Source organism: Monocercomonoides exilis (genome assembly GCF_001643675.1).
Source record: "Monocercomonoides exilis strain PA203 chromosome Unknown scaffold36-1065637, whole genome shotgun sequence".
In the NCBI taxonomy this organism is placed as follows: Eukaryota; Preaxostyla; order Oxymonadida; family Polymastigidae; genus Monocercomonoides; species Monocercomonoides exilis.
The window spans coordinates 1-120,000 of record NW_027150581.1 but is presented as its reverse complement, the minus strand read 5'-3'; the positions used below and the strand labels follow the sequence as shown (position 1 = coordinate 120,000).

Sequence of the window (120,000 nt, the reverse complement as noted above, 5' to 3'; positions counted from 1 at the left end):
CGTTTGAATGAAAAACATCATACCAAAAAAAAAAAGAAAGAAAGAAAAAAAAAAGAAAAAAAAGAAAAGAAAACCTTTGAAGAATTAACACTCAGAAAAAAGTTTTGAAATAAAATTTCTATCACGGACATTTGTTTGTTTCTTTTGAAAATTTTGGTTTGAGAATATGAATAAGAAATAATGTTGCACAAAACGCTGAAATGTGAAGACATCATCCAATTATTTTTTTAATTTTGAATTCATCTCAATTATTGGCTTTACGGATAATTGCTATTTATGAAAAGGTTCACGGAAATTATCTTCAACAATAAAAAAATAATCTTTCAACTATCAACACAATCAAAAAATAATAAAAATGTGGTTATTTGTTTTATTCTTTTAGCAAAGTTGCTTGTGTTTTATTTTCTTGTTTCATCGAAATACACAATTTTGGTGATTATTTTTGAAATTATAACTTTTTTCTGGATGTTAATAATTATAAAGTTATTTGTTTCACAAATTTGTTTGTAATTAATAGATAAATGTATTTAAAATTGTTAAAAAGAAAATATTCGAGATCTTCGAATGTGAAATGCTTTTTGTTATAATGCGTTATTCTATTTAAGATTTTTTTCCAACCATTGAACACAAATTTAACCTCTGTGACATGACAAGTTATATAATCATTTGTCGGTCACTAAAAAAATAAAATTAAATAAAAAAAAAAAAATAAATAAATAAATAAATAAAAAAATAAATAAATTATTATTATTATTATTATTATTATAATGAATATATATATTTGTTAATTTTCATCAAAAGCACTTCAATAATGTGGAATAATAATCAATATGCAACAATAAAAAATTTTTTTCTATTTTTTTTTTTTTTTGAAAAATTGCTTTTGATCAAGAAATCCATTATAACAAAAAATGAATATATAAACGATTATTTCTTTTGAATGAATAGTTCATAATACTAAAGAAAGAAGAACGGTGTAAAAATTGACTATATCTTAACTATGCAAGCTATTTGATTTTTGTTGATGTTTGCTGTTCTGGGAAAATCAAAAACAACATTAAAGATTTTTAATGGTATTATTTTTTTTTTCAACAGTATTCATTTTGCTATTTAGCAAGTTTCACCATTGAGAAATGAAGTGGTTTGAAGATAATGATGAATTTGCATTCTACGTGATTGAATATTTATCTTTATATTATTTAAAAGGATTGTTATCTGATAAAGAATGTTGAGCAGAATAAAAACAGAGACAAAAAAGAAAAGCGATGAATGCACTGATGAAAGAGATGGATGAGAAGAATTAAATAATGAACTCACAACAGAACTGTTCTCCAATATTGACATCAAGAATAAAGAAAATAAAATATTAACGAGAGATAATTTTTGTTTGTTGAAGAGAATTTGGTATTTTGAAGTGCAAAGAGGAACATGGATTGATGGCTTTGAAAACACTTTATTGGATGAAAGAAAAAAAAAATGAACGAAGAAAAAAAAAGAAAAAAGTGGAAAAAAATGAACAGAATCTTGTTGATCTTTGCGAATGATGCATTTTTCTCAGCTTTTTTTCCAATCAAAATTGCTTTCAATATATATGTCTAAACAAATATTTCCTATGTCAAGGAAAGAGAAAAATTTGAAAGTTCAAGAGGAAATGGAAAAGGCAGCTGGTTTGGAGTTACATGAACGTATACAAGGTTATTATTTTATCCTGACCCTTTTTCTTTATTCTGACACAAAAAAATGAAGTGAAAAAAATTACAAAAATAACTTCATTAAAAGAAAACAATATCAGAATAAATTCTTCTAATAACTTTTCTTTTTCCTTCAGCTCGATTCAATGCGTGATCTTTCTTTTCATCGTCAAAATAATCGTATTTAACGTGGAGAAATCTTCTTTTTATTTTTTTCTTATCATCCACAACAGTCTTCACTTCATCTTTCTCCTTTTAATCCATTTCATTTTTTATTTCAATGTTCATTTTTAAATGATTTTCCCGTTTCTCTTGAAGATTTTCTTCGGTAATCACTTTTCCATTAAAGTTGAATCTATTTATTCGGGATGGAAGAGGGAAAATTGAAGATTCGGGCAGTTTCAAAAAAACAAGCCCAGAAGACTTGTGAAGAACACCACTTCAGACAAAAGCTTTCTGAATCACAGAAGGTGATAATGCAGTGTGGATGGCTTGAGGCAGAATGTCGGAAATTGTTGCTCGTTTGGAGGAAGATGAAGAAGACGATGGAGCTTCAAATCAGTTTGTCAGTTCAGATTTGAACACAGCAAACATTCCTCTGTCCAGTGGTTGACAGAGGAATGTGCTGTGTGGCACGAAGGTTAAAACGTTGATTTGTTGTTTTTGGAATTCTCGCCGTGTCGATGGATATGAACGAGATGTATGAGAATCAAGAAGGAGAAGAATAAGTTCTTTTTCAAGTGATATGTTCTTTCTTCTTTCGATGATTGAATGCGGAAGAGCGGTGAGAGTATTCCTTTTGAAGCACTAGTTGTCCATCCAGCCGCTTCCATTTGCCCATATCTCTAGCGTTGGAGATAACAGGCTTTTCAGCACATCTGGCAGGTTGACATTTGGCAACAAAATGACAGAAGGAAAGGCATATCCGTCCGCTGCAACGGCTGCCACGAATGAAGAATTAATCATTCTTGGTGGTTCCTTCGAAAAACCTGCTTTTGTATCTGCTGTATGAACTACAAGCCGTTTTGAGTCTGTGGGAACGCGCGTTGAAGATTCGTCAATGTTTATAATTAAAGCTGGGTTGCAATTGAATTTTTCATGCAGATCGTCGAGTGTTTTAAACCAATGTTTCAAAACACTTCTGCACGAAACAGCCAATCGGTTGATGTCCAAATTCTTTGGAGTTCCAGTGTTCAGCTTTGGATGACGCTTGATAAAGCCATACGTGGCAGACATTGAAACTTCGAAAAATGACACGTCTTCGTCATCGTTGTCGTTTATAACATTTTCTATCTGAAAAACAAATCAAATAACATATAAATAAAAATTAAACAAACCAATTCTCTAGTTTTTTTTAAGTGAGACATGTTCCAGACTTTGCTTCGATGTGAATAATGTCTAAAACTCTTTGTTCCTTTTCGCCAACAACTGCTGCAGGTCTGCCAATTTTTCCAACCAGCCTTCCTTTTCTGAGAGCTCTCACAGCATCTTTGATACCTGTGCGGCTGAATTCCTTTGAATTAATTGCATCCGTCATGCGAACAACTCCATCAACAACGATGTGAGCCATTCGCTCCAGCCGACTGTGATACTTCCTGTACTTACGCGATGACATTGTGTGTTGCATTTTTAACTTTCCTTCTTTTTATTTTGTATCTGAATGTATTTTCACTTTTTTATTTTTATTTTTTTTGATCATAATAATTTTTTATTTTTTATTGAAATGAAATAAAAAAAATCGAAAAAATCACATTTTTAACAAACAAAAGGTTTTATGCTCCATGTAACCCTCCAATTCCACACAGAAGTTCAATGAAGGGGCTAAACCCCACCATCTCTCTCTCTCTCCCATGCGAAATTGGGTTTGTTTCAAAATGTATTTATTTTTATCTATTGAATTCATATATATACTTAAAACACTTAAAAAAATATGATATTGAAAGAAAAGTTAATGATTTATTAAAAAAAAGGTCTTGATAAAAAAAGGTCAAGATATAATTATAACTTTAACGTGTGGGCGTTTCTATTTCCTTTTAGACTTTATTAATATTTTTCCAAATATTTGAATAGAAAGTTGAAATTGATCTTTATCTGAATGAAATCAAAGAAATCATCAAATATTATCTTGAGAATAACATTCTGACGCAACTGGTGTATTAGTCTGCTTGGGAGAAGTTTTCTTTCCGAACTCTCAAAAAAAAGCTTTGAAGAAGTGATAGTGAATGAATTGCATTTCATATCATACGTCTAAATTTTTTTATTTTGAGAAGGAATAATCAATCATTTATAAAAAAATTTAGAAAAAATTATATGTTTTTGAAGGCTGCAATTTAATTTAAAGATTAACAAAATTGAAATATTTTTATTCTTTCAACTTCATTTTTTCTGCGTTTTCATTTTCGAACTTTCTTGCTCCTTTGCAATCTTCACACACATTTCTTTGTATTCAGGCTGAATGATCATTGTGTTGTTTTTCTCCTCAATTTGATGAACCAGTTCTGTCTATCCTAACAAACCGCTCTGCACCACTCCATTTTCAACCCTTCCTTCCGTCATGAAGCTGATGTCACCAAACGCTGTCGAGAAAGATGGGGTAAGTTCATTCTTCACGTCGTTCACGAAGAATCTGTTTGTTCTGTTAGGTTTTTGTGTGAAGGAATCACATTCTTGTTGCACTGTCTCGTCACAAAGTCGTTAATAAACGAACTGGATGATTGTTCGTCACTATGGTGTTCACTGCTTTCTTCTTCCTCTTCTTCCTCTTCATGATAATAATCATCTTCATCTTCTTCATCGTCTTCTTCACACAAATTATCATCATCGTTATCAGCATCACTTCCTCTTCCACAAGCACCATTCACAAACCTCATTATTTCATACTGACTTGTTTGCCTTGATTCTCCCGGAATCAACAATAATTGACGCGATAACGAGATCTTGTGACTTAGCTTTCTTCATTCAAACAAACACTTAATTCAGGTGAGATTTCGCTTTCTCTTTCTTCTGTTTCACAAAAAAATCATTATCATCATCTTCTTCTTATCGATTATCCATATCTTCTTCATCTTCATCATCTTCACTGTCGTCTTTTCCTGCTGTTCCAATTCCTCTTTCCTCTTTCTGAATTTCCTCCTCTAAGCAGTTATATTCTTCTTTGATCTATGCAAGTGATGTATGTTGCACAAGGAGAAATGACAGTTTCGAAAAAAAAAGATCATGAAAGTTAGTCCTCATTTGCTTGTCGGTTCAACAAAATGGTGAGGAAAAATTGACCATGTTTCATCTTCAGCTTCAGTTTAAGCTTTGGTGCTAGCAAGTGGTCCGCATAAGAGCAATGAGAAGAAAAAGAAAGAGGAAGAGGAAGAGGAAGAGGAAGAGGAAGAGGAAGAGGAAGAGGAAGAGGAAGAGGAAGAGGAAGAGGAAGAGGAAGAGGAAGAGGAAGAGGAAGAGGAAGAGGAAGAGGAAGAGGAAGAGGAAGAGGAAGAGGAAGAGGAAGAGGAAGAGGAAGAGGAAGAGGAAGAGGAAGAGGAAGAGGAAGAGGAAGAGGAAGAGGAAGAGGAAGAGGAAGAGGAAGAGGAAGAGGAAGAGGAAGAGGAAGAGGAAGAGGAAGAGGAAGAGGAAGAGGAAGAGGAAGAGGAAGATGGAGAAGAAGAAGAAGATGATGTTGATGAAAAAAGAGAGGAGAAAAGAGAAAATTGAAGTCATCATCTTTTGTTCATATTACTCCTCGAAAACAGAAATATAAATAACACAGAGACATCGTTAATTGCATGATAAATGAGGATCTTTTTTTTCAAAGAGTATTTCATTTGTGTCTTCTTTCTTTTTCTTTTCTTCAATTTTCTGAAATAGGCAAACCTTCAAATTCCCCTCCTCTAATTGCAACAATGCCTCTTAGCCTTTATCAGTCACACACTTTTCAGCTTCTCCTAATGCATCTATTTCATTTTTCACTTCTTCTTCTTCTTTCTTTCTTTCTTTTTTATAATCTTCTTTTTCGTCCTTTTCAACTTCGACACAATATTATTCTCCTTCTTTTCACATTTATTTTTAAGCAGATTAACTATCCAGTTGTTTTTTAAAAAAAACAAAAATTTCCGATAAAGAAATGTCTAAATTTTTTTGAAAAGTTCCTTTCGTTTATTTTTCAAATAATATAAAAATTTCATATTTCGATCTAATTTCTGTTTCCACTCACCATATTTCTTTGTCGTGAAAGCAAAATCTTGACATTGGTATAATTTCTATTTTAGCAAAGTTTCATGAGAAAGAACAGAAATTTGAGAGAAATATGAAATTATTATTTTATTTTAAATATAAACAAAAGGAACTTTTCAAAAAATTTTAGACAAATATTCTGAAAAATGCAAAACAACTCATGTGAATAAGTTAACAGTTTCTTGGATCATGACGAGAAAAAATGTCACATATTGAAGTGGAGCTTGTTCTCTTTTGATTGACTTGGAAAATAAAAGAACTGTTCTTTTCAAAAAAAGGAAGCAACTGCAATAACATGATGTGAAAACGAAAGCTGAGAATAAAAACATTAATTGGACTGAGTGAGATATAAGGATAAGCCTAAATTTTGGAAAATAGGAAGAATAAAAAGAAAGAGAATTGGATATGGTTATTTCTTGTTGCAAACGGCTTAATCAAGAAACAGATTTGTATGTTGAAATTTTGACCAATAAAGAAAAAAATAAGTGAAATAATATTTATCGAAAAAGAAAACCTTTGACTTGGAGTTTGAAAAACAGTCAATATGGAACAAAATATTTGACTTCAAGCTTTTTCATTGAAAAATTATGCACTTTTGAATAGCTTTTTGTGAACAAAAAATTTCAACAAAATGGATTCATTTTCTGAAATACGTGCGAGATGATAAAACATAATGTTATTATGAATATGATGTTTGTTTACAGATATGAAAATCAAATATATTTTGAAATCTGGTTAAGTTTAATAATGTTATATGTGAAACGATTTTTTTGTGCTTTGTGCATTAAAAGCATGAATGTTCATATTTTCCGTCATATTCTGAGTTCTTTGTTTTGATCCATGATGATGCAATCCACAAAGAAGCAATGAACGCAACAATTTTATAATTACAAAAAATTAAATTGAAGAATAATTAATGTTTGATTTTTGCGAGTTTAATTGTGGCAAAAAATATCATCTCTAATTGCATTTTCTTTTATATGCGCTGGCTGAGAATTAGAAATTTGCATCTTCCAAAATATCCGTATGAATTGATATTGAACCTCATTAAAGAATGTTTTGGATGAGAAACTTATTCATTATCAGCATGAAAACAGCTTCAGTGCTTTATTTCAGTTTCGAAACATTGATTGTGAACAATCCTGTTGTTATTTCCCTTGAAACAACATTTCATTGTTGAAAGAACAAAAGGATGAAATAAAAATATTTTTATGATATTTATTTGAAAAGAAATGTGACATACGCATAAATCTTTGGCAATATTAATAAAAGAGAATTCAGTCTCTCCAGATGAAGGAAATATCTTCTGTCACCTGTTATTCTTCGTATTCTGGAAAGAACACGTTTACATGATGCTTCGCTGCATGGGAACGAAATGTGGGATGTTCAAATATTGGCCAATATAGTGTCAAACATTCCTTTTGGACCAATAACTGATTTAAACGAATGAGGATTTTGAAACAAGTCACAACTGCAAATTGGATAAAGGAACTCTCCGTTAAGCATATGGCAATTATTTTTGATGTCTACCTCAAATCTTTCCAAAGACTGATTTACAAATAAATTGAAAGCGTTAACCAATCTTAAAATCCCAAGAAGATGTCAAAATGGAATTTATACTGATAATGATTTCGTTGTTTTTATGTACGTTGTCAGAAGCTTTTTGAGTAATTTTTTTGTTTGATCAAACTTTCTTAACATCAACTTCTTCGACATCTTCCATTGTGCTGTTTTCATATGTTTCTTCTTCTTCTATTTGAGTCAATGTATTTACAGCATCATATCTTCTTGACAAACGCGATCACAAAGAAAATACATACGTGCTTTTGTCTTGATTGTTGCTGACTTGAGAATTATCTGTAAATTCGTCGTCTTCGGCTTCCAGTCCTGCTGTTGTTAATCCAAAGATTTCTTTAAAAACAGTTTCTGTAATTGGTTGCTTATCTTTGTTATCCATTTCTGTATCCACTTTTTCTGTCGATTCCAGAACATCCAGCAATGAAAGTTATAAAGATATTTCAGTTTCTTTTTGAAAGGTTGAAACACTTCTTACTGTTCTTGTTGTTGGATCTTTCGGTCATTCCGTTGAAACATCGTGAAAGACAAAACTTGCTGGTGCTGGCTTCGTTGCAGCAGAGACCGCTTTTTCAAAAGATCGTTAAGAAAGTGGTGAATGAATACTTGTGAATGAACATGAACTTTTATCTGAATGATCAGAATATGACAAGGATTGATTTTCTGCAAAACTTGTTTCATCAACTATTTGATCTAGTGATTCAATTGAACTGTTTGCTGTTGTCGAGGAAGAAGAGGAAGGAATGCTTGAAAAATTAACTTCGTTGATAGGATAAGATGATCTTTTTGACTTTCTAGAAGAAAAAAATGAACATGGATTTGATTCACGAAAGGAACCTGAAGAAATTGATTTTTCATTAATAAAGTGAAGATCACTTGCACAAGAATAAGGTTCATTTAATGAACGATGACTCATGTTTTTTATTTCCAAGCAAAAGCTGCTAATAAATTTCTCATTCCTAAATTGATTTAAACCAAAAGAAGTTAATGAAAAAGCAAGAGCAATCATATCTCCTCATTGACATGTCAAAAAAGAGTTGTCAAAATCAATATATAAATCTGTGACACATTTCGTCCATGTTTTGCTATGAATAATTCCGGTTTTGAGAAATTGTGTAATATCTGGTTCATGTCTTATATATTTCTGTAAAAACGTAACACAACTTTGTGAATCTTTTTCAAAAAACAGATTCAACACATATAGGGGAAAAAGCAATATCTCTAATTTCAAAACTTCGCAAATAAAACATTCTGTCAGAGGTTCTTCTTTTATTGCTATTTCTTAATTCATCCTAATATATTTGCACATCTGATAAATGCATAACCATCTTGTGGAAACAAATGTGGGACACTTTCTCATATGAACTTTTTCGTTTTTTGAAAGGATTAGTTTTTTTGGAAAACTCAATTATTTGACAAAAAATATTTGACAAAAAATGGTTTCAATTGATGATTCTTGTTAGAATTAGATTGCACAGATGGTTCATGCAATAGACGAAAATCGAACAGAATAAATTATGTTATTATTCATGAATGTCTGTAGAGTCCACCGAATTTATTTGTTCAAGTGCTTATTTCTGAGGCTTGAGACAATCACTGCAAAAACAACGAACTTCAGAATTCAGCATCCTCATTTCACGCATCATAGACTATGATAGTTTTTCAAAATCGCTTTTTGTGTAACATGATAAATACAATTTCCAGAATAATGGTTTTGCATTCATTAACAAAGGGACAATATTTTCAACAGTAATTTTTTGCCCAGCAACAACACATCCATCTATAATAACTGCAACTGCCGTATTTGATAAATTTGAGAAGATTTTTTTTTCATTCTTTTCCATTTTATAAAGCAACAAAGTTGAAATCCTTCTTGAAGTTATTCTCAGAAATATTGATTTTGATGGAATTGACGGGTTTTGTTGAGAAACTGCAACAAGTTCAGTAATGAACTCATTGAACTCTGTCGATGAAGCAGAAAGAAATGAAACATTGCACTGACTGATAAATCGAATGAATAAAGGTTGTATAGCTTAAAAGGATTAAATTGACTTTTCTTATTCTCCTTTTTTGGATTTAATTTTTCGACTTCATTTGATTTTGGTTTCATATATTATTCCACACTTTGATTCGACAATAAATAACACTTGTGATTCTCAATTGAGTAATTGCCTCTTCTTCCTGAAAAACCACACGCAATTCCTTTTTTTGAATTGGGGCACAAGAAATAGCAATGCCTATCTTTTTTTTGATTCCCATCTTGCAAAACTGGTGTGAACGATATCCATAAAACATCTATGTTAACTTCTAATGATATTTTTGTAATCATTTTTGATAAATCTCTTGGATGCCTGTAAACATAAAAAAAAAAAAAAAAAAAAAAAAAAAAAAAAAAAAAAAAAAAAAAAAAAAAAAAAAAAAACGATATTTTTAAATTCTTTTTTTTGTGAACAACATTCTGTTTCCTTTGTCTGTTGCTTTGATCAATTCCAAGGAAACAAATTCACAGTTTTTGCTTGACAAATCACCAACTTTTTGATGAATGATGCTTACTGAATCCAGTCAAAAAAGCAAAAAATGGTTTAACGAAAAAACAAAATCGACATGCAACACACGATTATAGGATTAGAAAGAGACAGTTTTTGCTTGTGAGGGAGATTCAATTTGTTATTTGGATCCATAATTTTAAAGCAAAGTGACAGACTTTTCCAGAAAGAGAATTCCAGTGGCTAAAGAAATTCTAAGTTTCGCTGATCTTGTTAGAAAACCATTATTCTCTCAGTTCACAACATTTCAAAAAACATTTTTTTTATTCAATTATCATTCTTAAAAGTATTATTTCAAAAATAATAATAATGCTTGTATTAATAAACACCAAAAATGATTTCTTTTTGAAAAAATAAATTAATATGTGATTTATAAAATAAAGGTTTTGATCATGAAATAATTGTCCTGTCGGTCACCAGTGTCAGTTACTATCAAAATTTTCCACTTGTCGCACAGGTCTACTTGAAAGAATTTCATATTTATGTTGACACAAAGCAAATGCTTATTTTGTATAAAAATGAAAAACTCATCTTCGCAATATATTATGTATTAGATCAAATTATAAACATGAAATTTTTTCTTGCTTTAATCTTTTGTGTTATTGCGGAGCATACCAAGTATTCGTTGAAGCTTAAAACAGGGAATGATGATAGTTGCCTTGAGGATCATTCAAAGCCATGCAAAACTTTTTCTGGGTTATTTCGAATTCTGGATGAACAATCCGACATAAAAGTTTTTTCTGAAAATATAAAAGAATGTCAATATCCATTTTCTTCGGATAAGGTCAAGGAATACGTTTTATTTGAGCAAGGATTAGATGAAGATTATATTTACACTTGTTCATACATAACCGAACCTTTGCTGAAGTTTTCAAATATTGAGAGGTTTGTTTTTATGCTAAAAATTCTTTACTTTTAATGATTTTCAAAAATTTTTCTCATTTAAATTTTAGTATTGATTTCAAATTATGCAAATTTTCAACTTCAAGATCTCCAATTCTCGAACTTTCAAAAATTGGTACAGTAACATTAAATGGATGTTCATTCTCTGGAAAAGGAAACGAAAAGGGAACAGGATCCCTTGTTACAATTATTGATATTGAAGAATTTTATATTTATGCAACGTATAAGGCTGACAAAGAAATTATGACGAGCTTTGAACACCATACAATTGATGGACAAGGAGCAGGACTTTATATAGACGTAGCAAAATATGTTGAAATCAAAGGAGCTGTTTTTATGAATCTGACAGCAACACAAGGTGGGGGGCTGTTTGTTGGAGAGAGCGTGAAAGAAATTCACATGGTAGCTTGTTGTGCGACAGATACCAAAGCAACAGGAGAGAAAAATCTCGGAGGAGGTGCAGGCGTGTACATATCTTCGGTTAGCGAAAAATTGATAGATGAAGAAAAGCCCGCAAAGTTGGAGTCATGCACTTTTTCTGGTTGCGATTCAGGAGCAGGAAACGAAACAGATACGAAGGGTGGCTTTGGTGGGTGTGTGTATACAGGGCGTTCTATCACGTGCTTATACTGTCGAATGAATTGCTCACACGGGGCGCGAGGAAGCTGCCTTTCTATCAATGGAAGAGGAATCAAAGCAGGACAGAAATGCTTGCTGAAGGAATGTGAATTTGAAGGAACATGGAGTGCCAATGAAAAGGATAAAATTACTCCAGAAGTACTCTTGCATGTTGTAGCAATTGAAGAGCTTAATATAGGCGGTAATCCACCTTATATTCACAGTAGTTTTAAGAATCATGCATCAAGTTTGGAAGCAGGAGCGATCTTTTGTGCAGATGTCGATAAAATATTCATAACTACTTGTTCGTTTGAGAACTGTTTTGGATGCGATGGCGGGTGTATTGCTGCTGAGCCAGTTGCAGATTGGCAAAGCGAGATGAGTTTGTTAGAAATCACTTATTGCGAGATGAAGGGCAATGAAGAGCATGATAAACATTCTCAGGAAAACGAGCCAATCAATTCCGGCGCAATGATTTTCGCACGGAAAGTTATGAATGTGACAATTTGCGAAAAACATGCAGATTACTCCACAATAATGGAAAATCACACCTCGCTCACAAATGAACGCAGCGGTGGAGTTGTGGTAGAGGAAGTCGATTTGTTGATATTTCAGCACACAATGATGAAATCGCTAAACGGGATATGTGGCGGAGCTATCTTTGTGAAGCAGAATGTGAAGGAAGTGGAATTAAAAAGTGTCTCAATCACGCTTTGCAGAGCCATTTATAACGATAAATATGAACATAGCGGAAGAGGAGGAGCCATTTTTGTTGCAGATTACGCACAAATGACAACGTTATTATCGTGTATTTCTTCAGCTGATAATCAAAATTACACCATCAATCTTGAAAAATCAAACTTTCATTATTGTTCGGCCTTTGAAGGAGGAGCTATTTTTCTCGAAACGCGTGAAAGAGGAGATGCACAACGAACAAGGCTTCATGCTACTGAGTGCAATTTTAAAAATAATAAGGCCTTTGGAAATGGAGGAGCTATTATGATACACGAAAAGAGAATTGACAAACAAGCACACAAAGAAGATGCAATTTGTGCGAATGCTACGTTTACTGGAATGAAAAAGAGAATAAACGAAGAGGTTCATTTTCACGTTATAGAAAATTCCACAATTGCTAACAACGAATGCAGAGCAAGAATTGAGGGCATTGCTTTAAATTCAATGGAGGAAACCGATAATAAATGGCCGGTGACTCCATGTGGAGGTGGAATATCGATTGTTGGTTCAGAGGAATTGACAGAGACCGAGGCCGAAGCTGAGAAAGGGGCAGGGGCAGGGACAGAGTCTGAGTATGGGATTGGGGTATTAAATGAGGAAGTTGAATATCTTTTGTTGTCAACATCTACCACTTTTAAGAATAACACTCATTCAGCGATTTACGCTTCAAAAGGTGCCAAAGTTAAGAGTGATGATGACATCTATGAGAACAACATTGAAAAGGACGAAGATGGCTTTGCAATTCCTCTTGATGTTTCTTGTGAAAGTTCACAAGTTGTGATTCTAAACCCTCGAAACGAGAATCTTCAGAGCTTGTGTGACGAAGTCTGCAACAAGTATTCAAAAGTTGATGCATCAGCTATGAACTGCGTGTTCTTGCCGACTAAAGAGATAACTCCAAGCTATTATTCATTTGAATTTATCGAGCCGTTTAAAGTTCCTGCGATTGAGTTCAAAGGGAAAAATCTGTTTCCTCTTTTTACACCCATTTTATGGATGGGGAAAAGCGAACGAAGCAAAAATAATGCGAAAGATGGGATTGTCACAAAATTGGAGGCAAGGAAAGAAGGAAGCGGAAACTCAAGCCAATACAAGCTGTTTTCAAATGGAAGCATTGATATTTCGAAGTTTGGTATTCCTGCACCTTCTGCATTGTATCTGCATGTTTCTGTTGATGGAGGAGAAAGCTGGTCAAATAGGATGCGAATCAGCATGGGGGATAAATCAGGAATTCCTGGCTATGGAATTGCGCTGATAGCTATTGCTTGTGTTGGAGGTGTTGTATTTGTGTCATGTTCGATTCTTTTTTGCATTATCCGAAGAAAAAGGAAAGGCTATAATTCTGTCGTTGAATAGAAAGACAAACTTTGATGAGATTTATCTGTACATGTTTAATTTGAATTTTTGTTTAATTTTTTTTTTTCAATGCTCAATTTTGTACTGTTTAATTTATATTTAGATTTGAAATGATTTAAAGTATTTTCGAAAGAGTAATGAGCTTTTTTCAAAAGAGTTTCTTTTCAATTACTTTGAATTTTAAGTAATTTTTTATTTAATTTTTATTTTTTATAAACTTATATATATACATGCATTTTCAAATTTTCTTCTATATCTATTTTACAAATGTTTTCAGCAGCATGAAAATGATAATTTTACTGATATGTTGATACAAGCCAATCTATTTTTTATTGGATGTATTTATGCTTTTGAGATTAACACGTATTTTTTATTTTCAACGTTTTTGGCTGTGTAGCATTCATATCAATTTTTTAAAAACTAACGAGTTTCAAAAATTGTTTGTGAGTGACTTTTGATTTACAATTTTTTTCAACAAGGTTTCATGAATTTGCCATTCAGCGTTTGCTCGATCAGGGAAATATAAAATGTTTCAAAAATCCATTTTTGATTCAATTAATTTTTTCTATCAAACAGACCAAAATTTAAAGCCATAAAAAAAATAGGGTGGTTTTTTTATCCTGACATTTTTTTTAATCCGGACATTTTTTTTTATTGGCGTATCTTACTAAATAAAAACTAAAAACAAAAAAAGCATATTGCACCAGGCTTGAGCACGTATTAAATGTTCATACAAAAAAAATTTTTTTGTCAATTTTTGTTTTTGATGAAGATCTTGAGAAAGTTCAATTTATTTTTGATCATTTGTTTTGCTCGTTTTTAATCGACGCTCTTTTTCTGTCAGTTTTTAGCTACTGGACCATGAATCATTCGTGATTATCATATATAATTTCGAATCTTTTTTGTTTTTTCTTATTTTTTCACGAGTTTTTCGCATTTCATCGTTTTTGACAAAAATCATGAAAAACTGAAAATTTCTTAACTATTGTTGTATTTTACGATTAATATTACAACATGCCATGTTAAAAAGATAAAAATACATTACATATTTCATTTGTTAGTCATATTAAATTGAAACAAAAATGAAATGAACAAAAAAGTTATAATCAAAAACTGATTGATACAACTATTGCAACAATACTTCACAAAGTTATAACCAAATAAAGACTTCCTAAAAGTATTTTCCTTTTCATGCACATCATTAAAAACATCTAATAAATATTGTAAAGCTCATTATTTTCAGTTTTTCATGATTTTTGTCAAAAACGATGAAATGCGAAAAACTCGTGAAAAAATAAGAAAAAACAAAAAAGATTCGAAATTATATATGATAATCACGAATGATTCATGGTCCAGTAGCTAAAAACTGACAGAAAAAGAGCGTCGATTAAAAACGAGCAAAACAAATGATCAAAAATAAATTGAACTTTCTCAAGATCTTCATCAAAAACAAAAATTGACAAAAAAATTTTTTTTTGTATGAACATTTAATACGTGCTCAAACCTGGTGCAATATGCTTTTTTTGTTTTTAGTTTTTATTTAGTAAGATACGCCAATAAAAAAAAATGTCCGGATTAAAAAAAATGTCAGGATAAAAAAACCACCCTTCTGTTGATTTCATGTTCTATTCTTCCAATGATCAAACTTTTAAAGGTGTAATTTGATTCATTTGAGCTCAAGAATATCTGTCGATTTGATTTAATGCATGATCCATTGGTTTCTTTTCTCCAACTGCAGAATATCTTTTATTTTTTCACTTCATCTTCTGCTTCTACATGCTTTTCAGATCTTTATCAAATTGATCATTATGAAGAAAAAGATAAGCTTTACAGATAAACAACATAATCAGAGAAACAAATCCTGTTATGAAGTTGACGGCGAAGAGTACAGCGAGGCAGAATCACATGAAGACTTATGACGAAATCTTCAAATCCTTCTTCTTCTTCCTTTTCATAAATTTTTCTTTTCGTATCTTTTTGTCTTGATACACCATTTCCTTCTTCCACCTTTTCTTTTAATCTGTCACAAAGATCTTTGAAAAAATTTAAATTGCATTTTATTTGCAAGTCTTCGGCCTTACACTTGACAGTTTCCCCAAATATTATGTCAATAACACCGCACTTCAACAAGATATCCATTTCAATGGTTCTGTTATATTCAGCATTTCGAAAGCAATCAATGCATTTTCTGCTAATGTCTCTGCGATCATCCTTTGCCACTTGAAATATCTGAACAATGCTGTTAAAAAGCTCAACAATTTCTTCATTCCACAGCCGACAGTGTTCCAAGAAATACATCATCGTCAGAAGCCATCGATTGAGGATTTTCGCTTCTCTGCTTTCTTTTTCTCTTTTCTCTTCCTCTTTTCTCTTCCAATCCACACACCTTGCCAGCTCTTCCAGTTCTCTTGCTACTTCTCTCGCGCAATGCAGCTCACGGACAATAACTCTTTCCAAATCATTATCATATGCCACCCGAATCATCAAAAACTGCCAAGCAGACTGATATGCGAGTCTTGTCAAATTGCGATGCACCTGATGATATTCAATGATCTCCTTGACCTCTTTCAGATACAGTTCTTTATCCAATCTCTTATCAAAAAAACAAGAAAAAAAAAAAGCAAAAATATCAAAATGGGAAAAATGTTCTCAAACTTCAAATACTGGAATCTTGTTCAAAGCCAGCAAAGAAATTTCCACTTCTTTTTGCGTTTCTTCTCTTTTATTTTTCATCAAAGCATTTTTCAGAAGGCAAGGCTCACAAATTCGTAACACGTCTTCATTGATGTGACGATATGCTGCATACCATAATAAATAGCATTCGCAAAGATCTATCAGAAGCTTTTCATCCTTTCCTTCTGTTTTTTCGTTTTCATCAATAAGCATCTTCTCAAATCTTTTCTTCAAGGAAGTGTCTGTAAAGATTGAGTGCCCTGTTGTTTTTATCGTATTTTCGAACCCAACATGTTTTAGCAAATCAAGCGCTTTTTCAAATGGATATTTGTTTTTCAAAATTAATTCGTAATTTTCATCGAATTCTTCTTTCGAGAAAAATGGCTTCAGTCTTTCTTTACCCATTTTCTCCAGCATTCCGTTCATTTCTTCCTTCATCAGTCTTTCCTCTTCTTCTGCAAAATCAAATTCAGGAAACATATCTTTTTTTAATAAAAAAGCGAAAATAGAAAGGAATCTCCACTCCATCAATTGAATTCAAACACACGCACCATAAAACTGTTCAATGCCAACATTCTCCTATCCTTGTGCAAAACCATTAAATCCAATAAATGTCCATATTTTATCATTCACGCATAAACAAAGATGCAAAATGATGAGAAAATTGATGAATAAAAACTCGTTGAAATCCAGAAAACAACAGCACTGATACCATTCCTTGGGTTTTTCTTAAAGAAAACAAGGATTTGTGCTTTTGAAGGCTTCACAAAAACGATCTGATTTCATTATTTTAAAAACGAGAGATTTGTTTGGTATGAATGTTTTCATTTTTTCTTATTTTCAAAAAGTGCATTGACTATTTTTCGAAATTTCAAAGCAGTTGAAAATGGAAAGAATTCCAGAATTGAAGTGAATTGTTTTATGAATAGAATAAATGGGAAGTTTTTTCTTTTGCTTTATGAATTTTGTTCCACACTATATTTTCAAATATTTTTCCCTTTTTTTTCTAAATTTTCAATATTTTTTTGCATTGTCGTGGTCAACTTGTTGTGATAAAATTGAAGAAAAAGTTTTGAACAAATTTCAGTTTTTTTCATAATTTCACAAATTAAGCCGCAAATAAGAAAAAAAGCAAAAAATAATTATGGATTTACCGAAGGAAAAACTTGGAAAATAATGGTTTATTTCTTTTCATAACTATGGTGCAATCATTTGGAAAGAATATGACTGCACTCAACTCTTTGTGGTGGAGAATTATTTTCTATAAGGAATGGACAATATTCTTCTTAATGCAATTGAAATGACAGCTTTGAAATTTGCATATTAATGACAAAAAAGGAAGTGTATTTCTTTCTTCATTGATAAAAATCCGTGAGATAATCTTCCACTTCAACATTTGACCATTTTCCGATGAGCTGGTTTATGAGCATTGATATTTTGTTTATCATTTTCATTTTCAGACATATTTCATTTTGAATGAGAAAGGAGAGAATCATTCTATTTTCCATCTTCTTCAAAAGTGAGCTGAGGATTAGACTTAAAGGAGCTTATTGTCTTCTTTGCATTAATCATTCATCAGAGTTCAACTTCAAAGTTCTTCTTAGAGACTTTTTTTTTCAATTGGAGGTATTTTTCAAAAATTTTCGACTTGTTTCAACTTTCACACGTAAAAACATATTTGTTGCTGTGTTTCTCGGAAATTACACTTCTTTTGTTGCAAACGGTTTCTCCTCCTTTTCAATCGCTGATCGCTGTTCTTCATTGATAAAGAAGAAAAAATACATCATTTTTTCATATTGTTGTCCTTGTTTCATAAGAAAAGAATGAGACAATTTTCTTATAAATAGATAGATGGTCAGACAAAAGGCAAGAATCAATTTTAACCCAGATATTGCGAAACTTCAGGTTATTGTGTCCTGTGAAATTTTATGAAAGGAGCAAATTTGTTAACTTTTGTTTTTGATGAATTAATGAGACAGTTTTGTGTGCTTTAGTTTTTTCTCATTCAAAGACACCATCAGAAGCTCTGAAATATCAAGTGAAGCAATGATAAGAAGAGAATGTGGAGAAATTGTTGTGACGTTGATAAATGGAATAGTGAATCTTGAGGTTTGAATGGAAAGATATTTGCTTGTATGACTGAAAGAAATAAATTACTGATTTGAGTATTTGTTGATTTCAATATGTGTGAAATCTGTCTGTTCGAGAGTTTGGAATGATCAAAGAAGAAAAGAAAACAACACTTCTGAAAAATGATTTTTGAAGAATGGATGCAAGAGAACTATCTTTCATTGGAATAAACAAAGATCATGCCTTCTCAAATAATCAACAAATACATTCGTATTTTCTTTTCTGAAGTTGTTTTGAGTTGCTGCATGCTCGATGAAAATTCAAAGAAAAGAGAACTGTGAAGCTTGAAAAAAATTGTTTCAAAGGTGAAAAATGACCATTAACTTTTATTAACTTGTCTTTTGTATTTTTCAATGAGAAATTCGAACACTTAATTGACAATATTGGGTGTAACACAGAACAGAAACTGTTTGGGTTTCATGAAACAGATATGGAAAGTTATAAAACAGAAAAAAATAGAAGAAGATGAGGAAGAAGAGAAAAAAAGAAAAAAAAATGAAAAACCGCTTATTGATCAATACGAATGCAATATGTCTTTGAATAATTCTGCACATGAAATCCCAAAGGAATTGCTTCCTGTTTGTTTCAATAAAATTTTTGAAAGTTGCATTGAGTAAGGAGGAAAATGTGGAAAACCAAAAAGAAGTTGAAATAGCATTTCTGATTTTGAGAAACATTTAAAATGGAAATGTATGAATGGAATTAAAAATTGAAATGCTCATGTTAATGTTCACACTTTTAATTTGGAAATTTTTAAAGATCTTTATCTGGATGAAATCAAAAAAGTCATGAAATATCATTAAAAACCTCACTATCTGACACGACTTGACCATCAGTCTGAATGAGAGTTTTTGATCACACTCTTGTATCATTAAGAATATAAAAGATTGCTAATGAAAGAGTTGAATATAGTGAGATAAGTCACAAGAGAATTGAACGAACTTTCAAAGTGCATGGAATGGATGAAAAAGGATAGACCAGAAAAAAAAGGAGTATAATCAATGGTAAGTTGGATTTAGATAGATATTTTTCTCCCAGTTTGATCAGGAGGAAAAGAGATAATATTGCATTGGTTGAATCCAACTGCAAAATGTGTATTAGCAAAAGAGAACAACACAAGAGTGAGTAGGGTTTGTTCCATTAACCATCGTTTATGCTTTTTCACAATGATATGGGCTTTGTTAAAATTTCGAAAGTCTGAGCTCTTGAAGCTGTTTGAGAGGTTGCATTGAAGCAAACTATTTCAGGTTATATCATGGAAGGAATTGTTGACGTTTTTCCAACTCTTTTTAATCCATAATAAAAACTGTTGGATTGGAACAAGTATTGGAGTGGAGATAAGATCAATAGGAGCAAATGAAAGATATAAGAGGAAATGGAAGAGGAAGACTGTGAAGACTTTATCATCAGCTGTTGTGTCCGGTTTCTTATCTCAATGAAAGCTCTGGGGGTTTCGATTCAAGGAACACTTATGACTATTGGGCGAATTGTTAAAATTCCGAGGAAATTGCTTTTTCTTCTTCCTTTTCTTTTTTCTGTTCATTCATTCTTTTTTTTTTTTTTTTTTTTTACAGATGGCATTTTTTCCTTTTGAATCAAAGTTTTTTGTCTTTTTGAAAATATTTCGTTTTCTCCAGATTGACTAATTTTGTATTTCGCCAAATCCTTGCAGAATGTCTTCACAATTGTTATCTTTTATTTATCTCTCTTTTATGGTTTTTTTATCATCAGGCCTTTATGATTCTAATCATTCCAATAACTTCAATTTTTTCAATCTCATGAAGGAAATGAGATAAAGGGAATACTTTGGAGAAGATTTTCTTGTTGTTTTGGATAATTCGAAAATGTAATTGATGATTGACTATGTAACAAAATCACAAATAATCCATAAAGTGCAATTTGAAAACCCTTCAATATTTCTTTATCCAGGAAATTCATTAATTTGTGATTGAAGCACAACAAATTCAAGTTGCGGTTTTTTTTAAGAAAACCTGTTTTATGCTTGCTTTTGAATTATGCGATTGAAAAGTTATTTTTTTTCAAAATTTTAAAATTTTTTCCATTCAAGAAGATGATTCCGAACTTTTATAACTTTGTCACGTGCTTTTTATTGACTGATTCATTCTGCATGAAACAAACAGGGTGATATGAATACAGTTTTCAATTCAAGAAAAATTATTTTTAAAGCATTTATTTTAATTAAATTATTGATTTTTCAGAAATTTGCACTTTCTTTAATATTTTCTGGACTTTGTTTTTCATTTGTAATTTGATTATTATTTCAATGATTAATATTAAAGCAAGCTGTCATTCCTTTATATATTTTAATTCGAAAAAATACCCAAAACAAAATTTTAAATAACTTGAAATGGAAGAAACATTTTACGAAAAAACAATTGCTTTTCTAAAAGAAGAAATTAGCAGTGAAGGAAGTCACGACATTTATCACTGTATAAGAGTATATCGAAATTCATGCAACTTGTTGAAATATGTTTGTGACAAAAAAAGAATATATTTTAAAAAATCGAGAAAAAAGCTTTTATACGTATTTTTAATTTTATTAAATGCAAATAGGATGAAGCGATGTGCAATCCTTCAATAATTTATTTTGGTTCTCTTCTTCATGATGTTATTGACAGAAAAATATGTAGAACAACTCCAGAAGAAGCAAAACAGAGAGTTGTTAATTTTTTGATTCAATTATCTATTCACAAACCAGACATTGAAGGGATACTTTTTGTGATAGAGAATGTTTCATTTTCTACAGAAATAAATAGCAAAGAAATATATCAAAGTGAATCCCATCCATTTCTGCATGAACTATACATTGTCCAAGATGCAGATAGACTTGACGCAATTGGTGCAATTGGTTTTCAAATTATATGCTTTAGATTTTTTTATTGAAAGTTTTATTTTTTTCAAAGGTATTGCTCGCGCATTTGCATATGGAGGCTCTAAGAACAGATCAATATTTAATACAGATGCAAAATCTCTAATTTTTGAATCATTTCATCTTGAATCATCTTCGTCAACATCATCTGAAGCATGCATTTCATCTTCTGAAAAGAGTTCAATACAAATTGAATCGTTTATCGATAAATTGCGCGAACCTGATGATATTGAAGAAATTATAGGACAGCCAATCGTTACAAAGGCTGATTCATCAACAATTCAGCATTTTTTCGACAAACTCTTACACATTACATCAATGATGAAAACTGCTTCAGGTAAGAAAATCGCAGAGAAACGACATAAAATAATGATTGATTATTTGATTAATTTTTTTAATGAGTGGGAAGGAATATCTTAACATTTTTAAAAGAAAGCAAAGTGTTAACAAAACTCTCACTTCCCATATTAAACATATTATCTGTTGTTTTCTCTTTTTCACAAATAATGAACAAATTGTTTAATGCACAGATAATTGGAACGGCAAATTTAGACACTTTTCCATCTCTTTTAATAACAATTAGAGATAACAAATATTTATTTAATGTTGGAGAAGGAATGCAACGATTTTGCAATGGATATGGTGTTGGAATGTCTTCTGTGCGGTCATTTTTGTTTACTTCGCTTGAAAATAGATCTATTAGCGGTCTTCCAGGGGCTATGCTCAGTTTAGAACAAGCTCATTGCGAAGAATATTCTTTATATGGTCCTGAAGGCTTATCTGCTCTTCTTGCTGTAGAAGAAATATACCTTAACAGAGATTATTCAAAAATACATTTAACTGAATATTTCAATTGCTTTGATGAAAGTGATTTATCATTTTCTCAGCAAGGAGTCACGATTCATCCTGTTTTACTTCATCCTCCAAATTATTTGGAGCAGAATCAGCTTTATCCAAACATTAATGGGCATTTATCAATAGAAGATGATTCAATGCAAATTCAATCAAATCTTCAAAATATATTTGATGAGTACAAAACAGAAATTCCCGAGTTATTTCTTATTGAAAGAAATGAAGCATCTGTTCACCTTAATTCTTCACGAGCTCAAAGAACGTCTTCATCTTTGCTTCAAAATTTGATCGATGTTGCAGAGTCTTGCAGGAAAACAATTTCGTCAATCCCTGCCAAGCCTGTTTTTGTGGATTCGACACACTCATCAAATCAATTTTCCGAGCAAAAGGCAACTGAGAAGCAATCGCAAACTTACAGTGATACAACTTCTCCTAACCCTCGTTTGTGTGCGTGCTACGTGATGGACGTCCACCCGAAATTGGGCAGTTTCAACGTTGCAAAAGCTCAATCGCTCGGCGTATTGAACAACAAAATGTTTGGAGTTCTTCAGAAAGGTGGAGAAGTCACATTAGAAGACGGGCGTGTCGTGAAACCCGAAGACGTCTTGGGCGAGCCGCACGCATTGCCTGTGGTTGCCGTTGTGGACTGCCCCCGCGTCGAGTGGCTGGACTCGCTGGTGGGCGACGAAGCATCGGGGGCAGACTCCAAACTCACCCAGCTCCTCGTCCGCCTGGGCGAGCAGTCAGAGCAGCGGCAGTGTTTGTCTGTGTGCTGCTTCGTGTTCCACTTCACGCCGCTGGCAGTTGTGCGCCACTGGCGCTATGCGGAGTGGATGCGGTCGCTGGGGAGAAGAGTACAGCATGTGTTTCTGAATGAGATGTGCCCGAAGATAAACCCGCAGTTTGCGCAGATCAGGCTGCATAACACGATGTCACTGTTTGATGATGTGTGTTTCCCCAGGATGGAAGGTGAGGAAAGCGAGTGGGAGAGGGAGATGGAGATGAAAATGGGGAAAGGGAAGGGGAAAGGGAAAGGGAAGGGGAAGAAAGAGGGAGAGGAAGAGGAAGAGGAAGAAATAGAAGAAGAAGAAGAGGAGGAGGAGAAAAGATGTTTTTATGACAGGAACAGTGATTTGTTTTTTTACAAGATTGGAGCAAGTGAAGAAGAGGAAGAGAAAATAAAGAAAGACAGAATTATAACAATAAATAATTCATCATCTGCAACTTTATCGTCGTCATCATCGTTTTCTTCTTCTTCTTCTTCTTCTTCTTCACCTTCTTCTCCTTCACCTTCTTCTTCAACAGACTCTTCTTCTCCATTCACATTCAGTGAAAATGTCGTTTTGCTTGCACAGCCAGGTCTTCGTGTGTGTTTGTATGAGCCAACGGACGAAGAAAGAGAGAAAGAGAAAGCGAAAAAAGAAGGAAAAGCTAAAAAGAATGAGAAAATCAAAAAGGATAAAGAAAATCATGAGAAAAACATGAAGAATAATGAGAAAGAGGGGAAGAAAGGAAAGAAAGAGAAGAAAGGTGGGAAAGGAAAAGAAAGTGAAGGAAAAGAAAAAAATGAAAAAGAAGAAAAAGAAGAAAAAGAAAGAGAAGAAAAAGAAGAAAGAGAAGAAAGAGAAGAAAGAGAAGAAAACAAAGAGAAATCGAAAGAAAAAGAACAAAACATTACGCAAATCAAACAAAACAGCACTTCTGCCAGCCAAACAACTTCCTCATCTAGTCATCTTCACTTCAACCCAACCAATCATTCCACATCTTCTTTCATCTCTCGTTTGTCCTCAATACCTTCTCATTCTTCTCTTTATCCAACTGCTTCTTCTTCTTCTTCTTCCTCTTCCTCTTCTTCTTCTTCTTCTTCCTCCTCTTCTTTTCCCTTTGTCGAACTAACGATTGGCAAAAGAAAGGTTTCTGTTGAGCTTTCAGATGCTGTCACGTTTCGGCATTCACAGCCATATTCAAGAGAAGAAATGAACAAACCATTGATGGAGTGGATTGACAAGTATTTGGAGGAAAAGAAGAAGGAAGGAGAAGAAGAAGAAGAAGGAGAAGAGAAGAAGGAGAAGGAGAAGGAGAAGGAGAAGGAAAAGAAGAAGGAAGAGGATGAAGGAAAGAAAAATGAGGAAAGTGGAGAAGGTGGAATGAAACAAATTGTGGAAGAGATTTCTTCTTCTTCCTCTTCTTCCTCTCCTTCCTCTTCCTTCTCTTCCTACCAACCCCCCAATCCCCTCTGCAATGTCATCATCCTCGGCTCTGGCGCTGCGATTCCGGGCAAATACCGCAATGTTCTGTCTTCTTTGATCGATTTGTCCTCTCCTCTTCTCTCTGAACGATACACAAAACTCATCAAATTCATCAAATGCATCAAAACCCCAATTTTTTCGAAAACAAACCAAAAATATATTCAAAATGTGTCTTCTTTTCTGTCGAATTTCAATGAAATTAACAAAAAATTGAAAGAATTAAAATTTTCTTCGCTTTCTTTGCCTTTTTCCTCTGAAGATTCGATGCCATTTGTTCCTTCTTCGCTTCTGTTTGACTGCGGAGAAGGCACATTGGGGCAGATAAGAAGGTATTTCTATCACAGAGAGCTAAGAATGAGGAGGAAGGTGGAGAAAAGAGAGGAGGAGAAAATGGAGGAGGAGAAGGAGGAGAAGAGGAGGAATGAAGGAGATGAAGGAGATAAAGGAGATGAAGGAGAAGGAGAAGAAGGAGAAGGAGACGAAGAGAAGGAGAAGGGAGAAAGGAACGAGAGGAACGAGAGGAATAAGAAGAATAATCAAATGAAAGCACAAAGCAACCTTCTCTATGAACTGGAAGAGATGGAGCAAGAAGATGCTATTCTTTCCATCCAGAGCATCGTCATCAGCCACTCCCACGCCGACCACTGCCTTTCGCTTTGGTCTTTTTTGATTGAAAGAGAAAGAATCAGACAGAAACGCCTTTGGCAGCTGAAGAAGTGGGAAGAGCATCAGAAGGAGAAGGAGAAGAAGGAGAAGGAGAAGGAGAAGGAGAAGGAGAAAGAGAAAGAGAAAGAGAAGGAGAAGGAGAAGGAGAAGGAGGTTGTGGGAGATAGGGAAGATGGATGTGATTGCTGTAGTTGCGATGAAGAGCAGAATAATTCAGATTCGTTGGAGGTTGGATATTCATCATTGTCAAATTCTTCCTCCTCCTCTTTTTCCTCCTCTTCTCCTTTATCTCTCTACGACCTTCCATTCTTCCCCACTCCTCTCCACTTTCTGCTCCTCCCTCCCACACTCATTGCTCCCTGGAAGACATTTTTGTGGCTGCGCTTTCTGACTTTCTATGCGCCTGCCCCTTTCATCTTCATCTGGATGCTCAATATTGCTCCTCAATATCCACCCCCTCTTTCTTCTTCTTCTTCTTCTTCTTCTTCATTTTCTTCTTCTTCTTCTTCTTCTTCGTTCTCTTTACATCCATCTGAAAATTCATGCGACTGCGAAGAATGCAGCTGCTCCAATGAACTTTCTCCATTTCCTCAAAATTTCAATCCAAAAGAAAACCCAATTGAAACACGAAAACAGCAAATAAACCACAAATACGTCTTTTCCTCTCCTGCTTTTGATAATCAGGGAAATCCTCTTCAGCATTTCTGCTGCTTCAGTCCTTCTCATTCATCAATGAAATTCGATGCCAAACCTTCTGACTATTTCACTTCGCTTATTGCATCTTATCCAACTGTGAAATCTCCCTTGGCTTCTTTGCTGTCGGATTCAAAATATTCTTCTTCTTCTTCTTCATCTTCCTCATCTTCCTCGTCATCATCTTCTTCCTCTGATAGTCAAAGCTTTCCCCATCTGACAGATCCCTGCATCGCTTTCCCATTCAAATCCACTTCAAAACTTTCCTCTTCCTCTTCCTCTGAACAATCGACATTCACACCATTCTATCCCTCTCTTCTTTCTTCTTCTCTTCCTCCCCCTCCTTTCCTCCCTGCCCCAATCTCCCCCATTTTCACCCCAGAGCCTTCTCCAGTCATTTCCTCTTTCTTCTCACATGTTCTATTTCCAATCCATCGCATCGTCAGAGCTGTGTTTGCACACACAAACCACTCGTGTCGAGGAAGCATTGCACCCATTTTGGATTTCGTGCTGCCGAATAACACTGAAAGAGCAGGGCAGACTGTTGAATGCTGCTTGAATGAGAAGAAATTGCTATCAAAAGAGAAATCAGTTGGAAGTGATATTGTGAATGACTTGTCATCAGAATCAGTTATTTCTTCTATTTCTTCTTGTTCTTCTTCTCCTCCTTCTCCTCCTTCCTCCACCACCCACTCCATCTTCCGCATCTCCTTCACAGGAGACACCAGCCCCACCCACTTCTTCTCATCTGAGGCGCAGTTGTCCACCATCCTCATTCACGAGTGCACCCAGCAGGACTCCGATGAAGGACACGCCATTCAGCAGCAGCACTCCACAATCTCACAGGCGCTCCTTGTGGCAGAGTCCATGTGCCCTGTGTGTTCTGTCCTCACTCACTTCTCGCAGCGGTTCCCGAAGTCGATGGGCGGGACGGAGATGCTGAAGAATCTGGGGGCAAAGAAGAGGGAGATGCTGGCAACGCTGTTGGCACTGCGGAAGATGAAGGAGATGAGAGAGATGGAGAATGGAGAGACAGACAAGAAGGAAGCGAATGAGAGAGAAAGAAGCAGAGAAGAGGAATGCGATAAAATGATTGGGAAAAAGACAGAAAAGAAGGGCGAAAGCCACAGAGACAATGAGGAGAACGGTGTGGAAATTGAAGCAGCAGTGAAAGAGACACACAGTGCAGAACGAATGCTGGAAAATCTGGAGAGTTTGGAGGAAGTTAGAAGCGTATTTGAGGAGTTGTGTGCAGACAGCGAGGCTAGCAAAGTGGACCAAACTGTGACGCTTGAAGCAGCAGTGAATGCTCTGATGAGAATTGCGGTGGACGTGACAGAAGCAAAACACGATGAAGGAGAAGAAGAAGATAATGACAAGATTATTGATGAGGAAGCACACAGAGTGAATGAGTCGGATTCCAGGCTTCAGAAAATATTACGCAAAGCAGCAGCACTTCTTTCAAAATGTGATTTCAATTCAGCAATTGGTCCAGTCACAGACATTGTTCTGGCAACGGATTATCTCAGCATCCCCATCATTTCGCGTGAAGATGCTATGGAAAATACCTTTTTGAGGAAATCAATTGAGCAATGTTCTGGGCTATTCAAAAACGGATGCTCAACATTATCAAGTGCATTTATCTATAAACCTTCAATCGTCGATTCATATTTGTTATTGCTTGATATTTTTGCGCTTGCCAAGGGCAACGATCCTCCTAAAAAGAATAAATGAAACCTATTTTTTTCAATTGTATTTTTTTTTTTATTTTCAAAAGATACACCAAAAATAATTCAAATTCGAAAAAGAATAATTCAATTTCGTAATTAATATTTCAATTTCGAAAATTAATAATTCGAATTCGGAATTAATAATTCGAATTCGAAAAAAAATAATTCGATTTCGGAATTAATAATTCAATTTCGAAAAAAAATAATTCAAATTCGGAATTAATAATTCAATTTCGAAATTCATTAAAAACGGAAATTTTTAATTTTTCTCGAGAATGGATTTCAGAAAAGTTCAAGTTATTTTTTAACCAATCAAATTTTATTACTTATAGAAAACTGTTTTTTTTATTGCAACAATCAATAAATCAATTTTTTTAAATTTTTTTTTCATTTTCGAAAATCATCACTCAAATAATAATAATTTAATAAAAATTCATTCTATAGAATTACCAAATAAAATTAAAAAAAAATTTATCACGATTATTGAATTATTTCTTCACAATAATGTGATTGTTTCATTGGCAAAATTTTGGATAATATCGGTTTTAAACATGAAAATGCATTTATTTCGTTTTCAAATTAACTTCAATCAATAAATCTTCATTCAAAATGAAAGAAAATTTTTTTATGAAAATGCATCATTTTTCAAATATTGATAAACAAAATATACTGATGAGATAAAAATTGAAAGAATTTAAAACCCCAAACACAAGTTATTCATTCCACAAATCAAAAAAACATTCATTTTCGAAATTGAATTATTCTTTTTCGAGATTGAATTATTAATTCCGAATTCGAATTATTTTTTTTCGAAATTGAATTATTAATTCCGAAATCGAATTATTTTTTTTCGAATTCGAATTATTAATTCCGAATTCGAATTATTAATTTTCGAAATTGAAATATTAATTACGAAATTGAATTATTAATTTTCGAAATTGAAATATTAATTACGAAATTGAATTATTCTTTTTCGAATTTGAATTATTTTTGGTGTAAGCCAGTTTAAAGAAATTATTTCTGATCAAGACATAGCATAATAAATTTATTGCTTCAAAGAATCATTGTTTATGGAGCAAGCAACGACCATTCATACAGACCGTTTACTACCAACAGCTTCTGATTCAAATGCATTGTTGTCACCTCTTTACAGCGCTCCCACACTTCGCGAGGCCTTCGAAAAGCAAATGCCGGGGTTTTCAACGTTTGTGAAACAGCGCCAAAAGGAAACGCTTGAAAAAATAGTTTCCCCAGAATACCTGAAGCGTCTGCTTCCAGATTCTTCGGAAATGGCGCTCGCTTCCCTTGCACGCAAATGACACACTCGGATTCTTCTCTTTTCATTTCTTCTCCATCAAAATCATTTCATTCACATTTCACTTTGTAAATTTATTGAGTGTTTTAATTCTTTCGATGTGATAGTTTATTAAACGCATTTTCAGTCGAGAAATATTTCTCATCTTTATTTGTATTGTTTTTCATTTCATCCAAGTCTTTTTCAATAAAAAATATTAAATCACTGAAAAACATCTCAATCAACCCTTTAGCGCTTAAAAAGCAATAACTTGCAATTCAAAAAGAGAAAGAAAAAAAATTTAAAATATCACTTAGATTGACTAAAAAGAATAAATGATCCAAACAGATATGGAAATAAAACTTTAAAAAAAAACACTCAATTCCGAATAACATATATTTCTGAGATTAGCTCCCTTCAAGAACCAAAATCACTGAGTTAAAGACTTGAGTTTTTGTTCTCAATGAACAATCCAAGCTTCTTGTGCACTCGTAGAAGCATGGCATATTTAAAACTGCATATTCATGAAAAATCAGCTGTTAGCTAAGAAGCCAAATTATTGCATCTTTGCATGATTCCGAAGATTCCTTTAATAAGAATCGGTTTGAATTTTTAAAAAAAACCCAAACCAGTAAGAAATATGGTGTCTTTCACTAAGACGCTGATTGATTTTGGCAAACGCTTTATTCCATTCGCGGTTATTTCACCATACAAGAGGATTGCACGTTCAATGGCGAAAAGATTGGAATTCCAATAATTGAATTAAACAGCACGCAAGCTTTTTTGGAAAAATTGTTTTCAACTCAGAAATTGTATGCTCACAACAATATCGCAGAGCGCAAAACCAGGAAAAACGAAATCCCAATGCCCCAGGCCATCAGTATGTAGCCATCTGCTCCAATTTTGAAATACATAAAAGAAGACGCCAGAACAAGCCCTGCCAGAAGCAGAAAATAAATGAATACAAAAGCGACATTATAAATGTTGAAGCACATAAAATAATAATAATTATATTTGTTTTAATTCTTTGGGAAATGAAAGAATTTGATACCGATCAAAAAGCCGTAAACAAAGCCTGACAGGGCGCCAATGCAAATGGCTACAATCACAAACACAAAGCCCCGCAATTTAAATGACCTGAAGCTGAATAGGCTCGCAATAAAAAATGCAGCTGAGGTGAATATAGTCGACCAGATACTTATTGCCAACCAAAGGTCGACTGTTTGATTAAACGTTTTATTCAGTTCATAGAAATGATGCTCCATTAATCTGTATTTTTCCTCGGGTTTTATGCAAAATTGGAAAAAATTTCGAGGAAATTAAAAATTTCGATAAAAAATATTTCTTTTTTTTCAAAATGGGATTGTGAAAAAATAATCTGTGTTTTTCATTTCTTTTTTCACAAGAAGATAAATTCATTTAGAACTATATTAAGACTAATGTGGAAGTTCACGATGTGAAACTTTAAATTTTTTTTCTTTTGAATAAAAGGAAGAAATTATTAAAAAGGAAAAGATTCAGGTGAGTAAAAAATTATTTGAATTTGAAAAGAAAACGAAAATCAAATTTCTCTCTCCAATCTCTTTTTTCTCACAATTACTTCTCCTTTCGTTTCAGCATATTCTCCTTCTTTTGACATGAAAGAAATTAAATCAAAACGATTAAATAATACAATACATATTTTCTTAAAGTGAAAACATCAAAAATTTTCACGAAATACATAAAAAAATCAGCACATTAGACGTGTTGAAAAGTTTTCCAAATGAATAAAGATATTATCAAAACTCTTCAAAACAGAAAGAGAAATCACTCTCCTTTATAAAAATTAAAAATTTGACTTTATTTAATAAAATAGTTGAGAGAAAAGATAAAACAAAAGTGAATTTGTACATAATGTGTGGAAGTAGAAATTCTTTGAAGTGAATCCTTAATTTCTTGTTGAAGGATGGAAAAGTCCTTCAAAAAGGACAAAGATCAGCAAATATCATGAGAATTGTTGAACTGTGGTAAAACTGCAGCTCAGATTTTCCCATGCCATCTGATTCAGATGAAAAAATGTTTTCCTTTCTGTCTCAGAAAGCAAACATTTGAAATGAAATAATCAACCGTTCATCCAAGATGGTACCTCAGAGTTGGCATGAATTCTCCAATGATCCCCCATGGTTTTTCCTTCCTTGTCTCTCATGGCCGCATTGTGCCTCATCCACTCTGGTGGCTCTGTCTTGATGTTTCTTATCCAATGCATGGCCATTGTCCTTCCGCTCCTATCAGCAAGTGTGGGATCATGTCTCATCCACTCAGGAGGATCAGCTCTCACGCAAATAATAAAATACATTGCCATCGTCCATTCATCGTTGTCTGCAAATTCTGTACCGTGTCTCATCCATTCTGGAGGTTCTGTTTTCGCATGTGCAATCCACAACATGGCCATCGTATTTCTATTGATATTCCCTAATGTTGCATCGTGTCTCATCCACTCTGGCGGTTCTTTCTTGACGTTTGTGATCCAGAACATTGCCATTGTCCATCCGTTATTATTTGTAAGTGCAATATCGTGCCTCATCCATTTTGGTGGATCTGTCTTCACATTATAAATCCATATCATAGCCATTGTTGCTCCGTTATTGTTGCGAAGTTTAATATCATGCCTCATCCATTCTGGTGGCTCCTTTTCAACTAACTGAATCCAAAGCATGGCCATTGTCCAGCCATCCTTTTGAGAAAGTGTTATATCGTGCCTCATCCATTCTAGCGGTTCTGTTTTGACATTATTAATCCATTTCATTGCTACAGTGTATCCATTCTCATTGGCAAGTGTGGAATCATGCCTCATCCACTCTGGAGGATCTGTTTTAATAAATTGAATCCATATCATCGCCATTGTAAATCCGTCCTTATCAGCAAGTTTTATATCATGCCTCATCCATTCAGGTGGTTCTGTCTTCACAAAAATAATCCAAAACATGGCCATTGTTACTTCGTCTTTATTGCCAAGTGTTATGTCATGCCTCATCCATTCTGGTGGTTCTGTCTTCACATGACAAATCCACAGCATGGCCATTGTCCAACCATCTTTTTGCGTAAGTGCAATACAATGTCTCATCCACTCTGGAGGATCTGTCTTCACAAATTGAATCCACCACATTGACATTGTATTACCTCCATCATCTGCAAATGAACTATCATGCCTCATCCATTCTGGAGGTTCTGTTTTGACTTCTTGAATCCAGAACATAGCCATTGTTGCTCCGTTATTGTTGCGAAGTTTAACATTATGTCTCATCCATTCCGGAGGTTCTGTCTTTATACTCTCTATCCATATCATAGCTATTGTCCATCCGTTCTTATTGCTAAGTGTTATATCATGTCTCATCCATTCGGGTGGTTCTGTCTTGACGTATTCAATCCACAGCATGGCCATTGTTGATCCGTTATTGCTGCAAAGTGTGATATCGTGTCTCATCCATTCTGGTGGTTCTGTTTTGACTTCTTGAATCCATATCATAGCCATTGTTAATCCATTCTTATTGGCAAGTGTGGAATCATGCCTCATCCATTCCGGAGGTTCAGTTCTTATAAATTTTATCCACCACATGGCCATTGTTAATCCTTTCTTATTGGCAAGTGAAACGTCGTGTCTCATCCATTCAGGTGGTTCTGTCTTCACAAAAATAATCCAAAACATGGACACTGTTACTCCGTCACGATCGCCAAGCTTGTTATCATGCCTCATCCACTCGGGTGGTTCCGTATTGACGTGTACAATCCAATACATGGCCATTGTCCTGCCATTCTTATTGGTTAGTGTTATGTCATGCCTCATCCACTCAGGAGGTTCTGTCTTGACGGCTATAATCCACATCATGGCCATTGTAAATCCGTTCTTATTTATTAGTGCAGTATCATGCCTCATCCATTCTGGCGGCTCTGTTTTCACATATTCAATCCAAAGCATTGCCATTGTGCACCCGTCATTATCTTTGAGCGCAACGTCATGTCTCATCCATTCTGGTGGATTTGTCTTCACGAGTTCAATCCACTTCATTGCCATTGTCCTTCCGTTATTGTTGCGAAGTGTAATATCGTGTCTCATCTCTTCTGGTGGCTCTGTTTTGTTCTCCATAATCCATTTCATTGCTCTTGTCTTTTCTAAAAAATCTTTCTTTGGATTTAAAGAACCCACTTTGTTTCCCATTTCCTTGCTATTTTATGTGAACTGCAATTGCTTATTGCTTGAAAACAAGTAATTCAACAAATATGTTTGATCTTTCAATAAATATGTTTTGTAATGGGTTTTCCCAATATTTCGAATTTGAAAAATCAAAAGTTAATTAGATGGAATTGGATAAAGAAAATTTTATTGAAATAAAAATAATAATTCGAATAAACAAAGTTTATTCCAGATAACGCCAGTTTATTCGAATTGAAAAAATTTATTCCAGAAAGACCTAGTTTATTCCAATTAATCCATGAACAAAAATTTTTATGATCCTTTTTGTCAACTCGAATGTTCTGAAAAAACAGAACATATTTTGTAAAATAAACAATATTTTTTCGTGAATGTTCAATTCTGAAAATTTTTGTTTAACAGTTATGGTCATAAATTAAAAAGTGTTAATCTGTTGTCCTGAATAACAGCATTTGAGATCGAATGAAATTGCATGAAATACTACAAATCGAAAAGGCTATATTTTCAAAAATATGAATGTGGAACGTTAACATGCAGTATAGGCTGAATATTACTCAATGAAGGAAAAAGAGATAATAAAAGAATGAAAGGAAAATAAGTCAACTAATTATTCATTGGACATATTCCAAGAATTGCGAAAAAATCATCATTCAAATCAGTTTGCCAAAAGGAATTCTTCCCGGAAAATTTCAGGTTTTGAAAGCTTTATTGGAACGGAAAAAGACAAAGGAAAGAGTGCTTGTATGTTCGAGAGCTTATTCACGGGACTATCACTTGCAGGTTGAAATACAGGAGAAATGCGCTGTTTAAATATTCCAATAGCATTCGTAATGAGGAGCATTCAATTTATTTCTTGTTCAGCAACTGCATATGGAGGAGGATTGTATTTAAATTCATACCAACAAATAGCTCCAAGTAACTACATTTATTGTTATTTCTTTTTCTTCCACGATCGTTGATGCACTAACTCAACTCCATTTGGTCATGATGTGTATTTTTCTGATGGAAATAAACTTTTTTCATCCAACAATCCGTTCTACGAATAATATTCAACGAATAGCAATGATACGAGAGTGTGCCGTTATAATAATGGTTACCAACATACAGAAAAGAAGGATTGGCCGAGTGTCGAGATGAAAGATCGGAATGTTGGGGTGGGTGGAAGTGACACAATCAATCTGTGTGGAATGAGTGTGGCAAGCGGTCAATTGGTGGCATGCAATGTGAGCATCGATTTAAACACAATAAGAAACCCAAGCCAAGAGTATTTGTTCAATTGCTTTGGAAGCTACACGAAACACACAGCAAAAGACTGCAGCTTTCCTGCTATCTTTACGAATTCGCTCTGATTGCATATGCAGCTCATTGGCTGAGCAAGACAAGACAGACACTTCTCTTTCAGCTGTCAGAGATGGAATATCAGGATCTGTTCAGATCCCGCAGATTTCTCTATCTTCAAACAGATCGCCCTGTTCATTTCCCTCTTCTTCTTCTTCTCCTTCCCATTCTTATTCTTCTTCGTCGTCATTGTCAGCAGCAGCATTATCATCTCCATTAATGCCTTATGGAGCTTCGCTGAATGTGCATTTGAACTGTTTTCCTCTTCAACAGAGGTACATTCCGCTCTGCTTCAGCACTTAGAAAGGTTACCACGTTGCTTTTGTGCCGAATGGTGTGAATTCGTGTGGAAGGAAGAAGGCACTGCCATGTTCATTGCATTCATCCTCTTGTTTTATGGTACTTAAAAGGAACATGGAGGATGTGTTCAAATGGAGGAGGCAAAGAATGTGGATTTCAGAAGCAAATCGAGTACAGAGCAGAGGAAAGGGAGACAACAGGAAGAGCAAAAAGCGAAGACGAAGACGAAGGATAAAGACGAGTTTTGCACATCGCAAATTGACTCTTTCGGTACAAAACTTGCACATGCAGCAACAGAAAGGAGAAGGAGGGACATGGGAAGAAAAGAAGGAGACGATGAAAATGATGATGAACAACTGCAGACATTCAACTCATTCGACAGTTCATTCTCATCCACTTAGTTGCACACTCAAAACATCACAGCCTCTTCGACAATTATTACCTCTCCTTTTTCTTCCTAACCACACTCTCAATTGTCTGCCTCTTCTTTTTTTGTTGGAACTCCACTGAAGCCCTTTTCAATTCATCTCCCGCCACAGACTTTTGTTCACTCACACAGAAGTCCCTCCGCATTACAAGCTGTTGCTCTACCTCTTCTTCTTCTTCATCCCAACCTTTTTTTTTCATATTTTTTTTTCCAATATCCTCAAATGATGTTTTGTTCGTTTGTATCGTCAACTCAAAAGGATAAACATCATTTTTCTCTTTTTAAAAAGTCAAGATTATTATTCAAAGTCAGCCAATGAGAAACAGATGTCAATCTTCATTGATTCATTACAAATTATCAAACACAATATTTGGATTCCGATTTTCAAGTCAACTTGAACTGAATAATTCAGATGAGACATTTTCATTTTTTCAACGTCATCGCATTAAGCCTTTGAATCATTCACTTCACAAATTCCATTGGATTATTAATGAAATACTCCATCACCTTGCCTTCTTTTTTTTTTTTAAACATCTTTGACAATTCCTCTAACTTTTTGTTCTTGCAGACTATCAACCTTCTGATTCATTTGTGGATTTCAATCAACAAAGCTTCTTAAATGAATCAAATATTCTTTCATTCTCATTTCTTCTCCATGGTCAGTTATAAAAGGAATCTTTATTTCATTTTTCATTCATTATTAGTGTGATTGGATAAAAAAAGGAGATTTGAACGAATTTATTTCATTTCATATATTTCTTTTTTTTTCTTTAACACCTTATTCGATGAGCAACAAAAAATGATTTTGTATTCGTTTCATTCAACTTTCGTCAAATTCAGGGATAAGCCTCGTCTTTTATTTTCTTTTCGGAAGCACAAAAGGATTATTCATTCTATTACAAAATGTAGCCAAATTTAAATAGCAATAGAGGTGATTTCGAGTCGAAAAAAGCTGATCAGTCGGAGCGAACTCAAAAAAGGAGGACGATTTTGCCTTTTTTTATTTGGAAGCTGAAAGAGGCGCAGATTAAAAAGAAAGAGTATTAGAGCAATTCTTTTATGAAATGAATGAGCTCAAAAATAGCGTTCGGCAGGTTACACAACGTCACACGCCTTCAATATGTCGGAGAAGATGAAACGATGAGGGAAACTTATTTATTTGAAAAGGCATATTTAACAGAAAATTCTATGAAGCATCCAAATTTACACACATGAAATGATTAATCCATCAAAAGTGTTTTTGAGTCAATTTCTTATATTTTGTGTTTGTGCCTTCTCTTCAAATATCTTCGACTTTGCTATCGTTTGCATATAAATTCACCGACAAGTCAGCTGATGAAATGATTTCTGCCTTATGATCTGCACCTTCTTCAGAAGACACATCACATTGCGCGTGCTCTTGTAGAGAGTCTTTTCCAACTCGCAATACATTGCTTTGATGTCAAGATGACCATCCACGTATTCATTGTCAGCTGTATGCCCGTCGAGAAATATAAACAGATCGACATTCCAATCACCGAATGACTCTGTTCTATCATGTTTAACAACAAAGTTATTCTTCTGGGTGATGCTTTTAATCAAAGCGAAGGAAGATTTGTTCACAGAAGCAACAAAGGACTTACATACAAAATACATATCTCTTCCGACACTCGCCTTGTTAGCTGAAAACATGATATTGGTAATGGAAATGGAGGATTCTGACACTTGTGAATCATCCTTGTACTCGATCATGAGAGCACCGCCTCTTCCTCCAGAACTTGTATCCTCGCTCACAGAGCAGGTGGAGAAGGTTGTGTCCCTCACTGAAAAGGAGTTGGCAGGGGCAGATGAGGCGAATGAGATGCACCCGCCATCTGTGGCAGTCTGTTGGCTCAACTGTTCTGAGTTGATGTTGGTGATGGTGCAGTTGCTGATGGAAAGGGAGAGACAAGTGAATGAGGGAAGAGAAATGAGGGAGTTTTTTGTGCAAAAGAAGAAAATGTGGATAATGAAGAAAGAAGAGTTTATTCAGATGGAGTGAAGAGAAGACTTCACGTGTCTTGGAAGTGATTTCTGATTAATAATAAACAGAAAAGGGATTCGAATAATTTTGGAGTGTAAAGATGAATGAAAAAGAGCTGTTGATGGAAAAGGAAGCAAGATAGATTTGATATCATGACAATTGAGAAAGATAAATGAAATTTATGCTTTTATTGTTTCTATTTCCTGTTGTCTCCCTGACATTTCATGCATTGTTTTCTGATGCATTTTGGCACATAGTTGGATTGAAGACTTTGAAATGAAGTTTCAGCTGAAGAAGAAAGAAAAAAAAACATTGCTTTTTCTATTGAAAAATACAAAATTTCAAACAAATACATCTTTCAAATTCTTTCATCATTTTTTCTTCGAAAAGTTTTGTTCAACATGTTTGTCATCTTTCATTTTATCTTTTTTTATGCGTTTGTAATTATTTCTTTTGATATTTTCACACTATTTTTTTAATTTGAATAAAAATATTCTTTTCTCTCAAAAAATAAACAAGGAATGGTTTTTTATTATTTAAATTACAAATAGAAAAGTGAATTATGTGTTCATTTTGAATAATTGGATATGTCAAAGAATTAAAACTTTGATTTTTTTTGTTATTTGTGTTTTAAAAGATGATCTTTTGGTGAAAACGTAAAAATGAATGAAAAGAAAAGCAGAATGTTCCTTATTATCTGTAAATATTCCTCATTCAACAACAAAATATTTTCAATTATTTTTTTTTCACAAAAAACAATAATTGACAAGTTTTTGGATTCAAAATTAAGAATAAATAAATTTCGATTTTCAATATTATTTGTCAAACATTTTGGATTATTTTCCATATCAACAAGCAGCTCTGATCGTTTAATTAAAATGATCGACAAAGCCCATTAATTGAGCTCTGTTTTAAATATGATAAAGAGTTGCGAATCAACAAATTCTCTAACAAAAGAAATGTTTTCAGAAATGGATTCTGCTGAAGAAGAACAAAGTCTGATGAGAGAAGAGATGAATAAAATGCTGAAGAATATGGAAAAAGAAGAATTGAAGCTATTTTTCTCGAAAGAAGAATTCGATGAAGATTACAAATTGATAGAATTAAAACAGTGTCCTTTTGAAAAAGCCCTAATGTTATTGAAGCATGCTGGATTCGAGAATGCGAAAGAATTTAGAGACCGCCAAATTTTTACGGATGATTCCTTGAAGAAAAGATTTGAGAGGATGATTGCTGAAGAGGGAAAGAAAATAGAGGGAAAGGATGAGAAACTTTTGACTGATCTTTGTGAATGCTATATTTTTTGGCTCTTAGCATATGAAACGATCAGCGATGATCTGCTAGTGATTTGTGTGCGTTGTCTTTTGATAGCTGCATTAAACAAGGAGGAAAGCGAGGAAATTCATAAAGAGGTGGAAATGGCTTTCTTTGCGTTAAGTTACATTGGAGAATATAGTGTATGAGAACCGCCAACTTCATTTTATTTTTTATTTATTCTCTCTCTTTTTTTTTTCAGGATGTTCCAGAAGAATTGTATTTTATGGAAATGATAAAAATCATACAGTATCATCAAGAGCATGAAAATCTTACTCGCCTTGCTTACCAGTCGGCTTGGGAGTTTTTGATCAACAGATTACATAAAAACAAAAATTTGGAAGATATTTTCGTGATTGATCTGCATTTTGTGAAGGAAGCAACAAGAGAATTGAAAGAGCTGACAAGAAGTGTGGATTGGAAGATTAAAGATGAAGACAAAAGAGGGAAAGATAAAGAAGAAACGATGATAATAAAGAGGTGGGTGAGAGTGTTGCAGTCTTATTTTTACTCATGCGATTTGTGGGGTGAAGAGCATGTTGAGCTTGTCAGGGACATTGTTCAGATATTTCGAGCAGGAAATGAATGTGACAGAGAAGTTTGTGATACGTGTGTTGATACATTGACATGGGCAACATTTAACAGAGCTGTGAATATTTATGATCTGCTGAAAAATGGTGCAGCCGAAGTTGTTTTTTCGAAAATGAACAGTTCAAATGAAAAGTTTTTGATAATTGATGATTGCGAGCGCTTTTTCAAGAATGTCTGTGAAAGATTGAATGAGAAGATGGAGAGTGAAAGAGAAGGAGAAAGTGAAAATGAAAGTGAAAAGGCAAAACGAAAAGAGACGAAAAAAAAAGTGATTGAAAAGATGGAAGAGGAAGGATATGAAGATTGCATTGTCAAGATGCGCTATTTTAAAACTGTTGGGATATTTGGCGACCATTTGTTGATTAAAAACATTGAAGATTATTATCTTTGGTGATGAATCATGTGTTTATATCATTTTGTTCATTCATTTATTTTATTTTATTTTATTCTCTCTCTCTCTTTTTTTTTTATTCAGACTTTTAATCGTAAATTGTGAGAGTTACAAAGATTTCTTTTGTTATTCCTCTATCAAATTTTATTTTATTTATTATTTATTTATTTATTTTTTTATATTGGCAGGTGCCTTGGAAACATCTGTGACAATTCTGTTATTTATTGGAGATTTATTTGTTTCATTTTGATTTTGAAAGCTTTTTGAAAGAGAAATCAACACTGTAATTTGTCGATTTTGGTTATTTTTGTTGATGTTTCTATGAATTGTGACGCAAGAATTATTCAAAAGCATTCATTCTCTTTCTGTTGAGTCTTTTTCGTTTTCATTTTTATTTCCCAAATAATCTGTGAAAGCAGTGTTTGCATTTATTTATTTATTTATTGCAAAACAATTTCTTTTTAAACAAGCTTTTCCACAGACAGAATTCCATTGCACAAACACTTTTCGTCAGCCTGTTCATTTTTCAAATAAAATAAAATTAAAAATAAAATAAAATAAACTCAAAATTCATTCAGATGAAAATAATTTGTCCTTCTCATTGACTCATTTCCATCCTCTTTTTCATGGAAAATAAAATAAAATGATAAAAATTGAAATGCATGTCAAAAATAACAAAAAAAAGTTCCTTTTCAACAATTATTCCTTCCCCTTCTGAATTAAAAAAATATGGATTGATTGAGAATTTTTTCCTTTGCCAAATTGTGAGTGCCAAAACAATCTGAGCTGTCCTGTTCTGTTCTGCCTGCCACGTCGTGTGTCAATCCTGAATGAACAAAAAAGGCAGCAGAATGCGATTGAATACACAGCAACATCTGATGCAGCTGCAAGACTGTTGAGCCAGCAGAAGAAGGCGAGTGAAGCATCGACAGAAACAGACCATCCAATTCATCGTCCATTCCGAAGGAGAAAGGAAAAAGCAGATGCAATGGAACAGACACTGCGGATGTCACACATGTCACACATGTCTTTTTGGAGAGCAGAAAGCAGCGAGTTGATTGCTTTCCTTTGCAGTTTGTTGAGCTGAGCCGTCTTTTGCAGCTGAACTGGCTGTGCTTGTGTGTGGCTGAGAGAAAGCAAAGGCTGGGGCATCGCAGCTTCTTTGACAAAAAACAAAGTCGGGCGCCTCACATCATTTTGAATCTGTCATTCCCTTCTGAATGTCCCTTGCTTTGCTCCAACATCGTTCACTTTCTGTTGTTTCTGTTTCTGTTGCTGTTGTCACAAAAATACCTTCGCTCTCATCTTCCCTCTTTCCCTCTTACTTTTCTTTTTCCACCTCCACATTTCTGTTATCAACTGGAATGTGCACAAAAAGCTGTGCTTTTCCCGTCCCTTCCTTCTCTTCCTTCTCTTCTTCTTCTGTTGATTGAATATATTTTATAATCATTCCTCCTTCTCTAAAAATTGAAGAAGAAGAAGAAGAAGAAGAAGAAATAGAAATATAACTTTCTCTCTCTAACTTCTTCTTTTTTGATCTTTTTCTTCTTCTCTTCCTTCTCTTCCTTCTCTTTCTGTTTCAACATAATCTCAACCAGCATTGAAGGATCAATGTGCATATAGAATATCTTGTACCGTTCATCGAAGTTGTGTTTGAAGAGCTCGTCTTGTTCGTAGCTCAGCCAAATGAAATTAGCAGGCATTGCAGCTGAAGATGATAACGATGAAGAGGAAGAAGAGGAAGAAGAAGAAGAAGAAGAAGAAGAAAAATACGAAGGAGAAGAAGAAAAAGGTGAAAAAGAAGAAGAAGGAGGAGAAAGAGAAGGAGAAGAAGAAGAAGAAGAAGAAGAAGAAGAAGAAGAAGAAGAATATGAAGAAGAAGAAGAAGACGAAGAAGAAGAAGAAGAAGAAGAAGAAGAAGAAGAGGAGGAGGAGGAGGAAAAAGAGGAAGAGGAAGAAGAAGAAGGAGAAGGAGAAGGAGAAGGAGAAGGAGAAGAAGAAGAAGAAGGAGAAGAAGAAGAAGAAGAAGAAGAAGAAGAAAAAGAAGAAGAAGATTCAGACGCGTTTCTGTGAAAGTGACTTGTCTCTCTTTTCGATTGGGCTGATTTCCTAGTCTTCACTGTGTTACTTTGTTAATCTTTAGCCATCTTCTCTTTGTTTCATTCATCTTTGTTGATGTGAAGGTCAGAAATGTTTTCCAATAAAAGAATCTCCAAAAGCGATGTCTTTTCGAGTAATGCTCAAAATGAATGGACTTTGTGCAAATTCACTCAATTTACGCTCATTTCGTATCTCAAAGAAGGCGGAAGATGAAGATGAAGCTGAAGAAGATAGTTAAATACGGCAATTGGCAATAAAATATGAAGAAGAAGATGAGCAGATGTTGTGAATAAAATTTCTCTCTCTCTTTCTCTCTCTCTGTTGGCGTGGCTTGTGGTGAATTTGAACCAAAGAAGAAGAAGTCAGCAGCATTTCCAGCAGAATATTCGGCAAAACAAGAACCGCCAAAATTAACAGTACTTTCAGTAAAAACATTTTATTGTTGAATGAAACATCCATTGGCCATTGAAATGTTTCTGATGCAACTGGTGCACTAACAGATGGAATGACTTCGATGCAGATAAATCTTCGACTGATGTATTTTCACAACGTTTTCCTGTCGATTCAGCTGAACATGCAATTTTTATTCGCTTTTTTCATCCCTTTGTCTTCTCACCAGAGTTGATCTGGGTTCACAAACAAAAAAATGAAAGGCCCTCTCAAAAAAGTTGTCTTACGCCATCCAAATTGAAGTTCTAAGAATTTGTCCATCTGAGTTGCTGTTGTGAAAATTAAATGTCTTCTCTATCATCTTCAAAGTCATCTTATATTTCGCTTTTTCAGCAACCTAAATGAAAAAACAATAATCACTTCAAAATAAATAACAATAACAAACCTTCAGAATAAATTTAAAAGTCAATATCTATATTTTATTCCATTGACACCAGCTTTCTTAATTTCATTTCACTATTCCTTCCGTTTTCAAGTTCCTCATCTTTTGATTCGCAAATCATCCTTTCCATCAATTGTTTCTCCATCAAGTGCATCGATTTCTTGCTCTTCTGAAAAATGTGAAATTTATGCATTTTGCTCAAATTCCACCCTCATCATTGAAAAATATCCTGTTTTTCATCAAAAAATATCATCTCCAATTCCCTTCCCAATTCCTTCACCCTGGGCACTTTTCGTTTGAATTCGCTCTCCCAACTCGTTGGTCACCCTTCATAACGAGATATCCAGCTTTCATTCATTTTCATTAATTTCCATCTACTGCGCTGAAAACAATGCATATCAACAATATTCGAAATTTCAAAAAAAAAACTTTATTATCAATTAACTTCAAACCTCTCTTCTCCAATAAACTTGTCAAGCAGAACTTTCCAAGCAGCAACAATTTTCAAAATTCAGAACAAAAGCAAAAGGAGCAGAAGTACTGTTTGTTATATTGCATACAAAAGCATGCATTCTTTTGTGACAAAAAAGAAATCGATTTTTTCTTTACAATGAAAGCAAATGAATACTTGTTCCACAACATTTTCTCATAAAGACGTATTTTTAATAATTGACTGAATCATGAATTTATTTGTATTTGCAAATTCATCTTTTCTAAAAGATGGAATTGTTTTGAAGATAGAGCGTTTGGATTAATTTAAAAATTTATTCAAATTGTTTCAAATAAAATGATTGGACGACCATTAATTCAAAAAAAAAATGTCACAATTTTATTTTTTCAGATAACTCAAAGTATTTACAATCATGAACTATTTGTGATTGAATAATAATGAATATTTGTTTATAAAGTATTTGATCTAAATGATCTAATCCGTAATCCAGGCATTCATTTCAAATTTCTATTTTGAAATGGATTCTTCGAAGTCTGAAGGAAAAGAAACAACAGATGGCCCAGTCATACCATTTCCTAAAAGGTATTAGAATGCGCTTATTTAAAATAGAAGCTTTTATTTGTTTCAATTGCGCTGTGTCTGTGCTTCAGTTTCAAAACATTGGAAATACTGTTTGGATCTGTGTTGCAATATCAGCTGCAATGGAGGATATCACACAATGTGTTTGCCCCGCATGTGAAGTTTTCAGAGCTGAAAAAGCCCGTTGAAGCGAGCTGCAAGCAGTTTGGCGAATTTTTTCTTTTTTTCTTCATTTTGACATGAAAACAATTAAACATTAAACTCTGCAGCTCTCTTACCCCAGAGATCATCGAAAAGTTCAAAACAATCTTGCCAGGTGCAATTTCAACAAAGAAACTTGACGGACAGTTTGCCATTTTGTTTTTGACATGTTCAAGAATTTGCTTTTTTTTTTGTCTGGTTAATTTGTTGGCCAGGAGCAGCGAAATGGCTGGAAGCGATTTTTTTGTTGAATTTGGCTTTCGGAAGCAGAAAGTGCCAGAAAGCAAAGTGAAGATGATGTGGATACAAACAGGATTGGATTCAGATCAAAATGAGCTGAAAACTCGATTTCACAGCGCTTTGCAGGAAATACTGTTGCGGGACTTTGAGGTATGAATCTCATTATTGTTTGTTTCTGCAACTGGTTTTTTGCAATCAAAATTTCATTTTGTTCTATTCTTGTTGCTTTTTGTGAATCAAATGAATCATCTGTTTGCCAAATAAGAAATTCAAGGAAACGCAAATGGGCGGTCTTGCGTTGAATGAAAAGCAATCATCGCGCTTGTCAAATGCTGTTCTGAAGAAGTATTCAGATTCCATCAAAAACGATATTTACTGCCCAGAAATACCATCTAGCAAACAGAGTGAAACGAACAGGAAAGACACATTGGAGACTCAAGAACAAAATTTATCTTCAGTTCAATTTCTTTCGCCTGCAAACAGCAAGCCTTCGACTGTTGGTGCGATTCTATCTCCTCTGAGAAGGCCTTCTTCGCTTCGCAGCCCGATTTCGATACAATCTCCAGCTGCTCTTCCATCGCCTGCTTCGATCTTTGCAAACTTCCTTTCACAGAACTTGAGCACTCCTTTGCCGAGTCGGCTAACTCCTGGGCGGCACTTCCAGAATGACAGCCTCGAATGGGCTGAAAATGAAAGCGAGCCTTTTTCTCCGTTCCGCACAAACAAATCGGTCACAGCGAATTCAGAGAACAAAAAAGAAAAGATGCAATTGGGAGAGAAGCTGCCATCAGCATACGGAAAGCCTTCTCTTTCCTCTGCCTTCGACACTTCTCTGTTAATCACTCCATCGAAGCGTGGCGCATTGGGAGAACTGTCTTTGGGCCAAGCAGCAGGCGATGCTGAGACAGATGCCAAAACAGAGGCGAAAGGGCAGCTGCAGTCGTCGTTGTGTCTGTGTGTGTCAGGCGGCGATCCGATTTTGGACGGGCTGAGCATCCCGCTGAAAGGGCTGATGGAGCAAATTGGGCGGCAGAGCGACGAGGCGCAGAAGGAGCGGCAGCGGCAGGCGAAAGAGAGGCAGCAGAAGGAGAAGGAGGAGAAGGAGAAGGTGCGACTCTTTCTGATAGAGCAGCGGATGGTGGGGAAGGTGAGCGAGGTGAGCGGAAGAATCAACAAGTTCATGCAGAACGCGATTAGCACAGGTATTTTAATGAATTTTTTTAATGTGAGAGGGACATTTGGGATGCGGTGTTTAATATTGAAATTCACAAAATTATTTTCTTGTGGGAATGATTATTAACATATTAATTTTGTTTATTTTTTTTTTTTTTTCATTTCTTTAATATTCTTTTGTTTTCTTTTATATGTGTATTTTTTAAATGGTCCAATGCTTGATGATTTACTCAGCTGCAATTGCTGAATATGTTCGAGCGATTGGAAAAGAGAAGCCGTTTTCGCTGAGGTGCTACAACGGAGAACTGATTCTGTCTCAAGATTTTGGCTATTGTAATCTTCTGCGCTGAAAAAAGGAATGAAAGAAAAATAAAAAGGAATGAAAGAAAAATGAAACAGAAAAACGAAGTTTTTTTAAACTTTTTCATGTCTTTCCAGCTGGTTTTGCTGGATCGTTGCAGAGGGACAGTTGAGAAGCAGATTGATTGGCAAGAATTATTATATTAACTAAACAATCACCAACAAATACAATGAGCCATTGATGAAGATTCTCTGAACAGGAACACATTTGAGAAAGAAATGACAATGTGAAGCTATATTGGACCAATTGGAAAAGTTGTATTTTAATAATATATGATAAGCATTTTGAGAGCCTTGAAGCTGAAATTTTAAAAGATACATATTCTCTTTTTCAATTATTGAAATTTTTATGTTTGGAATCAATAAAGAACATTAACGATGATAAATTACAAACCTTATTTTAACCAAACAAAACTCACACAAAAACTGAAGAGACTGAAAAATGAATTCTCAATAAAACAGTTTTATTTTCCTTTACAAAATGAAAAATCAACCTTTCAAAGAAAAAAAAAACAAAAATGCAATTAAAAACAATTTGAAGTGGAATAATTGTAAAATTGTTGTTTAAATGGTCCTATCCAAATGAACCGCCCACTTGTTAATGCGTCAAAGCATGTTATCACTTTCCAGTTACGCAAACTCATCTTTATTTATCCATCATAATGTGCTCTTTCTTTCTTTCTTTTTTTCTCTTTCACACACACACACACACACATATTCATCTCCTCTTCCGCATCGCCATCATCTGCGACGGTGTCATCCCCAGCTCCTCCATCCGGTCCTTCCGCATCATCTGCGCCTGCCGCAGCCCGTCTGCCATCATCCGCCTGTGCGGAATCTGCATCCTCGCCCCGTCTGCTCCTCCCATCCCATTCGTTCTATTCACCCCACTTCCTCCGCCTGCCCCGTTGGCCCCACCGCTCTTCAGCCGGAACCTGATAAGCTCGTCAATCACCCCTTCAGTCTCCAGCCGCCCTGGCTTGTTTCGCCTTTGTTTGGGGTGCCGTTGGCTCTGAAAAGTGGAATTGGGTGAAAACTGTGTGTTTGTGTTGGCGCGGGGAGAAGGGCGGAAGGGAGAGTAAGCTGAAGAGTGCTGGGGAGAGGAAAGAGGAGAAGAAGAGGATGGGTTGTGGTGCTGTTGGGATGTAGAAAGAGTGAGAGATAGAAAGAGAAAGAGAAGGGTGATGAGATAGGAGAGATTAAAATGAAAGAAGAAGAAAAATAAATAAAAGATAAATAAATAAAACAAAAAAAAAATATTTATTTATTTATTTTATTTTTATTAAAGCATCAATAATAAAAAATTCTTAATACATACTCTGTATTTGCTGAGTCTCTTGTCGTGCTCTTCCAGAATTGCATCGACATTCGACAGAACATCGTCAGCCATTCCTCGCAGCGTCTTCGCTTCTGCTGTTTGGCTGTGGCTATAAAAAGAAAAAGAAAGAAAAAAGAAAAGAAAAAATAAAAAAGTAAAAAAGAAAAAAAGAAAAAGATAAGATTTATTCATCAAATGAGATAAAACAGGAGGAGGAGGAAGAAGAGGCATTTTTGTGAAAAGTGAAATCATATTAAAAATAGAGAGAATGTTTACAGTTGAACATACAAAAATATGAATAAAATAAGCAAAAAAAAGAAAAAAAGAAAAAAAGAAAAAAAGAAAGAAAGAAAGAAAGAAAAGAAAAGAAAAGAAAAGAAAAGAAAAGAAAAAAGCAAAAAACATTAACATCAACAAATAGTCTTTTTATCTTCATCTCCCAACACACACCCGCAGGAGCACACGAACACGTTCTGTGAGAACGCCACGAACTTCACCGTCGTCGGCGGATGAGCAATCTTCTTCAGCTCGAAATAGCGTGCAACCACAGGCGACATCGTGTTGATGCTGAAATGCGCATGCTGTGTCATCTTCTTCCCACACACATCACACACAGCCAGATTGGCTAAGTTGGAGAACGGAACGGAAGAGTTGGAAGCATTGGACGGGTTGCTGATGAGGGAAACGTCGGAATAGAAGGAGGAAGAGGAAGAGGAATCAGAAGAAGAAGAAGAGGAAGAAGAAGAAGAAGAAGAAGAAAGAGATTGGGGTGAAATGGAAGAAGAAGAAGAAGAAGATGATGATGATGATGATGAAGTGGAAGTGTTGTGAATCGGAGGAAGTTTCACGCTTCTGCTGTTTGTCTTCTGCGAAGGCGCAAAACTGAACTTTGCTCTCTTTTTATTCGCTCTGTTGTTATCTTCAAGCAAAATGTTCTCATCTTTCTCTTTCTCTCTTTCTCTTTCTCTCTCTTTCTCTCTCCTATACCCTCCTCCAGCAGTGCCAGAAGTATTCGTCGTTGCCAAAGAGGAGGAAGAAGAAGAATTTGAAGAAGAAGCTCCAATAAACCCAGTCCCCATCTGATTGACTGGAAAGATCCCGCTGTTTCTCCGTGTGACTCTGCCCGTCTGCGCTGCTGAACGCGAATAATCGTCGTCTCCATTGTAACTCATTCCCCCTCCACTTCCTCCTCTACTTCCAATTCCTCCTCCTCTGCTTCCTATTCCTCCTCCTATTCCTCCTCCTCCTCTGCTTCCTCTGCTTCCTCTGCTCCCCGCCCGGCTGCTTGCCAAATCTGCCCCCAATTCCCCGCTCATCACACGCATCCTCGTTCTCTTCTCTTTTTCTCTTTCTCTCTCTCTCTCTCTCTCTCTTTCTCTCTCTCTCTCTTTCTCCCTCACCGCCTCATCCAGCTTATCCACAGCGCAGTCGATGTGATCAATAAGCCCCGCCACATACTCATCCATCTCCCTCATCTCGCGTATCGCTTCTTCTTCCTCCTCTTCGCGCGCTATTCGGTCAGCAAACAGTCGATCAGCTTCGATTTCGACAGATTGTGGGGTGGTTGAAGTGTCTGGGAGAGAAGAAGAGGAGGAAAAAGAAGAGGAAGATGATGTGTTTTCTTCTCCAATACTAATATTACTGTTGCTATTGATACTGCTGTTTAATTGAAGTGCTCCAATCGTTCTTTCCTTTGGTGTTGTAGCCAAAGTTGATTGAACTGCCTCGTTTTCTGTGTGTTGTGCTGATTCTAACGAGGAAAGAGAAGAAGAAGCAGAAGAAGCAGAAGCAATTAAGCTTGTGTCTGATAACTTATTCGTCAAAGATTGCTGCGGATTTTTATCTTTTTCTGTGGTTTTTCCTTTGTCATTCAACTTCCCAGTGAATTTCCCCACATTCACATTGTCTTTCCTTTCCTTCGCTTTGCTTCCTCCCCTCATCAACACTGCAAAGCCTGCTCCTCCCTTTAAGTTACTCCCTCCTCTTTCTCTTCCTCCTCCTCCATAACTTCCAATTCCTCCTCCGCTCATCTTCCCCTCCTTCCTGCCGACAGCTGCTGCATACTGCTTCAGCTGCGGGTTCACATTCACCACGACAAACGGCCCTTGCCACGTGGGCTTGAAGCCTCGGAACATCTGAGTCAGAGCAGAATACACAGACTGATTGAAACAAGAATCAAAACTCTTTTCAGGAAAGCAGTTGGAGAAGCAGTTGACCACGACGACTGTCAGGATCTCCACAAACTGCTCCACAAAACCTTCTCTGTAGGCGTCGCTCACATCCAGAAAGACAGAGACAAACTGCAAAGCGATGCGGTCGAAGAGGCAGCGAGTCGATTTCTTGTTGGAAGAAGGCAAGGCACCCACGTCCAACAGGAGGAAGCGCCGCTTCTCGTCTTCGGTGCGCTTTTCGAAGTCGATGTCGAATTCGTCGTCTTCTTCGTCGTCGAATTCGCCTTTTTGAGGAAGTGAGAGGGATTGTGAAGATTGTTCGGTTTGTGTGGCGTCTTGCTCTTTATGTTGTTCTTTTATTTCTTCTTCTTTTCTTCCTCTTTCTCCTCCTTCTCGTCTGTTAACCCTTTCCAGATAATCTTTTTCTTCTTTATAATCTTCTTCATATTCTTCTTCATCTTCATCTTCAAATTCGTCTTCGTTGTCTTCTTCTTCTTCTTCTTCTCTTTCGTGAATCGCTCCCAATTCTTCTTGTTCATCAGAATATCTTCCTCTTTCTCTCCCTCTTCCTCTTTCTCTTCCTTTTCCTTTTCTCTCTCTTCTTCTTTCTCTTCTTCCCCCACTCAACTCAAATTTTTCTTCATTTTCTCTCTCTTTTTGGCTTTTATAGCTTCTTCCTCTTTCTTTTGGTGGAGAATTCGATTGAGAAGGCGAGCGACTTCTTCGGAAAAAAAAGCACAGAAAAATGTTGATAAATAACAGGAAAAGAAAGAGAAAACGGAAAAATTGAATAAACGAAAAGTAAAAAGAAATAAATAAATAAATATAAAAGAGAGAAAGAAAGAAAGAAATTAACATTTTCATTTAAAAAATGAAGGTTAATAGCAAACAATTCGTGAGAAAACAATGTGTTAAATTAAAAAGGAAAAAATTAAATCTGAACAAATACATAAATACATAAATAATAAATATTTTTAATCCAAGCAACATTAAACGTTATCATCAAATCACTGACTCTCTCTCTCTCTCTCTCTCTCTTTCTTTCTTTCTTTCTTTCTTTCTTTCTTTCTTTCTTTCTTTCTTTCTTTCTTTCTTTCTTTCTTTCTTTCTTTCTCCCCCTCTCCCCAACACACACACATACCCCATCCTCCTCCCGTATCCCTTCAGCGAATACGGCAGTTCCCTCTCCGGCAGCGGCTGCGGGTCGTGGTTGTGCAGCGTTATCCACCTTCCCCCGACCATCAGTCTTGCCTGCACCAGCTCTGCCTCTCTCTTCTTCTCCCGCTCGGCCTTCTCCTGCAACCGCCGCTCGCGCCCGCGCACCCGCTCCATCAGCCAGAACCCGCGGTCGTCGCGGACAGCGGGCGGAGACAATGAAGAAGTGGATGTGAATGTGGATGTGGAAGTTGAGGTGGAAGAAGAGGAAGAGGAAGAGGAAGAGGAAGAGGAAGAGGAAGAGGAAGAGGAAGAGGAAGAGGAAGAGTAAGAGGAAGAGTAAGAGGAAGAGTAAGAGGAAGATGAAGAGGAAGAGGAAGAGGAAGAGGAAGAGTAAGAGGAAGATGAAGAGGAAGATGAAGAGGCAGTTGATGAATTAGCACTTGGTGCGGCAGACATGCTGCTAAGCTGGTTGGATGTGGTCGAAGAGAATTGAGTGGAAGTCGACTGTGGAAGTGCAGAGCATTGTGCAAAAAGCGAAGTGGGAGTTGTGGATGATGGAGGGGTTAGCGATGGAGTGTTCTGAACTGAGTCGTGAAGTGAAGGCAGTACCCCTGACATACTCCTCGGCTGCTCAGCTGTTTCTTTTTCTTTCTCAATATCTGCTTCTTGCTCCTTTTTCTGTTGTCTTTTTAATTCATATAAAAATACATCAAGTGGGTTGTGTGGACTCTTCTCTTTCTTTTTTATGACTGATTCCTGTTTGTGATAAAATAAGTTTAAAAAAAAAATCAGAAAAAGAACAATATTACTGCAAATATAATTGCATGCACACCCCGTATTTGAAAAGAAAAATAAACCAAAAAGTGTCTTGGACAATTTCAAGTCCTTCTTTTGTTTTAAAAAAAACCAAATATTCCTGTGGATAAAAATCGCAAAGATGATCGAGAAGTTGAAATATAAGATTATTCATAGGTTCTGGAAGGGCCACTGTGGTCGTTTGTGCAAAACCTTCTGCTTGTGCTTCCTGAAAAAATGAATTAAATGTTGAAAAAACGAGAAAAGAGATACCTCAATAGCAGCTGAAAAAGCATTTTGATGAATAGCACTGAATGCAGATGGGGTTGATTTTTGCGACAACAATTTGCTGATATGTTGCAAAATCAATTAAAATTTTAAAATTTATCAAAACATCAAAATGAAAAGTTAAACAAAAGTAATTGTATTTCAATCATAAATTTTTAACATATATAAAAATGTGTGCTGTTAATAATAAACCTCATAAAGCTGCCAATGCGATTAAATCTCTTTATAATCTCAACAGTTGATTATCAGATCACCGAGTGACTATAATAATTTAAATTGATTGACTGGTGACAACTTCAAAAGTTGTTTTTTTGGTTGATAGTTGAGTTAAACAAGGGTTCAGCGAATAAGCGAAATTTTTTTTTTAGCAATTTATAATTGTTGCCTTGTCAGAAAACTACTCAAAGATAGTGCAGAAATGAACCGGACATAGCAAAAAATTCCGGACAAAATCGATTTCTCAATAACTGCAAAAGAAGAAATTCTAATTATTATCCTCCAAACGTATCTTATATATGTTAATACTTTTGGAATTTTAGGTGGCACATTATTTTTGAAATCATAACTTTTTTCGGGGTGTTTCTTTAACAAATAAAAACTATTATTATTTGTGAAAATAATTTGAGTATTGACTTATTTCAACTAATTTGTCAATGTTTTATTTCTTTTTTCAACAGATTTTTGCAACAAAAATGAAAATGTTAAAATGAACCATAATAAAAAGCGTTTATTCAAAAATTAGATAAAATCCAATTTTCATTAAATGAGAACTCGCTTGATATAAGCAATAAAAGTCTGTGTTTTTCATAAATGTCATTCTTAGCATTTTCGATAAATAAACAATGACACTGTTCAAAAAATGTTGAAAAAGTTGATATTTTTTCAATAAATAATTAATAAATATTTCATCTATTTTAACTGTGTATAATTTAAACATTATCAGCAATCATCATATTGCAAAGGATTGAAAATATGACTTAATGATTTGAAGCAAAATCAATCTTTTTAATATTTTTTCTCTTATTTCATCATTATTTGGTTTCATCAAATTACAGTTATTGACAATTTATTGTGAAATGAGATAAACACTTTTTCGTTGCAAGCTGATTAATATATAATACATTCTTGAAAGATGAAATACATTAAAGTGAACTTTATCATTAATGACTCACATAACATATATTTTGGTGAGAGTCATCTAAAACAATAAGTTTGAATTGATCTTTTTAAAAGAAGATAATTTGAACTTTTTAGGTCATATAATAACAAAAAACCATTCAAGTTATACGCTTACACGGATGATGAATGATTTGAGAACAGCGCTTTTAATCTGGAACGTTCATTTTATCATTTTATTACAGAAATGATCCAATTGTTAAGAGAATCTTATGATGAGAAATCTTGAACCTGTGCGATTTAAAAAGTGAATACGTTTTGCTTTTTTTATCCAAAAAACGAATAAAGGAGTATTTAAAGGACTGAGAAAATTTTTATGGAAAATTATAATTCGTTCAAAAGTTGAATGATTCATATCTGCAATAACAAAAATTCGTTCTCAACAGTTTTGCTTCTGGATCATATGTTCATTTCAACAGAATAAGAAATGAAGAAAATCAACAAACTTTCGTTTCTTCAAACAGTCATTCTCAGCTTGAACATATCTCAATACGTTTGAATTTAAAATTCATTTTCTTTCTCTTTATTGTTAAAAGGTTGATTGATTGAGACTACAGGATCATTAAAAAAATGAAGCAGAATTAGATTGAATGAGCTGTCATATCGAAAGAGAGTTAATAATACTAACCATTCATGAGCAATAAGGTTAAAAGCTTATGAATAGATGAATTTGACAAAATAAATATAACATTTGTTAATATTCGTTTATTTCGATTGTATTAAGAAAATCAAAATTTGGTTTTCTTTCAATATCGTATTTACAGACATTTTTCAAAATTTGATACAATTCAGCAAACGCTTTCTTGAAAATGAGAACAACGATTTTCGAAATATGAATTTGATTTAATGATATGAATTTTATAAAACAAATAATATTGAATGTTTTGGATTAAAAAATAAAATAAACATCAAATGTATGTCAAGAAACAGTTCTTAATGAAAATTCACAAATTTTTTGAAATATGATAGAGAAAAGTTCAGACATTTAAAATCTGAAATCTCATTTTCTTTCTTCAGTTTTTTAAATCAAACAGATGAAACAGAGCGAATTATTGTTTTTTATATCATATTTTTGCTGTTGAAAAAAGTGAAAAAGTATCAAAATATTTGAATAAAATATTAAACGTATGCCGACATATGCATTTATCAAAAATAAAATTATTAAAATAACAATAAATAAGTTGGAAAACTTAATTTTTAAAAGCATTTTGATTGTCTGCCCTGGGAGGCCGATTCTGGACCCAAAGCCTTCAAGAAACTGCATTGGTCCGGTCACAATGCAGTTTCAGGACGGAATCGACCTTGCCCTTCATTTTGACAATAAAGTCAAAAATCTGGGTACTCCAAAACATGTGAATTAGTCCACATCATATGGAGCTTGAGCAACAGACATATTCAAAAGCTTTTAAAAATTAATGTTTGCAACTCCGACAAACAAACACAACCAGAAAAATATTCAAAAATCATTCAAATTGAAAACTTGTTAATTTTTTCCTTTCGTTAAATAATTTAAATGTGAAATTTCCAATTTCATTTGATTTTGAAAGGAAATTCTTTTTTTGAAAACACTTTTTTGGACGTTCATCTCGAGCTCTTGCCTCCTTGAATGTTGCTTTGAATTGACCAATCGAGTTTGGGGGTGATGCAACCGAACGAAACACTTCCTTTCCCCGCTTCTCGTAAAATAAATATGTTTTCATTGAATTCACTTCCATCTTTCTCCATAAAATTCTGCTTGACGCATTATACCAAAAAATTATTAAATGAAAAACAATTCCGAAAAAGATAAAGAAAAACAAAATGAAATATAAAAGACAGAAAAAATCACACTTTAAAAAATATCGAAATATTTCGCTGCTTTTGTCTAATGAGTTTATTCGGATATTTTTTGCTTTTTCACATGAAAGATTGAAAAAGTTAATCAACTCTTCGATGTTTGTAATCACAGTATTATCATCCAAATAGTTGTTGATGTAGTGTGTGAGGCAACCAAACTCTCCATCGCATTCGCTCTTTCCATGTCTCTCACAAAAAAACGACAACGTTGTTTTTTTTCCTTTGGCGAATGAAGAGTTATCAGATAATAGAAAATGAAGTAGTTGCGAATTTCTGAAATGCGTACCAGCATCACACATGAAGTGAAACCTCTTTTTATTTAAAAATATATCATCATCCAACACTTGCTTTAAACATTCAATAGCAAAACGATAATCGTGTGATAGGTTGGAGGAGAAAAAGTTGAACACGTGTTTTTTTCTCACTCCTCGATCATCTGACACAAAGGCAATCACGCAAAATTGGGACACCTCTTCTTTTTCGTAAAAATCTTTTGATATTTGATTTCTTCTTATTGGTAATTGCCAGTTTTCCTTAAAATCAAATAGAATAAGCACTTCATTCCGTTCAAGAGAACTTTTCAAATATTTGAAATGCTTCTGCTGATTATCTGCTAGTTGTCTGTGATGTTCAAGCAGTTCGAGTGTAAACTTCTCGTTTTCGTTCAAATCTTCTTGGTTTATGATAAGTTGTTTTTGTCGTTTCATCAGAAATGAGTAATGATTGCATAGATTGCAAACGTCTGTTCTGCGTTTTGCTCGTTTGAGATGACGTGTCATTTTGAAAATGTCCTTTTTTGCATCTTTAAACTTGTTGTTTTTGTTAATTTGTCGTATAATTCAGCCTTTGTAGTATTAATTAACCTTGGTGGGGTTTTCAAACAATTCTGACGTGAAGATTTTGAACTGATATATTTTGACGTTTGATGACTATTATGTTGAGATTTGTTGCAATCAACCTTACATGTTGAACGTGAAGGAAAAATATTTCGATGTGGGAAAATTGATTTCGATTCAATGTGTTTGATATTTTCTGTATCTAATTGTTCATTTTTCCTGCATTGAAGTGGCTTTTTGCATAATGAATTACCGATATCTTTATCGAATAAAAACATTGAAGTTTTAACTTCATCTGAAATACAGTCGTCTATTTCAGTTCCTTCATGAGTGTTTTTATTTTTTTTGAGAAAAGGTGGATTTGAGCCGTTGAAATAAAGTGTTGGCTGGGAGAGTTTTAAAACGCCACAGCTTGTTGTTGGTTGTTGCATTTTCGCATTGTGTTCTCCGCTATATGAAGTGTTGAATTTTGAATCAAAGACTTTGTTGCAAATATTCAAATTTTGATTAACTTGCAAATGCAACATTGATGAATCAGCTTTTGATTCAATACTTGTGGAATTTCTGTTCTCACACAGAGATATAGATGAAGTACCACAAATGCAAGCTGTTGAGTGAAATGAATCCATTTTACTCTCACGAAATATTGGTGAAATGAGAGATGATAAATGTGTGTGTGTATCGTTGGATACATGTGAAATGTTTGTATCAGTTTGATTATTAACAGTTGAACAATTTTGTGATATTGTTGATTGAAATGAATCTATGTTATTTCCCGAATTATCACATTTTGTTGATAAGCTTTGTTGATTCGGTGGAAAAGAACATATATTGGGTGAAATGGGATATGAGAGAAAACCAGTATTGAATGAATCATTTAATTTGTATATTGATAAGAGAGGAAATGATTTTCCTTTCAAATGATTTTAATAATAAGAGTTCAAATTGTCGTTTATTTCTGTGATGCTTTCATCATCACATCGAATCCAATTTGTGTTTTCTTCGAAGACACTTGAGTTGTTGAATACTTTGCATATAGAAAAGAAATGTCCATTGTCTGTTGATCCAGAATGAAAAAGTTGGGCAACAAGTGAATAGATATGAGCTCCAACATTTGGCGTTTCACTAACATTCCAAACTCCATTTTTTGTTGAAAAAGAAATTGTTTCATAAACATTTTGCGTTATGGCATGTTTGGCTTTTGTTTTCTCGAGAGAAATTGATAGAAAATTCGGAAATTTTGATATGTTCAAAACGGATAATTGACGTGTGACATTACAACAACATTCACAATAGGCTTTTTTATTGTTTATATTTTTATTTGAATAGGAATATGATTCATTGAATGCTGTTATCAAATCATCTCCTTGAAGTCTGATTATCGGTGATTGTTCAGTTGCACCAATTGATACACAATCACAATTCGTGCATTTTCTCGGGAAGCTTACAGAAGTCATCATTTCGTTAGATATGATTGGAATGCAAGATGAGATATCACTGAAAAGACTAAGAAAAGAATTGTAGAACTCCTGTTGATTTCTTTTCTTAAGGTGATGTTTCCCCTCCCATTTGTCTATGAACATGTTTGTCCATGATGAATTTCTGAATGATCCGTTTTTTTCTGTTCCTAAAGTTTGAGGCACTATCAAATCGCATAAATATTTGTCAAAAGAAGAAAGCCTTCCTTTCCTCACATTGTTGTTACTCATTCGAATTATTATTGTTCGAAATATCTGAATTAACGAAGCCAAATAACACGTATTTCCGAAATTTTGAAGAGGTGAAAACTGAATAGGTGCTGAATTACAACTGTTGCAATTTGTGACCCGATTATCTGATGGTTTGTGAAATTGAATATTAGTTTGTTTTTGAACATTTGTTGGAAAATCTTCAGAAATTGACTGCTCCATATCATCATCGATTTCCATCTTTGAACTTGAAAAATCATTCAGTTCAACTTCTCCCATATCAAACCAGTCATCAATATTTGGATCGCTGCATTGTTCGAGGAATGATTGTTGGATATTTGAATCCTGGAATTCACAAATTGAATCTGAAATGTTTCTTTCATTTTCGAAAATATCCATAGCGCCATGTTCAGATTCATCAATTGTATCCATATCTGATATAAAAATACTCGAATCATCTTCTTCTGTAAAGTAATTTTTCAAAGGATCAACGTCCTCTTCCATTTGGCTGTCACAATTAATAATAGTGAAATCATCATCATAGAAAAAAGTATTTTTTAAATAGAAAATAATTGTTCAAAATAACACCCAAAAAGATAAACACGAATAAAGGATATTCAACAAAGTTTATATTGATAAGATAATAGAAAATACGTTTTTTGTTTGTCAATAAAAGACGAGATTCCTTGCTTGATTCTGTTGAATTTTCCGCAAGAAAATTATTGAATATGTAATAATCATCTTTGATAAGTTCTCGATAATACAATCAAAAATAAATTTCATAGAAAACAAAAAACAAAAAAAATAAAAATGAACAAACTTCTTTTCGAAGGTGGAACAGGAGGCTTATTGGTGAATTCAAAGTCAAAATTAGTGGGTGAACTGTTCTTTTTGGCATGATTGCAGTTTCCTTGCGAACACTGGAAGCCACAATCATGAAGCTGCCTTAAACTGAATTCGTTGCACACACACTTTAGCAATGAAACTTTCGCGTGTTTATTTTGCTCTGAATTGTAAGCTGATGCCATTCGCAATAGGACGAACCTGCTTTTTTCTCAAAAAATATTGTTTCAAAATTGCAAATATTAAATTCATGAAAACTGACTTGATACAAACCATTGAATATGCTTTGGATATCTGAAAACAATTCTTTCCCCTTGTTTGTGTGTAAAAATATATGTTTGATCATTGTTGCTTCGTCGTGTCCGGATTTGGTGACAAGAAAGTTCCATGCTTCTGTGCACTTTTCACTCTTCCGAGAATTTGACAAATGAGAAAATTTTTTTTGCTCCATGTTTCAAAATTAATTCTATTTCTACTCGCAATTTTCAAGATCATTCAATCGGATGATCAAAACACTCCATAATTTTCGATAATTAATTATTTTGTATTTCAATTTTTTTTATTTGCTTTGCTGATTGAGAGTTTCAACAAAAGAAGGATGATTCTATCCATTCCGTTTGCATGAAGGGAAACAATTTTACTCCAGTTGTATTCAATAATCAATTATGAAATAATAAATTATGAAAAACAAATTCAATTGTTTTTCAATAAAAACGGTTTTGAATTTTGCTTTTTGATACGTGTTAATCTCTCAAACTAATTATTAACATATTATCATTATGGCTTCTGCTTAAAAAACGATATTCAAAGTTCCAATCATGAACGAAAATATCTATTATTCTTCAAATGTTTTCATTTTCACATTCAAATTATTTGAATCTTCTTTTAATTCTTCTTCTTCACAGACTGAACAAAGCACAACCTTTTTAAAGAAATCCGACTTGCGAATCGATGCTCTGCTCTTCCAGATTGAAGTTGATCTGTAAGAAAGGTCAAAATAAATGAAAATTTGTCTTGATAAAATCAGTATAGCCTATATTTTGCCTATTTATCAAAATAATGCTATTATTTCAAATTTTCAGCTGCTTGATATTTCTCTGAAGCTGCTTGTTAGCAATTGACTGACATTCTCCATTGATAAAGAAGTGGGGAACTAGGTAGAGAAATTCAATGTGAAGACTTTGGATACAAGGAAATGAATGCAAAGAACGTGGTCGAAGCATTTGAACAAGGACAAAAATGCAATTCCAATTAGGAGCCTGAACCGAAATCCATATTATTTTCTTAATCTTCATCTTCTTCCTCCTTCAACTCCCAGTCAACTTTTTCCTCTTCCTATTGGAGTTATCTAATTTTATAGATCAACTAAATTGTTTCAAACCTTCTTTGGGCTGACTACCGCTCCAACACCCCTGACCAGTGCATGCAGCCCCTGGGACACGCCTACGAGCTGCCCTCTCTCATCGCCAATGGCACCCTCACACACATTCTGTCTGAGCAGCCAGGAGTGAAGACGCTGTTTGTGTGGAATGTGGATGGGATCGGAGTGTGGTGCGACTCGGCGCTGCTGGGGAGGCATCGGAAGGGAGGAAGAGTGGTGGACTTTGAGGTGATGGAGAGAGGAGTGGACGACAAAGGGTGCTTTTTGGGGAGGGTGGAGACAGCGGGAGGGGAGGAAACGGAGGCTGAGGCTGAGGCTGAGGCTGAAGAAGAGAATGGAGAAAGAGGAAAGGGAAAGAAATTGAGTGAGATAGAAAGTGAGATAAGCAACTCCAAAATTAATCTAAGCGAAAGAAAAGCATCAACAGAATTGAATGAAAGCAAAACATTTTCAAGCACATCTCAGTCAGAGCTTCCCGACAGCGCTCATTCAGCAGCTTATTCAGCGATGCTGTGCCTTCTTGGCGAGCACATGTTGAGTGAGGAAGAGAAATGGAAGCTCTATTTTGTGGCAACAGGCGCCATGTGGATCGATGTGGATGGGCTACTGTCGCTGTTTGGGCTGACCAGAAGGGACATTCTGAAGCAGAATGAAGCGAATATTGATGAAGTGAAAAGAGAACACAAAACAACAAAAGAACCCCACAACTCTTCTTCTGAAGCAATATCACAAGGCAAACAAAGCTATTTGCTGTCCAAATGCAATGAAACAATAGAAAAAGCACAAAACATCATTTCTCGTCCAGAAACACATCAAGAAAACCACAATTCATTTACCTTTGCTGCGTTCTCATCCAACGAGCATCAAGCACTTCCGCACTGCTTCTCTAACCCCCCTCTTTTCACTCCTTCCTCACCCTGCTACCCACCCGCGTCTCCATCAAGCAGGTGCGGCGCACGAAAGATAACACAGACGGTGAAGAGTCACATTCGACTGCTCAGATGGACAAGCACTTCTCAGACATCACTCACGTCGACAGGAAAACGCTTCAAATAAAACCTGAAAGATTTTCCAGATCGCATTGCTAACATAAAAAGAACAACTTTTTTTTCAGATGGAATTTGAAATAAAATGTTCATTGAAATGAGCTTGAAGGAAATAGACAATGCAGACTCCAGGAAAGAAATAGCTTGTTATTTTCATGTGAACAAGTGCTTCCTTTTTGAAAAAGACTGATTATGACAATTATATTTATAAGTATTTTCTTGTTCAAATCATGAAATTTTAGTGTTTTTCAGTCAATAATAACTATTTGATCAAGAAGACCGGTCATTTATCTTCAATGGAAAACATGCACTTTTAACAGCCCAAAAAATGTGGAAACGTTTGAGGTAAACATGTTACCCATGAAAAATCAAAAAAATTTTTTTTTCTGAAATAATAGAAACTTCTGGATTAATGAACGGACAGTGTTTGAACCGTTGCTCCAAGAGGAGAAACATGAAAAAAAAGAAATAGATAAAAATGAAAATGAAGGAGAAGTTGAAGAAGAAGAAGATGATGAAAAAGCAGATAAAATGAGAATAATAACTTTGAAAATAAAAATAATTGAAAAATAAAAAATTAATTAAAATGATAACAATACCATCGGTGCTTAACCCGCACCCTGGTGCCAAACCCGCACCCAGCAAATTTCTTTATAATCGAAAAGTTAATTCTTTCTTTTCAAAGAAGTTCGTTGACGATGGAATTGCTTGAAACTTGTTTAAAAAAATATTATATTTTATTTTTTTTAAAAAAAACTTTCAAAAAGATGAATTTTTTATTATTTTGCTCCTAAAAGAGCATTATCGATTTTTACTGAAAAAGAACAAAAGAAGAGTTAAAAAAATATGTGCATGCTTGTTTGTTAATGTGTTTTCAAATATCTTTATAAGTATTTTTGATTTGATAAATTCTGCAATAAATATCACATTTTCTTTGTTAGATCGTGCCCATTAATATGTGAAAAACAAATAGAAAGTTCTGCAGCTTCATCGAAAGGGGTTTGTTGAAGTTATTTCTTATGCTTTTTAATCAAAAATCGCTCTTCTTATTAATGAACATTGTAAATATTATTGTTTTGCTTGTCTATATTGAATTTAATTAATTGTTCATTATGTGTTATTATTTCGTTTCAATGTTTCAATTGTGCTTTGATACCTTTTTGAGTTAGTTACAGATGTATTATTTCTTCAACATTTTATTGATTATTTTCATCTGTTTTTTTTTTCTCAAAATTTTTTGCTCGAGAAAAATTGATCGTTTTTTATTTATGAATTTATTATTTACTGATTCTCATCAAACATATTAATATTAATTGAATTGACATTTGTCAAGTATCGTTTTTTTTATGTCTATATATTCAATTCAGTGAGAATAATTCTTTTTTTTAATTTGAATTTTTTTCTATAAATCTGTTGTTAGAAACTATTTTCGTACTTAACAATAATAAGGTTGTTATTCATTTATTGTTGCACTATGCATTATGTTTTATTTTTAAATAACACTTTATGGATATTTTCAAATACAAACTTGAAATAGATGTGTTTTCAATGAATTAAAAATTTGTCATCATCATTAAAACAGCAAAAAATAATTCGATAAGTTTTTTTGAACAACTCACTCGGAAATATTATATTTTGATATTGAATAAATTTGCAAAATCCTATTAAACGCTTAATTGAAACTATCAACATCAAAATTCTATTTTTTCATATTTTTTGTAGATTTTTTCGTGATTAATTCAATTTGATATTTGGCTCAATATTTATGTTAAAAGATTTTTATTACAAAAGAGCAATCACAGTTCAATTTTTGTTGGTATTGTGAAATTTGAATCAAAAACAAAATTGAAAAGTGTTTAAAAATTCAAGCATAATGTGCAAAAAAAGAACAAAAACTGTTGATGATAATGCAAATAATCAAGAAAACCACAACTTTTTAATCATTAACAAGCTTAGGCAATAACACAGAAACATCAAGAAAGAAAAAAATTGGTTTCTTTATGTATAAAAAACCATGGTTTTCTATATCAATATGCGAATATTTGCTCCATTATTATTATCAATGATCAATAGTTAAGATGTTATTAAGATTAAAATGCTGTTAACAGCAAACTGTAAACACATCAGCAAAATATTTCATTTTCAAATGTGATACAAAAGAAACATATAATATAAAATAAAATATAAAATAAATAACATATAACCATGAAAACACATGTTTTAACCACAAAGAACAACTACCACTGTGAATTTTTCCATTTTATACTAGATAAAACGTGTATAACATAATCATAATCATCTCAATTATAAACAATAAAATTATGACATTTTCAATGTTCATTAATAAGAAGAGCGATTTTTGATTAAAAAGCATAAGAAATAACTTCAACAAACCCCTTTCGATGAAGCTGCAGAACTTTCTATTTGTTTTTCACATATTAATGGGCACGATCTAACAAAGAAAATGTGATATTTATTGCAGAATTTATCAAATCAAAAATACTTATAAAGATATTTGAAAACACATTAACAAACAAGCATGCACATATTTTTTTAACTCTTCTTTTGTTCTTTTTCAGTAAAAATCGATAATGCTCTTTTAGGAGCAAAATAATAAAAAATTCATCTTTTTGAAAGTTTTTTTTAAAAAAAATAAAATATAATATTTTTTTAAACAAGTTTCAAGCAATTCCATCGTCAACGAACTTCTTTGAAAAGAAAGAATTAACTTTTCGATTATAAAGAAATTTGCTGGGTGCGGGTTTGGCACCAGGGTGCGGGTTAAGCACCGATGGTAACAGTCATTAATCGATTACTCTTTCTCTTTCACTTTTTCTCCAAAATCTCACATCGTTTTGTGCACCTTCACAAAATGCCACCATTTTTATCACCAAATCTCCACCCTCTGCATCATTATAATCAGCGATTACATCAACAGCAACTCTTTAATCTCTCTCTTTGCTGTGAACAGCTGCAGAAACAGCGTTGAAACAGGAGGCACCGACACATAAGCTGTGAAGTTTCCTCCACTGACGACGATTATTGAAGTATATGCGTTGAATCCATTTACTGAGCAGTCATTGGAAATGTTGGCATTGAAGAATAAAGAAGAAAAAGGAGAAATTGTGTTCCTGTTTAGCCTTCCATTTTCCACTTGATCCGCTATCATCTATGCTGTATTTGCCTCCTCGTTCAGCATACACAATCTAAAAACAGGGTGATGTTGCGCATCACCTCTTCTTCCTTCCTCACCTTCACCACCTCGTCCAGAGAGTGCCTCAGTTAAACACATTTCCTCTGCCACACTACCTCCAGCGTCCGGTACCCCATCCTTGATCGTATGAACACATTCAACTCTCCGACTCCAACTGACGGCAGTGCAAACAACCACTGCGCCACTCAGTCCATCGAGCACAGCATCAGCGCAAGATAATTCACACGCTTTCTGCACAGCACTTTCACCAGCCGCAACTGCTCAAACATCTCAATCTCGACATTGTCCTCCTCCACAACGTGCACCCGGTTGATAGCCCTGCTCAGCTGCTCCTTCCACTAGATCACGAGATCCGTCATCGACTTCTGTATCGGTTGCACCACCACTTTCTTCGCACTGTCCACAAACCTCCGCACAATTTTTTGCAAAAGGCTCCTTCTTTGTGAGAACGTTCGCAGCAGGTCGTCTTCCATGTGCAAGAAGCTATTTACAAGCGACGCTACACACAAGGAAGCAGGGAGGATGCTATGAGTGGAGAAAGGGAGAGCGGAGGAGGAAGATGTTGATGAAGAAGAAGAAGAAGGAGGAGGAGGAGGAGAAGAAGAAGAAGAAGAAGAAGAAGAAGAAGAAGAAGAAGAAGAAGAAGAAGAAGAAAAAGAAAAAAAAGAAGAAGAAGAGGAAGAAGAAGGAAAAGAAGAAGAAGTATTTTAAAAAGAATAAGAATAATAAGCATTTGAATTAGAAGAAGAAGAAGAAAAAACATGAACTGAAGAAGAAGAAGAGAAGAAAACAGGAGCAAGTGGAGAAGGTTTGAATGTTGTGCTGGACAAACCAGCTTCTTTCGCATAGTCAAAAACAGCCGTCTCGAATTTTGCTCTTCTTTTTGTTGCTCTTTCTCTCCTCCTCTCCAAATCCCATGCAAACTCATCGTCATCGTCGTCATCATCATCATTTTCTTCTTCTTCTTCTTCCCAATTTCTTCTTCTTTTCCTTCTCCTTCTTCCTCCTCCTCTTCTCCTCTTTCTTCTTCTCCTTCTCCCCTCTCATCAATATTTCTTTGTCTTCCTCTATCACTTTCATCATCTTCTCCTTCTCCCTCTTCAATTACTCTTTCACTTCATCATATTTCTTTTCTTCCACATTCACACACAAATCTTCTTCTGCAAATTTTATTTCAATACTTTTATTTCCTTTTCTCTTCTCTTCTTCTTCTTTTCTTTCTCCTCTTTCTCCTCTTTCTCCTCTTTCTCTCTCCTTCTCTCTCTCCTTCTCTCTCTCCTTCTCTCTCTCCTTCTCTTTCAGCTTCGCTTCCTCCTTCTTTTCGATAACCAAGTCAAGCAAATCGTTTTCTTCGGGAAACATATTCGGCTCTTTTGGACGGAAATGTGCAATTTCTGTGACAGACACAGGGAGAAGATGATGTTTGGAGGAAGAAGAAGAAGAAGAAGAAAATGATGAAGGGTAAAAAGGAGGAAGAGGAAGAGGAAGAGGAATTTGAGGAAGATGGAGAAAAAGATGAAAGAGAAGAAGAAGAAGAAGAAGGAGGAGGAGGAGAAGAAGAAGAAGAAGAAAAGAGGATCAAGAAGAAGCAGTTGAGTGCGAAGACAATTCAACGCCGATCGAAGCGCACACTCTGCCCTACGGCAGGGAGGCTATGTCTGAGTCCCCGAATACACTCCTCAGCCACGGGTTCGACTTTTTGCTTTCCAAATCCGATTTGAAAGAGAGCAAAAGCAAAACTTCAACCATAGAATCCATCTTATTTATCCGAGGTCCGACGATTGTGTTAAAGCCATTTGCCGTGAAGTTCTCTTTATCATTATCATCATCCTCTTCATTCTCATTCATCTTGTACTCTTCTTCATACACTTCACTTTCCCTCCTTTTCCCCTCGTCTTCTCCCTCTTCTCCATCCTCTCCATCCTCTCCATCTTCTGCATTCTCCTCTTCCTCTCCTCATCTGCCACACACTCCGCCACCGGCTTTGCAACCATCTGCCTCTCTGATGGATTCGTCTGACAGTGTTGCAAAGATGATGAAACTGCCTGATGGTATCGGTGGAGTTGATGTGACACCTTCCATTCGACTCTGAAAGCTGATAAGTGTGAGTGTGGAGAAGAGGGAATGAAAGAGAGAAAGCGAAATAATGAATCTTTGCCAAAAAGAGTGAGGAGTGGGAAGAGGAAGTTGAAGAAAGATGTTGCTTTTTGAAATCATTTTGTTTCATTTCAATAGAAGCACTGATGATCGAATGCTCATATTGAAGTGAACTCCCAACATTGCATTCATTAAAAGCTGAGGATGAAGGTGAAGAAGGTGAAGAAGGAAAAGATGTGGATGAATGGAAGGGATCTGAACGAAAATAAAATTGGAAATTTGTAGACGTATGAGGATGCTGATGGATATTCAATGTATTCTTTTTTTATCAAAACTTAGAAAGCTTTTGTGACAACAAAGAAGATAACATTTACAGCTCCTCTTTTTTCCTCCCAGACTTTTTCAACGCGTTTTTCTAGTGGAAAAAGAAGAGAAAGAGTATCTTCTTCATTACATAGCCCAGACTGTTGTTCAGGTTCAGCAAATGAGTCATATAAATCATCTCCAACAATGTGAACGATTTATTTATTTATTTATTTATTTTTATAATTTTTTTTGTATAAATTTGTTTTTATAATTCTGAAGAGATAGAAATAGTTTATTATGTTTCTTTTTTATCAAACACATATAAACTTTTTCTTTTTCTTCGCCTTCATTTGTTGTTTTAATAATTCCATTTTCCTCTTTATCAACAAGTTTAATTTCAAACTTTTATTCTGTTTTTTGTTTTGGAGAAAAAAGTTGAAATTGAATCTTTTGATTGAAAAATTGAATTCTGTCGATAAAAAAACAGAAAATGTTATGAAAAGAGAAGATACCATTTTTGCAGTTGAGAAGATAATTGATAATTGAATAGATGAATTGTGAAATAAAAAAAAATTCAAAATTATTGTGTTATATCAAAATAACATACACGAATTTCAAATTTTTTTAAAAATTTCACAATTACACAAAAATTGTGCAATTCATCTAATATAAGTTTTTCAATGAAAAATTTCAAAAAAGATAAATCATTTTCGGAAGATTTTATTATGATAAATTACATGAAAGTTATCTTTTATTTAACAATCATTTCACTGTTTTTAAAAAAAGGAAAAGAAGTCTTTCAAGAAACACATTTTTGATAATATCAAATGATATGAAAAAAGTGTATTGAAATGTTCGAATAGCAATAATTGATTCGTTTTTATTTTTTCTCACATTAACATAATACTTCAAAGCACTCGTAATTTATTTCTTCAACATTTGCATGGAATTAAAGTTAATGTGTTGTGAAAGCTTGCAATAAAATTATTGAATTTTATCCCTTACCTTTCAAATGCCTTCTTTTTCAATTTTTTTCTTTTCGCTTCTTTTTTTCATCATCTTCCTCTTCTTTCAATTTCCTTGAAATTGCAGTAATAAATCCCAAGCTTTCATATGTTGTCATATCATTCAACGTTGACCGCTGTATCCCCTCCAAAACAGCATCAACAGCTGCACATTTTAGAAATCCTTCAACGTTCACGCTTCTATTTTCTGCTGCTTTTCTCAAGGAATAAATACACATACAGCAAATATCTCCATTATTCCCTTTTGATGCTCTAAGCACCTGAACAATGCTGTTGAAAAGCTCAACGCATTCTTCATTCCACAAAAGACAGTTCCCAATGAAAGAAGAGAGTGTTTGTATCCAGTTTAATAAAACAAGTTCTCTTATATCTTTTCCATTTTTCTCCGCTTCATTCTCTCTCTTCCAGTCGGTACACTTTGACAGATATTCAAATTCTTTAATTGCCTCTCTTGCAAAAAGAAGCTCATTTGCAATCAATTCTTCCAAGCTTTTGTCAGTGTGCAATCTGTCTATCAAAAATTCCCAAGCAGATTGATATGCCAATCGAGTCAGATTTCTATGCTCCTGATGATGCAGGATTATTTCGATCATTTCATTCAAATACTGTTCTCTTTTAATTTTTATATAAAAATCGGAAAAAATCAATAATATTAAAAGTTAAATAGCAATGCTCATACGTAACTCCCAAAATTGCTCAAAGCCAAAAAAGTCATTTCCACTTCTTTTTTAGTCTCTCAGCGATGCTCTTTGTAAAAGGAAATTCATAGTCCATGCTTTTTGTTTTGTGCATAATCATTTCAATCATCCAATTTAGAAAACAATTCTGAAATGTTTTAAAAATTGAGAAGAAATGAAATAAACAAAAATTCAAAAAAGAAGCAATCGCAAACAAGTATGATTTTCAATTACAGATTTCTCCTGCATACTTGTAAGAATGAATCATTTTTTAAAACGATCATTTTCATCATTAATATTGAATGAGCGAATCTTTGGATATAAGATATTTGTTCAAAATAATAATTTCAAAAAGCACAAAACTTTCACTGCACTTTCACTTGCTTTGAGCATTGGATATAATAAATAAGGTGTTTGAATGAAATATTTAATTTATATATTTATTTGTGATATTATGGTATTAAAATGAACTTTTTTTCATCACTAATTAATGCCAAAGATTTTTGGCCAATAAAAATGTTTCATATAAATTAATTAAGTTATTCTAATTTGCAATTTCGATTCAATTCCTTTTCTTTTCTTTCCATTTAATTCTTTGCTTTAAACTGGATTAAAATGATTTTTTTTGAAAATCATCATGTGACTCAAAGCAAATTTAAAGATTTTTATAAATATTAATACATGTATTTCATATGTTGTGTGTCTTTCATTAAGTCAAAATTTGAATAGTTTCGAAGTCGAAAAATTTAATTGAATAATTATGATTTCTAAAATATTGTGCCAGGTTTTTATTTTTGTGTTGACAAAATATTTTATGAATAATTTTTGAAATCCACAAGAAAATCAAAATCCAACTTCCACAAAATTCAAGTATGTATTTTTTGTAACATTCAATCAACACAAAAATAATTGTCTGGGGTGCCAAAAGAGTTTGTTTGGACTATTCCTCTGCGACATGATATGTTATAAAATGATATGTCTACGCAAAAAAAAGAAAAGAAAAGAAAAGATAAGAAAAGAAAAGAAAAGAAAAGAAAAGAAAGAAAGAAATTACAAAATGATAAAATAAAATTAAATTAAAACACAATAATGCAAATGATTGTGAAAACTTTTAAAGATTTAAAAAAGAGTTTTGGAAAATATCGGCTGATTGCATCTGAAATATCAGTCAATTTTCTATTTGTCAACGACTATCAGTGATGGTCAATGACAAATCGTGATAGCAAAAATTTTCAACTGACATTTCCTGACAAAAATATACATGAAGTGAACTTGATCATTTCAATTAGAAATTTGATTTTTTCCAAATAATAAGAACTGTTATTTATATGTTTTCAAATTTATTTATTATAGCAATTTAGAATTGTGAAATTGTTAATAATAACCTTTTATGACAAATCGGTAATATCTTATCAAACATTTTGTCATTGCTTTAATTTTCTCTTGTCACGTCACAGGGGTCTTGTTGAGACAACATAAATATGGAAAAATACAATCAGGATGTCTTCATTTGCTGAAATCGAAAAATCGATCTTGTCCGGTAATTTTTCCGATGGAAGGTATTTTTTGAATTGTCAACAGATTTTGAAATGATCGTTATATGGAATTGTGAGCTTCTGCACATTTCTATTCTGGGAGTGTTTGTGATTGAGCATTCATTTCGCTCATCAAGTGTTTATTCCCACTTGAATGTGCTTTCCACTGATATTGTATTTTCCTCCCTCTTGTCTTTTTTATCCTTTGACACTCCTTGATTATCATGATCCTCAATCATCTGAGCGTGAGTTAGTCTGTGCAATGAGTGATTGAATGCTTCCTAAATGGAAGACTTAATGTGAATACACCTGTTGGTTGAATTAACGGAATTTGAGTGTATGAAGGGAATGTTTGTTGTTGTTGCGGCAAAATGAAAAGTTTCAACAGAGAACAATTCCAAAATTTTGTGACTCAAAGCAAGTTATATGCCATTGGGTGAGAGATGTTTTCTATGACAAATTTTTGTTGTGTTTATGAAGTTGATACAGTACCAGAATATTTCTCCACAAAAGCTTTGCGGATTTTGTTGAGAACTAATGAGGAATTTGCTTATTTGGGTTTCGGTCGAAACTGAAGTGCTCCAATTACCACAACTGTTGCTTTCATTTTGATTTGTGAAATCTCTTCAAATCTGTTTGCGATGAATCGCATGAGAAGAAGGATTTTTTGGAGGAGAATTCTTGGAATGTCAATTTCTCGTTCGAAGATTCATGATAATAACTGTGAAAAGCAAACTCACGTTTACACATTTTAATATTCTGTCAAAACTTATTATTATCACATCGAGTATTATCACATCGTTTATAATCACTTTTTTCTTTGTGCAAAAAGTATTTTCATGTTTTTCATTTATTTCTTATTGTTTCGTAATCACAAAGCCAAATATATATGTGTTACACTTTTCGAAAAGTCGCGTATGCATTATTCTTGTGTTCATCAAAACTTTGTTATTTTTCAAAAATTTTATCGATCGATTTGCAAAATTTGACAGGAATGTTAATAATTGCATATCGGAAATAATTCATTTCCTTAATTCGTGTGAGTGAGAATTATTAAATGGGTGATTCTTTTTGAAAAGTTACAAATGTGTAATTTTCAAATAAATAAAATATTTTATATTTTGCTCAAATTTTTGTTGACATATACCAAACTTCTCTAATATGGAATCTATTTCTGAATAATGCTATTTTATTTATCAAAAAGAAGATTTGTGAGAAGAAACAGATATTTGAGCAAAGTTAGAAATTATTAATTTTTTTTAAAATTAAACATTTGCGACTTTTCATTAATAATCACCCAAATGCCATATTTTCTTTGATAAATTCCTATTGTTTAATTTTTAATAATACAAATATTTCTTTAATTGAATAAATTTCCGTTCACACCTTCTAAACTTCACTAAAATTGAAGATCTCACTTGATATAGCTATTTTAACCTCTTACGCGAAATATCTTTAACGAAAACAGTTTCTTTAATCATTATATAAAATTTTCATAAATATTAAATATTTAACAAAAGTTAGTTTTTTAAATTAAAATAGCAAAAGTGAATAATTCTTTTCTATGTCATTCTTTTCCGAAAAATTTTTCATATTAGGAATTTATAAGATAAACTCAGAAATTAATCCTATTTTTCGAATAATCATTCGAAAAAAAATCACAATTTTCTTCAACAACAGAAATGTTTTCAAAATTAATTTCAAAGCTTGAGACTTATCTCAAAGTCTGTATTTTTTCTAAAAGTTCATTTAGCTAATTTTTCTTGTGAATAAGAAAATTTTTGAGATTTTCATCCATTCTCACAATATTTCATCAGCATGGAAATAATAATATTGCAAAGCATATATATCTAAGCTGGTGAATTCTGGTGAGTTGGAATGAAAATTATATAAAAAATATGGGTGATTTTTTTTGACATCATAAAAAAAGATCAAAAATCGAAAATATTAAATCTATTGTGGTATTCATTGATCAAAAAGTTAAGTTGATATCTCATAAGTATTTAGCTTTTATTTCTGTCATATGTATTTGTTTTATTTATAAAAACAAAAAAACATACCTTTTTTCATTAAAAAGTCTTTTTTGATCAAGTTTCAAAAAAAAAAAATGAAAAATCAATCTAAAAAAAGGAAAATCGATGTTTCAAGACTTACAAAACAGTACTAATAAATGAAAGTAATATAGATAGATATAAACATATAAAATTAGTTTATTCTAAATTTTTTGAAATGTGTTTTATATTATGTGGCTGAAACATCATTACGAAGTTCATGCTCCAGCAATTCAGTTCAACGACTTTATTAAACGTAAACAGATATAGTGGATAATTTGATAAAGCTGAGTTCAACAGCTGGCTCCTCCTCATCGCTTTGAACAAAATGCTGACCTTCAATGGAATTGATGCTGACGTCTGTGGAAGAGAAGGACAGATCCCAAGTGAAACCATTGAATACACCTTTAATGGCTTTATTTCCTTCATCAGTTAAATATTTGTTCCCACTTAAACACTCACATTCAGCTCCGATGGTACAAAAAACATTTATAACAATGAATTTTTTTTTGATTTAATTGAAATTTCTTCCTTTTTCTAAATTTCTCATTTTCCATATGGGTATTTTTTTTTGAAAAGTCACAAAATATTAATTGATCTGAAAATCAGATCACAAATGATCAGAAAATGTTGATCATTCCGTTACCAAAATAAAATATTTATTATCAAACAAATGCAATTTGATACTTATTCTCAAAGCAGAAAATCTCAAATTTGTCGAGAACTGAAAAAATATTTGAACCAGTGTTCAAATAACACAGAGAATCAACTACTATTATATTACTTAAACCATTCTAATAATGGAAAGAAAATAAAGCAATCATTCATTGAGTGTTTGAATGGTATTGTATTATCATTGTTTTTAATAATCAAAATTATTTCACTTTTTATTTGCAAAAGAAAAATATACCAAAGTTCTGTTTCATTGTGGAATTTTATACGATTTACTAAATAAAAAAGACAAAGTTTTGCTCTTGCAAACATTTTTGAATGTTGTGGAGGAGCAAGAGCTGTTTCAAGCGGGGTGGAGTTGCACAAAGAACAACATTGCTCATGCCAAAAGAATGTTGAAACGTCATGATTATGGAGTGATTCGTTCATCAAAGCCCTATACGCCAACTGCTCGAAAACGTTTATATATATTCTTAATTTATCCTTTTTTAATATTTTTTGAAGCAATGACTCATTTCAATTTTTCGTTTTGTGAATGGTGGCTTCGAAAACACACCACAGAAAGTTGCATAAAGAAAAGGAAAAAACGAAATTCTATTATTGAAGAATTATCTGAAGATGATATGGTGTTTCTGAATACAAAGAAAGAAAAAGAAATACAAAATATTCCTTCTCCAAACTTGATGGAATATGATAATCATTCTCTTAATATTAAAAAGAACTCCATTGGAGAAAACAAACGAAATATTTCATTGAATTCCAAAGAAGAACTTGAATCAAATCAATACAAATCAAAAACAAATTTCTCACAAGAACATAAAGATTACATTACAATTATAAACAACAAACAGTTATCAAATGTTCAATTTGACATATCAAAAACATTAATAAGTCTAAATAAAAAAAAAAATCAATATAAAAATTCTTCATCTAAGTGTCGACTTTCATCGTCCACTGAATATCCATCTGCCGCCTCTTGCGCCATGTCTTCCGCCACTTCAAGCAGCGCTGCAAGTTCCAGCTGCTCATCTCCCACTGCATGCCCAGCTGCCGCCTCTTGCGCCATGTCTTCCGCCTCTTCAAGCAGCGCTGCAAGTTCCAGCTGCTCATCTCCCACTGCATGCCCAGCTGCCGCCTCTCGCGCCATGTCTTCTGCCTCTTCAAGCAGCGCTTCAAGTTCCAGCTGCTCGTCTGATTCAATTATCCAAACTTCTTTCTTTCATGTACTGACTGAAACAAATAAGGGAAATTCATTTGATGATACAAATATTTTAAATGATATTCATATGAATGTGACAAATGAAAACTCTATTGAGAAAACATTGCATTCATCAAAAATCGAAACAAAAAATTCTAAAATGAAAAAGAAGATGATGTCCTCATTTTTAAAAGAATCTTCAAACGATATAATTGATCAAACTTTGAAAAACGAAGATGAAAAATGGTTTGAGAATGAAATACGTATAATTAATGGATCCAAATATTCGCTTTGGAAGCAAATGGTGAAGGAAATTGATGTTAAACTTAGCTATTCACACTTTTATACACTTTCAAAAAATTTAAGAAAATCAAAAAGAAGAACTGATGTGTGTAATTTGTGTGCTCGAAGAGAAATATTAACGAAGATTCAAAGAATCAGACATTTAACGTTGAAGGAAAGGGAAGAAAAAAGATTATTAGAAATTCATCAAATAATCCAGAACAAACAGAGAAATTATTATCATAAATGTATTGAAGAACTTTCATTCGGACAAACAATTGTTATTCTCGATTACAAACAAAACTGGTGCCTCCCAATAAAACAATCCCAGGTGAGCAGAGATTTTTATGAAAAGAAAGAAGTTTCTCACCTGGGAGTTGTTATTCATCAATCACAACACAACATTCATTATAAATCTTGTTTCCACTTTTTTTCAGAAGTGCTTTCCAAGGACAGTCGATATTCTATCGACTGCCTTGAAAATGCACTTGAACTCCTTCTTCACTCTTCACGTACAAACAGATCGCTCAAAGTATGGACCGACTGCGGTCCCCATTTTCGGAATGGATCTTTTCTGCATTTTCTTCTTTATCCTTCATCAAAAATCTTCAAAACATTCTCATCAACCTCGCTTTCCTTCTTTGCAGAAGGACACGGAAAAAGCGAGGTTGATGGAGAGTTTGGTGTCCTCTCGAGAGAAGCACAGAACTCTCGAGAGGACATCTCATCTGTTGATGAGCTAATCTCTTTTTTCAAAAAAAGATTTAACTCATCAACAGATGAGATAGGAAGTGCCTCAATCAATAGGCACTTCCTCCCATACACCCCTCGGCTTCAGGTGAGAGTCTCACCGAAGCTGAGGGTGAAAGAGTTGAAGAAAAATCTTTTATGGAGCAGCGAAGAAGGAAGGATTTTCGCTGCTCCATTCAACGAAGAAGAAAATACAAGATGGAGTGAAGTGAGGGTTGCTGTTTCTTTCGAAAGAGCGAAGAAACAAGCAACAAGCAAGATATACTCTTGCCTCTCTTCTCCAATTGGAAAGCAAACACTTTCACTTATTTTGGGAAGATGGGAAGAGGAAAAAGACAATCATTCAATATCAGAATTGCTTCCATGCGAAGAAGGAACAGCCGAAGGAACAGCCGAAGAAACAGCCGAAGAAACAGCCGAAGAAACAGCCGAAGAAACAGCCGAAGAAACAGCCGAAGAAACAGATCATTTTGATAATAAACCAAGACGCACTTATTCTCAAAATGTTTGTAGGTGGGATGTCGAAGATGAAGAAAGAAGAAACAAAGCAATTGAACTTAGCGATGAAGAAGACGATGAAGAAGAGACCAGTGGAACGATTACAGGCGACAATGGTGATGAAAACATTTAGATAAATCTGAACTGTGAAGGAAAAGAGAAGTGTGAAGATAATGCTTGTCTCCAAACATTTTGAATATTCAAAATCTTTGTGACATATCTTAAAAAACTTTTTTTTTCTCAGCTTCTCTTTCAGCTCAAATCCATTGCTCCTCCAGCGGCATCTCCATCGTCACCATCTCAAATGCTTTCGGATCTTTTCTCACTCAGTCATTCACTAACTCCCTCAAATTATCTGCTTCATTCTTGACTTTTCTGCACCAAACAACATACAAAACAAATCCAATGAAAGCAATCAGAAATATTTTCAACGTTGATTCCAAAGCTTTCGCATTTAATTTTCTCGTGCAATACATTTCTTTCAGATGCAACATGAGATGCATTCAGATTGTTGATAGACATCTCTCCTCTCTCCAACCGAGCTATTCCGAAGCTCGATGGAAATGTCAGATAAAAAAATGATACGCTCTCAAGCTGTGCCTCTCCTCTTTCTCCAACAACTGTCCAAAGCTTTCCAGCTTCTACAGAACCGTCGCTCCCTCCAAACTCACAATCCAGGATTGTCACTCGTCCCCCATTCATCCGAATAACGCCAACATTACCTTCTGCCGGAGAGGCATGAAGTTTGAAAATCAGTCTGTTGAGAAGAAGCACTGTTGGCGTTAAACCATCGACCACATTGAAGAAACTATTGCTTTCAACTCTCAGCTCGGATTTGTCAGCAACTCCGCGGATGGTCAGCCACTTCCCATCTCTTCTCATCTCTCCAGAAACCCAGTTGTAGTTGTTGATCTGCACAGTCGTCTGGTTCTCTTTCAGGTTGCTCATCCCAACCTCCAATCGATCGCATGGATTTGCATCGCTTCCACAGTTCGGCAACGTGCTTTTTCCTGCCTCAACAAAAATGATATCTCCTGTTCCAGAAAACAGATATTTCTTGATTGAATAGTCAATTTCTGTGCTTTCAACGGAGTCCATAACCCAGAAACTAGGCTCAGGTGTGCTCAATTCGTTAATTGTCCCAAACCACAGATCTTCTTTCAACAGCGCTTCTGGATTTCTGCAAAGCAGAAACAGGTCATTTCCTTTCGAAGCAAGATTTCCTGTGAAAGTGTTCGATTTCATCGAGTATTGCACATTCGCATCGAATTTCAGATGCAGCCCTCCTCCAAACCCCCTAGCCCCCAGCGCTGTGCAGCTCTCCACTCTGTTCTGAGTGAATATCAGCTCTCCTCCATCCGACACATTCAATGCACCGATCCCTCCAAATGGAATCTCGCCTTGGCACATGTCTTTCGAAAACACACAGCCTCTGATCTCCACTCGCTTTCCCTGTCCAATAACTCCTGAAAAGACTGGGCCATTCCCATTGTTGCGAGTAACATTCGACAATTCACTTGAATGTATTTTCATTCCGCTTCCTTCCCCAAAAGAAATGACACTGCCACTTTCCAGTGATGAGCCATTGACTGTTAGCTTCTTGATGTCGGTTGAAGATCCATCACTCAAGTGAATAAGCCCATGTGAAGTCTGGCTCTCAATCCCTTCAATAGTGCATCCTGCAATAAATAATAATGTTCCTTGCCCTCTCAGCTCGACTGCAGCAATATCTCCAAAATCAATTCTTTCAGCTCAAATTCAGTTAAATGAATTTCGCCTCCTGTTGCACAAAGAATGCTGAATTGAATTGCCTCGCGTTCTATTTGCCTTGTTACTGAGCAATTAGCAATGCTAAAAGTTGATTGCTGGCACAGAATCAGAAACAAACGAGGCGTTTCAACGAAGCTTGGAGGCAAGGAAAACGTAATATTCGAAATCGACACATCTGCTTCTGTCTCAGTCAAACCATCCCCATCCCCGCTTCCGTTGCTGCAGACAAAAATAGATGAATCCTTTGTTGTTGCAAAAATTGTAACAGAACACGAGGCAAGCCTTGTGAAGCTGTTGAGCTGGAACGATGGAAGAACAACGGCAACACCTTGTTCTTGCGCTGATCCAAATCTCAATTCAACAACTTTGCTGATCGTGTGGCAAGACGCAAATGGAAATTCGCTTCCTGAGTGATCGTACCTTCCATCTGTCTCGCCTCCAACATATCCGCTTCCTGAAAATGAAGTAAGAAATGCAGCCAAAGGAATCGCACATTCTTGATTGCAGGAGATTCGCTCATACCCCATCAAATCCGTTTTGTTCATCTCCCTCCAAGCTATTTGGAAGTTATCTGCTCGAACTATCTCAGTCAAGTTGTTGGCATCCACAAATATGTTATTTCCTTTCCACGCTTTGCATTCAAAGAATGTCAGGTTTTTCAGCGAACAAACTCCATTATTATCTGAAATAAGCAGATATATCCCTCCTCCTAATCCTCTTCCTCTATTTAATTCTTCACCGCTTGGCACATTTCAGTTGCTGAATCTGGTGTTGTTCACAGCAACGTTCATATTCCCCTGTTTCTGGATAAACAAAGATCCGCCCTTCAGCTCGTTTCCGTTTTCGCATGATAAACTTAACTTACACCCATCAATCACAATCTCGGAGTTTCCTCTATTCCCATATGCACTGAACAGTTCACCGTTTCCGTTCTTCACGTCATTTTGATGGAAAAAACAATATCTTATCAATGGAGTCTGAACAGCTTGTTCCGAAAGTCCACTGAAGTTTATTCCTGCTCCTCCTAAAATTGTTGAATTTGTAAATATTCCATTCACTGTGTTCAAGATAATCATATTTTCTGTGATCAAAAGTGCTGAAAGGTTAATACTCGGCAAAGCGAAATTAAAGTATATGTAACCAGAAGAATTTCCATCCCAATTTTTCACAAAACGAGAGCTTGAAAAAATGAAGGTTCATGATGACCGAAGATATTTCAGACGTAAGAAACACACCATTCCATAAGAATGTGAAATTGAGCAATTTTCAAAAGCAAGATCTTTGTGTTGTTCATTTTTCATATGATCAACGCGGTAAATCGCTTTTCCACGATTTGCGCAACACTTGCTGAAATTTGATGAAATCAATATTAGTTTTTTTCCAAATTTGAAAAATGGAAATCTCCTCCATGAATGAGCTCTTCATTTTCAATTGCGCTTATTCAGTCAAATAAACTTTAACGAATTTTGATTGATGCACCACGTGTAGAAGCGGCAATAATACTCTCAGATTCTTGTGGGTGTGTGTTTCCCGCTAAAACCACAAAAATAAAAGTTCTCCTGTATCAAGAAGGTTTATTCTCCCTGGCTGTATTATACTGTTTCTTGATCCAAAAACACTATCACTCCTTAAATAACTGCTGTCACTTCACTATGGGAACAAGATTCAGAAATTTTGCATTTTCTGGGATGTTCGTTTTGTAAAAATATACGCAATTTCACTTGTAATATGATAATAAGAATGATTCTTGTATATGTTGAAATAAACTCTGACAGTTCATTTCACAACCAAAAAAATTGTGCAGTATTGTGCTTCTCAATAGTGCTATTGAACATGTTTTTTATAAAATAAAAATAAGCATAGTAAAAGCTCAATAAACATTTTTTGCTTTGATCAAAAATAATATTCAAATTTCTTTATTGTTTAAATAACTTTTTTGAAAAGAAGAATTTCCCAATTATCAAACAAACTTTTCCATGAAAGTTTGTTTGATAATTGGGAAATTCTTCTTTTTAAAAAAGTTATTTAAACAATAAATTATGTTTCTGTTTTCTTATCAAAATTAAAATTTCAATTTTGCTATGAATTATTGTTTTATTTGCTAAAACTATTCTGTAACTGCTGATATATAAAATGTTCATAGTTTGTATGGATTCTTTTTCTAGTTAAAAATTGAGATTCGTTAATGAATCAAATTTTTATTTGACAATAATTTTTCATTGCACAGAATGCGCCTGGAATTTCAATTAATGCAAAGAATCCTCCCACAAGTTTGATAAAGATGTTAAACACGCAAATCAAACGGTTTTTATCTATCTTTCATTTAAATGCTATATTATTCTATTAAAATGTTAAATTTCTTTTTTTTAAGCTTGGAAAATTTGCTGCAGATTTCAGAGCACATTTTGTGAAATGTCCTACAATATGGGACTGCGAAACAGACTCTTTAGAAGAAGAAATGGATATTCAGCTGAATGATGTGAAATACCAGAGTGAGACGCTATTTGTATCTTCTGCTGATAAAAACTAGGAAGACAGCAAGCAATGCGGAGAGTTTCGTTTTCCTTGTGAGTCATTAGATGTTGGAGTGCAACACATCATCCCTTCGCGCAATTCGTAGCTGTTGATATTAGGGGAAATGATCATCAATGGAGAAAGCAGTGCGTTGAATGTTATTGTGCGCTCCCTTGAATCTATTTCATCTGCTTTGGTTCATCTGAACTCAACAATTGTTAGTGACGAGGGAAGCATCATCACAACAACAGGGATTGTTCGGATTGAAAGATTGAAATTCAACATTGGCCAGTTGTTTTCGTATTCGGGCAGTTCAATCATTCATGAAGCAAATGGCCAATTATCTCTTTTGTTTGTTTATTTTTCTTTTGTTGGGGAGTCAAATTACATTGAAACTGTTGTTCTCAATTCAACATTGATGACCATTGAAAGTGGAATTCTGCATGTTGATAACTGCTCAATAATTATGCTTTCATTCAAGAAGCCTTCATTTTTGCTAAGTGGAGATGAGATTTCTCTGACAAACAAAAAACTCGAAAATATTGAAGCAATAGCAAATGTGTTTGTTATTACAAACTGCAAAGAAGTTGTATTCAATGGAGTATCTGCAGATGGAGTGAAATTGTTTAAAGGCTGCATCATTTCGATTGACAGTTCGACTTCGGGAAGTGTTTCAGTTGGAAGCTCCTCATTCAAGAACTGCTCGAGAAATTCGTAAGGAGCTTCTGTTCTTAAAGTGTTTCTTCTTCTTCTTCTTCTTCTTCTTCTTCCTTTTCTTCCTCTTCCTCTTCTTCTTCTTCCTCTTCCTCTTCTTCTTCTTCTTCTTCTTCTTCTTCCTTTTCATCTTCCTCTTCCTCCTCTTCCTCCTCTTCTTTTTCATCATCATCATCTTCTCCTTCTTCTTCTCCTCTTTCTTCTCCTGATTCATTAAACACTCCAATTTCACAACATTTCATTCCAATTTGTTCAAAACAATATTTGTCTTATTCTTCTTCACCTTCTTCACCTTCTTATTTTCTGTTATTTACTCAGAAATAAGCAAAAAGAAGACAAAACATTCTCAATGTTAACTGTATATTTGTAACTTTCAAAAAATTCTTTGAAAGAAAATGAATGTGAAAAGAAACAAGTGATGGAAGGAGAATGACCTTAATTGATGAAACATAATAAAAATTTGAAGAAAAATTGAAAACATAAAAATCGATAAGTGAAGAATAGAAGAGAAAAAAGAGAAAGAGGAGTAGGAGGAAGAGGAAGAATTATTAGAAAAAGAATACGAAAAGGAGGATGTCAATGCCAATGAAGAACATGGCAAGGCTTTGCTATTAACTCCCTCCTCATGCCACCGTCTGCAGAAACCGCACCACTCGCTGCCCATCCTCCAAAGGAAAATCAAAGCAGATCGCCTTTTTTTGAGTCGTTCCTCCACAGCTTCAGCCGCAACAGCCCTCGCAGCAGCCGCACCATCTGGAACAACGCCTACCGCCATTCTTTCTTCTCCACCACCGATTGTATAATTTCCACTGGTAGCTTCAGCCCAATCCATTCCCCAGCTACCTTCGATACTGCATAAAGCTCCTGCTTTAAGTTGTCCAGTGCATCTTTCTGTCTTCATAATCTCATTATTCAAAGACTGCAGATGAGGATTTCGCAGATCAGCTTCGTCACAAACATCCAGAAGCTGCTTCTATCCTGAAGTTCAGTAAAAACGCCGGAAACACAGATATTTCAGCAAATCTCTTCTCCGACTGTATCTCCTCAAGCAACCAAAAGACACTTCAATTTTTTCTCGATACAACTTCAAGCACCGTCAAGTTGTTAGGAAAACTGCATTTCACCTCCAGTTTACTCCTTCTGCACAAATTCCCCAAACTGCTCCATCTCAGCAAGTCCTTCCGGAACAGTTCTTCCCCATGCATCCTCGCCAACCGCACTACCTCTTTCTTCAATTTCTCCGAGAATTTCTCCCCCAGTCGTATATGAATAAAGTCCACATGGACCTGCCTTGGAAGCACCACACCTTCCCACCCAGCGCTGCCATTGCCCAGGTCTGCCGCTATCTTGTCTCTAAATATTCCCTGGATCATCGACTGCGTCCGCGCCAGCTTCTGTCGCAGCCCTGTCTTTAGCGGCATCAGCAGCATCTGCATCGGAACTGACGACCTCCGCGTTTGTGGCAACCGAAACGCATGCATCGCTTCGTATTCCACATACACCATCGGAACAGAGACCGTTTTTATCGGATGCTCCATCATCATCTGTACTTCCAGTAAAGATTCACCACCTGTATCAGATTTCTCAACCCCGTTACACTCAACAACTTCACAATCCACTCCGACTCTTCACAGTCTCTGCGGTTAGTCTTCTGCTTAAGAAGCGTATGCAGCCGCTGCACAACACTCGTCTTCCCTTCCTTTTTATTTACTTCTATTGGTACTTCTGTTGACATCCAATCTTCGTCCTTTCTCTTCGGTTCTTTTCACGGCAACACCAGAATCTCACACAGCGCACATGCATCTCTTTCTTCTTCATTTTCACCCTCCTCCGCTTCCTAATGTTCTCCGCCTCCGTTTCTGTTCCTCCTCCTTTTTATCCTCGACCCATCCTTCGCACTGACCCATTTCTCCTCTGTCACACCTTCCCTTCCACTAACAAATTTTCCACTCCCCGTCTTCTCTTCCAGCACCTTCACCTGCCCAGCCAGATATTCCATTGTCTCTTCATACAACGCCTTCATTTTGATTATCTCATGCTTCTTTTGCGCAATCTCTGACTTCTGCTTCTCAATTGACTCCTTGAACAGCATCTTCTGCTTGCTTGTCGTCAGCACATGCACTTTTCACGCAGCCCCAACGGCAGTATCAAGGAAATCAAAGATGGAACCGCCAGCCATACGCATAAATTAATGAAGAAGATATGGAAATTGTAACCTCCCAACCCACAAGTTTCCGCTTGCCATCCACGCTCACCACTCCTCTTTGCTGAGCCCAGCACTTCTTCTCCTTCACCTGCTTCACTTCTTTCACCTCTGTGTTGTGCTTCTCGCTCAGCTCCGGAATCTTCCTCTGATTCATCTCAGATGATCTTATCCTTCTCCTACAGCTGCTCTGCCAGCCCACTCATCCACTTCGCCTCCTTTTCCTTTCCAACTTCTTCTTCTTCTTATCTTTCTTCCGGCAAATTCAGCGCAATCGCTGTAGGCGACAGAACCAGCAGTTCCACATTGCGCAGAAGAAGAAAAATAGAAAAGAAAACATCTAAATCAACCCGAAGAAGACTTAACATCTTACGGAACGCAGATGATGCAACTATTTGATACCCAGAACGATTCCTTGGACAGATCCGATATTTAATTCTCTTCTTGGCAAACATCGAATATGCTAGAGTTAACAACCAAATCGTCCATTCCTTGTTATAGACTCGGCAGATTACACACTTCATTTTCATTTCAATATCAACGGAAAACATTAATGAATCACAGCATCTTCAATTGCAGCAAACTCGTCTATCGTCTCTCTCTCTGTGTGTCCGAATTGAAAATAAACATTTTCCCATCAAATGTCAAACGCAAATTCTGCACCAGACTTTTCACTTTTCACTCATCTCTCTTCAATAAACAATCTCCTCTCTCTTTTTCTCCCACTTCTCTTCTCAACTCTCTCCTCCAAAACAGCCTCTCCCCAATAAACGTGACACACATCTCACCGTCCTATTGTATTATCCTTTTTACAATTGTCTTCCCCACAAACCCCTCCCACTCTACACGCATCTCCTTCTTCTCTCCAATCACTTTTATCATAAAATGATTGTCCCGCTTGCTTCCAAACGAATAACAAAAACAAGTGTCACACTCCTTGGATGAGCATGTACACTATGCAAAAATTCAACAACCAAAATCTGTCCTTCCTCTTCCTCTTCTCTGACATCTTCTCTCTCATCTACCAGCTTCTTCCTTTTTTCTCATTCGTAACCTCCTTTGAACTCCATGCCTCAGCCTGTCAACAATCCCCTCTTCTTCAAAGTGCTCTACACTCAAAAAGGAGAGAATAAAAATTGAGTAATAACGGAAACTGATTAACAAGCAAACAAAAAAGAAGAAGAAAAAGCAAAAGCTTACGCAGAAGATGGTTACGAATCAGAACTAAAGACAAAGACTGATGCAAAATCAAAACCAACAGTTGTTACAAGCTGTGGAGAAGATGGAGAAGGGTAAGAAAGCCTTTACTCGCTCAGCAGCCAGCACGAATGCAGATGTCCATTCAGAAGCATTCATCTGTTTATTTGACAAGCTAAAGAACAAGATCACATCAAACCGGTTTCACGCATAGCAACATGATGATTGAGCTCGAGCCTGTCGATCAGCACACTTTCATTTACCATAAGATCTACACAGCAACCTTAAATAATTCACTCACTGGAATTTTATCTTGTTGAACTCTTTCTCTCGATTCGCAACTGGCTGCACCGCTTCACTAGCATCACAAAAGGAGGCACACATGCAAGAAGAAGAAAAGGAGTGAGAGATGGATGGAGAGAATGCTTGTATGGATCGAGCAGCAGATGATGAAAGAGGAAATAATTATGAATGTGTTCGTCGATCGAAAGAATTCACACAAACTGGAAATTGTCTAATTGCAAGCTGCAAGACACATCGCATCAGAAGGATTCAATTTTGCACAGAATGAAATAACTTTCAATCTCAATTAACGTGATCTTTTGGTCAAACTGCTCTGAAGGTACTTCAAATGCTCTTTTTGGATATCTTCCACAAAAAAATGCCTGACAAAAAGAAGAAATCGAAGAAGAAAGCCAAAAGAGAAGACGAATACTGTGTATTATTTTTCCAAATGAATAGTTCCCAGAGGGAACAAGCTGTTTGAAGAAATTCAGTCGATTGTCAGACGCTCGTCTTGCATGTTGAACACAGGAAATGTTGCTTCATCGCTAAGAGCTTCTTCTTCTTCTTCTTTTATTAATTCTTCCTCTTCTTATTCTCTTTTTCCTTCATTTGAAATGAAATATGTTAAAAGAAGACAACACGTATCAAGATTATTGAAATGCTTGCTTAGAGCGATAAGTACTATGAAAGAAAATGAAGGTGATAATAAACAGGAAATGGAAGATGAAAAAAGGATAATTGACGGAACGGAAGGAAATGCAGAAAAAAATACAATTTATTTCTCAAAGAATAAGCAAAAATCAGAATCGGTAAGATTGGAAGAAGAGGAAGAATAAGAAAAAGAAGATTTATGTGATGAAAATGGCAAAGCTGATGAAAATGTGGATAGATAAATTGAATGATCTATCTCTTCAAATGCACACTCAAAGGCTTTCTCACTCGGAACCTGTTTGTGTTGTGCTGAAGAAGCAGAAGCAGAAGATGTTGATGAAGCATGACAAGACGTATGCTTTTTCAACATCTTCATCTGTCAATTTATCGCTTTGCGAATTGCATCACGCGCTGCCGTCCTCAAGTGGCAGCCAAAATCATATCGCATCTTCCACTTAATTTCAATTCATCTGCAGCCCTAACAGCTCCACCAGATATGCCAGCATACACTTCATCCGAAACAATGCCTACAACACATCTTTTCTTCTCCACCTCCTATTTCTCAAAACCTTCACTCTCAGCTTCAGTCCAACCTCAATTTTACCTGTACGACTTCACCTACGATTCCTTCGAAAATTTCTTTCAGACCGTTTCATCGAGCTCCAACTCTTTGCCTAATCAAATCGCTCTGAAATCAAACTGCATCTGAAGCACTTTCCAGTCAGCCACATTGTATTCATCCGGTTGGCTCAAGTGCATCGTGTGAAAGTAGTAACGATGACTCACATCCCCAGCACCGAATCAAATGATGGAAGACGGAACACAGACAACTAGAATACATCTAAAAAGATCCGCAGCTACAGCTATGGCTGCATTGGCAGCTAAAAGTTCAGAAAGAAAAAAGGTTCCATTTCATCATTCGCATCGCTTCAACAAGCCCCACAAAATGATGATGAGAATGTTTCTGTGATGAAATCGATGGATCTCCCCAGCATATCACATCAGATCCCATCTTCATCGTCTTTTTCCGATAAGCTGCTCCTCCGCTTCAATTATTCAGTTGAAACACTGGAAACATAATTGCATCTGCGTTTCCATCATCGGATTCGAAATAGTCTCGTGTCTCGGATCTTATACAGAAGCATGAAGAACTCTGCATGCCTCTTCTCCATCTACATCTTGGTCTCTTTTTGCTTATTTTATTCTTCAACACCTCTCTCCCTCCATCTTCTTCTCCCTTTTCTTCTCCCTCTTTGTCCCCCTTTCTCCTTCCTCGCCTCTTCGTGCTCCTCCAGCACCGCTAGCTCAATCGCTGCAGGTGACAGAACACATCTTCCATTCTCATCCTCCCTCTTCCTCCAATTCCTTCTCCGCAATTTCTCCAACTTTGCACATTTATTACTTTGTTTTCAAACTTCATCTCCACACGCCTCAACTGCGGCGATCGCGACACCAGACGCGCTATCGCCGACGGAAGCAGCGACGGGTCAAACAGATCGTAGATCGACGGGAACGCAATCACATCTGCTGCCGCAAAGATCCGCTTGCTCCCCGACTTCGTGTTCACCGAAGCTGCAAGCGATGGAAGTGGCGCCATCAGCGGAACCGAAAGCATCTCCAAAAGCGCGACATCGTACGCACACACAACACCCCCACGCAACACCGCCTGACACATAACAGCATATCCCTCAAGGAGTCTGATGCTCTCTCAGCAACGACTTCTTGTGATTTTCATACACCCCAGCTGCCGACGTGTATGATGCCGCCACCTCCGATGCATCCGAAGGGTCAATCAAATGTGCTGATGACGAAGATGATGGCTGATCATCTCCTGCCGCTTTTTTCTCTGTGCTTCTCCTCCTCCGGAATTGCGAAGTTGATCGGAGTGCTGATCCAATTTATGAAATTGAAGAAGACGAAGGAGCTGATCGAAGAGACGACTGCTTAACTGGCTGCGCAACAAGAAGTTTGATGAGACATTTCCTATAATGTCAGCCAGAAGTTCCACCCGAAGAGCTGATAGCATTCACATTTGCATCAGAATTGTCGACCAGCAGAAAAAACCTACTTATTTTATGCTATTTGAAAAGATAGTGGCAAGATATTTTTATATAATGTGTCAATATAAAATGGAAGGGAGAAGGAAAAGGCACATTCTGAGGTGAAAGAAATTTGATGATACAAACTGTATGAATCAAAATAAGAGAAAAGATTGTTTTTTATAGTTTGTTATAAATGGTGATTTATTTTGAAAATTAACATATCTAACTTCAATTTTTTACAATAACATTAATAACTGCTCTGTATTAACAATTTTTTGAATTTCTGTTAATTGCAACGAGGACAGTATCGATGAAATTTTCTTTTTTAATAATTTCTGATAAAATATTCAAATTAAAGCAAGTTAAAATCTATTTATCTTTCAATATAGGAAAATACTGAAAAAGAAGTCTCCATTCGCAAAATCAAAACGTAGACTTGAACAGTTGAAATGAAAACAAAGAGATATGAACAAATTATTAAGTTGCTACAAAAAACAAGAAAAAGCAATATTTAATAACATTTATATGATTTGACAGTGAAAATAATGTATGAAATCTGTTTTAATGAACCGCAATATTCGGGGATAAGGTGACAAAACTGGAAAGAATAACATTCAGCAATAAATGATGGTAACGGAATGATCAACATTTTCTGATCATTTGTGATCTGATTTTCAGATCAATTAATATTTTGTGACTTTTCAAAAAAAAATACCCATATCATAAAAAAATTATAAGCTATCATAGCTTTTTCAATTGGTGCATGTTCCATCACTTGCTTTTAAAAACCCTTGACATCCACTCAAAAATTTATATCTCTTTAATATTTCCTCTCCCATTTCATCTTCAGCGACTTATTGAAGGCATGTGACCTTGTGAAATCTCTCAAAAATCATCCCTGCAACTGTTTGCTAAAAAATATCTTTTCCCACTTTGTTCTTTCTGTTTCATGTAATTCTTTCATCTTCCAAATGAAAAAAAGTCAGATTCGATCTCTGTTTTCTGCTTTGTACCTTCTGCTCCGATTTTGACCGATCAGAATTGCGTTCGCTTAATAGGTGTTTTTATTTTGGTTTATACTCTGTGAGAGAAAATAATATCTTTTTGTATTTTCAATTTGATGTTGAAGGCGAAAATATCTGTTCAATATGAGGGCGATTGAATGAAAGAGAAGGAGACGAAGATAGAGCTGATAGTGAAAGTGGAGAAAGTGAACCAGGATCAGCAGGACTAGCAGAAGATAGAAGTTTAGCTTGGAATTGCAGTGAAGGAGATAAAGATGTTCTGAGAGAAGGAGAAGATTGCTGTTTGATGTTCATAAACAAGGACGAATTGACAAGTGATGAAGTTCAATGAGAAAGAGGATGAAGAGCAATGTTTGCATTTACAGCAAGATCAGCAGCTGAATCAAAAGGCGCAATCAAATTGAGTGCAGAATATTTCTTCATCAAATCCATCACCATTGAATTCTGCGACTCGGAGAAAGACGCTAATTATGAGAATGAAAGCTCATCTCTTCTCCCAGGCATGCGGCTCTGACTGAATGTTCTTATCCCTTTCTCCTTCTGAAACAGCAGAGGCGATCCTTTCCTTGCTCATTTCTTTCCCTTTCTGTGCGTTTCTTCTGTTTCCTCTTCTCAACTCCGCTCGGCTCTGCCTCAGCCCGCTTTTCAGTGCGCTCATCAGATCCAACCGCGTTCTTGACTGTCTCGCGTCGACTGCCGCTTACACAGACACTTCCTGTAACTTCCACACAAATTGCCCGTTTTCCTCGCTTTTGATACGCACATAACGGCAGGGCACATCCAATTCATCGCTCAAATCTTCAAAGTCATAATAAGCTAAATCATTCAGTATGCAGTCCAATTTCCGCTCTCTTGTCAAAATTGGCGTTTGGCTTTCTTTCGCCTCTTTTTGCGCCTCACTTGCCATTTTGTTCTCCTTCTTGTTGGTTGGCGTGCCTGTCTCAATGTAAGGTTGCAGTATTCCTTTGATTCTTCTTTACAGATTTTTGTCTTTTTCTTCTTTCTCCTCCTCTCTTTCTCTTCTTTCTCATTCCTCTTTTTCTGTATTTCCTGTTGTTTCATCAGCCGAAGCAGTTTTTCTCTCTGATCATCAGATTCCAATGAACCGAATATGATCTTCGCTTCTTCATCGTACACTTTCCCTTTCTCATTGTGAAACTCATCTTGCATCGCCTTTGCCATTTCTTTGTTCAAATCCTTCATCCCCATCACGGCCAACATCACCACTTCTCCTCCTTCTCCAACAACAACAGGTGACAGCGGAGTTGTAGGTGTACCAACAGCTCCTCTTCCCATCTCCATCTCTTGGCTGTACGCAATCAAAGCTCTCCCTCCAACTCCTCTCCATCCTCCGTCCATACACTTCCCTCGTGTAAAGTGCATCGTTCCAAAGGCGCCTCTTCCTGAAGGATATTGTTTAGGCTGTGGAGAAGGTGAAGGTGGGAGAGAGGAAGTTGTTTTTGATGCTTTTGCAATGAAAGAGGCTCTGGTTTTGGCTCATTATAATTCGTTTCGCCTTTTTTGTTATTTTGAATAGACTCTTTTGTGTTTGTATTCTTTTCTGCTTCTGTTTTATTTTCTTTGCTTTTGAAGCAGCTTCTTTGGGGTTGTTCATTGAATCCTCCAAAATCACTTTTTGATTTTCATCTTTTCCTTCATCTGCATTGCCTTCAACTTCTTCCCTGTTTCCGTTTCCATTTCCAGAATTTGTTGTTTCTTTCTCTTCCTTCTCACCTTCTTTATCATCTCCTTCACTTTTTGCAGCATTCACGCTCATTCCTGGTCTTTTTATCGACTCGACAATCGGCGCTGGAGAAAGCAGCAGGTTTGGTCTGACCATCAAAAGCACTTCATTCACAACAGAATCACGTTGAAGCTCAAGCGCTTGGTAATTCCTTCGCATCAACCTCTGTTTCTCTCTCTCTGTTTACGTCTCTTCCCTCTTCGCTCTTCTTCATCTCTGACTATGGAGCTGTCGTAAAGGCATTCGCTTTCTTCATTTCACTTCGGTTCCTTCCAAGAATCTTTTCTAATCAATGATAAACTCTCGTTTTCTTCTGCTTTCACTTTATTTTCATTTTCATCATCATTGTTATCTCTGTCATTTTCGAGCTTCAATGCCTTCCTCATCTTTATCAGTTCTCTAATTCTTCTTTCCTCTCTTCTCTCGTTCCTTGTTTCTCTCTCTCTTTCCTTCGCTCTCTCTCTTTCTCTCTTCCTCTTCTCCAGATTCTCAACAAACCACTTTACCGTCCGAAACTTCGCAAACAGTTGTATCGCATCAAACATGTCGGGAGGTGGAACAAAATATTGTCTTTTCCTTCTTCTTCCGAACTGCTGCCTCATCCTCCTCATCTGCTGCTCTTTTTATGTCAGGAATTTGTTTCTAGAAGAGAGAAGAAACGAGGAGGAAGAAGAATGAGAAGCGCGCGATGAGATTGATGCTGAATCCACTTGTGCACATCGGTTGAGATAGCGTAGGCAGAGCATCGGGCGCATAGCTCTTATGCGGCGAGCCATGGCAATCTCAGAACGATGAGGTGGTTTGGGGTGGAGAGAAAGGTCAGTTACTGTTGGAACAGATGAGGAAGAGGAAGAGGAAGAAGAGGAAGATGAAGGAGAGGGTGAAGGAGATTACTGAGGAAGAGAAAGAAAAAACACATTGGGCAATGAAGAAGGAGATGTTCCTGTTCCTGTGCCAATGCCAGCAGTTGAATTAGTCAAAAATGTTTGCTTTGAATTTTGATTGCTTTTTCTCTGTCTTTGTCTTCGAGGCACATAAGACGGATTCTGAAGAGTTGCTTCTTATGGGGGAAGGATCACAGGAAGATGCAGACGCGGTGCATGTTTACTTTTGATCTCTTCGATGATTTCGTTGATTTCTGCTTTTTCAGCTTTTTCTTGTGAAGAATTCACTCTGACTGTTCGCATGAAGATGAAGATGAAGATGAATCGTTTTCTCTGTTTTCTTTCTTGTGGAATTTGACTTCTGCTATTTTTGACGACGATGTTGAAGAATCAAAAGAAGAAGAAGACAAAGAAGAAGAAGAAGAAGAAGAAGAAGAAAATGGTATTTTATCTGCATTGCTTCGTAAACATCTCTTTGTCTTCATCTTCAGTCTTCTCAATTTCTTTTCTTTCCGTTTCACTTTTTCTCTCTCATTCTTTCTCTCATTCTCTGGCATTATCTTTCATTATCCAACCGCCAAGTCATCAATGAATTTTTCGTATGGGAACATAAATTTCTTCAACACGTCATCCGACGTCGTTGTTTGCCATGGAAGAAAAATGATACAAAAGACTCCATTTTTTTGTCTGTTGTATTTTTGTTAATAAATACCTGTTCTTGAAATGTCCAGCAGTAGTGGTGCAAATTGAGTAATAAGTTTGAAAGAGACAACTTTTTTGATTGGGGAGCGGGCTTCAGATGTGAAAGTGATTGAATACGATGTGCAGAATAGAGCGATCAGTTCGTTGATGTCCCTTTTGCAGGAGGAGAATCATCAAAAAAGAAGAAGAACGTTGTTATGAACTTAAAGACGTGTAATATCTGCAAGAATCCACATATTGATGGATCGTGGAAGCTCTTGATGTGCTTGTGATGTTGCACAAAAAAGAAGTACCATTAAAAAAGATTGTTATAAGCAAGATCGCATTTAGTGGGAGCTAATACAAAGTATCGATACCAAATGGAACTGTTGAGAGGAAGATGAGAAGGAAATCTGGAGGGTGATGGAGAAGAAATATATTCAGATGATAATTGGAGGTGAAGTTGAAGAGGAGGGGGTCTTTTGTTTGAAATATGAAAGGATGTTTTCTTTGGATGAAGGGCGCTTTACTAACTCGAACAAGGTGGAGATGAAGCTATTGGTGAATAGCTGATCTGAGAAAAAAGAAGATGAAGAAGGCAATGGGGATGAAGAGAAGAAATATCGAGTAGCCTGGAGGAGAGGAATACTGGCTATGTGGAGAGGAGGCAGTCAGCGGTATCACAGGGACAACAAAGGCAATAACAAGGGTGGGGTAGATGGTTCCCAGTTCAGTCTTTTTCATCAGCTCTGACTCCAATGCTGACACAAACGGTAGTAGGTGATCGTGGAGGAGACCCATTGCACACGCTTTGAAGAAGATGAATGAAATTATTACAAAAAAAGAGATGGTTCATATGTTTTTGTATTAATTGATTGAATAAACAAAAATTAGAGTTTGAATAAGTTAAAAAAGAAAAATAAGAAATATGATTAAAACAATTATAACAATTATCGAAAAAGAGTGCAAACCTTATTAAATGAAAAATTGCTCTTTCATCGCTTCTTGCACAGAACTTTTTGGTTGCTGATTGTGTGAGTCCAAACAGACTGGAAAGATAAAGCGCCTCAGTGATTTCTCCACAAAAGTTGTTCAGTGAGCGATTCGCTGCAGATTATCAATTAGCACATTTACAAAATGACAATAGAAATCAACACATAAATCCTTCAAAAAAATTACATTTCACTGGAAAAAAAGAGAAAATTCAAAGCTAATAGTTCAAAATTTATATAAGAATATAAAAATTATATCAAAACCAATAAAATAATAATGATAATAATAATTCTTTGTTTTTATAAAAAAAAATTTCAACACACCACATCGCTTCAGATCTTCGCTATTGCTAAAGTCGATCTGTTTGGAATTCTGTTCTTTTCTCAATCTGAAATCAGAATCTCCTCCACCTTATTCTTTTCTGCTTTCCAAATTTCTCTATTCTTTGAAAATCTTGTCAATCTTGTATGAAAAAAGCCAAGTTGCACCAAAGACAGAAGGATTCTTTAGCCAGCCTTTCGAAGATTTCTACACTGAGCGCATCCAAATATTCCTCTTCTCCAAACTTCTTCTCATGTGAAACGCACTGCGTCTGCTTTTCATTCGCAATCCCCTTGGGCTTTATGATCTTCTTCTCCAGAATGTTTATCCCACTCGACGCAGATAGTGAAGTATCGAACGCAGACCGATTGATCCTGCTGATATTTCCATCTACCCCTTTTCCTCCTCTGCTGCTTCCACCACCTTCGTCAATATCTGTTCATGTGTAACAGATCAAGTATAACATCACGAGGCAGCTTCACTCACTTCTGTTGCATCCGCCCAGACAATGCGAAAAACAGCGCAGGCTTGAGAACTTTGTAATGGTACTTATTTTCAAAATGAGCTTGTTATTCGATTCAAATTTCTCATCTGCATTTGCAGATGTTGTTGTTCAACTTCCATCACTCTCAAACATGTTTCTTTTCCGCTCGTGCTTTTCAATGAAATTGACAACCCTCCTGATGACAAATCATTAGCTCATCCAACTCTTCCTCTTCTTTTTTTCTTTTTCTTCAAGCTTCCACATTCCTCTAATTTTCCTTTCTTCTCTTCCTTGCTTTGCTCACTCACATCCTCATCTTTATTCAAATTAAAATACTAAAGCACTTCCATCTTTCATTTAACAACAAAAAGAAGAAGAGCTTAAAGACGCAAATTCCATTTGATATTTGACAACCGTCATTAGCTTTAAATGTCCATTATTTTGAATTTGAAATAAGATAATTGTCCCATCAGAAAATGACAGCGGTCCTTTGAATTAAAACTCGACGTTGAAAAGCAAGCAGTATCAAACGTGTTTCTGAATGATGCCATATTACTCCTCACATTTATGCTGATAATCAATTCACGAACTTGTCCGTCTTCATAGGAAATTTTCATTCAGACAGCAGTTATTCGAAGCTTTTTTTCAATGGAAATAAATAATGTGAATATGGTTTATATTTTCAAAAATTGAATTGTTCAATTGTTAAAAAAACTCATATATAAATTGCACATATAACTTTTATGCATCGGAAAAATACAAAAGATAAGAAAAACATTGAATTTTCCCGAAAATGTGCGAAATATAAAGTCTCGATCACAAAAGTGGTCACTAATTTTTCTTCAGATTTTGCAATAAACAGACATAAAAAGATGTGGGGAAGCGAACTGTGTGGAAATCTGAGAAAAAATTAGTGACCACTTTTGTGATCGTCAGTCATTTAGAAAAACACTTTTATTAAGGTTCTCATCAGATTTGATCCATTGAATGATCGAAACTATAATTAAACTGAAAATTGAAATGACTGACGATCACAAAAGTGGTCACTAATTTTTTCTCAGATTTCCACACAGTTCGCTTCCCCACATCTTTTTATGTCTGTTTATTGCAAAATCTGAAGAAAAATTAGTGACCACTTTTGTGATCGAGATTCACTAATTGACATATTATCATGAAACGTTAATTTTTTGTTGGTTTTTGTATTTAATATTGTAATATATATTTATATATATATTCAATTATATTTGCAGTCAATTTTTTATTATTTTGTTTGATATGTTCAGTTTTTGTTTTTTGCAAAATTTTGGAAAAATGAACTTTGTGAAATGAATAAAAAATACATAAAAAAATAACAATTGTTCAACAATCAAAATGACATAAAAAAACAAAAAGAACTTCATGATAGTAATCATTAAAAAAATTGAAAACAGTCAGAAATATTTTATCAGATTCTGCAACTTTCAAGAAAACAGAATTCTATCACATAATCATATAACTATCACCAAATGTCAACAAAATGTCAACAATTTTGAACAATAAAAATATAAGAAGAAATAGCACTATTTCTACAAATTCATGGTATCATAGACAATTCCAAACAAAAAAGAAAACTTATATAAAAAGTTCAAAAACTATCTTTTCAATATTCTTTCTGTTTTCCATCCACTCTACACTTTCTGATATTTCTCTTCCTTTGACTCAAAAAGATCAAATTCAACATAGAAAAAAGATAGACACAGTGATAAAACATCACTTCACACTCTAAACTACTCTCCCTTCCAAAAACCTCACCCAAAGATCAATGAATTCCTTCACAACTCTCTCTATAAATGAATCTCGATATATACAATAATGATAGGGACAATAACCAATTTAATTACAGGGACATTATAGGGACAAAAAGCACAAGAAAACAATCGGATTCTAACTGTTGTGCACCTGGGAGGCTGTTCGTCGTATCCAGGTCCGGATAAAGCAGCCCGAAGGCTGCAGTATCTAATACGAACAGTCATGTCCAGCACCCTTCCGATAGAGTGCCAGCTAAGCATACACAACAACTAGTTTCTTAATAGGGGACACCATTAATACAATTTTGAGATTCATTTAAAGATGAAGAGTCAAGAAGAAGCTCAAATCTCCTTGAAAGAAGATCTTGAGAAGATTGAGAAAGAAGAGAAGAGTTAGATGATGTGTTACCAGAGTTGAAGGTCTTTCTTGAACGTTGAACTTTTTCTTTCATTGTCGAAGATTCGAGGGCAACCAGAGAGCGTTGAGGAAGATATCCAACAGCTGAAGCGCAGACAAATGAGCCCTTGCGCTCAAAATACAAGTAGTCCTTCATGTGAGGGACTGACAATGATGGCCATGAGATTTGTTGAGATGGTACATACTCTTCAAAGTATCTCTCATGCTCAAAGTTATTGACAGATGTTGAAGATGGTGAAGAGTTTGATGATGATGTTGAGAAAATGTTTGATTGAGAAGTTGAAGAAGCTGATGTTGAAGTGTTCATATTGTTTTCAAAGAAGTCGATCAAATCATGAAGTGTAGTGATGTGTTCTATCGAAAGATTGTTGTCGATTGCATTCACTAACGCACCAAATTCACTATCACAGATATTTTTTCCATGATGCTCAGCGAAGAAGTTGAGTTGTGTATTTTTCTTTTTGAGAAGTTAAGATTGTTTAGAGAGGATGAAGTGAAGAAGGAAGCGATTACGGTTGTGAGGTCCCGAATAGCAGAAGAACTTAAAAGTGTGAGTGTCTGAGAAGAAGTGTCTTTTGATCACAGTTTCCAGACACTCAACGACAAATCTGTGATCATTTGAGAGGCAGTCGGAGAAGAAGTTGAAAGTTCGTTTGACAAGTTGATTGTTTATTTTTTGAAGTGAGATGATTGTGAATTGGGAGACTTGTTGATAGTTGAAGAACTCTTGTTGAAGTTGGTTCTTTCTGATGGGGAGTTTCCATTTCTCTTTGAAGTCGAAGACGAAGACAGCTTCTCCCTCTTTTAGATTGTCGACAGTCGATTGATAATGTTTTCGTTGCATTTCTGCAACAAGTCGATGTTGACGAAGAAGTTTAAGTGTATGAAACTCGGCAGAAGAAAGTCCATTTTTGTTTTGTGAAGATTTTAGTTTGTTCTCCAAATAGTTGAGTTTCTCGCACATTCCACAAAGGTCTGTACGCCTTTTCGCTTTTGAGAAGTTGGAAGTGAGTTTGTAGAAGTGTGACAGAGAAACTTTGATATTTGTTTCTTCTGAAAACTCTTTCCATAATTTCGTCTTGGGCTTGAAGATTAATCTCTTTTCATTGGGAGAAAAGATGCCCGTTTTCTTTCTTTTTTCTTTTAGTGCTTCCAATCCATATGAAGATGTGATTGAAGAAGAAAGATGTGGAATGGAAGTTGTTGGATGAAGTGGAGTGATGAATGAGGATGATGAGGATGAGGATGATGATGATGATGATGAGCTATTTGAAGTGTACAAATTCGATGTTTCAAAAGAAGAAGATGAACCACCAAATTGAATAGTGGAATATGTGGGTTTTGTTTTTTCTTTTGTGTAGAAAGAAAGGGAAGGAGTGTAACCCTGAGCGTAAATATATTTACATGATGAATTCCAATTATCATTATCAAATTCAGAAACACTTTCATCATTGTAAATATTCCACAATACATCACTTCTTGTCTTCCTTTTAACAATAGCAATGGAATGTCCATTTCTTTGATCCAGACGATTGAATAGTATTTGTCCTGAAAGATGATAAATGATCGTTTCCTTATTGCTCTCTAGAAGATGTTGTATGTTTTCTGTTGCAAAACCTTTGCAAAACGAGCGCTGATTAACGCGATCAGTTTCAACCAACAGCGTTCTCGAAGGCGCGGAACTAGCAGAATCAGTGCATTCAAGACAGAGGGCTAGCACCTCCGGAAATGCAGCCATTTCCTCCCATCTCGCAGCACAGCATTTATCCTTACATACATCGCAAAATAAACTATTCTTTTTATCCAATATCTCTGTTGAGAAGAGATATGATAATCCATTATGAGGAGATGATGAATTGATGACAACACTGTTGCAAGCTTCGTTGAAATGTGATGAAATTTTTTGTCATTTTTGGCATTTGAAATGAGTGATTAAAACAGGATTGAAGGTGTCCTTATTTTTCAACTCATCTTTTTGAAGAAGTTGGTGATGATTGTCAAATGCCTCAGCCACGTTTTGCTGCTGTCTGCTTCCATAATTACAGAAATCTTCCCATTTATTGATCAGAGATGGGACCCACGAACGCACTGCCATTCCATCTTTGGCAAGTTGTTCACAAACACTCAATACACGAGAAGATAAATTGTTTTTTAAGGATGTGTTTTTTATTATTGATTGTTTTTGTGAAGTGATTGAAGACATGCATTGAAGAAGAGAGGAAAGATAGCAAGTGTTTCCAAGATTTTTCAATCCTTTCTGAGTTTTTGATGAGGAGATTGCAGTGGTTTCGACACTGAAAGAGGCTGATGGAGAAAATGAACAATTTGAAAGATGAAGATCCATTGAGTAATTATTTGAAATGATATTCGAAGTGTTTTCATGATTTGAATTATAACTTTCATATGAATGTGTTCTGTGTGGAGACGAATAAGTGTTGTTCTCTTTTGAAAATGAAGAAAGAAGATCTTGAAATGCCTGTGGAGGAATTAGAGTGGGAGAAGTGACATATTCAAGCAATTGCTCGCTCACCCATTCATTTTCATTTCTTAAATTTGAAGAATAATTGCCAGTTAATGAAGTATTGATTGTTATTTTTTGTTGCTTTTTTGAAGAAGAGGAAGAATATGAAGATGAGGAAGAAGAGGAAGAAGAGGAAGAAGAGGAAGAAGAGGAAGAAGAGGAAGAAGAGGAAGAATAAGAAGAGGAAGAGGAGGAGGAGGAGGAGGAAGAAGAAGAAGAAGAGGAAGAGGAAGAGGAAGAGGAAGAGGAAGAAGAAGAAGAACATGTTGATGGTTTTTTTGTTTTGAAGAATTTGTGTATTGGAATTGGAGAAGGAGACGAGTGACGTTTTTGATGTGATTTATTTGTTTTTCTTATTGTTGATCTTATTTCTCTCATAATTGGAGTGTTGATTGGAGCCTCAATAGATTGAGAAGGTGAAGAATTTGTTGATGAAGAATTATTTTTTGAAATAACACTTGATTTTTTATTTTGCTGAGATGATGAAGAAGATGAAGACGATTGTTTTCTTTTTGAAGAAGAGTTTTCTGTGATTATTTCTTCTTCCCAGGCATCTTCATCAATAAATCTCGCATAGTCCGGCTCAGCCCGCTGCTTTTTCTTTGCTGACTGAAGTGATGTCGAGGCTTCAGTGGAATGGGCTAACATCCAGTTGTTGCCCTTTTTCCCATTCCTGTTCATTTAAGCCTAAAAATAAACAGAGAAAATTATTCAAAAAAAATATTTAAATAATTGCAAACCACTTCTGCAAGAGGGAAGATGAGGTTTTTGAGGCGGAATAATAAATCCTTGGTTTTTTTTTAATGTTTGTTTCGCATAAATAAATTTGCCTTCTGTCACATCATATCCATAGTCTTGTAAATCGGATAATGATGTGTTGCGTGACAGCGCTTGCAGCATTGTTGTCTGAGTGCGCAACGGAGCGTTGTTGTACACCACAGACAGGTCTTCCAGCAGCTTAATGTGATATTCTGTTAAAAAAATATAAATCATAATCAAATAAAAAAGAAAAAAATAATCGAAAGTCAAAATGACATTTTTTGACACAATACAAAAATATTAAGAACCAAACCATTCAAAGACTTCAGTAAATCGTTAATTACTGAAGATGATTGTCTGTAGTTGTATAAAAGATAGACAAGCAATGAATCCATGTTATCTCCACCAATTCGTTCAATTTCTTTCCAAATAACTTTGCATTGAGAATAAAGAGTCGATTGTGGTTTGGTAATATTCATTGTTTTTTCTTTTCTGAATTTATTATGGAACAAAAGTTACATTTCTTTTTCGGTGAAAAACACTATGTTTCACTCAAAAAAATAAACATTCATGTTATGTGATTATATCAAAACAATGAAATAATATTAGAAACTGATATCACAATTAATTGTCTTCAAACAAAAATCAACGCATACATGTTTCTAACAAAAACTGATGCAAATAACATAATAACAATAAATTATAAACAAATATATGTTAGAAAATAAATAAATAACGAATACATTTAACAAAACGAAAATCTTCATGAAAAATTATCAAATTGAAAATTTCGATCACAAAAGTGGTCACTAATTTTTCTTCAGATTTTGCAATAAACAGACATAAAAAGATGTGGGGAAGCGAACTGTGTGGAAATCTGAGAAAAAATTAGTGACCACTTTTGTGATCGTCAGTCATTTCAATTTTCAGTTTAATTATAGTTTCGATCATTCAATGGATCAAATCTGATGAGAACCTTAATAAAAGTGTTTTTCTAAATGACTGACGATCACAAAAGTGGTCACTAATTTTTTCTCAGATTTCCACACAGTTCGCTTCCCCACATCTTTTTATGTCTGTTTATTGCAAAATCTGAAGAAAAATTAGTGACCACTTTTGTGATCGAGACTTTATATTTCGCACATTTTCGGGAAAATTCAATGTTTTTCTTATCTTTTGTATTTTTCCGATGCATAAAAGTTATATGTGCAATTTATATATGAGTTTTTTTAACAATTGAACAATTCAATTTTTGAAAATATAAACCATATTCACATTATTTATTTCCATTGAAAAATGTTTTGAAAAATATCAATGAGCTTGAGAAGTTTTTGGAGAAGACTCGCAGACATGTTAAAAGCTCACCAGCACGACCAGAAATAGAAACAATTCACCTTTCAGAAATGTATCTGAAACTGCATCTTCTTCATCGAATTTTTATTTCATTTATTCGTTATTATTCTAACATCGTTCATTATTTGTTTTCTAGTTTTTGATATTTTTTTTTGAAGTTCACATATTTTCCAATTAAAATTTCTTTTTTTATTTTTCGCCAATATGAACATTTCATCACTTTTTGTTATTTGTTAAATAATCAATTCATCTGACAATTGGAAATTATCTATCATGGTTTTAAAACAATACAAGCAATTTATTATAAAACAATGGACACTGTTGAAGGAGAATAAGTTTAAACAGCAGTTCTGTTGAAAGATGAAAAAAAGTCATTTTATCAAAAAATTAAGATACTTGGAGAAAGCGCTGTTTAATTGAAGAAAAGTTTCATTTTTGTTGAATGAAGAAGAAGAAGAAAAAGAGATGAGGTGAAAGAGAAATGTGCAATAAATCGAATGATATTTCTGAAGAAAATGATGAAAAGGCTTCATGTGATGCTGTCATTGAGAAAAAATATTGTATTTGATAAGTGAACTTCATATTGGAAAAAAAAAAACATAATCACAAAATATGTGGCAAACAGATTGATGCATACCAATTGAATTGGATGTCCACTGTTCATTGACTGCTCTTGAGTGGTTGCCTCCTCTTTCCCCTCAGAAACTGAAAATGTTGATTTCTTCAAATTCCTCTTTTTCATCTTCTTTCAATCACACCCATCAGAGTTCAATCATTCTCTCCCTTCTCTCATCATATTCTCTCTTCCAACTCACATCCTTTCCCATCTCTCCCACTTCTTTTGAATCTTCTCCCCAAAAACCCAGCTCATTCACTCTCACTTCTTCCATCTCTCTGCGCTTCATCAATCTCTTCATCAATTTCTCCAAAACTCATCCATTCGCAATTCCCCTTAAATTGTGCTGCTTCTGATTGCACTTGATGTTTCCTGTTTCTTCCTTCAAACATCACTCGTTGTCTGTCTCTTATTCAAAATAAATGCATTTCAAAAAATAAAAATAAAAATAAAAAATTGAAAATTAAAATAAGTCACACTTGAATATTATGTGAAAATGACTCAAGCCAAGCAAACTCATTTCAACTTCTTTTTGAGTCTCCTCCCTTTCCTTCTTTCTCCAACACACCTTTCAGCAGGCAAGCCACACAAATCTACACCAATTCCACTGAAAGGCCTCCATTCAGAATTACGTTCCATTGCAAACATTCCCCCAGAAGTCTTTCATCCTTTTCTTATTTGTTCTTCTTCTTTTCGTAAAAATTCTTTTTCTTGTATCTTTTCCTCAGTCAAGAACAAAAATAACAAGTCATCATCCTTCAAGGCCTTTGGCTCTTCAAAGCATCCCACCAAATGCTCCAATGCCAAAATCACATCCCCCAACCCCAATCCCTTTCCATCCGCCATTTTCTCCATTTTCTTTCCAACCACTCACCCCACAAATCGCCTCGTCTCTTCAAATCTCACATCTTCCAATTCCATCCTTTTCTTCGCTTTCCCATTTTTGCTCCAGTTCACTCAAATTGTTCAATCTCCCAAGCCTCTTTCAAAAGTCAAAAAATAATTTCTTTTTTCAAAATAATTAAAAAAGAACAGATAAAATCGCCTGAATAGTGATTCAATAATGCCCTGTGCACACCATAAAACATTTGTTGCTGGTGCTGTGCATTCGGAAAAATCAAGTTGAAGCAAAAAATTGATTCCTTTTCTGAATGTTGGAGGAACATCTGCTTCAAAAGAGTCAAAAATATCGATTAAAATACCTGAACATGCACAATCATGAACTTATTCCCCTGCATCATTTTCATTCTTTTGCCTCAAAACAGGCAAGACGAAGGGCAGCAAAACATTCATTTATTGTTTTGTTTATTAATAAGGGTGTCCAACGTATAATTTTATCATTGAAGATTTTTTATTGGTGATTTGCAACAGCCAGAGCATGTTTGAGCTGCTTTGATGCACGACCAAGGATACACCCATGCGAATTAAAGCACTGCAGAAGAACAGGGATTTTGCTTGCAGATGGAGGAGTGAGTGGCTGTTTTCCAATATTGTTTGCGAAAAGTGAATTGGTGAGTAAAATTATATGAGATTTGAACTTGGTAATAAATTACAAAACATATGGCATAACGCTGGCTGCGATATTTTGATGAAAAATAACTCAAGCAAGATGCAGAAAAAAAGCGAGGAGAATTTCAGAAAGATTGAATTGAACCGCTTGTTCATTTCGAGGGAAATGTGTCTCACTTGGCATTTCTATTGGGTGGGACTTATTTTTCATGGGCTTATTGGGAGGAAGATTTTATTTGTGGAAAAGGAAAGGGAATTGGGGGTTGGACAATGGAGGAAACGAGTTGAGCAAAACACTCAGCAGGCCTCAATTACAATCTCATTTGCCTTTTGAACGAAGCAAGTTGGAAAGCCATCAGCAAAGACTTGTCGTTGAATTGGGTTTTGAAAAGGAGTTAATTTGGAGAATATGTGTTTTCATCTGATATCACAGCCAACTTCACAATGGATTCTAAGAACAAGAAAACCAGTTGGACCGGTAATTACTAACCCATTGTAGATGGAAAAATATTTCAAGTCCAAAAAAAAGATGGTTTGACTTTTTTATTTCATTCATTTTTCTTTAATGACGTTCTTTTAGTGAATGCAAATTGACCATGAACAGGAATGCCACGAAGAAAGAGAGAAATCTTTTGAACCTTTTTCAAAAGAGAAAGAAGTTTTGAGATTATTCATGTTTGGATTGCTTTCAACGACTTCATTCATGGCTTCCTCCATCTGTTTTGCATGTTACATAACCGGACAATGCTTAAGATGAGCTTGAAAGAGAGAAAAAGCAGTTATTTTGGTGTGTTTGTTGAGAGTGTTTGGCAGAAGCGAATCTTTTTGTCTGAGCTAATGAGCTGGTTGAACATTCACGTTCAGAACACATTCAGTTTTTTCAATCGCTCATCATTACTTGGAAAAGCTGATGTCTTTTTTTTTTCGCCTTCCTCCTCCTACTCCTCCTCATTTCCTTCATCATCTTCTTCAAATTCTTTAATTGCCACTGCTTTTTGTCCTATCCCACCAACTGTACCATCTTCAACTTCTTATTTATGTTCTTCTTCCTCTCGACATCTTCAACGCTTTCAATGTTGTCTACACTCACTTGATATTGGATTTGACCATTGACTTTCTCATGTGCGTGTTGCATTCAATCAGAAGCATTGACAAATTGAACCGAAAATTGCTTCATTCATATTTCTTCATCTCAACGACCGTTCACCAAATGCGCCTTCATTTCATTTTTCATTCATTATTCTGATGAGAAAAAAAGCCATCTGGACGATTCATTTCATTCAAATTGACTTCTTCTTCTTCTTCTTCTTCGATTAGAAACAAAAAATGTTTTTGCATTCGTTTCATTCAACTTTCGTCAAATTCAGGGATAAGCCTCGTCTTTTATTTTCTTTTCGGAAGCACAAAACGTATATTCATTCTATTACAAAATGTAGCCAAATTTAAATAGCAATAGAGGTGATTTCGAGTCGAAAAAAGCTGATAAGACGAAGCAAAATCAGAAAAAGAGGACGATTTTTCCATTTTCATTTGGAAGCTGAAAGAGGATCAGATGAAACGAACATATTATCGAAGCATTTCTCGCTCAGAATAAATGATTAAAATGATGTTCTTCTTCAGATTTTTACAATGCTACGAGCCTTCAACAAGCAATCAAAGATGAGACGATGAAGGAAAGCGATTTGGAGGAAAATTCATTTTAAAAAAGAATTTCTATGAAACAACCGAATTTACTGTAGACATGTAATGATTAATCCATCAAAAGTGTTTTTGAGTCAATTTCTTATTTTTTGTGTTTGTGCCTTCTCTTCAAATTTCTTCGACTTTGCCTTCGTTTGCACATAAATTCACCGACAAGCCAGCTCATGAAATGATTTCTGCCTTATAATCTGCACCTTCTTCAGAAAACCCATCGCATTGTGTGTCCTCTTGCAGGGCATCTTTGATGTCCAACAATACATTGCTTTGATACCAAGATGACCATCCACATATTCATTGTTAGCTGCATGCCCGTTGATAAAGATTTATTAATCGGCATTACAATTGCTTCTGTCATGTCCAACAATCGAGTTGTCTTTCTGAGTGATGTTTCCCATGAAGGAGAACAAGGGCCTTTTACAGAAGCGACAAATGATTCGCATACAAAAAATATATCTCTTCCGACACTGGCCTTGTTGCCTGAAAGCATGATATTGGTGATGGAAAAGGAGGATGCTGACACTTGTGGATTATCCTTGTACTCGATCATGAGAGCACCGCCTCTTCCTCCAGAACTTGTATCCTCGCTCACAGAGCAGGTGGAGAAGATGGTGTTGCTCACTGAAAACGAGTTGGCAGGGGCAGATGAGGCGAATGAGATGCACCAGCCATTGGTGGCAGTCTGTTGATATAGCTGTGGAGCTAAGTTGATGTTGGTGATGGTGCAGTTGGTGAGGGAGAGGGAGAGGGCAGGGGAGGTGGCAGAGGAGAGGACACAGCTGGTGGGGGAGGCAGTGGAGGTGATGTGGGTGATGCTGGAGGAGTTGAGGGTGAGGGGAGATGTGAGGGAGGTGAGGTGGAAGATGCTTTGGCTGTTGAGGGTGAGTTTTGTGATTGCTGTGTGGTTGAGGGCGAGGGAGCCAGCAGTGAGGAAGAAGAGGGGAGTTTTTATTGAATTGGAGGTTGTTCCGGTGATAATGGTTGCGTTGAGGTTGAGGGAAGGGGAGTTATCGGAGAGGTGGAAGAGGATGGGAGTGATGGGGTTTGAGGAGTTGTGGGAGATGGCAAGGGCGGAGACTGTGAGGGAGCCCTGTGCTTGTGCGAAGAGGGCAGAAGTGGCAGATGGATCTGGTGAAGAAGATGCAGATGAAAATGATGAAAATGAAGAAAATGATGATGCTGATTGTGATGACTGTGAATGTGAGTTTTGTGGTTGGGGAATGCCACTGGAGGCGATGGTGGTGGCAGTTGTGCCATTTCCAGTGATTTTTGTATTTGGAGCACGAAATGTGAGAGTCTTTGTGGGAGTGAAAGTGGAGACGAGAAGAGAGAGGGAGGCATCTAGTTCATCTGTCATGCGAACAAGAGCGAATTCAATTGTTTTGCATGGACTGAGTTGTGTGATTCCGCAGAGATCGGTGTTTGTTCCATTATTTGACACGATTTTGAAAGTTGTTATGAGAGGGAGCCATCCATTGAAAGTTTCATTGTCTGTTTGTCCATTATTCCACACTCTTTTAGCTGGGGTTGTTGAGCCACATTGCTGGAATGGAGATTGGGTGATGGCATTACCACTGAAAAATACATCATTTCCTCTGTCATTTTTGGCAGTGTTGCCATCGAAGAAACAAAATGTGATGAATTTTATTCCACTCATCCAGGAATAAGTTGCTGTGCAGCACAACGCCGCACCACCATTGGAAGTTGGTGAACTTGTCAATTTATTGCAAATGAACTGACAATCATCAACCAAAAATTGACTCGGTTTGTTGCTTGGAGGATAACGAAATGTTAAAGAACCAGCAGAATCTCCACCGGAATTTGAGATGAACTCGCATTTAATGAACAGGAATTGACCGTTTTCTGGAAAAGCACAAATTAAAAAATACCAACCAGTTCCGCACCAGTTAGTAATTGAGCAACTTTTAACTCTATTTTCTGAGAAGGACCGATCGGAAGTGGATTGTGGATATGCTATTTCAACAGCTCCTCCATGAGCAGCTGAACAGTTTGTGAAATTGGATTTTGAGAGTCTGATTTGCAATAAGTATTGGTATAATATCGCTCCTCCATGATTTGTTGTTGAGCATTTGTTGAAAGAACAAGAAGTGATTGTGAGATTGGCATAAATGCAAGCAACATAAAGCGCACCATCCCAATCACTTCATCCATTTGAATCATTCCATTCGCACCATTCGAAGCGATGGCTGTTCACATCAAATAAAGCCAATCTTCCAGGTGTTTCTCGTTGAGATTCAGTTCCAACATGAACAACAGCAGCATTTGGTGAAGAACGTGTTTGATGGAGGAAAAAGATATTGAAAGAGGAGAGATAGATATAATCATTTTAATGGGATTGATAATTGTCATCAATGATCAAAACACCAATTGAATAAAGAAAAAACATAAAGTTTATAATGAAATATTCATTTGTTCCGTATAGAAATAGATATTCAAAGGGAAATATATCAGAAAAGACAACATACAGAAAAATTCTCCAGTAAATACAAATCAATACATCATTTAACACTCTAAATTTCTCACTTACCATTTCTCACTCACTTTATTTTATAATCACCACATCACACTTGGTATTAATTTTACTTAGTTGTTAACTTATTAATGATATTCAAATATATACGTGTAATTGTGTTTATGTTATTCAATATGACAACTAAATGTCAATTCATTTGAATTATATAATGTTATTTTCAAATTTTTATTTCAAATTTTTTTAATAAAATAAATGTTTTTATCTCAGTTGATATTTATTATTTAGTGGAATGATTTATGATGTGCACTAATGAATATAAAAAAATATGTGAAACATTCATTTATCCAAGAAGGGTTTGGATGAACTATTTCTGTATTTTGTTTCAATCAGTTTGAAAAAACTCATTGAAAAATTCCATTTTTCTTCTGAAAGATAATTCCAGTATTGGTCCCATTTATTGAAGTCAATAATTGAAATTTTGTCGTCATCGCACTGCAAAAAGCTGTCATTGGAATGGTCATAAGAACTTCCATTTTTGACTATTGAAATAAAATGCCCTTCTTTATGCTTCAATGAAGAATGGATAATTGTTCCAACGAAGTTGTATTTTGCAACTATCTCACTATCAGATGAATGATTGTCGATTGAAGATAACGCATGAGAACAGAACACATGAAAATCATTTGGGCCAAGTCCTTGACTTCTGAAGAATAATTTGATTGGAGGAGAACTCACATAATCTCCATCAATGAACTTGTGATAAATACACAAAATGAAAGGGAAATCGTAAAGCCAAATCCAGTTTTCAAATGCAGATTTCCTCCAACAGTTTTGACAATTTGAAAGCAGATTCTCAGCAAAATCATCTGAGGCTTGAAACACACAATTCAACCCACCGACAATATCTGATCCAGCGATTGAAATATAATAACCTGCTTTTCTTAACGATGAAGATAAATGATGGCAGCTAGTGCACATATTTATTCGATGACTACGAATCAAAAACATCTCCTTCAAATTCGAATTATTTTTTGATAGAAATTCCATAACTGCAGTGAACACGTCAGTTAAAATTTTTGGTTCATCCAGACATCCAAACAGCAGTTCATAAAAATTCTTCATTCTCCTCTTTCCCCAACCTTTTACTGCTTTTGATGGATTCCGAATTTCTTCCAAAATATTCAAAAAATAACTTTGATTTTTGGAAATGTGACTTTCTTTTGTGCATTTGTTAATGCATAAGGAAGCAAAACATTGACATAAAGAATTGAAGGCACATGTTTTCCCAAAATTATTCAACGATCTTCCTTTGCAAATATTCATTAATTTATTTTCTTCATCATCAGAATCACTTAATTCCAATTCTTTTTCTCTCTCATCTTCAGAAGACATAAATTCCTTGAATATATTAGTATTATATTTCATTTTTTCTTTTCTGTAATATGTAACTATAAAAAATCTTGAATTGAATATATACCTGTTAATGACAAATAAGTTATATACGAAGTTGCTGGCACAGAAGCAATTGGACTTAAATCTGATGATAATAATTCAGAATTATTCGAAGTTGCTGGCACAGAAGCAATTGGACTTAAATCTGATGATAATAATTCAGAATTATTCGAAGTTGCTGGCACAGAAGCAATTGGACTTAAATCTGATGATAATAATTCAGAATTATTCGAAGTTGCTGGCACAGAAGCAATTGGACTTAAATCTGATGATAATAATTCAGAATTATTCGAAGTTGCTGGCACAGAAGCAATTGGACTTAAATCTGATGATAATAATTCAGAATTATTCGAAGTTGCTGGCACAGAAGCAATTGGACTTAAATCTGATGATAATAATTCAGAATTATTCGAAGTTGCTGGCACAGAAGCAATTGGACTTAAATCTGATGATAATAATTCAGAATTATTCGAAGTTGCTGGCACAGAAGCAATTGGACTTAAATCTGATGATAATAATTCAGAATTATTCGAAGTTGCTGGCACAGAAGCAATTGGACTTAAATCTGATGATAATAATTCAGAATTATTCGAAGTTGCTGGCACAGAAGCAATTGGACTTAAATCTGATGATAATAATTCAGAATTATTCGAAGTTGCTGGCACAGAAGCAATTGGACTTAAATCTGATGATAATAATTCAGAATTATTCGAAGTTGCTGGCACAGAAGCAATTGGACTTAAATCTGATGATAATAATTCAGAATTATTCGAAGTTGCTGGCACAGAAGCAATTGGACTTAAATCTGATGATAATAATTCAGAATTATTCGAAGTTGCTGGCACAGAAGCAATTGGACTTAAATCTGATGATAATAATTCAGAATTATTCGAAGTTGCTGGCACAGAAGCAATTGGACTTAAATCTGATGATAATAATTCAGAATTATTCGAAGTTGCTGGCACAGAAGCAATTGGACTTAAATCTGATGATAATAATTCAGAATTATTCGAAGTTGCTGGCACAGAAGCAATTGGACTTAAATCTGATGATAATAATTCAGAATTATTCGAAGTTGCTGGCACAGAAGCAATTGGACTTAAATCTGATGATAATAATTCAGAATTATTCGAAGTTGCTGGCACAGAAGCAATTGGACTTAAATCTGATGATAATAATTCAGAATTATTCGAAGTTGCTGGCACAGAAGCAATTGGACTTAAATCTGATGATAATAATTCAGAATTATTCGAAGTTGCTGGCACAGAAGCAATTGGACTTAAATCTGATGATAATAATTCAGAATTATTCGAAGTTGCTGGCACAGAAGCAATTGGACTTAAATCTGATGATAATAATTCAGAATTATTCGAAGTTGCTGGCACAGAAGCAATTGGACTTAAATCTGATGATAATAATTCAGAATTATTCGAAGTTGCTGGCACAGAAGCAATTGGACTTAAATCTGATGATAATAATTCAGAATTATTCGAAGTTGCTGGCACAGAAGCAATTGGACTTAAATCTGATGATAATAATTCAGAATTATTCGAAGTTGCTGGCACAGAAGCAATTGGACTTAAATCTGATGATAATAATTCAGAATTATTCGAAGTTGCTGGCACAGAAGCAATTGGACTTAAATCTGATGATAATAATTCAGAATTATTCGAAGTTGCTGGCACAGAAGCAATTGGACTTAAATCTGATGATAATAATTCAGAATTATTCGAAGTTGCTGGCACAGAAGCAATTGGACTTAAATCTGATGATAATAATTCAGAATTATTCGAAGTTGCTGGCACAGAAGCAATTGGACTTAAATCTGATGATAATAATTCAGAATTATTCGAAGTTGCTGGCACAGAAGCAATTGGACTTAAATCTGATGATAATAATTCAGAATTATTCGAAGTTGCTGGCACAGAAGCAATTGGACTTAAATCTGATGATAATAATTCAGAATTATTCGAAGTTGCTGGCACAGAAGCAATTGGACTTAAATCTGATGATAATAATTCAGAATTATTCGAAGTTGCTGGCACAGAAGCAATTGGACTTAAATCTGATGATAATAATTCAGAATTATTCGAAGTTGCTGGCACAGAAGCAATTGGACTTAAATCTGATGATAATAATTCAGAATTATTCGAAGTTGCTGGCACAGAAGCAATTGGACTTAAATCTGATGATAATAATTCAGAATTATTCGAAGTTGCTGGCACAGAAGCAATTGGACTTAAATCTGATGATAATAATTCAGAATTATTCGAAGTTGCTGGCACAGAAGCAATTGGACTTAAATCTGATGATAATAATTCAGAATTATTCGAAGTTGCTGGCACAGAAGCAATTGGACTTAAATCTGATGATAATAATTCAGAATTATTCGAAGTTGCTGGCACAGAAGCAATTGGACTTAAATCTGATGATAATAATTCAGAATTATTCGAAGTTGCTGGCACAGAAGCAATTGGACTTAAATCTGATGATAATAATTCAGAATTATTCGAAGTTGCTGGCACAGAAGCAATTGGACTTAAATCTGATGATAATAATTCAGAATTATTCGAAGTTGCTGGCACAGAAGCAATTGGACTTAAATCTGATGATAATAATTCAGAATTATTCGAAGTTGCTGGCACAGAAGCAATTGGACTTAAATCTGATGATAATAATTCAGAATTATTCGAAGTTGCTGGCACAGAAGCAATTGGACTTAAATCTGATGATAATAATTCAGAATTATTCGAAGTTGCTGGCACAGAAGCAATTGGACTTAAATCTGATGATAATAATTCAGAATTATTCGAAGTTGCTGGCACAGAAGCAATTGGACTTAAATCTGATGATAATAATTCAGAATTATTCGAAGTTGCTGGCACAGAAGCAATTGGACTTAAATCTGATGATAATAATTCAGAATTATTCGAAGTTGCTGGCACAGAAGCAATTGGACTTAAATCTGATGATAATAATTCAGAATTATTCGAAGTTGCTGGCACAGAAGCAATTGGACTTAAATCTGATGATAATAATTCAGAATTATTCGAAGTTGCTGGCACAGAAGCAATTGGACTTAAATCTGATGATAATAATTCAGAATTATTCGAAGTTGCTGGCACAGAAGCAATTGGACTTAAATCTGATGATAATAATTCAGAATTATTCGAAGTTGCTGGCACAGAAGCAATTGGACTTAAATCTGATGATAATAATTCAGAATTATTCGAAGTTGCTGGCACAGAAGCAATTGGACTTAAATCTGATGATAATAATTCAGAATTATTCGAAGTTGCTGGCACAGAAGCAATTGGACTTAAATCTGATGATAATAATTCAGAATTATTCGAAGTTGCTGGCACAGAAGCAATTGGACTTAAATCTGATGATAATAATTCAGAATTATTCGAAGTTGCTGGCACAGAAGCAATTGGACTTAAATCTGATGATAATAATTCAGAATTATTCGAAGTTGCTGGCACAGAAGCAATTGGACTTAAATCTGATGATAATAATTCAGAATTATTCGAAGTTGCTGGCACAGAAGCAATTGGACTTAAATCTGATGATAATAATTCAGAATTATTCGAAGTTGCTGGCACAGAAGCAATTGGACTTAAATCTGATGATAATAATTCAGAATTATTCGAAGTTGCTGGCACAGAAGCAATTGGACTTAAATCTGATGATAATAATTCAGAATTATTCGAAGTTGCTGGCACAGAAGCAATTGGACTTAAATCTGATGATAATAATTCAGAATTATTCGAAGTTGCTGGCACAGAAGCAATTGGACTTAAATCTGATGATAATAATTCAGAATTATTCGAAGTTGCTGGCACAGAAGCAATTGGACTTAAATCTGATGATAATAATTCAGAATTATTCGAAGTTGCTGGCACAGAAGCAATTGGACTTAAATCTGATGATAATAATTCAGAATTATTCGAAGTTGCTGGCACAGAAGCAATTGGACTTAAATCTGATGATAATAATTCAGAATTATTCGAAGTTGCTGGCACAGAAGCAATTGGACTTAAATCTGATGATAATAATTCAGAATTATTCGAAGTTGCTGGCACAGAAGCAATTGGACTTAAATCTGATGATAATAATTCAGAATTATTCGAAGTTGCTGGCACAGAAGCAATTGGACTTAAATCTGATGATAATAATTCAGAATTATTCGAAGTTGCTGGCACAGAAGCAATTGGACTTAAATCTGATGATAATAATTCAGAATTATTCGAAGTTGCTGGCACAGAAGCAATTGGACTTAAATCTGATGATAATAATTCAGAATTATTCGAAGTTGCTGGCACAGAAGCAATTGGACTTAAATCTGATGATAATAATTCAGAATTATTCGAAGTTGCTGGCACAGAAGCAATTGGACTTAAATCTGATGATAATAATTCAGAATTATTCGAAGTTGCTGGCACAGAAGCAATTGGACTTAAATCTGATGATAATAATTCAGAATTATTCGAAGTTGCTGGCACAGAAGCAATTGGACTTAAATCTGATGATAATAATTCAGAATTATTCGAAGTTGCTGGCACAGAAGCAATTGGACTTAAATCTGATGATAATAATTCAGAATTATTCGAAGTTGCTGGCACAGAAGCAATTGGACTTAAATCTGATGATAATAATTCAGAATTATTCGAAGTTGCTGGCACAGAAGCAATTGGACTTAAATCTGATGATAATAATTCAGAATTATTCGAAGTTGCTGGCACAGAAGCAATTGGACTTAAATCTGATGATAATAATTCAGAATTATTCGAAGTTGCTGGCACAGAAGCAATTGGACTTAAATCTGATGATAATAATTCAGAATTATTCGAAGTTGCTGGCACAGAAGCAATTGGACTTAAATCTGATGATAATAATTCAGAATTATTCGAAGTTGCTGGCACAGAAGCAATTGGACTTAAATCTGATGATAATAATTCAGAATTATTCGAAGTTGCTGGCACAGAAGCAATTGGACTTAAATCTGATGATAATAATTCAGAATTATTCGAAGTTGCTGGCACAGAAGCAATTGGACTTAAATCTGATGATAATAATTCAGAATTATTCGAAGTTGCTGGCACAGAAGCAATTGGACTTAAATCTGATGATAATAATTCAGAATTATTCGAAGTTGCTGGCACAGAAGCAATTGGACTTAAATCTGATGATAATAATTCAGAATTATTCGAAGTTGCTGGCACAGAAGCAATTGGACTTAAATCTGATGATAATAATTCAGAATTATTCGAAGTTGCTGGCACAGAAGCAATTGGACTTAAATCTGATGATAATAATTCAGAATTATTCGAAGTTGCTGGCACAGAAGCAATTGGACTTAAATCTGATGATAATAATTCAGAATTATTCGAAGTTGCTGGCACAGAAGCAATTGGACTTAAATCTGATGATAATAATTCAGAATTATTCGAAGTTGCTGGCACAGAAGCAATTGGACTTAAATCTGATGATAATAATTCAGAATTATTCGAAGTTGCTGGCACAGAAGCAATTGGACTTAAATCTGATGATAATAATTCAGAATTATTCGAAGTTGCTGGCACAGAAGCAATTGGACTTAAATCTGATGATAATAATTCAGAATTATTCGAAGTTGCTGGCACAGAAGCAATTGGACTTAAATCTGATGATAATAATTCAGAATTATTCGAAGTTGCTGGCACAGAAGCAATTGGACTTAAATCTGATGATAATAATTCAGAATTATTCGAAGTTGCTGGCACAGAAGCAATTGGACTTAAATCTGATGATAATAATTCAGAATTATTCGAAGTTGCTGGCACAGAAGCAATTGGACTTAAATCTGATGATAATAATTCAGAATTATTCGAAGTTGCTGGCACAGAAGCAATTGGACTTAAATCTGATGATAATAATTCAGAATTATTCGAAGTTGCTGGCACAGAAGCAATTGGACTTAAATCTGATGATAATAATTCAGAATTATTCGAAGTTGCTGGCACAGAAGCAATTGGACTTAAATCTGATGATAATAATTCAGAATTATTCGAAGTTGCTGGCACAGAAGCAATTGGACTTAAATCTGATGATAATAATTCAGAATTATTCGAAGTTGCTGGCACAGAAGCAATTGGACTTAAATCTGATGATAATAATTCAGAATTATTCGAAGTTGCTGGCACAGAAGCAATTGGACTTAAATCTGATGATAATAATTCAGAATTATTCGAAGTTGCTGGCACAGAAGCAATTGGACTTAAATCTGATGATAATAATTCAGAATTATTCGAAGTTGCTGGCACAGAAGCAATTGGACTTAAATCTGATGATAATAATTCAGAATTATTCGAAGTTGCTGGCACAGAAGCAATTGGACTTAAATCTGATGATAATAATTCAGAATTATTCGAAGTTGCTGGCACAGAAGCAATTGGACTTAAATCTGATGATAATAATTCAGAATTATTCGAAGTTGCTGGCACAGAAGCAATTGGACTTAAATCTGATGATAATAATTCAGAATTATTCGAAGTTGCTGGCACAGAAGCAATTGGACTTAAATCTGATGATAATAATTCAGAATTATTCGAAGTTGCTGGCACAGAAGCAATTGGACTTAAATCTGATGATAATAATTCAGAATTATTCGAAGTTGCTGGCACAGAAGCAATTGGACTTAAATCTGATGATAATAATTCAGAATTATTCGAAGTTGCTGGCACAGAAGCAATTGGACTTAAATCTGATGATAATAATTCAGAATTATTCGAAGTTGCTGGCACAGAAGCAATTGGACTTAAATCTGATGATAATAATTCAGAATTATTCGAAGTTGCTGGCACAGAAGCAATTGGACTTAAATCTGATGATAATAATTCAGAATTATTCGAAGTTGCTGGCACAGAAGCAATTGGACTTAAATCTGATGATAATAATTCAGAATTATTCGAAGTTGCTGGCACAGAAGCAATTGGACTTAAATCTGATGATAATAATTCAGAATTATTCGAAGTTGCTGGCACAGAAGCAATTGGACTTAAATCTGATGATAATAATTCAGAATTATTCGAAGTTGCTGGCACAGAAGCAATTGGACTTAAATCTGATGATAATAATTCAGAATTATTCGAAGTTGCTGGCACAGAAGCAATTGGACTTAAATCTGATGATAATAATTCAGAATTATTCGAAGTTGCTGGCACAGAAGCAATTGGACTTAAATCTGATGATAATAATTCAGAATTATTCGAAGTTGCTGGCACAGAAGCAATTGGACTTAAATCTGATGATAATAATTCAGAATTATTCGAAGTTGCTGGCACAGAAGCAATTGGACTTAAATCTGATGATAATAATTCAGAATTATTCGAAGTTGCTGGCACAGAAGCAATTGGACTTAAATCTGATGATAATAATTCAGAATTATTCGAAGTTGCTGGCACAGAAGCAATTGGACTTAAATCTGATGATAATAATTCAGAATTATTCGAAGTTGCTGGCACAGAAGCAATTGGACTTAAATCTGATGATAATAATTCAGAATTATTCGAAGTTGCTGGCACAGAAGCAATTGGACTTAAATCTGATGATAATAATTCAGAATTATTCGAAGTTGCTGGCACAGAAGCAATTGGACTTAAATCTGATGATAATAATTCAGAATTATTCGAAGTTGCTGGCACAGAAGCAATTGGACTTAAATCTGATGATAATAATTCAGAATTATTCGAAGTTGCTGGCACAGAAGCAATTGGACTTAAATCTGATGATAATAATTCAGAATTATTCGAAGTTGCTGGCACAGAAGCAATTGGACTTAAATCTGATGATAATAATTCAGAATTATTCGAAGTTGCTGGCACAGAAGCAATTGGACTTAAATCTGATGATAATAATTCAGAATTATTCGAAGTTGCTGGCACAGAAGCAATTGGACTTAAATCTGATGATAATAATTCAGAATTATTCGAAGTTGCTGGCACAGAAGCAATTGGACTTAAATCTGATGATAATAATTCAGAATTATTCGAAGTTGCTGGCACAGAAGCAATTGGACTTAAATCTGATGATAATAATTCAGAATTATTCGAAGTTGCTGGCACAGAAGCAATTGGACTTAAATCTGATGATAATAATTCAGAATTATTCGAAGTTGCTGGCACAGAAGCAATTGGACTTAAATCTGATGATAATAATTCAGAATTATTCGAAGTTGCTGGCACAGAAGCAATTGGACTTAAATCTGATGATAATAATTCAGAATTATTCGAAGTTGCTGGCACAGAAGCAATTGGACTTAAATCTGATGATAATAATTCAGAATTATTCGAAGTTGCTGGCACAGAAGCAATTGGACTTAAATCTGATGATAATAATTCAGAATTATTCGAAGTTGCTGGCACAGAAGCAATTGGACTTAAATCTGATGATAATAATTCAGAATTATTCGAAGTTGCTGGCACAGAAGCAATTGGACTTAAATCTGATGATAATAATTCAGAATTATTCGAAGTTGCTGGCACAGAAGCAATTGGACTTAAATCTGATGATAATAATTCAGAATTATTCGAAGTTGCTGGCACAGAAGCAATTGGACTTAAATCTGATGATAATAATTCAGAATTATTCGAAGTTGCTGGCACAGAAGCAATTGGACTTAAATCTGATGATAATAATTCAGAATTATTCGAAGTTGCTGGCACAGAAGCAATTGGACTTAAATCTGATGATAATAATTCAGAATTATTCGAAGTTGCTGGCACAGAAGCAATTGGACTTAAATCTGATGATAATAATTCAGAATTATTCGAAGTTGCTGGCACAGAAGCAATTGGACTTAAATCTGATGATAATAATTCAGAATTATTCGAAGTTGCTGGCACAGAAGCAATTGGACTTAAATCTGATGATAATAATTCAGAATTATTCGAAGTTGCTGGCACAGAAGCAATTGGACTTAAATCTGATGATAATAATTCAGAATTATTCGAAGTTGCTGGCACAGAAGCAATTGGACTTAAATCTGATGATAATAATTCAGAATTATTCGAAGTTGCTGGCACAGAAGCAATTGGACTTAAATCTGATGATAATAATTCAGAATTATTCGAAGTTGCTGGCACAGAAGCAATTGGACTTAAATCTGATGATAATAATTCAGAATTATTCGAAGTTGCTGGCACAGAAGCAATTGGACTTAAATCTGATGATAATAATTCAGAATTATTCGAAGTTGCTGGCACAGAAGCAATTGGACTTAAATCTGATGATAATAATTCAGAATTATTCGAAGTTGCTGGCACAGAAGCAATTGGACTTAAATCTGATGATAATAATTCAGAATTATTCGAAGTTGCTGGCACAGAAGCAATTGGACTTAAATCTGATGATAATAATTCAGAATTATTCGAAGTTGCTGGCACAGAAGCAATTGGACTTAAATCTGATGATAATAATTCAGAATTATTCGAAGTTGCTGGCACAGAAGCAATTGGACTTAAATCTGATGATAATAATTCAGAATTATTCGAAGTTGCTGGCACGAAGCAATTGGACTTAAATCTGATGATAATAATTCAGAATTATTCGAAGTTGCTGGCACAGAAGCAATTGGACTTAAATCTGATGATAATAATTCAGAATTATTCGAAGTTGCTGGCACAGAAGCAATTGGACTTAAATCTGATGATAATAATTCAGAATTATTCGAAGTTGCTGGCACAGAAGCAATTGGACTTAAATCTGATGATAATAATTCAGAATTATTCGAAGTTGCTGGCACAGAAGCAATTGGACTTAAATCTGATGATAATAATTCAGAATTATTCGAAGTTGCTGGCACAGAAGCAATTGGACTTAAATCTGATGATAATAATTCAGAATTATTCGAAGTTGCTGGCACAGAAGCAATTGGACTTAAATCTGATGATAATAATTCAGAATTATTCGAAGTTGCTGGCACAGAAGCAATTGGACTTAAATCTGATGATAATAATTCAGAATTATTCGAAGTTGCTGGCACAGAAGCAATTGGACTTAAATCTGATGATAATAATTCAGAATTATTCGAAGTTGCTGGCACAGAAGCAATTGGACTTAAATCTGATGATAATAATTCAGAATTATTCGAAGTTGCTGGCACAGAAGCAATTGGACTTAAATCTGATGATAATAATTCAGAATTATTCGAAGTTGCTGGCACAGAAGCAATTGGACTTAAATCTGATGATAATAATTCAGAATTATTCGAAGTTGCTGGCACAGAAGCAATTGGACTTAAATCTGATGATAATAATTCAGAATTATTCGAAGTTGCTGGCACAGAAGCAATTGGACTTAAATCTGATGATAATAATTCAGAATTATTCGAAGTTGCTGGCACAGAAGCAATTGGACTTAAATCTGATGATAATAATTCAGAATTATTCGAAGTTGCTGGCACAGAAGCAATTGGACTTAAATCTGATGATAATAATTCAGAATTATTCGAAGTTGCTGGCACAGAAGCAATTGGACTTAAATCTGATGATAATAATTCAGAATTATTCGAAGTTGCTGGCACAGAAGCAATTGGACTTAAATCTGATGATAATAATTCAGAATTATTCGAAGTTGCTGGCACAGAAGCAATTGGACTTAAATCTGATGATAATAATTCAGAATTATTCGAAGTTGCTGGCACAGAAGCAATTGGACTTAAATCTGATGATAATAATTCAGAATTATTCGAAGTTGCTGGCACAGAAGCAATTGGACTTAAATCTGATGATAATAATTCAGAATTATTCGAAGTTGCTGGCACAGAAGCAATTGGACTTAAATCTGATGATAATAATTCAGAATTATTCGAAGTTGGCACAGAAGCAATTGGACTTAAATCTGATGATAATAATTCAGAATTATTCGAAGTTGCTGGCACAGAAGCAATTGGACTTAAATCTGATGATAATAATTCAGAATTATTCGAAGTTGCTGGCACAGAAGCAATTGGACTTAAATCTGATGATAATAATTCAGAATTATTCGAAGTTGCTGGCACAGAAGCAATTGGACTTAAATCTGATGATAATAATTCAGAATTATTCGAAGTTGCTGGCACAGAAGCAATTGGACTTAAATCTGATGATAATAATTCAGAATTATTCGAAGTTGCTGGCACAGAAGCAATTGGACTTAAATCTGATGATAATAATTCAGAATTATTCGAAGTTGCTGGCACAGAAGCAATTGGACTTAAATCTGATGATAATAATTCAGAATTATTCGAAGTTGCTGGCACAGAAGCAATTGGACTTAAATCTGATGATAATAATTCAGAATTATTCGAAGTTGCTGGCACAGAAGCAATTGGACTTAAATCTGATGATAATAATTCAGAATTATTCGAAGTTGCTGGCACAGAAGCAATTGGACTTAAATCTGATGATAATAATTCAGAATTATTCGAAGTTGCTGGCACAGAAGCAATTGGACTTAAATCTGATGATAATAATTCAGAATTATTCGAAGTTGCTGGCACAGAAGCAATTGGACTTAAATCTGATGATAATAATTCAGAATTATTCGAAGTTGCTGGCACAGAAGCAATTGGACTTAAATCTGATGATAATAATTCAGAATTATTCGAAGTTGCTGGCACAGAAGCAATTGGACTTAAATCTGATGATAATAATTCAGAATTATTCGAAGTTGCTGGCACAGAAGCAATTGGACTTAAATCTGATGATAATTCAGAATTATTCGAAGTTGCTGGCACAGAAGCAATTGGACTTAAATCTGATGATAATAATTCAGAATTATTCGAAGTTGCTGGCACAGAAGCAATTGGACTTAAATCTGATGATAATAATTCAGAATTATTCGAAGTTGCTGGCACAGAAGCAATTGGACTTAAATCTGATAATAATTCAGAATTATTCGAAGTTGCTGGCACAGAAGCAATTGGACTTAAATCTGATGATAATAATTCAGAATTATTCGAAGTTGCTGGCACAGAAGCAATTGGACTTAAATCTGATGATAATAATTCAGAATTATTCGAAGTTGCTGGCACAGAAGCAATTGGACTTAAATCTGATGATAATAATTCAGAATTATTCGAAGTTGCTGGCACAGAAGCAATTGGACTTAAATCTGATGATAATAATTCAGAATTATTCGAAGTTGCTGGCACAGAAGCAATTGGACTTAAATCTGATGATAATAATTCAGAATTATTCGAAGTTGCTGGCACAGAAGCAATTGGACTTAAATCTGATGATAATAATTCAGAATTATTCGAAGTTGCTGGCACAGAAGCAATTGGACTTAAATCTGATGATAATAATTCAGAATTATTCGAGTTGCTGGCACAGAAGCAATTGGACTTAAATCTGATGATAATAATTCAGAATTATTCGAAGTTGCTGGCACAGAAGCAATTGGACTTAAATCTGATGATAATAATTCAGAATTATTCGAAGTTGCTGGCACAGAAGCAATTGGACTTAAATCTGATGATAATAATTCAGAATTATTCGAAGTTGCTGGCACAGAAGCAATTGGACTTAAATCTGATGATAATAATTCAGAATTATTCGAAGTTGCTGGCACAGAAGCAATTGGACTTAAATCTGATGATAATAATTCAGAATTATTCGAAGTTGCTGGCACAGAAGCAATTGGACTTAAATCTGATGATAATAATTCAGAATTATTCGAAGTTGCTGGCACAGAAGCAATTGGACTTAAATCTGATGATAATAATTCAGAATTATTCGAAGTTGCTGGCACAGAAGCAATTGGACTTAAATCTGATGATAATAATTCAGAATTATTCGAAGTTGCTGGCACAGAAGCAATTGGACTTAAATCTGATGATAATAATTCAAGAATTGAAGTTGCTTACAGAAGCAATTGGACTTAAATCTGATGATAATAATTCAGAATTATTCGAAGTTGCTGGCACAGAAGCAATTGGACTTAAATCTGATGATAATAATTCAGAATTATTCGAAGTTGCTGGCACAGAAGCAATTGGACTTAAATCTGATGATAATAATTCAGAATTATTCGAAGTTGCTGGCACAGAAGCAATTGGACTTAAATCTGATGATAATAATTCAGAATTATTCAGAAGTTGCTGGCACAGAAGCAATTGGACTTAAATCTGATGATAATAATTCAGAATTATTCGAAGTTGCTGGCACAGAAGCAATTGGACTTAAATCTGATGATAATAATTCAGAATTATTCGAAGTTGCTGGCACAGAAGCAATTGGACTTAAATCTGATGATAATAATTCAGAATTATTCGAAGTTGCTGGCACAGAAGCAATTGGACTTAAATCTGATGATAATAATTCAGAATTATTCGAAGTTGCTGGCACAGAAGCAATTGGAATCTGATGATAATAATTCAGAATTATTCGAAGTTGCTGGCACAGAAGCAATTGGACTTAAATCTGATGATAATAATTCAGAATTATTCGAAGTTGCTGGCACAGAAGCAATTGGACTTAAATCTGATGATAATAATTCAGAATTATTCGAAGTTGCTGGCACAAGCAATTGGACTTAAATCTGATGATAATAATTCAGAATTATTCGAAGTTGCTGGCACAGAAGCAATTGGACTTAAATCTGATGATAATAATTCAGAATTATTCGAAGTTGCTGGCACAGAAGCAATTGGACTTAAATCTGATGATAATAATTCAGAATTATTCGAAGTTGCTGGCACAGAAGCAATTGGAA

General features: G+C 34.8%; 28 protein-coding genes across 28 annotated transcripts; 12 read left to right on the top strand and 16 right to left on the bottom strand.

Moving 5' to 3' along the window:
- Positions 1–2,498: 2,498 nt before the first annotated feature.
- Positions 2,499–3,306, bottom strand: MONOS_16493 (uncharacterized protein; the record flags this gene model as incomplete). Its single annotated transcript, XM_067869402.1, has 2 exons — positions 2,499–2,984; positions 3,097–3,306. The coding sequence occupies 2 exons, from the start codon at positions 3,304–3,306 to the stop codon at positions 2,499–2,501; spliced, it is 696 nt and encodes a 231-aa protein (XP_067723584.1).
- A 7,292-nt stretch (positions 3,307–10,598) lies between these two features.
- On the top strand, positions 10,599–14,188 carry MONOS_8889 (uncharacterized protein; the record flags this gene model as incomplete). Its single annotated transcript, XM_067879334.1, has 2 exons — positions 10,599–10,915; positions 10,984–14,188. 2 exons carry the CDS (start codon positions 10,599–10,601, stop codon positions 13,640–13,642), a joined length of 2,976 nt encoding a protein of 991 aa, XP_067723583.1. The 3' UTR covers positions 13,643–14,188.
- A 697-nt stretch (positions 14,189–14,885) lies between these two features.
- On the bottom strand, positions 14,886–17,093 carry MONOS_8890 (uncharacterized protein). The gene is made up of 4 exons (XM_067879336.1): positions 17,028–17,093; positions 16,867–16,894; positions 16,298–16,797; positions 14,886–16,234 (listed from the first exon to the last, which is right to left on the bottom strand). The coding sequence occupies exons 1-4, from the start codon at positions 17,028–17,030 to the stop codon at positions 15,470–15,472; spliced, it is 1,296 nt and encodes a 431-aa protein (XP_067723582.1). The 5' UTR covers positions 17,031–17,093; the 3' UTR covers positions 14,886–15,469.
- Positions 17,094–20,917: 3,824 nt separating this feature from the next.
- MONOS_8891 (putative ribonuclease Z) lies at positions 20,918–27,957 on the top strand (the record flags this gene model as incomplete). The annotated part of the gene is made up of 4 exons (XM_067879337.1): positions 20,918–20,936; positions 21,165–21,314; positions 21,370–21,672; positions 21,888–27,957. 4 exons carry the CDS (start codon positions 20,918–20,920, stop codon positions 27,527–27,529), a joined length of 6,114 nt encoding a protein of 2,037 aa, XP_067723581.1. The 3' UTR covers positions 27,530–27,957.
- Positions 27,958–28,595: 638 nt separating this feature from the next.
- On the top strand, positions 28,596–29,052 carry MONOS_17890 (uncharacterized protein; the record flags this gene model as incomplete). Its single annotated transcript, XM_067870855.1, has 1 exon — positions 28,596–29,052. One exon carries the CDS (start codon positions 28,596–28,598, stop codon positions 28,842–28,844), a length of 249 nt encoding a protein of 82 aa, XP_067723580.1. The 3' UTR covers positions 28,845–29,052.
- A 585-nt stretch (positions 29,053–29,637) lies between these two features.
- MONOS_17889 (uncharacterized protein) lies at positions 29,638–30,084 on the bottom strand (the record flags this gene model as incomplete). The annotated part of the gene is made up of 3 exons (XM_067870853.1): positions 29,638–29,756; positions 29,871–29,956; positions 30,029–30,084. The coding sequence occupies 3 exons, from the start codon at positions 30,082–30,084 to the stop codon at positions 29,638–29,640; spliced, it is 261 nt and encodes an 86-aa protein (XP_067723579.1).
- Positions 30,085–30,275: 191 nt separating this feature from the next.
- MONOS_8892 (uncharacterized protein) lies at positions 30,276–33,106 on the bottom strand. The gene has a single exon (XM_067879338.1). The coding sequence runs from the start codon at positions 33,012–33,014 to the stop codon at positions 30,921–30,923; it is 2,094 nt and encodes a 697-aa protein (XP_067723578.1). The 5' UTR covers positions 33,015–33,106; the 3' UTR covers positions 30,276–30,920.
- A 1,671-nt stretch (positions 33,107–34,777) lies between these two features.
- Positions 34,778–35,047, top strand: MONOS_8893 (uncharacterized protein; the record flags this gene model as incomplete). The annotated part of the gene is made up of 1 exon (XM_067879339.1): positions 34,778–35,047. The coding sequence occupies one exon, from the start codon at positions 34,778–34,780 to the stop codon at positions 35,045–35,047; it is 270 nt and encodes an 89-aa protein (XP_067723577.1).
- A 1,593-nt stretch (positions 35,048–36,640) lies between these two features.
- On the top strand, positions 36,641–37,093 carry MONOS_8894 (uncharacterized protein; the record flags this gene model as incomplete). The annotated part of the gene is made up of 1 exon (XM_067879340.1): positions 36,641–37,093. The coding sequence occupies one exon, from the start codon at positions 36,641–36,643 to the stop codon at positions 37,091–37,093; it is 453 nt and encodes a 150-aa protein (XP_067723576.1).
- A 941-nt stretch (positions 37,094–38,034) lies between these two features.
- Positions 38,035–39,374, top strand: MONOS_8895 (uncharacterized protein; the record flags this gene model as incomplete). The annotated part of the gene is made up of 2 exons (XM_067879341.1): positions 38,035–38,532; positions 38,592–39,374. 2 exons carry the CDS (start codon positions 38,035–38,037, stop codon positions 39,372–39,374), a joined length of 1,281 nt encoding a protein of 426 aa, XP_067723575.1.
- A 3,897-nt stretch (positions 39,375–43,271) lies between these two features.
- Positions 43,272–45,684, top strand: MONOS_8896 (uncharacterized protein; the record flags this gene model as incomplete). Its single annotated transcript, XM_067879342.1, has 6 exons — positions 43,272–43,336; positions 43,405–43,536; positions 43,603–43,680; positions 43,750–43,924; positions 44,040–44,976; positions 45,182–45,684. The coding sequence occupies 6 exons, from the start codon at positions 43,272–43,274 to the stop codon at positions 45,295–45,297; spliced, it is 1,503 nt and encodes a 500-aa protein (XP_067723574.1). The 3' UTR covers positions 45,298–45,684.
- Positions 45,685–45,754: 70 nt separating this feature from the next.
- On the bottom strand, positions 45,755–51,234 carry MONOS_8897 (uncharacterized protein; the record flags this gene model as incomplete). The annotated part of the gene is made up of 7 exons (XM_067879343.1): positions 45,755–46,442; positions 46,626–46,734; positions 47,076–49,517; positions 49,938–50,710; positions 50,787–50,978; positions 51,023–51,098; positions 51,230–51,234. The coding sequence occupies 7 exons, from the start codon at positions 51,232–51,234 to the stop codon at positions 46,026–46,028; spliced, it is 4,014 nt and encodes a 1,337-aa protein (XP_067723573.1). The 3' UTR covers positions 45,755–46,025.
- A 7,605-nt stretch (positions 51,235–58,839) lies between these two features.
- On the top strand, positions 58,840–59,853 carry MONOS_8898 (uncharacterized protein; the record flags this gene model as incomplete). Its single annotated transcript, XM_067879344.1, has 1 exon — positions 58,840–59,853. One exon carries the CDS (start codon positions 58,840–58,842, stop codon positions 59,851–59,853), a length of 1,014 nt encoding a protein of 337 aa, XP_067723572.1.
- A 3,474-nt stretch (positions 59,854–63,327) lies between these two features.
- MONOS_8899 (uncharacterized protein) lies at positions 63,328–64,419 on the bottom strand (the record flags this gene model as incomplete). The annotated part of the gene is made up of 3 exons (XM_067879345.1): positions 63,328–63,540; positions 63,890–64,155; positions 64,239–64,419. The coding sequence occupies 3 exons, from the start codon at positions 64,417–64,419 to the stop codon at positions 63,328–63,330; spliced, it is 660 nt and encodes a 219-aa protein (XP_067723571.1).
- A 292-nt stretch (positions 64,420–64,711) lies between these two features.
- MONOS_8900 (uncharacterized protein) lies at positions 64,712–65,149 on the top strand (the record flags this gene model as incomplete). Its single annotated transcript, XM_067879348.1, has 1 exon — positions 64,712–65,149. One exon carries the CDS (start codon positions 64,712–64,714, stop codon positions 65,147–65,149), a length of 438 nt encoding a protein of 145 aa, XP_067723570.1.
- A 7,181-nt stretch (positions 65,150–72,330) lies between these two features.
- Positions 72,331–72,567, bottom strand: MONOS_12439 (uncharacterized protein; the record flags this gene model as incomplete). The annotated part of the gene is made up of 1 exon (XM_067865057.1): positions 72,331–72,567. The coding sequence occupies one exon, from the start codon at positions 72,565–72,567 to the stop codon at positions 72,331–72,333; it is 237 nt and encodes a 78-aa protein (XP_067723569.1).
- Positions 72,568–73,571: 1,004 nt separating this feature from the next.
- Positions 73,572–74,281, top strand: MONOS_12440 (uncharacterized protein; the record flags this gene model as incomplete). Its single annotated transcript, XM_067865058.1, has 2 exons — positions 73,572–73,578; positions 73,680–74,281. The coding sequence occupies 2 exons, from the start codon at positions 73,572–73,574 to the stop codon at positions 74,279–74,281; spliced, it is 609 nt and encodes a 202-aa protein (XP_067723568.1).
- A 227-nt stretch (positions 74,282–74,508) lies between these two features.
- On the bottom strand, positions 74,509–76,463 carry MONOS_12441 (uncharacterized protein; the record flags this gene model as incomplete). Its single annotated transcript, XM_067865059.1, has 2 exons — positions 74,509–75,878; positions 76,037–76,463. The coding sequence occupies 2 exons, from the start codon at positions 76,461–76,463 to the stop codon at positions 74,509–74,511; spliced, it is 1,797 nt and encodes a 598-aa protein (XP_067723567.1).
- Positions 76,464–79,163: 2,700 nt separating this feature from the next.
- Positions 79,164–81,506, bottom strand: MONOS_12442 (uncharacterized protein; the record flags this gene model as incomplete). The annotated part of the gene is made up of 5 exons (XM_067865060.1): positions 79,164–79,351; positions 79,792–80,119; positions 80,367–80,695; positions 81,070–81,267; positions 81,371–81,506. The coding sequence occupies 5 exons, from the start codon at positions 81,504–81,506 to the stop codon at positions 79,164–79,166; spliced, it is 1,179 nt and encodes a 392-aa protein (XP_067723566.1).
- Positions 81,507–84,782: 3,276 nt separating this feature from the next.
- Positions 84,783–85,157, bottom strand: MONOS_12443 (uncharacterized protein; the record flags this gene model as incomplete). The annotated part of the gene is made up of 1 exon (XM_067865061.1): positions 84,783–85,157. The coding sequence occupies one exon, from the start codon at positions 85,155–85,157 to the stop codon at positions 84,783–84,785; it is 375 nt and encodes a 124-aa protein (XP_067723565.1).
- Positions 85,158–87,404: 2,247 nt separating this feature from the next.
- On the bottom strand, positions 87,405–87,908 carry MONOS_12444 (uncharacterized protein; the record flags this gene model as incomplete). The annotated part of the gene is made up of 1 exon (XM_067865062.1): positions 87,405–87,908. The coding sequence occupies one exon, from the start codon at positions 87,906–87,908 to the stop codon at positions 87,405–87,407; it is 504 nt and encodes a 167-aa protein (XP_067723564.1).
- Positions 87,909–89,461: 1,553 nt separating this feature from the next.
- On the bottom strand, positions 89,462–89,734 carry MONOS_12445 (uncharacterized protein; the record flags this gene model as incomplete). The annotated part of the gene is made up of 1 exon (XM_067865063.1): positions 89,462–89,734. One exon carries the CDS (start codon positions 89,732–89,734, stop codon positions 89,462–89,464), a length of 273 nt encoding a protein of 90 aa, XP_067723563.1.
- An 854-nt stretch (positions 89,735–90,588) lies between these two features.
- On the bottom strand, positions 90,589–91,179 carry MONOS_12446 (uncharacterized protein; the record flags this gene model as incomplete). Its single annotated transcript, XM_067865064.1, has 3 exons — positions 90,589–90,667; positions 90,830–90,965; positions 91,173–91,179. 3 exons carry the CDS (start codon positions 91,177–91,179, stop codon positions 90,589–90,591), a joined length of 222 nt encoding a protein of 73 aa, XP_067723562.1.
- A 2,542-nt stretch (positions 91,180–93,721) lies between these two features.
- MONOS_12447 (uncharacterized protein) lies at positions 93,722–94,168 on the bottom strand (the record flags this gene model as incomplete). Its single annotated transcript, XM_067865065.1, has 1 exon — positions 93,722–94,168. One exon carries the CDS (start codon positions 94,166–94,168, stop codon positions 93,722–93,724), a length of 447 nt encoding a protein of 148 aa, XP_067723561.1.
- A 1,599-nt stretch (positions 94,169–95,767) lies between these two features.
- Positions 95,768–97,620, bottom strand: MONOS_12448 (uncharacterized protein; the record flags this gene model as incomplete). Its single annotated transcript, XM_067865066.1, has 3 exons — positions 95,768–97,023; positions 97,123–97,353; positions 97,455–97,620. The coding sequence occupies 3 exons, from the start codon at positions 97,618–97,620 to the stop codon at positions 95,768–95,770; spliced, it is 1,653 nt and encodes a 550-aa protein (XP_067723560.1).
- A 1,303-nt stretch (positions 97,621–98,923) lies between these two features.
- MONOS_17888 (uncharacterized protein) lies at positions 98,924–99,758 on the bottom strand (the record flags this gene model as incomplete). The annotated part of the gene is made up of 4 exons (XM_067870852.1): positions 98,924–99,070; positions 99,132–99,199; positions 99,376–99,518; positions 99,679–99,758. The coding sequence occupies 4 exons, from the start codon at positions 99,756–99,758 to the stop codon at positions 98,924–98,926; spliced, it is 438 nt and encodes a 145-aa protein (XP_067723559.1).
- A 2,837-nt stretch (positions 99,759–102,595) lies between these two features.
- On the top strand, positions 102,596–103,984 carry MONOS_12449 (uncharacterized protein; the record flags this gene model as incomplete). The annotated part of the gene is made up of 2 exons (XM_067865067.1): positions 102,596–102,997; positions 103,046–103,984. The coding sequence occupies 2 exons, from the start codon at positions 102,596–102,598 to the stop codon at positions 103,982–103,984; spliced, it is 1,341 nt and encodes a 446-aa protein (XP_067723558.1).
- A 1,784-nt stretch (positions 103,985–105,768) lies between these two features.
- On the top strand, positions 105,769–119,170 carry MONOS_17887 (putative ATP-dependent DNA helicase Q1; the record flags this gene model as incomplete). Its single annotated transcript, XM_067870851.1, has 6 exons — positions 105,769–105,781; positions 106,307–115,677; positions 115,727–115,737; positions 115,787–118,606; positions 118,656–118,666; positions 118,716–119,170. 6 exons carry the CDS (start codon positions 105,769–105,771, stop codon positions 119,168–119,170), a joined length of 12,681 nt encoding a protein of 4,226 aa, XP_067723557.1.
- Between the last annotated feature and the right edge of the window lie 830 nt (positions 119,171–120,000).

Coding starts and splice junctions, on each gene's coding strand:
- MONOS_8890 (XM_067879336.1), bottom strand. Junction 16,798..16,866: donor TGGCATTGAACAGTTTTATG/GTGCGTGTGTTT, acceptor TATTAAAAAAAG/ATATGTTTCCTGAATTTGAT. Junction 16,235..16,297: donor ACAAGATTCCAGTATTTGAA/GTTTGAGAACAT, acceptor TTTTTTGATAAG/AGATTGGATAAAGAACTGTA.
- MONOS_8892 (XM_067879338.1), bottom strand. CDS start 33,014: ATGGGAAACAAAGTGGGTTCTTTAAATCCAAAGAAAGATTTTTTAGAA.